The 121,896-nt window shown below is 47.8% G+C and overlaps 2 protein-coding genes across 6 annotated transcripts; one reads left to right on the top strand and one right to left on the bottom strand.

Annotated features, from left to right (window-relative positions):
* Positions 1-213: 213 nt before the first annotated feature.
* LOC144107182 (RNA polymerase II-associated protein 3-like) lies at positions 214-46,770 on the bottom strand. 4 transcript variants are annotated; one of them, XM_077640188.1, is made up of 10 exons: positions 46,747-46,770; positions 44,313-44,420; positions 44,157-44,249; positions 43,595-43,722; positions 43,040-43,232; positions 32,538-32,732; positions 27,494-27,679; positions 10,886-10,983; positions 8,074-8,168; positions 214-475 (listed from the first exon to the last, which is right to left on the bottom strand). In XM_077640188.1, the coding sequence occupies exons 1-10, from the start codon at positions 46,753-46,755 to the stop codon at positions 408-410; spliced, it is 1,173 nt and encodes a 390-aa protein (XP_077496314.1). In that variant the 5' UTR covers positions 46,756-46,770; the 3' UTR covers positions 214-407. The 4 variants fall into 4 exon arrangements, with proteins under 4 accessions (XP_077496314.1, XP_077496313.1, XP_077496315.1 ...); XM_077640187.1 differs by lacking the exon at positions 46,747-46,770 and adding an exon at positions 45,798-46,110; XM_077640189.1 differs by lacking the exons at positions 214-475; positions 8,074-8,168; positions 10,886-10,983; positions 46,747-46,770 and adding exons at positions 11,455-11,559; positions 45,798-46,110.
* Positions 46,771-48,598: 1,828 nt separating this feature from the next.
* mRpL16 (mitochondrial ribosomal protein L16) lies at positions 48,599-108,868 on the top strand. Of its 2 annotated transcripts, XM_077641183.1 has the most exons (6): positions 48,615-48,834; positions 49,201-49,266; positions 50,107-50,264; positions 75,243-75,374; positions 97,228-97,359; positions 108,578-108,868. In XM_077641183.1, the coding sequence occupies exons 1-6, from the start codon at positions 48,768-48,770 to the stop codon at positions 108,770-108,772; spliced, it is 750 nt and encodes a 249-aa protein (XP_077497309.1). In that variant the 5' UTR covers positions 48,615-48,767; the 3' UTR covers positions 108,773-108,868. The 2 variants fall into 2 exon arrangements, with proteins under 2 accessions (XP_077497310.1, XP_077497309.1); XM_077641184.1 differs by lacking the exon at positions 75,243-75,374 and having other exon boundaries at positions 48,599-48,834.
* The last annotated feature ends 13,028 nt before the right edge of the window (positions 108,869-121,896 follow it).

The following is a 121,896-nucleotide window of genomic DNA, read 5'->3' as shown; positions in this document are numbered from 1 at the left end:
GCACCTGGTGTCAATGTAAAAGCTCTCGTGTGGAACCAAGAGACAAAATGAGCCGCTGTGTTTGCAATCGGGTGTGAACACATGACTGAAAGGAAATTAAATGCCACATGGAAGTAGCTTTCTCCCTGGCTACCAGATGCAGCGAGGCAATATAGATAGGGAGCAATAATGTGCACTAGCAAGTGGCAGTAGTTTGGCAAACTCTGTAGAGTCTCCAATCTTTCAACACATTTATTTAGAACACTTGTATTGTCTACAGGCAGTGAGCAGATTGTGTGCAACAACGATGTGTGCGATTACGTGAATGCAAATTTCACTTTTTAACAGTGCACAGATATGCGTGTGGCTTTACAAAGTCTCTAACGGCGGCGACCAATTGTGCGCAAGGTGACAGGGTTCATCTTCCGTCACAATCCGTAGCTGTCTGCGAGCCCTGGGTCCACCTTTGATGCTATGGCAAGTAGTCGGGCCAGTCCTACACGCGGAGGGGAAAAACAAATATACTTTAGTGATATTTTCAAAGCTAACAAAAAGATATTGTTAAAGCAAAGTACAACACTGGTAAAGTATGCTCAAATCACCACGTGAGTAGTGTGAACCTTCTCTAGACAGAATCACCTCGAATTTTAAGCACGAAAATATTAAAAAGCCATTTATGCTATCTACACTAAGGGAACAGCAGTTCACAATTGGTAGCGAGATGATGGAAGTGGTAAAGGAATACTTAGGGTAGGTAGTGACAGCTGATCCAGATCATGAGAGGGAAATAACTAGAAAGATAAGGATGGGGTGGAGTGCATATGGCAGGTTCTCTCAGATCATGAATGGCAGTTTACCAATTTCCCTCAAGAGAAAAGTGTACAACAGCTGTACCTTACCGGTACTCGCCTACGGGGCAGATATGTGGAGGCTAATGAAAAGGGTTCTACTTGAGGACAACGCAGTGAGTCATGGAAAGAAAAATGATAGGCGTAATGTTAAGAGACCGGAAACGGCAGAGTGGGTGAGGGAACAAACACGTGTTAATGACATCCTGGGTGAAATCAAGAAAAAGAAATGGGCTCAGTGGGCAGGCCATGTAATGCAAAGGCAAGATAATCGCTGGTCCTTAAGGGTAAGTGAGTGGATTCCAAGAGAAGGCAAGTGTAGCCGGGGGCGGCAGAAAGTTAGGTGGGCACAGCTGGCAAAGGACAGGGTTAAATGGAGAGACATGAGTCCTTTGCCCTGCAGTGGGCGTAGTCAGGCTGATGATGATGATGACACTAAATTAAATACTCATGCCATTCCTAGCAATTTTTTCCCCCAACTGCAAACATTACTATGCTGCAGGCTTGCAGCTAAACAGGCAGCTGCTTCTGTAGCTGCTCTGTAAGGCAGGTTTACAGCATAGGGGTATCATAATGTCATGAGGTCTTTGGAGCAAGAGCAGTTAAGGCAAAAAAGCCCTAGTGTAATTGTTTGTAATAGCATATGATGCAAGACAAAATACAGACTCTATTCACTTTCAGATTTGGCAGGTGGAAGGAGGCTCCTGCTTGGCAAAGCTGTAGCTCACCCAGCTACCAAACTTTTTTGCAAGGTTTGAAACTACTCAGGGGTGCTCGTGAACCAAAAAGAAGCTCAGGTGGTGAGGGGCAGCTCACCCCGCTCCTCCATCAGGTTTGCCGACCGGCGGCGACAAAAGTCGTCTCCACCATGTCTTGAGACGATGCTATAGTGCTCTAGAATACCGGGCAGTGTGATGACTGCCATGGACTCCCGAGAAAGGGCGCTACGTGCCACTGGTATGTTATATTGGCCGCCCAGTACGTAGCGGGTACAGTGATACAGGGGCTATTCTGGACCTGTGCAGTCCTTTTTGCAGGTGTTTTCGTGCATGATGCAAATGCTAGTATAGTTTTTTAAGGGGCTTGTCGGAGCTAAGGCGACGAAGAACTAGCTCTGACAGCGTTGAGGTTCGAACTGTTTATTTGCACTGCTCGCGCTGCGGCAGCCTAGCCCAACTTCCTCTTTCTTGTCCGGCACTGCGTGCCATGGCCTGCGAGCCAAGGGCGGCGCGAGAGGCGCTACAGGGCTCCCCCCCCCGTAGAGCGAAGCCACAGGATTCGCCCAGCGGATGTGCTTGGAGGAAGCTGCGCACATTGGTGGCGCAGTCAAAGCGAGAGCGAGTGTAGGGCAGACGTGCAGAGGAGTGGCAATGTAGGCTGGTTTGAGGCGTTCAGCAGCCACGACGTCTTCACGGCCATTGACGTCTAACATGAAGGTCTTCTGCGCATGATGGAGGACGCGAAACGGTCCATCGCAGGCCAGCATGAGGGGTGGATGGACGTGGTCACAGCAGATGAAGACATGGGTGCAGGAGGCCAGGTCTTGGCTGACGAACACAGCCTGAGGGTGACGGGCTGCAGGGGTGACGAGTAATGTGGCGAAATGTGTTGCGCAGGTCTCAATGTAGGTGGAAGCGTCATGGATTAATGGAGGGGAGGAAGGAGAGAAGAATTCCACAGGGAGACGCAGGAGAACGCCGTAGCTTAGCTCAGCAGAAGAGCTGCCGAGGTCAGCCTTCAGTGCCGAGCGAATGCCCAAGAGGACGAGGGGAAGGTGGTCGGACCAGCGTTCCCTTGGCTGATAAGTGGTAAGGGCAGCCTTCAGTTGTCGATACAGACGTTCCACCATGCCATTGGCCGAAAGATGGTAGGCGGTCGTATGGATGTGGCGAACTGCCAGAATATTTGCAAGATAAGTAAATAGGGCCGATTGAAACTGGTGACCGTGGTCGGTGGTGACACGACAAACGGGCAGCAAAAACGAGAGACCCAGCCGGCCATGAAGGCCGAAACAACGGTCTCGGCTGTAGTGTCAGCAATGGGAAACGCCTCGGGCCAGCTGGTGAAACGGTCCACACACGTGAGCATATAAGAAGCCCCACGTGATAACGGGATTTAAAGCGGACAACTGGGCTAGTTGGTGATCTTTAGATTCAATGCACATGGTAACTAGCGCTAAAGACAAGGACAGAAAAAAGAAAGACTGACACCACGAACGCTAGACATCAACTGGTTTTATTCCAGACAGACACATTCAAGATATAGGCAAACATGTACAACGGATCACACCCTAAAGCGCATGTGCAATGGCACCTTCTCATTCATGAAATACAATTCTTTGGATGACAAAGATAACGTTGGGCTGATTACGCACGACTGTCGTTCCAAGTAAATGAGGAATGCTTCCAGTATTTGCGTTCCTTCTGGTCTGAACTTGCAAAAGTGACCCTAGTCTGATTATAAATCGAAGCACATTTATCCTTGCAACGTTTGCAATGTGCCGCCAAGTGTCCCGCACCTGACAATGCCTCGACAGCCAGCTTGTGCTCCATTAGCCGAACATTGATACAACGGCCAGTTTGGCCGATGTAGCAATTCCCGCATGACAAGGGAATTCTGTAAACCACGTTGGTCCTGCAAGCCACGTACGGCATTTGATGTTTTATCGGGCAATGGGGCTTTTTCTTTTTTGAGGCAGCATCAACAGCTTTACACATTTTCCCCGAGTTTATCGGGTGCAGTAAGTTTATCGTGTGCAGTAAATTTTGATGGTGGGATGTACGTTCAGCATGACGGTGTGTGCATCGGTTCTTGTGTCGCCCCCGCGCTAAGTGAATTGTTTTTAGCCAGTTTGGACAGGTGCATTGAAGCTTGCCTTGACGACGACAAGATTTTAAAGATCTTTAGATATGTCGACGACTTCTTGGTAGTTGCAAAAACTACTCAGGAACGAAACTTGGAAGTTTTTAAGTCTTCTGCCTATGGTCTTAATTTCACTCATGAGCTTCCTAAAGATGGCAGCCTACAGTTCCTTTATGTCCGGCTCTTTCTGAGTACGCATGGGTTTGCTATATGTACCAGCCAAAGTCTAAAAAAAACTTTTGAATTTTAATTCGACTCATTCTAAATTAGTAAAAAGAGGTATTCCCAAGACATGCTTCGTGCTGCCCTAGACAAATCCTGCTCACACAAGGTGAATGAAAGTGCGCACCTGCAGGCAGATCGCATGACGAAGGCAGGCTTCCCTAGGGAACTCGCGACATCTGTCGCTGAAGGCCTGTTGAAAATGATAACCTTTGCGAAAGAGGCAACGACGAATGAGCTACAAGCTCATGAGCGGGCTAGATGCGTGGCACTGCCTTATATCCACCAGCTGACACACCGCCTAAAGAAGGTGGTGCAGAAAGGCAAGGTCCGAGTTGTGCTTACTGCACCCGATAAACTCGGAAAAATGTGTAAAGCTGTTGATGTTGCCTCAAAAAAGAAAAAGCCCCATTGCCCGATAAAACATCAAATGCCGTATGTGGCTTGCAGGACCAACGTGGTTTACAGAATTCCCTTCTCATGCACTAATTGCTACATCGGCCAAACTGGCCGTTGCATCAGTGTTCGGCTAATGGAGCACAAGCTGGCTGTCGAGGCATTGTCAGGTGCGGGACACATGGCGGCACATTGCAAACGTTGCAAGGATAAATGTGCTCCGATTTATAATCAGACTACGGTCATTTTTGCAAGTTCAGACCAGAAGGAACTCAAATACTGGAAGCATTCCTCATTCACTTGGAACGACAGTCGTGCGTCATCAGCCCAACGTTATCTTTGTCATCCAAAGAATTGTATTTCATGAACGAGAAGGTGCCGTTGCACATGCGCTTTAGGGTGTGATCCGTTGTACATGTTTGTCTATATCTTGAATGTGTCTGTCTGGAATAAAACCAGATGATGTCTAGCGTTCGTGGTGTCCGTCTTTCTTTCTTCTGTCCTTGTCTTTAGCGCTAGTTACCATGTGCATTGAATCTAGTGATAACGGGAGTGGTCCAACAAGGTCTATGTGAACGTGGGAAAACCGTCCGTCAGGCGGCCGAAAAGGAGAGGCAGGCGTGACGGTATGCCGGTTAACTTTGACGCGCTGGCAGTGAAGGCAGGTTTGTGCCCACTGGTGGACGTCGGCATTAATGCTTGGCCAAAGGAAACGAGATGTGATCAGCTTCTGCGCAGCACGAATACCAGGGTGGCTCAGGCGGTGCAGTTTTTCAAAAATGGTGCGACGGAAAGCCAAAGGTACGTAGAGGCACGAGACGCCAGTGGATGTCTCACACGTAATGAACTGGGAGGAAAACGGCAGTGGACAGTCGGCTAAGGACAGGGACGTGGATGAGGAGCAAAGACATTGCAGCTCTGGATCATTGCGCTGTGCAGCCGCTAGCTCTTCCATGTCCGCTGGTGATTCGGACGCCGTGGCACTAACACGGGAAAGCGCATCAGCAGCAGCATTCTCCGAGCCATGCACGTGACGGAGATCCACTGTAAACTCGGAGATAAAACACAGTTGGCGGTTCTCGCGTGCAGTGTAGGTGCTGTGGTTCCTTTGGAAGGCAAACGTCAAGGGCTTGTGGTCCGTGATGATGTGAAAGTCCCGGCCCTCCAGGAAGTGGCGAAAGTGCTTGATGGCAAGGTAGACAGCGAGCAATTCTCGAACGAAGGTGCTGTATTTAGTCTCGCGTGGCAGAAACACCGAGGGGCTGCCAACTAGAGACGTGCTGCTCGAGAACTGCATCGACGGCAATGCTCGAGGCGCAGTGGAGCATCAGGAACTGGATGTATGAGCAAAGTGGCATCTGCGAGCGCCTTCTTGGCAGCAGAAAATGCAGCGGCAGCGTCTTTAGTCCACTCAAGTGGTGCAGCAGAATCTTTTTTCGTAGTGAAAAGATAAGCCAAAGGCTTCAGGAACGAGGCGCACTTCGGGAGAAAGCGGCGATGAAGGTTCAGGAGGCCCAAGAATTCTTTGAGCTTTTTGAGTGACGTGGGGGCGGGAAAATCTTGAATCGCTTTGACTTTGCTGTCGAGAGGCTGAATGCCCTGTGGAGTGACAAGGTGGCCGAGGAACTCTATTGTAGCTACGCCAAAGAGGCACTTGTTCGGGTTGATGACGAGTTCATATTCATCCAGTCGGTGGAAGAGGGCGCACAAATGAGCTTCATGCTCAGTACCGGATGAACTTGCTATGAGGAGATCATCGATGTAAGTGAACACAAAGTCGCGGCCTCGCGTAACCTTGTTGATAGCTCGTTGCGACAGCGATCTGCCCAAGAGGCTGCTATGACACTGACTTGTTCTCCCATGTCGACCAGGAAACGACTGCCAGTAATTTTGTCCGAGACGTACAAGAGGTGGCATGTCCGTCCATCTGCACCACTTGCCACTGTCAGTGGCCAGTCGCAACGTTTCCCGACCAGGAGCACGGGTGTGTGCACTTGCGGGCAGAGCTGCTGAAAATACGGTGGTACCAGCAGACAGCCGAGGGCGAGGTGGCTGGCCGCGCGTCGGATGGTTGGGATTCCGGGAAGCGGCGGCGTGGCCTGAACGCCGGCTGAGAACGGTGCGGCAAAGGCGCGAGGACATCGAGCCGCCTGGCAAGAGCATCAAGCCGACATTCTATGCTGGCAAGCTGGGAGTCTGCGGCAGTAGTTGGAGGCGGACTGGCCACAGAGCTGACATTGGGGAGCCGTGAGTAGTCCGCAGCACGGTCAGCGAGCTTGTCTAATGAGACATCACCCGCAGCTGCGAGGATGGGGACCATGTGTTGGGGAAGACGCTGAAGGAACAACTCGCGCAGAAGTGGGTCGTGCTGAGCAACGGAGTCTCCCAGAAGCTGGAGCATGTGACGGAGGAGCTGTGAAGGGCGGCTGTCACCAAGCTCCGTGGCGCTGAGGAGCTGCTGCTGGAGCTTGGTGCACTCAAACACGGACTTGCGGTCGATGAGAGCTGCCTTCAACATGTCAAAGGGGCGAGCCGTGCCCGGCGAGCTGATGACGTCCACTATGCCCTCAGCAACGTCAGGAGGCAAGGACGACATGAGGTGGAGGAACTTGGTCTCCTGGCTGGCGATACATCGCAGCTGGAAATGCGCCTCAACCTGCAGGAGCCAGGCGCGGGGGCTTTTGGGCCAAAATGGCGGCAGGCTGACTGGCTGGAACGCGTCCACCGAAGCACCAAGAGGCTGAGCATTCGGGGGCGTGTTGCCGCCGGTAGGTAAAGCGGAAGAGCCAGCGGAATCCATGGAGGAGGATGGGGTTGCGTGTTCGAATTCGGGTCACCAGATCTGTCGGAGCTAAGGCGAGGAAGAACCAGCTCCGACAGCGTTGAGGCTCAAACTGTTTATTTGCGCTGCTCGCGCTGCGGCGGCCTAGCCCAACTTCCTCGTTCTTGTCCGGCGCCGCGTGCCATAACCTGCGAGCTTAGCGTGGTGCGAGGAGCGCTACAGGCTACTTAATTGCTGTGTTTGAATTGATCACTGTAAATTTGGTATGCCTTTCTGCAGACGCCTTGCAGGCTCAGCAGCGCACGACATTTGTATTGCTATTCGATACTGATTCAAAGTTTGTGGTCCACGCGTGCAGCCAGAAAGTGCCCAGATGAGATGTTCAGAGGCATGGTCCTCAACAAAGCCTAGTGTTTTGCAGTTATCCCTTCCTGTAGGGTAATAAAGGTTGCTGCCGAGATGTAAAAATTTAATTGTACTTAAGGAATTCCGGGGGAAAGCAATACACATGTGAATATCAGCTCGTGCTTCCAATTAAGGTCTCTTTATGAACACCTTTTCTTGCAGCTTATGCTTATCAATGCATGAATGCTTATCAATGTGCATTGAGGGAATGCAAAATTTTATGAGGCCCCATCTCAACTGATGACGCACCGCACTGTGCTGTAAGCATATCCACTGCACTAATTTATTTCTCCTTAGCTTTATGATTTATTATTTCCCATTGGAAACTCGTCACTTCATTGACTTCGCTAAACAGCAAAGCTGCAAAAGTGTGTTACCAACACTGTGGCTATTGCACTATTAAGTAGATTTTATTATTTACATGTAATAAAACATAATACTGTTGATCATTAACACACGCAAATTTTAACAAATGACATTTATATAGTGCCCCCTTTTTTTGTTGACATTTCAATTGGAACAATGTGTTTGCAAAAATGGCATGCATTTACACAAACACTGAAGAAACTTAAAGCTCACTTCTTTTGTCTTCGCTTCCAAGAAACATGACTAAGGTTGAGAATCGGCCTACTTTTGGCAGGTTGCTCATGATGGGGTAGATATCGATGCCATCCCTGAAACAAGGCAGAGACAAATATCTGCAATGGCGCTATGCAAGCGAAACATCACTGTTATCACCACAGGGAACTTCTGTACCCTTATATGAGTGCAAAGATGGAACAGGTGAGACTGCGAAAATTTTACGAGCGAAATGTGCAAAATCCCCATCAAGGTCCTGAAACAGGTACTAGTGTTCTTAATGCTTTGCCTTTCTTCAAACAGCCATTCTTTCCAGCAGGAAATTCATTACCACCCATTTCCGCTGTCCAGTTTTGGATAGTATTGACAACAGCATCACAAAAGAAGCATGCGTAATTACTAGGCATGTGTTAATATCCCATAATTTCAAATATTCGGTGGAATAGTAAACTATTCGATATTCAGTTCGATCCAAATGTTTGGTATTTGAAACCTCGAAGTCCCGACCGAATAACGTTTCTGGAACTCTTGCTGCCTGTGGTTTCGGTTCAGCGGACCTCCTCTGGTATGGAACCGCGGCACGTGTGCAACAAAAACTCCGTTCCATGTGCCTGTGCTCCCATCAGTCTGCACACACTTCCAGCACAGGCAGTGCCCAGATCTCTATATGCCAGGTGTCACCAGCCGTGCTGTTCGTGGTGCAAACACGCCATAACCAACATGATCGTGTGCATTAATAGAGAGGTTTAGCATAACATGAACCACTTCCACACACCACCAGTGTGAACATGCTGACTGGTCCTGACAGGGCAGGTGTACAAACAGTTAGCTTGTGCCTGGCGCCTTGTGACATCCTCAGGGCAATCTGTGCATGTACAGTGGCTTCCTGCGGAAGCAGACCACACTATGTTAAATCTCTTTAATCAGAAGAGGTGTGGCTCTCGACTTCTGTGAAACGAGTCTGAACTGACTGCAGCTGCCACAGCCGCTCTTCTCTGCGTGAAATTCGCTAAACAGGCATGACAGCGCCAAGCATGAAGGGGAGCTAGCATGAGACATGTGCAGATGGGTGTGAGATGGGCGCCCCTTTCCGACGCCTGGCGCGGGATGGTGCTGGCTGGATGTGTGTAAAGTCACTGGAAAGGTTTTCTGGGTACCACAATCCCCCTCTCCCCACCTGCGGATCTGGCGGCCACTGCCTCATGCTCCCAGCATGACAACCACGTCTGTGGTGCCCGGTGTATACGCATTTGTAACGTCAGTGTCATAAATTACAAAATAATATATTCTATGTAGTTGCCAGAGGCAGCTTCAGTGATATTGTGAACAAACACTCAGAAGAAATTGCAAACAATGATTTTTGCAACTCATTTGAGCAGCACCTTGCACATGTATGCAGTCCCCAGTAGAGAGCCCATAGGCTTTGGACAGTTGCCGCTGCATGCTGTAAATTTTTGTGCTCGCTGTTCTGGCAACGTTGAGCCACGGTGGCCATATTCCTTACAAGCCCAGCGGCGCAGGAATGCAGTACCCCTAAAATTTTCCAGGCACACGGTCCGTACCACCAAGCAGGTGTCATGCAGTTGCAGCTTAAAGGCAAGAGGCTGCACACCGAGGCAATTGCAATTAAAAGCAGCAGTTGGAGGCCCCACATCTAAGTCTCTATAAAGTCGCCATAGTCCTCCATAAAGTCAGCAATAAAATTCCAATAAGGAAGGCTGTCAGGCAGGGAGACATGATCTTACTAATCATATTCACTGCCTGTTTACAGGAGGTATTCAGAGGCCTGAATGGGAACTGTTGGGGACAAGAGCAAATAGAGAATACCTTAGTAACCTACGATTTGCTGATGACATTGCCTTGTTAAGTCACTCAGGGAATGAACTGCAAAGCATGATCAATGACTCAGACAGGCAGAGCAGAACAGTGGGTCAAAAAATGCAGAAAATCAGAGCAACGTTCAACAGCTTTGGAAGGGAACCGCCAGAAAAAAGTATGTAGCAGCTATATCTTACCGGTATACACCCAGGGAGCTGAAACATGGAGGCTAACGGAAAGTGTTCAACTTAAATTGAGGACTACGCAGCAAGCTATGAAAAAGAAAATGATAGGTGCAACATTAAGAGACAGGAAGAGGGCAGAGTGGGTCAGGGATTAAATGTGAGTTAATGGCATCCTATTCGAAATCAAGAAGAAGAAATGGGCTTGGGCGGAGCAGGGAATGTGAAGGCAAGATAACTGATAGTCGTTAAGGGTAATGGACTAGAGTCCAAGAGAAGGCAAGCATAGCAGGGGGCAGCAGAAAGTTGGGTGGGTTAAGAAGTTTGCAGGGATAGGGTGCCTGCAGCTGGCAAAGGACAGAGTTGACTGGAGAGACATGGGAGAGAACTTTGTCATGTAGTGGGCGTAGTCAGGCTGATGATAAAATAGATCTCACACCTCGCAGATATGTCGGCATCGCATGTAGGTCGGCTCTCCCAATTTCAGATGGCCATCTTTGCAGAAGGTCTACACAGCTTCAATGAGTATGGCAAAGCTTCAATGCACTCTTAGGTTTTTTTTTTATGTAATCGACTTGGGTGTTCGAAACATACGCAATTTTGAAACTGCCTATTGTGCCATTCAACCTTTTTTTGTGTGCCAGAAGTATTCGAAGCATTACTGTTTACTGTTGTTTGGAATTCGCTTTGAATAAAAAAAAAAAACATTTGCACATGCCCACTAATTACACATACAGGAATAGCAGTCCAGTCTAATCCTTCTGGATGTGTGCACACCAGTAAAAAAACTCCTCTGGGAGTATCATACGTACCTCACAAACTGGTTTTCCAAAATGCAGAGAATTTCGCAGAAGAGTTCACTCTCCATCGACTCTTTAAAGTATGTCCCTATTTTGCTTGGGTTCACTTGCTGTCAATGAGAGAGACATCATGAAAAGGAAATCAAGGATGTGCATCCTATCGCTTAGATGCAGCTCCAAGCACATTGTGCCACAAAGCATGCAACTGAGCCACTACACCAATTAATACTAATACAACTGCTTGGGTTCACTTGCTGTCAATGAGAGAGACATCATGAAAAGGAAATCAAGGATGTGCATCCTATCGCTTAGATGCAGCTCCAAGCACAGTGTGCCACAAAGCATGCAACTGAGCCACTACACCAATTAATACTAATACAACTGCTTGGGTTCACTTGCTGTCAATGAGAGAGACATCATGAAAAGGAAATCAAGGATGTGCATCCTATCGCTTAGATGCAGCTCCAAGCACAGTGTGCCACAAAGCATGCAACTGAGCCACTACACCAATTAATACTAATACAACTGCTTGGGTTCACTTGCTGTCAATGAGAGAGACATCATGAAAAGGAAATCAAGGATGTGCATCCTATCGCTTAGATGCAGCTCCAAGCACAGTGTGCCACAAAGCATGCAACTGAGCCACTACACCAATTAATACTAATACAACTGCTTGGGTTCACTTGCTGTCAATGAGAGACATCATGAAAAGGAAATCAAGGATGTGCATCCTATCGCTTAGATGCAGCTCCAAGCACAGTGTGCCACAAAGCATGCAACTGAGCCACTACACCAATTAATACTAATACAACTTTATCTTGGCATGCCAACACTCATTTCCACTTGGCGCGGTTCATTCACTATCCCTGCTCATGTGTAAAGGATTTCATTAGCATGTTCAGCATAGCGGACTTTTGTTAGGTATACCTTGATATTGCTGAAATCTCCTTGCAGGTGCATTTGCTTTTCTAAGGGGAAAAAGTAGGTTGGTACAAACTTACGATGACAAATATCAGGTAGTTCTAACTAGCGAGTACTGCCGGATGGAGGCTATCTGGGGTGACTTCACTAGACAATCCTCTGTTGGAATGTGGGGGCTCATTCAAAGTGTGCCACATACACGACTACAGAGAAACTGCCAACAAGCTGTTGACAACAATGGTCTGAGGCTTGTCAGCAACTTCCCTCTTGGCTACAGTGACTGGCCAGCACCTCAATGGCAGGTGCAATCTCTTACCTTCACAAGTGCAACAGCTGCGGCAAAAATGGCAATGTCCAACTCAAGTTCAAGTTTATTCATTAATGCATACATTAATAGTGAATACAATAAAACTGGTACAGAAGGAGGTCCCATAGTGTAGACTGCCATGGGTACCTCCTTGAGTAAAGCATTTGGGGTAAAACTGCAAACAAGAGAAGCAGTGTAGTAAGAAAAATTTGGGTTATGCAAATATTGAAATTTTCGAATATGAGTTGAATATGAAGAAAAAATGGCTTCGATTATTAAATAAAATATCAAATGGCTGTTCACTATGAAAAAAAAATTCATAAAATTATATACAGGCAAATACTCTGGCACTTTTGTTTTTCAAAACGGTGCATGTTCTTTGCAACTGAAATGAACAAAGCCAGACTGACTCAGTACCATGTAAGAAAACATGATGTACACAAAAATGTATACTGCTTGATTAAATAGCGTAACAGTATCCAACTTGCGATGTGGTCATGCAAAATAAAATCCATAAAATGACACATGACTGGCTACTAAAATAACATTATAGCTAGTAAGACCTCGCTAATTCAGAGTTCAAAGGTCCGGAAGAAATGCCCGAATTACCTGAAGTTCGATTTAAAAATTGCCCCTTGCACCCCTGAAAAGAAAAAATTAGCTGTGGTTTAGCTTTGGTTAACCCTGGTGAAAAGCGAATGAAACCTCTGACTCTGCATCGCTAGTTATACGTACTGCCTGAAGTACTTTCTGCTGTTTCTTCGCAGTAGCACTCTTCCTCGTTTCTCGACGCGTGTCATACGTTTGGCACGGCGTTTCTTCCTAGCCTCATTGAAACGTTGAAGCTTTGCTTTCCGGTGCGCTATCACGACAGGATGTTCTTCCTCCTCCATCGCAAAATCGGTTTGTACCCCCATTGGCTCGCCGTTAGTATATATACACAGCTCTCCATTGATGTCACAGACGGTGGGTCCTCCCGTGTTGTCAAGCACAGTATCTCCATGACTGATGTGCTTGTTTACTCAAATTCCTTTTATATGACGTCACCATCATATAGCATCGCAGGTTGTTCCAGCTCTTCATCCCTGACCTTCGAGAGATTTGGGGGGTGGCCCTCCATCTTGGTTGGGCATATATGTGCACCACCACGTCCTACGTGACTTTGCTCCATGACCTACGCGACTTTGCTCTACGGTTTGACCTCTAAAGCTTTTCAAGGTCATAAACAAAACTACACTACCCTCTTGAAAACCTGGCGTAGTGAAGCTTTCGGTTCAATGACCTCGACTTTGGCCCTTACCTTCGAGAGATTTGGAGGGGTGGCTCATCATCTTGGTTTGGCATGTATGCGCCACTATGGCCTACGTGACTGCTCCACCGTTTAACCTCTAAAGCTTTTCAAGGCGATAAACTGAACTACACTACCCTCTTGAAAACCTGGCATAGTGAACGTTTCGCTTGAAAAAAAATGCCGAAAATGCGGTGAAGCCTTATGAGGCAGCTCCATCGCACAAACACCGAAAACCCCATGTTGAGTGTGCAGTTTTGGCATGTTGGAAGAACAATACGGACCAGGAAAAGTAATTATCAGCGACACGGCAGTTAGCATCCAAAACCGATGTGGAGATGTGCTTGGACGATGCGCAAATGTGCAGGCTAGCGGCAAAGCTAAGAAACCAAAACTACACAGCCAGACTATTTTTTGGCCTGCCAACAGGGGCCCTCCGATCACTGTCGCGCCTGCTGTTATGCCCACTAAAAGGTGCGCAGGTCACAATGCACCATGCAATAGGCAGAATTTTTACACGATTATTTGCCCTGTTGTGACACCTCGACTCTTTACTTCACTGAAGGAGCCCCATGCAAAGTTCCGCAAGTGGGCTTTCTTGCATATCATAGTTTCCCAAACCAGATGCCGGAAGTCATGCTCAGAGACCATGGATGGTATGAAGGCAACAGGACAAATGCCGTGAGTGTGGGCAGTAATTCAGACCTGGACTATCTGCATAAGCTACACGATTTTTTGTTCAACTACAGAAATGAAAATTTGATACTTGCAGGAGATTTTAATCTGCCAACCATCAAATGGTTTAACGGAAACCTTGGATGTTCTGAAAATGCTGACCCGATCTATGATATAATGTTGTCCCATGACCTTCAGCAAATAGTCATTGAACCAACTAGAATACATGGTTCTACTGAGTCAATATTAGATTTAGTATTCATAAAACGCTCTTTTTGTGATTACACAGTGTCTGTTCATGGCGGGATATCTGATTACAAGTTAGTAGTCGTATCTTTACATGTAGTTCACAGCCATATAGAAAAAGCAAACCATAAGAACGTAAAAGATTATTCAAAAGGACTGGATGAATCCATCCTTGATTACTTGGAATTGGCTTATGAAAGCTTTGAGGGAACCAGTGTCACACAGTTATCGAACATGTTCAAGGAACACTGTAAATATTGTGACGAAGAAGACGAAGTTGGCCATGGCCCGAGACGGAGTGCTTGCACTAGACCAGCGGCCATTAAACCATCTCATTGAGATCAGTCATCTTGTCTCATACTTCGGCTGGCCGTCACGTAACATTTGGTGTGAGGTGCGGAGATCATCCCCATCCTGGTCCGGGAGCTTCGGCGCATGCGGGAGCCGTGGTCGTCGGCCGTAAGTTCTTGGTCTGCGTCGCCCGGCCGTGCCCCAGCCTTTTAGACCCGAACCGGTCTCGCCGTTCCCCCCCGCCCCGTCCACCGCCCAGACTACTCAACATGATGAACTGAACCTGACGCAAGGACCCAACCCCATCGATCTGAGATGCTGCCCACACGTGATGACACCATTCCCCTGCCCATGCCGTTCGGCGCGTCCTGGGGCCCCGGCCGTCGGCTCCTGGTGACCTACGGCCAGGAAGCTTCGCAAGCCAGGAATCATTCAGCCATGTCCTTCATCGTGGCGGCCGGCACCACACCACTTTCTGCTTCCAGTCCTGCCTTCCTCTGAAGCCCATCACCACTTCGCGTGTCTCTTTGTCACCAATCGGACAATCGCTCGGTGGCCCAGGTAGTGTGACGAAGAAGACGAAGTGGGCAGTGGCCCGAGAAAAAGCGCTCGCGCTAGGGCAGCGGCCGTAAAACCATCTCATTGCCATCAGTCATCTCGTCTCATAGTAACAATATTGTATCAATAGGTTCATACCCGATAAGAAGAAGCACTTAAAGAAGGCAAATCCATGGATAAATCGGCACATTATTCACCTAAAACGAATGCTTAAACGGCTGAAAAAAGCTAAGAACGCCAGTTCTAGTCAGTTAGCTATTTTAGCAGAAGAGCTTTCTTCTAACATTAAATCGGCAAAAAAACATTACTTTACAGAGAGTCTTCCACAATTTATACGAAATGATCCCTGTAAATTTTGGATCACCTTCGAACTTCCCACAAGCAAATAAATAAAATAACTGTGCATAACAACATGATTACGTGTCCTTCATCAATTGCTACACATTTCAGTACCTACTTTCATTCTGTATTTTCTGAAGAAAGTGGCAATGAATATGTTTTTGACTTTCCGCCTGAACAATCAATCACTGTATCCTATGAAGGGGTGGTACCGTATTAAAATCAGGACAACTGGACTAATTTTTTTAGACTTCAGCACAGCGTTTGATAAAGTTCCCCATAATAAACTTCTAGAAAAACTCGCACTAATAGGCGTGCCCTTGACCTTGTACCTATGAAATCGAACTCAGTTTGTGGATACTGGTGGCATTTCTTCCACATTACTTCCAGTGATATCTGGCGTTCCTTAAGGAAGTGTACTAGGTCCGCTGTTATTTTTGGTTTATGTAAATGACATTGTGTGTTCCACTGATAGAAATGTTAAAATTGGTTTATTTGTCGACGACTGCATGCTGTGCACCCCAATAAGTTCTATGGCTGACCAAATGTTACTGAATGATGCTTTCCGCGAAATTGTGGCCTGGTGTGACAGATCAGGAATGGTCTTCAATTGTGATAAGACAGTCCTTTTGCGCATGACAAGAAAGAAACATCCTATCCACTTTAGTTACTCTGCTTGCGGCACTATTTTGGAAGTCGAAAAAAACAAATATTTAAGTGTTTTAATAAATTCATAGCTTAACTGGAGCGACCATGTAGATTACATCTGTTCATCTGCTTTAAAAAGGTTGGACTTTTGAAACACAAGCTACAAGGAGCACCCAGTCACGTTATGCTATTAGCCTATAACTCTCTTATTCGGCCCAAACTTGAGTATGCGGCTATTGTGTGGGACCCGTACACCAAAAAAGATATAGCAAAAATAGAAAACGTACAAAGGTCGGCTGTGCGATTCATTTACAATAAATTCAAGAGAACTGATTCCCAATCTGCTTTAATGGTCGCCAACGAAATTAAACCTGCTCATATAAGACGGAAAATTGCTCGACTAATATTTCTGCATTCACTCATCCAGGGAAAGTTTGGAATTTCTTCTTCACCTTATGTTACACCTTCAACCACACGAAAAACCCGTCACCAAGATACCCATGCCTTAACACGATATTTCGCGAAAACAAACTCGTTTAAATACTCATACTTTAAACGAATGGAATGCACTACCTGAAGAGATTGTCTCAAGTGAGAGTTTTATGGTTTATGGGTTTATGGGGATTTAACGTCCCAAAGCGACTCGGGCTATGAGGGACGCCGTAGTGAAGGGCTCCGGAAATTTCGACCACCTGGGGTTTTTTTACGTGCACTGACATCGCACAGCACACGGGCCTCTAGAATTTCGCCTCCATCGAAATTTGACCGCCGCGGCCGGGATCGAACCCGCGTCTTTCGGGCCGGCAGCCGAGCGCCATAACCACTCAGCCACCGCGGCGGCTACAAGTGAGAGTTTTGAAAGGACTGTTAGCAATGAATTTTGATGTGCAAATTGATGTGCAATGTATTTCTTTTGACTTGTTTCGCTCATTTGTGTCATGTGTCAAACCTTTTGTCTATGTACTACTAACTTTATGGCGTTTGTAAATATGCCTTGCTATCTACCCTTCCTGCTTGGACCACATGAGGTCTGCAGTATTATGTAAATAAATAAAATAAAAAAGTATGTAACACATTACGGAAGGATCAAGGAAAAAACAGTGCTCTCTCTTGCTGTCATTGTTTGAAGCTGGTGGTCAGCCATCTAGTTATCAGGTGTCATACGTGGGAAAGCTCACTTGGTGAATTTCGCTCAAGGCCAATAGCAGTGGCCGGATGTGACCGGTCCACATGAGTGACGCCGAAGAAGATGCATCTGTATCATTTTACTGGCAGTTTAAACTCGATCGTAGCATAATTTGTCCAGATACTGCAGTTCTGCCATGCCCGAATTTATGAAAGTTGGTGCGGTATACGACCGCTGGCAAATATTAGAAAATTTTCGATTCTTCGAAAGTTCTCGAATAGGAATATGAACTGAATATCAAACATAATAGATTTGTATTCAAAATTTCAATTATTCTCATACCCCTAATAAAAACAGAACCTACAAGAAAGCAACAGTAATAATAAAATGTGCCAATAAAGAAGGACAAAAACATACACACAGTGTCAACTTGGGTACACAATACAGACAAAATAAAGCTTAAAACATGGATTATTATTATGCACTATGGAATAGGGTGGATGGAGCCCCACACCATGGTCAGGCAGGGAGTACAGGTCAGGGGTGGTGGAAAGCAAAGCCAGAGGCCGCGGTAGTGCTCGAGGAAGTCAGAGGCCTAGAGTCCAACAGGTCCGGTGGACTTGCTGGGCTGCGTAGCTCAGATAGAATAACTTGGAGCTCACACATTTGCCACCTCGTTCCGTGCCATGCCTGGCCTGGCACCCACATAATCAAGTGGGGATCCAGGCCCGCTCTGGACTGGGGCAGTAGGTCAAGAGCACGCTGGTGTACGCGGCCATGCATATAGCTGGGCAGGCCACCTGGGAGTCTAACACCGGAGTGTATAGCAAGGGTGATGGCAGTCTCTTTGGCTTCAAGGGTGGTGCATGACAGGACAGTTACTGGCTCCGCTCTCTGCCTGTCAAGAACTACTGCCTTGCATATGCCGAAAAATCAGGGCAGAATGGTGTGCATGTGTCACGGGAGCTTGAGGAGCAGGGCAGTCATCGCCTCGGACAGGGTTCCTGGAGAGTAGCCAAGTCTGGTGAGATGGTGGTGTTGACCTGTTAGCACGGCCTCCGTTAGTTCAGGGAAAGTGTTTAGGTACAAAGACGTTCTGTAGACTTATTTGTGTGCTTTAAAAAAGAGGCCGTCCACTTGATCTGTTTACTCTTCCATTCCAAGGGCAGACTGTAAGCGGCCCAGTTAAGGATCAGAGCAGAGCCTGAACGGGTCCTTCAGACCATGCCTGCGTGTGGTTATCATACGGCGGCCCAGGCAATGGCGGTAGTGATCATGCATGTACATAGTAGTATGGTCCACTCGCCTGTTTGCTTGTGGTGAGTGGTGAGGGATACATTATGGGAGCAGTGAATTCGGACCACTACGGATTTGTCTGGTGAGCAGGCAAGTGTGCAGTGGTGGGCGTAGTGTTCAACTATGCCCACAGCTTGCTGGAGGCTGTCAGACTTGTCGCCTAACGATCCACATGTTGTCCAGAGGGCAACATCGACTGCGTATATAATATGATCCATGCTATTTACCATGGCCATCCATGCCGGGGTGACCTGCCAATAATATAGAAGAGAGATCAAAGCACTGGGGGGTGCCGTGGTGAGGGAAGGGAAGAATGGCAGATTGGATTGTAAGCAGTTGATTTAGCTAAGAACAGAGCCGTGACTGATGTCAAAGGGGGTTGTCTACAATGAACCACATCCCGAAGCCGCTCAAGGTAGGCATGTGTGAATATCCGATAATTTCAAATATTCAGTCAAGTAGTAAAGTATTCAATATTCGATTCAATCTGAATGTTTGGTATTCAAAATCTTGGAAGTATTCGTCTCGAATAATATTTTTGGAACTCTTGCTTCATGTGGTTTCGGTTCAGTGTACCTCCTGCGGATGGCACCGTGGCGAGCGCGCAACCAAAGCCTCGACTTCGCGCCGCGTGCCTGTGCTTCCGCACGTATACCATAGCTGGTCTGTCCATGCTCATGGCAACAGACAGGAGCAGGTGTAAGCGTGGCGCCAAGATCTACCTGCCAGGTGCCTGCAGCCGCGCTACCCGCAGTGCGTACGTGCTGTAGGTAGCATGGTAGCGTGCAACAACAGAGATTTAGCATATCATGATTTGCTTCCGCGTTTCACCAGTGCGCACATGCTGATTGGTCCTGCCGGGGCAGGCGTGCAAACAGCTGGCTAGCACCTGGTGCCATCCTCAGGACGACCTGCGCATGCTCAGTGACTCTCCACGGAAGTGGATCGTGCCACACTAAATCTTTAATCGGAGAACGCGTGGCTCCTTTGACTTCCACAAACAAAGCTGAGCTCACTGCAGCTGCTCTTTTCCACGTGGAATTCACTAAACAAACGTGGCAGCGCAAGCATGAAGGGCAGCTAGCATGAGGCATATGAAGATAGGTGCCCTTTCTGGTGCCTGATGCAAGGTGGCGCTCGGTGCACGGTACGTACGACTAGCAGGTGTCATGAGGTCACCACTTGAAAGCAACAGCTACACAACAACACAATTGCAATTGAGTTGATCATCTGGAGACCCAACATATAGGTCTCACAGCCCACAGATATACTGGCACCACATGTAGGTCAGCTGCACAGATTTTCAATGGCCATTTTTGCAGAAAGTGGACACAGCTTAACCCATATATGCTTAGCATACTACATGAAGGAAACTGCTTTTTTGCAAAGTAACTAGAAAAGTTTATTGTGTAAAAGCTTGCGCCTATTAGCCTAGGTTCTAGAGGGTCTAAACTTTTCCTGTGCAAAGGTTGTGTTGTGTGCGCTCAGTTTTGTGAATTATGTGCATTCAGAGAGATCCGCTAGTGTTCTCTGGACACCATTTTTGAAATCTGACTCCATCGACTACGCCATGATCTGTAAGAAAAAATAATTTTGCACACTGTTATAAGAAAATTCCCCGCACGGTGAGAAACGACAGTCGATGTCAAATGCTTGAAGCTTTACAACACGGAACAGGTAGCGAATTTGCCTGGTATCATACCTTATACGGCTGCTCAAAAGTCGACGTTGAGAAAAATATTTCCACCAATAAAGGAATGATTCTGAATTGTGAAGTGAAATAAGCAATTTAATAACCATATTTTAATTTTTTCAAATTTCTGAAGTTTCGGCATACATGGATAATGATGGTCAAATGAGTGTGACAAAACTTTGATGCAGTCTCTTTTTTCATGTAATGGCCGTTTGTGTTTGAAAAACATTTTGAAAATGCCTCCTGTGCCGTCTAAGATTTTTTGTGCGCCGAAAGTATTCGAAATATTCGCTTCGAAATTATTCGAAAAACATTACTAGTATTTGCTTTGAATTCGCTTTGAACCAAATGCCTAGCAGAAAGGGATCTTGAGCTCTAAGGCCTGCTCGGAAGCTGTACATGGTGGTGAGTAAGAGGTCGTATTTCTCTAGGCACCGATAGATTCAGGTCGGCAGTACTCACTTGTACAGCTTTCGAAGACAATATGCAAGCGAAATTGGTTTGAAGGAGGTGAGATCAGGCATTTTGTCTCGTTTTGGTATCAGTATAAATTCTGAGTGTCACCACACCACTAGCACGGCGCCCGTTCTTTGGATAGATAGTGAATGTTCGTTTTGACACATAGTGAGGTGATCCAACTACTGGGAACTGAGATTCTAGAGAATCCCGTTGGAAATGTGGTACACACCTGGAGCTGTAATACGGATGCGTGCATTAGCACCTGCATAGAGTTCTTATGTGGTGATAGGGTGATTTAACCAATCATTGGGTGAACCCCTGTAGGTGGGAATGTAGGCGCTACCAATGAACTCATCAGTGAGATGTTAGAGATGCTGTGCCTGGAAAGGTCTTGATGAGACAGTGGAGTGCTTTGGATGTCTCTGATTTAGGGCGAGTTGGATCTAGCGTGTGGCCTATTGCAGCCCACGATCAAGTAGTACTAAGCATACCTTGAAACAAAGTGCAGAAGGCAGCTAAAATCTGTTACGATAACTGTTGGGCATATTCCTCTACTTGTGCGGTGGCTGAATCAAGGTGTCACTAGCAGGAAAAGCGGTGTGTCAAAATCACACCTATTGCACAGTGCATTGAAGGCATGACTGCAATAGGAGGATCCTTGTCACTAGGCCAAAAAATAGCCTGAACGCGCAGTTTCCGTTTCTGGGCTTTGCTGCCAGCCCATGGCGACAGCGGTTCCTTGACACGCATCCCCAGCCATTTGAAGCCACCTGCATGCCACCTTCAAACGCCAACTGGCATGTCACTGGTTATTTTTCATTTTAAAAGCAGTTTCAGCACCGATGTGGAATGTCCTCACATATTTTTATTTTATTTTATTCAATACTGCCAGCCGCCATTTGGTAGCCAAGGCAGGAGTGGAACAAACATACATTGTTGATATAATGCGATGCAACAAAGCAAGCACACACAAAATGAAAAGCGAGCACAGAAGCAATAACAAACACTCTGCGCTTCTTAAAAATACAAAAATGCAAAAGTAAGAGCATGAACAAACACACTGCGTCTATAACAGTGACACGACAGCAGATAAGAAGGAATCTTGGTTTGTCAAGCTGACCACGTCACGCGGAAGCCCGTTCCATTCTGATATTGTTTTTGGAAAGAAAGAAAACTGGTAAGCTTTAGTTTGGCATCGTGGAACTACTATTGTCAAGCTGTGTTTGCCGCGTGTTGGGGGGGAAGTATTATATTCCATGTAAGAGCCAAAATTAATGTTTGTTAAATTATTAATAATACCATGCAGCAGTTTTAAACGGTGTAACTTGCGGCGGGATTTAAGCGTCTGGAGTTCAGATTGCCTTAGTAGATTAGTGACAGACACGTGCCTACCATATGCGTTGTAGATAAATCTTAGTGCTTTTTTTTGAACGCCTTCGATGTGATTTATATCTACTTGGGTGTGCGGATCCCAAAGAACGTCTGCATATTCCAGCAGTGGGCGTACTAATGCAGTGTAGGCTGTTAATTTTGTTTTAGTTGTGCAGTGCTTTAGGCGATTTCTTAACAGCCAAAGCCTTTTGGACGCCTTTGAAACCGAATGCCCGATATGCGAGCTCCAGCTTAAGTTACTGTTAAATACAACCCCCAGGTACTTGTATTCATTTACATGAGAAATAGCTGCACCGTTAATTTTAAATGTGTAATTATGAACCTGCTTCTTGCATGTAATTGTCATTTTTGCACACTTTGAGGTGTTTAAGGACATTTCCCAGGACAGACACCACTTAGAAACCTCTGATAGGTAGTCATTTAGTATACTATGATCCTGAGCTTTTTGAATAGGTAGGTATACAACGCAGTCGTCTGCGAAAAAACGGCATCGCACTGGGGAATCGAAACTTAAGTCATTTAAATAAATAAGGAACAGAAGTGGACCAAGCACAGAACCTTGGGGGACTCCCGAAAGAACTGCAGCTGGCGGAGAATTAGAACCAGAGATCTGGACGTACTGGTGCCGTTCAGAAAGGTAGGAGTCAAGCCACTGAACAAGACGCTGATTTTGCAGCAGATGTCGGAGTTTTACCATTAGCTTACGGTGCGAAACACGATCAAAGGCCTTCGCAAAATCTAGAAATATTGCGTCTATTTGCCCACCGTTATCCAGGCATGCCAAGAATTCATTGGTTGTGTGAATTAGTTGTGTTACAGTGGACAGGCCACGCCGAAACCCATGTTGGCTACTAGAAAAGAAATTGCTACTTTCTAAAAAAAAACTCAAGTGCTTGAAAATGAAATGCTCCATAATCTTACCCGAAGTACATAATAGTGAAACTGGCCTGTAGTTACTTACACAAAGTTTATCGCTGGATTTGTGAATGGGGATGACCTTTGCAACCTTCCAGTCAGTTGGAACTTCGGAATTTAAAAGGCTTTCATTATAAATGACCACAAGGTATTTAGCACACGATTCTGAGTAGCGGAAGAGAACCGTATTCAGGATGGCATCTGGTCCGGGCGACTTTCTTGCATTTAAATTAAGCAGGGCAGCAACAACTCCTTTGACAGATATTATTAAGTCTGGCAAGATAAGGCAATGAGACTGAAATTCAGGGGTGTGCGTACTATCCGTTGTAAACACTGAAGAAAAATAATCATTGAAAGTTGATGCAATGCAATAAGGATCATTAATTTCCCTGTGATTTGAACGAATTTTACTAACTGGATCCTTCTTCTGTGTTAAATGTGTCCAAAATTTTGCGGGGTCTGTAGTGAGAAACTTTACTTATTTATACACAGTACCTACAGCGCCCTCATTGGGGCATTATTGTAGGGGGGAAACATCATAAATAAGAACAAACATCTAGTACATAATAAATTAGGCAAATGATGCGGTCTACACAGAAAATACAATAAACCCATGCACACGGAAGCAAAAACAAACAAACAAACAAAATAAAAACCATTGTAGAAAGGCAAACATACCCTAAACACACACATACACACAAAAAAAAGATACATTTTAAAATACAGCACTGCTTAAAACATAATACACTCGGACAAGAATTATTGCACTTATATTGACAGGTGGCTTTGCAAATCGGTCAGAAACGATGTAGGAGGAGCGGTAGCGACCCGCGAAGGGAGACAGTTCCAATCATGCACTGTTCGTGGGAAAAAACTATATTTGAATACGTTTATACGGCAATTGTACTCGCGCACCTTAAGTGGGTGGTCAGTGCGGGCGGAAATGTAGCTGGGTTCATTAATGTATTTCTCTTTTGGAATTCCAGTTTTATTATTAAGCACATTATAAAAGAAAGGGAGTCTCAAATATTTGTGCCTGTTTTCAAGTAACGGCCATCCCAACTTCTCGCGCAAACCAGAAGAACTTTTTTGGAAATTGTAATCGGCGGACACAAACCTAGCAGCCCGTTTCTGGACGCGCTCCAGCTCCTCAATATTCAGTTTTGTATGCGGGTCCCATTTTAACATTTAAAAAGTTATACATAGATTGTTTTATTTTAATGCGCAGCTCTAAGCGAAGGGACTGCAAAGAAACGTGACCTGTTCTAAATCGTGTAAATCCTAGGCGCTTGATGCGACGTTTAAGCTGGATCACTTCACGCGTAATCCATGGAATAGTGCGATTCATTTTTCTATATTTCTTCGGCACGTATCTTGCGACACATTCATGTACAATAGTCTTGAAGTGCACCCATAGGTCATTGACATTCATGAGACCAGCCCCATGTTTATCGATGAATTGATCGTAGTCTTGTTCCAGTAAATCTAAAATACTTTCGTCTAGGGCATTGTTAAAGTCAAGAAACGGTTTTCTTAACTCAAGGGCAGGCGGCCGCAACATGTTACTTTTGAAGAGCGCAGCTTCGTGGTCAAAAATACCTGGTATGATATCAATAGAGAAACCAAGTCTCTCAATGGCATCGCTAATAAACACAAGATCAAGAACCGAGCTTGCACCTGATGCAATACGAGTCGACCCCTGCACGACCTGCTTTAAATTGAATGCAAAGGCAATGTCAAGCAAAAGATTGGCATGCTGACATGAAGTTATTCCCGCCAGAAGCTCCCAATTAATTCTTGGCAAATTAAAGTCACCACACATCATTACATGAGTATAATGTCTACGATGTTTTTCCATAAAATCGTGCAGTCGTTCAAGAACCGAAATGTCAGCATCGGGGGGCCTGTACACAGAATCAATAAAAATGTTCAGATGACAAAACCGAAGCAAAATCCAAACCATTTCGATGCCTGTGCTATGAGGAATAACTGTGTAATCTAATTCTTTTTTTATCGCTATAGCTACGCCCCCTCCCCTTGTGCTGTGATCATGCCGTACTGTCTCGTGGGTGTTGGGTACTACTTCTGTATCTGGAATTGCTTCGTTCAGCCACGTTTTCGTTATGATTGTGACGTCTGGGTCATGTGTGATAAGGAGAGCGTCTAGGTCATCGCGTTTATTCCATATGCTTCTGGCATTGATATTCAACAAAGAAAAAGAAAGAGGGCCTGCAGTGGGGTGGATATCTAGTCGTTGGCTGGGTAATCCCGCAGTCTGCGCATGTCCGCCATATTTACGAGAGACCCGACAGGCTGGTCATTCGCCACTTACGGCCACCCTCTCCTCACGAGTTTCGTCCCATCTGAACAGCTTTCCGTTTATCTTTATCTTGTCGAAAAACAGCCCGACCTTTGCACCCTTTGCCTTCTGCTGTTGGACGCTGGCCCAGAGCTTCTTGCGTATCGACTGAACCCTTGGCGAAAAGTCTTCAGAGATGCTATATTCCGTGTTTTTCAGTTTGCTGCAGTTTTGAAGAATCCTACCCTTGATTCTTAAGATTATTGAGCGACATTAGTTTTCAGCGGGCCTTCCAATTCTGTGGATTCGCTCAATGGATGCATTAGGCACCTGCAGTATGTCACTCAGAATTTTTTTTGACACAAACGCTTCTAGGTCCTGGTGGTGTTCTTCATTTTTTTCCTTCATGCCATACACAATTAGATTGTTTCTCCTACTCCTGTTTTCTAAGTCATCAGCTTTCCGGAGCAAAGTTTCTACAGTGCTTGCAGTTCATCGACTCTCTGGGAATAATCAGTGACAGTTGAGGTGAGTCCGTCCAGTTTTCTTTCGATAGACACCATCCTGTAATTTGTTTCGCCTAGTTGTTAACTTACAGACTGCGTGGTATGTCCACATTTTTCTTCCAGCACGCCAATACTGAGCTCTTCACTTGTCACAGGTAGCTCAGTGTTTCTGCGATGGAGCCTCCTCAGAAGGCTTCGACACATTTTCGGAAAATTTCCTTTTTTTTTTTTTCGGGGGACATTTAATAACTCGACCTTTGGAGAGTCTGGGCATTTTTTGCGGCCTATTGAAGCCCAAAGTAGTGAGGTTACACTACCAATCCTGTCATTTTGATTGCCAGCCATGTGTGAATTCATTGATTTCATTTTCTGTCACCCCATCTGTATGATCACATTACAGGTTGCATACTGTTGTGCTGTTGTATCAAGCAGTATACATTTTTATGCACATGTAGCAGCAGCGGCGGCCTTATGCAGCACGAGCGGCACTAGCCGCTGAAGATGATGGTGCCGAAGTGCAGCCGAATTGAGCTCCCTCCTCGTGCTGGTGTCACGCACCGTTCAGTGCTTTCTGGGTCAAGGCATCATATGCTCTAGCACTTCAGCCAATAAATCAACCATTACCTTCATCACGCTGGCCTAGTACTGCTTGGTGCGACAAAATGGAGACCCAGACGTGATGAAACTTCTGCGCCTGGGAGATGATGCGGCCAATAGTGAACTGGCTGTTTAGTTGGGCGAGCCAGAGCTAAGGATCGGCCGCCGAGAACTGGGGAAGGCGAAGAGACAGCGCAGACACGGCGCTGGAGGGTCTGTCATCAGCATTGGCCATGGTGGGAGCGGGTGTTCCAGCGGACGTCCGAAGTCACCAGTTTGTCGCACCAAGCAGTACGAGGCCGGCGCGATGAAGGTAATGGTTGGTTTATTGACTGAAGTGCTAGAGCATATGACGCCTTGGCCCAGAAAGCACCTAACGGCGCGCCGGCCTCATAATGCTTAGTGTGATGCATATCTTTCCTTCTACTACTATTCTCTTTTCTCCTTCATCTTTTTATCCCCTCACCACTTTCCGAACCCTGTGCAGGGTAGCAAACCTGTTAACCTCCTTGCCTTTCCTCCTCTTCCTATCTTTCCTTTTTTTTTATGCTACCAAGCCAGTCTAGTTTTGTTTCATTCTGGCTGCAAAGGCTTTATACTATTTTGAAAAAAAGAAGTTTTAGGTTTATAGGGGTTTAACATCCGAAAATGACTCGGGCTATGAGGGACGCTGCAGTGAAGGGCTCCGGAAATTTCAACCGCCTGGCGTTCTTAACGTGCACTGACATTGCACAGTACAGGGGCCTCTAGAATTTCGCCTCCATCAAAATTAAACTGCCATGGCCGAGATCGAACCTGCATCTTTCAGGTGAGCAGCCAAGCCCCATAACCACTGAGCCACCGCGGCAGTAATGACTACAATGTTTGCCTGTCTTCTGTGAAATCTATTACACTGAACAGATATTCAAAAACATTTTTTATTCATATTCATATTTGACCCATATTCAAAAATTTTATTTCCACACCCCCAGCAATGGCCCTAAGATGTATGGATATTGCTGTGCCTGTCCTGATTTCAGTTTGGCAGAATAAAGGCAACGCACACTCCTGAGGAAGTTACTGACCTTGAGGTATTTGTAGCGTAGCTCGGGAAATGAGGCCAACTCCTTCCAGTCAATCTGAAATTGGTATGCACTAGCTGCAGGTGGTGGAAGCTCAGGCTCGTGTCGTGTCCTGGAGGCTGCCACCCACTCCTCCTTCAAGGGTGAGCCACCTGGGACGTCCCGGATGGTCACCCTTTTCAGCAGTTTCTGCAAGGAAACAGTCACATCTTAGCTGCTTCTTAGAGTATGTAATACTTGCAGGCAGAGTTAACCAGGCGTCAACTTTGTTGGTGAATACTTCTCGAGGTGGCCGCGGGAGGTGGTCAGTTCGACTCCCACTGCCGGCCGGCTACCCATCAGTTTCTTCAAATGGGTACAAGCTTATACCCCGGCCTGGTGCTCGGTTCTCCAGGACGGATGGCTTGGGAAAGGAGCCTGTGCCTTCAAATCCACTTTTACAGAAAAAGGGCCACAATGGGCTTTACCGCACAAGGTGAATCTTGGTTCCATGAAAAAAAGACTCGATAAGCGAGGTAGGCTATGGGTTATTTAAGGGGGGAACACTAGTCTTAAAGCTACTTTCCCTGATTTCCAACCAGAATTAATAAAACTTTGCATGCTTGTGCAGTTTTTAGTGCAGATGCCAAAAATAATGTTATTTTTTGTGTGGACCAATTAGTTTTTAAGATAATTACAAACAATGCACTAAAGTTTGCAAAAACAGTAGGAAAATAACCGCTCAACAAAACCTTACTATTTATAAATTGCTAGATACTAGAAAGAATAAGGTACACATTGCTGCAAGCAGTTTTTTTATTGGATAATTATTTTTTATTTTATTGCAGATTTAATTTCCGTGGTCAAAACATGCCAACACAGTGGTAGTACAAACTGCCAGTCTAGAAAATTAAAAAAAAAAAGAAAATTAACAAATCTGCTTGCAGCATTGTGTGCTACACATATCGAACTTCATGCTGAAAAAAAATTATTGCTCTATCCTCAAACAATGTTGAGATATTGGATTTGCTAACTTCACAGGAGTCCAAAATTCACATTTTGAGAAAATGACAGAAACTAAGAGAACTAAATTTCATGGGAGATGATAAAAAAATATTGGCATGTTTGCACATGAAATGGCTAACAAGCCTCAGGCATGTAATCTGAGTGACATTTTTCACCCCTATGGCCATTTTTCCACGCCTGCTGCCTGTTTTCAGATGCACATTTGTGTGCTGACACCTTCCTTCAGCGCAAGACCTTTTCTTGACTGCATTAACCATTCGTGTTTTTGGTTGAATCTTGATGAAACAGCACAGTCCTCTCAAGTTTTCCGAGGTGATTTCAAATATGGTATAAATAAACAAATTACTGAAATAATTAAAAACCATGGTCTATTTCTTGGAGCCACAATGGAAAAAACTGGCAGTGGTTTATCTTTGGTTAAACCTTGACTGACACGATAGCTACAGCTGGCCGAGTGGAATTTGGTCACGTGATGAACCACGTGATCAGCCACGGCGCCGCGCCACTGGCAGCTGTTCCGCACCATGTGACCAACCACGTGACAGCGTGGCGGCGCCGCCACGCTGAAGGCTCGAAATGCTACTGTAATGTAGCTATCGCTGCAAAAACAAAAAAGACACCTAAGTTAACCGCTACGCCGCTATTCTAATCATGGGCATCTCTGCTGAAGTCCGCCACGCGGTCCTTCGAAGGCTTTGTGTATCCGCGATCGCATCAACTGATGTTATAAACAGCCCCCCCCCCCCCCCCACCCACCCACCCTTCCGCTGTCAGCCAGCGTGGCGGTCACCCGGCCATCCTGTCAACTTTTGTAGTGGGAGCTACACTACGCTATTAGTCGAGCATTTCGCGGTAGATGGGAGAGGAAAGTTGTGCGCATGTGCTACTATTACCATGGCAACTGAAGAGGAGCAAAGTGTGGCGTGCGCTTTGCCGTCACCGCGGCCACGCACCCGCTCCACCGTCAAAGCCGAGCGTGGCGTCACGTGGATGAGCAGTTGCACGCATGCGCCAACACCATGGTAAGCAGAGAGACCCCACTGTTGCGCCGCGCTCTTCGTCTTCGCCTCGCCGCACGCCGCTCTATCACCCGAACCCCGCGTCGCGTGCGCAGGATTGCATATAAAAGGCGGAGATGTAGTGGGCGTCTGTATCACAACGTTTGACATGCATGCAGAGTAGGAGAGTGCAGCCGCTGCTAAACGGCGGTATAGACAAGAGAAGATAAACTCTTCCGATCCTGAGGTTGTTGCCAGGCAGTTGGCTTGAACCAAATAAGAACGCTGGAGTCTGCGTGTACGTGAAACTAGGTATCACCACTGTCAGACATCTCCCTTCGATCGCGATGAATAATGGTGAAGCCTGCTGTGTTCGGCTTCTGGAGAGCGGCATTATCATCCAAGGAGGCTACGTGGCACTGGGAACATCTGTCAAGCAGACGATTGATGTGGTGCCACGTGTGTACCAGCCTACTGCACGGTGTCAAAGTTGTTTGTGGCTTTGGGTGATTTCAACTGGAAACAGGACTATCTTAGTCAGTGTATGAAAGAAAAGTTTGAGTTTAATTCAGACCCTCACGTCCAGACTACACAATGGGGAACTACTATAGAACTTGTATACTACAGAGGCTCTACCAAATCGAAATACTGTATCGACAAAATTGATACCGCTGCATGCTACTTCACAGATCATAGGGCAGTCTTCGTCTCTGTCAAGCAAAAGAAATAAACAATTTGTATACCCAATACCCCTCATTGCTAAACATAAAGTGACCACAACAAGCTCAGCCACGGAAACGCACCTCTCGCTACGTACAGGGACTTACGTTTTTATGAGCCGGATTTTAAAAAATTCCTGTGCACAAAATAGTGGCCTAATCGAGAGCAAACACCGCTCACAATGTAGAATATTAATGCCTAAGTTGTTTTGAGATATAAATAAACATCGGTACTTGCCTGCATTTGGTGGAATTAGCGAGAAACTGTTTTCAGCTACGTGTACAGTTTTTGCAGACGGGAACCAAGCAGCCGGTCTCAAACGATTACCAACTTAACCCTACTGCACTCGGGGTGGGGTCCCAGTAACGACTTTGGCCACCATTCGCTACAAGAGTCAACCTTTTGCAATCACCAGCATATGCTCCGTGAAGCTAGTGCTGTTGGCAGAGCCCATGATTTGAATCGAAGGGAAAGGAAATCCTCATAGTTCTACAGTGATTAAGACGAGCAGCTAACAGATGAGCTCGCAAAAAACTGAATGGAAGGAAAAAATGTCAGTCTCGATTTATAGCTACAGTTAGCTTCACTTCCAAATGTAAAACAGGCCGCAATAAAACAAGTTGCAGTGCTTTGCTGGACCTCTGAATGACAGGCTGCAATTTTTTTAACGCGTCACCTTTAAGGGTCCCATTCAGCGGAGAAATAACCACAGTTGAGGGCATGTAGAGAAAGTCTGGATTAGTTGAGAGGATCATGACGGCACAACCATATGACCACACATGCTAATTATCACACAGTACAATTGTGTTGACATCACTACATAATTCCTCATTGGTCTAAAGGTCATGATGTCATTCCACCACCATTATGTAGTGCCTCTGAAGAAAGAAAAGCAATTGCGCTGAAAGGTAGAGCGGGAACTGGAATTGCTGCCCCCTGTGTCATGAGCCGGCTGCGCTACCCCTCAACCACCAAGAAACATTCGTTCGACTTGGTTAAAGGAAGGCCTTGTGAGTCTTGTGTATTTAAAATTCCTTCAATCTATGATCCTTTTTGCCACTTTCTGTTGTTTGGCACAGCAAACTTCCCACCTGTTTGTAATTTCACATGTACGATCCTTCTTTCTTGTGTTGTTAGTTATTCTGCCAGTGCAAGAATTTACTTGTTTGAGAAACACTGCTGCAGCCTGCATCCTATTCGTGAGTTTTGATGTTGCATTGTCATGCCTTGTACTGTATTGTCCCTCCTGCTTGGCCCAGTTTTAGGCCTGCAGTATAAATAAATTTTGAAACTAACAAAATGAAAAAATATAATAATATAAAAACAGTGTTAGTGTCTGCAAAGTGATAAGCAAAAAGGGCCCCAGGCCGCTAAAGGGACCCATTAACACCATCACGACATACCCTTTAGGCAGAGCTTGAATGTCCCTCGAATTTTTGACCACAAGTTGCACAGCTTTTGATATTTTGGCTTTCAGACATGCAGACACACAATTGTTACAAAGCAACCAGATAAAAAAAAAGAGGCACTTCAGCTCTCTTCAGCTTCAGCACATCATGTGCAATGCTTGCACCTGCCATGTAACCAGGAAAAATAGCTGTCCTTGCTTGCAATCGGCCTTTTTCACGAGGCAATGTTCAAAGCAGTCTCGCCGTTCCAACACTAATGTGCATTCCTAGCTTACATCCGTGTTACTGTTCTTCCAGCACGCTTAAACTGCACACTCTTCACGGGATTTTCACTGCTGATGCGATGGAGCCTCCTCATAAGGCTTCACCGCATTTTTGGCATTTTTTTTTCGTGGAGAGAGGGAGGGGGCATTTAATTATTAGACTTTCGTATGAGGTTTTACTACCCATCATGTTATTATTACTTGCCGGTCATGTGCCATTCATGGATTTCATTTTCTTCCTCTTTACTTTGTATGACCACAGTACAAGTTGCATACCGTTATGGTGTCTAATCCAGCAGTATATATTTCTGTGCACATCATTTTTTTTTTTTTTCACATAGTGCTCAATGTTTCTAGGTCTCTTTACTGTGATTGCCAAGGCCATGGACTGTTTCTACAAAAAATAAGAATAACACCTAACTCGTCTCTTTGTGAATTTTTTTTTCATACTGGAAACTTATTCGACATTCAAAGGCAGTTTTTCTTCATATTCGTATTTGAAAATTTCAATATTTGCGCACGGCTACTAATGAGTAATTACTGCCCAACTGTTTCCCCTACTCTAGATATCTCAATCAACAACTTGTGCACAAGAAACCAGAGACAGTGGCCGAGTAGTAATCATTACAGGCTGCCAAGTGGGCCCACTTGCCTCCGATGCCTTCTTGTCCTTGGGAGCCTCACCCAGGGGCTCCACTTTAACCACTGTCACTGCTCTGCTGACCGGCGGCAGGATATGAGTAGTGGCATTCCTGGTTGTAGGTCGTTCAACCAGCACCTCGACTTTTGGTGGCTGGCAGGCTGTGGACTGCTTTGTGCAAACACCACCACCATCGGACTTCAACTCCTGAGTGGAGAAAAAAACAAGATGGTTGAATCATTATGCCAGACCAAAGGAGAGCTCCTCGACACTGAACAAAAGCAAACGATGCACTGCCTTCATTTGTGCTATATACTACCAAGTGGAGTCTGTTTTCTTACTCTTGTGACAGGACAAGAACTTCATCCCACAGTGGTAGAGAGAGGGTAGGCAGATGGTTTATAGACACCCACAAAGTGAACAAAGGAAGGGAAAACCTAAGGGTGCTTGCCAACGTTTCGACAATTTGTCTTCGTCTGGGCAAAGTGGTGGGGTCTAAATACGGCCTTCACTCCCGAGGATGAAAGCATGGCGAGCGGGAAAAGGGTCTTAGGATGGGGAGGGTGGATCTTGTCCAGGCATGCTAAAGGGAATTAACCGGTTGACCTGCAAAACTGAAAAGAAAAAAGCCAACTCAGCAAAATGCAGTGCGGGGGTGTGGATCGTCGAGAGATGGGAATGCAGGCTTGAAAGGCTGTTTGCCCACCTCGACAGGTGGCTTGGTATGACTGACTTTCTGCTGGCTGTGTTGACTGCAAAAACTCAGATAAGGAATTCAGCAGCACAGCAAACAAAACATGGGGGGAGGGTGGGACAGGCAAAAACTAGAGGAAAAAGAGAAAATGGTTCACGGTTTATGGTTTATGGTAGTTTAACGTCCCAAAGCGACTCAGGCTAAGAGGGACGCCATAGTGAAGGGCACCAGAAATTTCAACCACCTGGGGTTCTTTAACATGCACTGATATTCCACAGTACACAGGCCTCTAGCATTCCGCCTCCATCGAAATGTGACCGCCCAGGCCCGGATCAGAATGTGGATGACAAGGGTTCCTGAGAAACGATAACAGGGGGTGCAGGGCATAAGGTAAAAGTAGAACGACAAATTAAACAGAGGGGAAAAAAAAATAAAAGTAGAGGAAAGGGGGAAAGGAGGGGTTGGGGTGGAAGGACAGGGTGCAAGAAACCAAAGCGTGGTGCTATGAAGTACTGGCAAATGTTCTGACCATGTGCAAGACCTTTTTAAAGAATTACACCAGTGTCGGAATGCACCCGAGAGAGTAAGTTTCCACGGATATGTTCATCCCTGCTGGTCATAAGGTTTAAATTTGCGGATTAGGAAAGCCTCTGTATTTTTTATCCCTTGCAGATTTGAAGCCTGACAGAAGAAGAACAGTATAAGTTCATCGAAGTTGTGACCGTGTTGATTAAAATGTTCCAACACTGCCTTCTGCATGTTCCTTGCTGAGTCAGCTCGACGGCCATTTAGTCGGGCGCTCATTGTTTGCCCAGTTTCTCCGATATTTTGTTTCTGACAAGAGGAACACTGATGCATGTAGATAACATTAGACGACGTGAAGTTAAAGCTTGTCTTTATATCGAAGATTAAGTTGCTTGACATGCTTCTAACAGTAGTGTCGCTTTGTAAATGAATGTCTTGCATCTAGTCAAGAGCATGAGCTTACTGTCAGTCGAGGGTTTCTTATCGAGCCTAGCTTGTACTAGGATATCTCTCAGGTTTGTATTGCATCTCATTCATTCATTCATTCATATTTTATTCATACACCGGAGTGTACAGGAGGCCAAGGTAAAAGCCGTTCTACGACGGCTTGAGGGGTCCCTGGCCCCCAAATACAGTGCATGTTTGTTAGCCCTGTTTGTTAAATCTGTATGTTAACCCCAGTGCGTCGGGAAATATCCTCTCGAGACAGTCATTATTAGTTAAAATAGGGTGGTATTTCTGCAGAGTATTGCTTATGTTCAGAAGAATGAGTATTTCGTTGTAAGTGCAGGGGGCCGCTCACTGTTAACATTTTTTTTTCTTTAAGTACACCGCCTCGTTTTAGAGTGGTTGCTCATTGGAAAGCATTAGCAAGGGAGTTCTGGCGACGGTTCCTAACAATTAGGGTGTTTTTTAGGGGGTTGAGGCATTTCAAATAGTCATCATCTACACATTCTTCTGAGGTGTGTTGCCTGTCCTATAAATATGCCTTGCTTACAGTGTTTTGGATGATGGCTAGTGAAATCTAGGTATTGGTGTCGGTCTGTAGGCTTCCTGTAGAGTGTGGTTTGAGCACAATAGCAAGGCAGGCGAGTTGGTGACACATATTCAAAAATAACAGCATGAAAAACGGGGACGAAGGGTAGAAAAACACGGGACAAGTGCTTGTCCTGTGTTTTTCTACCGATCGTCCCCATTTTTCGTGCTGTTATTTTTGAATATGTGGTTTTAAGCTGGTTATTTTCTAAAATGGATGGCAGTGTCAAGAAAACTGACTTGCGCTTCAGAGTAGTGGATGGTATATTTAATGCTAGAGTGGAATGAATTAAGGTGCGGGACAAAAGCTTTTAGGGTTTCAGACCCATGTTCCCATATCACGAAAATATCGTCTGTGTAAAACAGGTATATGAGCAGACAAGGGAAGGGAAAAGAGGTGCTCGTTATGACATACATGGAAGCCAACAGTCGTTGAAACCAAGGGGGAGCACAGGGGACTTTTTTGCTTTTCTTTAATTTGTGCTGTTCATTGTTGAAAAAATTAATAGGGCAATCGTTCTTTTCTCAAAGATAATTGATTGGAAAGCAGAAGAAAAAACAACTACATAATGCCGGTGGGATCCGAACCCATGACCTCAGAATTATGCATCTGGTGCTCTACCAATTGAGCTACGACAATGGCTGTCCAATCTTCTGCATTCGGAGATATTTATGTACTGTGTGTAACCTAACCTTGAGAGTGTTCATCAGCGCCATCATGCCCATATTGGCGGACATAGAATCTAACGTGCAACATCATCGAACGGTGAGGGCGAAAGCTGTGCAAGAACCCTCCGATGCTTCCTATGGCAGCAGAATGGAGGCCCTCGTTAGCTATTAAGCGGACAAGGGAAGGGAAAAAAGGTTCTCGTTATGACATACATGACGAAAGCTAAAGGTCATCAGAACTTGCACAGCTTCCGCCCTCACTGTTTGATGATGTTGCAGCTGCATTTGATTCAGAGCTGGTTCACGACACCAATCCTGAAAAAGTGCTGCTGGTGACAGCGCGGCGCAGGTGTGCAGTTCTCACCTCAGAGGTGCGGAACTTTCACAACAAGCTGCGGTCTTGTCATATGCTCACTATGGAGGCGTGGAGGTGTGCAGTTCTTGCATGTATATTTTATGTGCGGTCCCTAACGAGACTTGAGTCGGCCTTGGAGTTGGCCATGGTCAACGACATCACATAATTCCTTGTTATGAAGTATTTAGTTCTGCTCTTACGACAGTGAACATAAGGAAACCGACTCCTGTGCTGTCCTTTGCTGCAACTCATTTGTCTGGAATGCCCGCGGCCAAATTTCGAATTACTATAAAAGCATGCTTGCAAGCTACTTCAATTGTGAATTCATGAGCTCTTCAGACTGACGTAAAACTTTCAGCGTGCTTCAAGGCCCCTGCATACTGCCACACTACTAACTCCTCTAGTGGCGCCGTATCACGGCTAAACTGTGTTACCTGGCAGTTGACAAGCCTCGAGCCATCTCGGTGCTAGATGCTCTGTCATCTTCATCTCTCGTGCTGCCTGCTGCCTTGCGCATCCCAACAACGTCTTGCACTTATAAGTAAACCAAGTAAACCTGCCCTGTGTACACCAACCGTTTCTCGGTGATATATTTGATGGAGCAGCAGGGCAACAGCACATGTACGCTGACCTCGAGGACACCCTTGACGTCGGTTCTCAATGCGTGGCTACAACACCAGTCCACAAGGCGAGCCGCCGCCAGCGAGGCCTACAACCAGAGTTCGGCCAACTCACAACATTGGTAAGGGCCATGATGTCCACTATGGCTAGCCAGACAAGTCAGCATTCCGGGAATGCCCCGCCATTCGTCGTTCATGCATCTCGGTCGCCCCCATCGTTCCACGGTGAGAGGTTTGAGGATGTCAAAGACTGGTTGGCCAGCTTTGACCGTGTGGCGGGCTTCAATGAGTGGGATGGCGAGCGCAAATTTTGGAAAGTCTACTTTGCACTACAGGACTCGGCCAAAACGCGGTATGAGAACCACGAAGCTTCCTTCACTAACTGGGAGGTTTTTCGCCAAGAGCTCTTAGCCGCGTTCAACACCAGCGAAAGAAAGGAGAAGGCTGAAATCGCCTTGCAATCGAGGTCGCAGCAGCTGAACGAGAGCGTTGCCATGTTCATCGAGGACATGACGCGACTCTTCAATCGTGCCGACCCTGCTATGCCCAAGGCCAAGGAGGTACGCCACTTAATGCGCGGCGTAAAAGAGCAATTGTTTGCCGGACTGGTATGTGACCCACCAAGACCCGTGACCGATTCTGCCAAGGAGGCAACAAGCATGGAGCGTTCTCTGCAGGAACGGGGCGCGCACTACGGTCGTCAGGCTAGTGTAGCAGCCACTCACCACTGTACGCCTACGTTGTTACCCACTGAGGAGCCTCGAGAGCTTGTGAGGAGTCTGGTGCGTGAAGAACTCGATAAACTTCGCTTCGAAGCTCCACAGACCAGCTTCGGTGCCATACCAGATGTGGGTCAAGATGAAGTCTGGCGAGTTGTTCAGCTGCCACCAGCTCCGCAGCCGGCGCCCTACGTGATGACATACAGTGAAGCACTACAAAGCCATCCTGGGCCAGTGGCGCAAGCCTTTTCCCCCGTCACTCCTGTGCCTTTACTGCGGTATCCAAATACAGTTGTACCCGCCGTACCGCAGGAGTCCCGGTCCACCATGAGAAAAGCGCATACGCCAAACAATACGCCACTCTGCTACCAGTGCGGGGAACCCGGCCACATCCTCCGCCACTGACCCTACTGCAGAATGGGCTTAAGGGGGTTTTCGCCTGACACACCTCGACCACGCTACGAAAAACGGCCGCGGGATATCAAGCAATATCTGTCCGATAACGTGCAGCCATCGACCTCGCAGCGGCGTCAGTCCCGGTCGCCATCCCCAAGGCGGTTTTCTTCGCCAAGCCGCCCAGTTCAGAGGCACGTCCCCACATCGGGAAAACTGAAGTCGGCATCCTCCAGGGGTAGAGCCGCCACTATTGGACCAAATCAAGAGCCTCCACCTGACGATCTGCGGCTACGATCCGACCGACGACTACTTGACCTCACGACCTCAACGACGACACGCTGTGGCCGACTGGTTTCTGCCAAAATCGATGATTCACTGCTACGATCGGACCGATGACGGCCTCACCCGATGACCTCAACGACGACGACGTGTGCTGTGACCGACTGGTGTCTGCCGACATCAAAGTAACCGCTGATAACCGCGATGTGACCGCACTTGTGGATACCGGCACTGATTTTTCTGTAATGAGCAGTCGGTTATCTACGGCCCTCAGAAAGGTTCCGACCCCTTGGTCTGGACTGCAGATCCGCACCGGCGGCAGCCATGTGGTTACGCCGACTGGCGTCTACACGTCACGAATACAGATCCGCGGTGCTACTTTCCCTGGTTGCTTTGCTGTGCTACCCGAGTGCTCCAAAGACCTGAGACTAGGTTTGGATTTCCTTTGGGAGTACGGTGCCATCATCAACCTTCAGAAGCTGGTTGTGTCATTTTCTACTCAACCCCCTGTTGACGGCGATCCTGAGCCACGCAGGACTAAGTTACACGTCTATGACGACCACGTATTGATCCCATAAAGAGCCAGCATGTTTGTTACCACAGATTGCGATAACAGCACCGGAATTCATGGCATCGCTGCTCCTTGGTTGGCAAGTCTGTGTGGCTCGCGGAATTGTTGAGCTGAACAATGGCCGAACCGAACTCTTGGTGACCAATTTTGGCTGTGAACCTTAGTGTTTGCCTGGCAGAACAGCTATTGCGTATTTTGAAGAAGTCGGTGAATTCGCGGGACAGCACGCTTTGTCCGGAGCCCTGGCATATGCAGAGGCACCGACCACACCCATAAAAACTGACGTGAACCCGAACCTCCCGTCTATTCAGACACGCTGCATGGAAAGCGTTATCCAGTCTTTCTGCGACTGATTTGCCTCGACCTCCAAGGTTAGGCAGACACCACTCACAAAGCACTGAATTATAGTTGATGCCAACCAGCGGCCATTATGTCAGCCGCCTTACCGGATCTCTTCGAAGGAGTGTGATGCCATTCACCGCCAAGTTCAAGAAATGCTCCAGGACGACAGCCGTCGACAAGCCCGTGGGCATCACCTGTTGTTCTAGTAGCAAAGAAAGATGAAACCCTACGGTTCTGCGTTGATTTACAGATTTTTAAACGAAGACACAAAAAAGGATGTTTATCCTCTGCCACGCACAGATGACTCCCTGGACCGGCTGCGCCACGCCACGCACTTCTCACTAGATTTACACAGCGGCTATTGGCAAATCGAGGTGGACGAACGTGACCGGGAAAAGAACGCCTTTATTACACCGGACGGTCTGTACGAATTCTGGGTGCTTCCTTTCGGCCTGTGCTCGGCTCCTGCAACCTTCCAGCGGATGACAGACACAGTTTAGCTGATCTGAAATGGCATTCCTGTCTCGTGTACTTAAATGACGTTGTCATCTTGTCTGACACGTTTGAAGAGCTCCTGAGACACCTGCGCGCTGTGTTCGAAGCAATTCGGTCGGCCGGTCTTTCCCTGAAGCCCGAAAAGTGTCACTTCGCTTTTGAAGAGTTGAAGTTTCTGGGCCACATCGTGAGCTCTAAAGGGGTTAGCCCAGACCCCGATAAGACTGCCGCCGTGGCTGCTTTTCCTGTGCACACCGATAAGCAAAGTGTGCGCTGCTTTCTGGGTCTCTGCACCTATTATCAGCGTTTTGTGCAGAACTTCTCCCAGATCGCTGAGCCCCTCACCCAACTCACGAAAGAGTCTGAACCGTTCTATTGGGGCTTGGAGTAACAGCAGGCCTTTGAAGACCTCTGAACTTGTCTCCAAAGTACGCCCATCCTTGGACAATTCGACGAGTCAGCCGGCACTGAACTGCACACAGACGCCAGCATGACATCGGCCTCGGTGCGGTCCTTGTGCAGTGGCAGGATGCTCTCAAACGCCTAATCGCATACGCGAGCTGCACCTTGTCACGATCTGAGGCGAACTATTCCACCACCGAAAAAGAATGCCTGCCCATAGTGTGGGCAGTAACCAAATTTCGCCCGTACTTATATGGCCTTTCAGGGTCATCAGTGACCACCATTCGCTGTGTTGGCTGGTGAACCTCAAAGATCCCTCTGGACAGCTTGCATGCTGGAGCCTTCGACTTCAGGAATTCGATGTCACCATCGCCTATAAGTCTGGTAGGAAGCACAGTGATGCCAACTGTTTGTCTCGTGCTCCTATCGAGGGCCCCCGAGCTGACCCCGACGACGATTCTGCTTTTCTTGGTGCCATCTCCACGTCCATTCTCATTCATCACCAAAGAGATGACAGTGAACTATGGCCCCTCATTGAGTATCTGGAAGGAAGCGCTCAGTCTAACCGCGAATTTTGTCACGTGGACTGTCGTCGTTCTTTTGTACGCGACGGCGTCCTGTATAAAAAAAACTACAGCCCAACGGAAGCTGTCCATCTTCTCGTCGTGCCTACGGCCCTTCGCGACCAAGTCCTGCAGGTGTGCCATGATGACGCATCTTCTGGTCATCTGGGTTTTTGTCGAACTGTGGCACGAGTATAGCAAAAATACTACTGGCACAGGGTTGCTGCAGTTGTGAAGCGTTACGTAAGAACTTGCCGCGAGTGCCAGCGTAGCAAGACGCCGCCGACGAAGCCAGCCGACCTACGGCAGCCTATTGATCTGCCTCAGGTCCCCTTCCATCAAGTCGGCATGGACTTATTCGGCCCATCCGGAGTCCTTGCTGGGTAACCGCTACATTGTGGTTGCCACCAACTACCTAAGCAGATACTGTGCGACTAAACCCATTCCCCGTGGTACCGCTGACGAAATTGCGAACCTTTTCATTCAAAACATTGTGCTTCGTCACTGTGTGCCCAGCATCGTTTTAACTGAAAGAGGAACAGCGTTCACCTTGGCCCTTATGCAGGAGGTTATGCGCCCGAGCGGCACCATTCACCGCAAAACCCTACAAGGTGCCCCGCCAGCTCAGTGAAGTTACCCACGAACAGTTCTCTCTTACAGATGACTGAGCTCTGAAGTTGTCCATGTCGCCCGGATGAAGCTGTACCATGTCTGCTAGCCCCTCGCACATGTCTGCACTGCATGCCAGACACATGTGACTACCCTTGTTGTCCTGCCTCCCACTGCTGCTGCACCGAGTCGGTGTCTTTCAGAGAGGGGGAGTAATGCCACACTACTAACTCCTCTAGTGGCGCCTATCGTGGCTAAACTGTGTTACCTGGTAGTTGGCAAGCCTTGAGCCATCTCGGGGCTAGAAGCTTTGTCGTCTTCATCGTGCTGCCTGCTGCCTTGCGCATTCCAACGGCGTCTTGCACATATAAGTAAACCAGTAAACCTGCCCTGCGTAAGCCAACCGTTTTTCAGTGACAATATTTTTTGCAGTTTAGGTAAGGGTGCCCACAAATCACCGCTGTGAACCCGCCTCACTTATTTAGCTCTTTATAAGCAGTGATTAAAAAAAAGCAGTCCTTTGGCAGCACCAGAGGGCTTCCTCGCTGCTTAGCGCTAGCCCCGTTGTCCCCATAGCCGCAGCACAATGGCCAGGCAGCGGTGAACCAGCAGCATCTGCGTGCATGCTTAGTGCAGCAGGCAAAGTACCGGCGCCGGTTGTAGCAAAACATGCTCGGATTCGCCCTGCCCGCAGTTTGCCAACAGCCCACACGCCGTTAATTGTTGCACCATCTGGAAAAAAAAATGTTTTTTGTGAACTCGCACACACACGGATGGCCCATCACAACATGGCAGAAAACACTAAACAGAGGAAGGTTACCTGCTGTCATGTAGAATTCAGCGCTATTTTTTTGCAAAATGATGTCGGACCCGTCAACGACAGTGAAGACCTCCCTTAATTCACCTTCAATATTTACGAGCATGTTCGCGTTGTCTGCTGAAAACCGCCTGCACGTGGTTCCTTGCATCAAAGTGGCACCACAGCTGCACCCAAATCAATCGCAGATGGCAGTGCAGAGGGCGCTGTGAATTGAGGGCTTTCGTGCAGCACACCATGAACCGGTGCAGGTGGTGCAGTGAACCACAGCTGAACCACATGTCACACTCGCGGTAGTACAAGACTCACTACGTCCGCCGCTATGGACGAGGGTGGCGCTGGTGAACACTCAAGGTTAGGTCACATATGCAATACGCTAATACACCCAAAGGCAGAAGATTGGACAGCTGTCGCTGTAGCTCAATTGGTAGAGCACCGGATGCGTAATTTGGAGGTCGTGGGTTCAGAAACAACCAGCGCGGCATGTGGTTGTTTTTTCTTCTGCTTTCCAATTAGTTATCTTTGAAAAAAGAATGATTGCCCTATTAATCTCCCATTGATGAACACCACAAATTTTTAAAAAACCATCCCCTATGCTCCTTGTTTTCGGGGACTGTTGGCTTCCATCATGTATGTCATAACGAGCCCATTTTTTCCCTTCCCTTGTCTGCTCAATAGCTAATGAAGACCTCGATTCTGGCGGCCTTGATGCCATTGGAAGCATAAGAGGGTTCTCGTATAGCTTCTGCTCTCACTGTTCGATGATGTTCCCCGTCACTCACGCGGTAATACAGGACATACTACGTCTGCTGCTTATGGACGAGGGTGGCGCTGGTGAACACACTCAAGGTTATGTTACAAGCAATACATAAATACCCCCGAAAGCAGAAGATTGGACAGCCATCGCCTTAGCTCGTTGGTAGAGCACTGGACATGTAATTCAGAGGTCGTGGGTTCGGATCCCACTGGCGGCATGTGGTTGCTGTCTTTGACACTGATGAACACCTAAAGTTAAAAGAAAAACATCGCCATGCTTCTTGGTTTGCGTGACTGCGTGCTCCTGTTTTTCTGAAAATGAGTGTAGAAGTTTGACCCCTTCCAACTTCATGTCCTCCTCCTCCTCGGAATGAAGGCCCTACTTGCCCAGACGAAGACAAGTCCTCTTGTAGAAACGTTGCCTGAGGTTTGTTCACTACATCTCACACTGGGATCTATTCTTAAATTTGCTTGTGCTTGTCTTTGCTCTTTAGAGTCGCTTAGGTCACAGTGGATTTTAAAATATCTCCACCACACAAATACTGAAACAAATCATCTGCCATCCAAGCATGAAATGCATTCTCAAGTAGAGCAGTGGCAGCTATTTCAGTGTATGTGAAAGGCACGTTACAGCAGTCTTTGAATCGCTCAAATATAATGGCCGTGCCTTTTCCAGCTGGGTCAGGTGCTGCCTGGCTTCCCTGTTGTGTGGCTCCAGTGAGAGGACCTTGCGGAAATCCTGGGCGGCCAGTGCCCGCTTGGAGAGTCCTTCCCGGGCTAGGCCGCGTCGGTGGTAGGCCTTGACGTAGCTGGGATCCCATTCTAGGGCCCGGCTGCAGTCTTCCTCAGCCGCACCAAGCCTGGCCAGACAGAATTATGCCCCTTGTCAACAAAACACAAGCTTTGGAGTGAGCATTTTTGAAGTGAAAGGCAGGTTCTCAACAGGTAGGTTCACAATGACACAAATTGCGGCCTTTAGTCAAAAATACTGTAATTTCAGTGTTTTTGATTGGGATTTCTGTATCAATTCTTCAGGCATACCAGAAGAAATGCTAGCATTATTATTCCATAGAGCTACCCCTGACTACAACCTAAGATGTATAAGTGTTTTTAAAAACCAGATATTTCCAGGATTTTCAATGTTTTTAAAATGGTTCTTCCAATTCGAGTATTTCAAAACCGCGCGTAAACATCAACTTCAGCAGAATGATCAGCAACTTACATGTTTTTACGTAGAAAAGCCATAGCCCTGTTGGCATACAGCACTGGGTTCTGGGGGTCACACTCTATGCCAATGCCATAACTCTCGATTGCTTCATCATAGCAGCCATCTTTGAAGAACCTGTTGCCCTGTGCAAATTGAAGGGGACCAATCAGACCTGGATAACAACAAAAAAAGCAGTAGGTTTCATGCCTGAAAGCAAAGTGTTGGCTGTGAAAGTTGATGCAGTGAAGGATGGCAATTCGGCCCACATCTGTTCAAGTTCTCCACGAGTCAACAGTCTCGGTTCGTAGCAACTTATTCGCATATTTACGCAATGGAAAGCAGACAAATAATGGCAGGACAACACAGAGGTTCTTGCTCAGCAACCCAATCACATCCTACGTGTAAAACGCAGCAGTGAAAGCAGAAATTTGTCAACATGACATGCATCGACACATTGGGCTGGCTGCACAGTTGAGTGCAAATCACTGGGGAACAACAAAAAAACACATGAAGCTTAGTCCAGAGCTACACAAGCAATGAATGCCTGGAGGATGCAGCCTGCCAGAGAGGTACCTACCTTTTCCTTCTCAATGAGTGCACGCTGGCGCTTCCACTCGGCCTGGAACCTTTCGTCTTCACTGTCGGTAGTGCCTGATGAGCTTTCCTCTTCCTAATGGTCAAGAGAGATTGCAGGCAGTCACAATGTGGGGGGCTACAAACCTCAGACACTCACGTTTATCAATGTCTCTAATTCAACCATGGCTCCTGGCTCTCCCATCGGTGTGCTGTCAGGACATTGGTCGGTCTCCAAAGATGCAGGTCTCTTCACAGGCATGGGCTCCTGAGCACATCAAATGACACACGTCAAGCAAAATCAGAGACACCGTGCACTTTGGACAGATGTTGAAAGGGCTAAGAAAACAATGAATGAATGAATGAATGAATGAATGAATGAATGAATGAATGAATGAATGAATGAATGAATGAATGAATGCGCTATTTATTTAGAAGGGGACGCTCAAGGCCATTTGTTTGGGAATTGGGTTTGTTAAGGAAGGGAAAAGTAGAGACCTATTGATACACGAAGGGACATCTTGAGTGGTTGAGACACACACTACGTTGCTTTATAGGGGTCACTAATCTTATCATATTTGCCAATATCTTCCCAGATGCTGCTCGCTCTGGCTCTGGTCAATGAACGAAATTCTTCGCCATAGGTGGGAGAACCATGCTTGGCGACAAGGTTGTCGCTTCCCTTGCGGAACTCTGAACAATGCCAAACTAGGTGGTACGTCAACATGACACATACAGCTGCAGCACGGGCATTTCATGACGTCTACATTGCCCCCATAAAAAAATAAAGATGCCCTTCCTGTTGGCACAAACCTGACAATCATGTTGTACTCCTTGACATGACATATGGCATGAGTTAAGCACAATTCTAAGTTTAACCAGTTTCTCAAATATGCAATTAAATGGCAAATTTTTCTTCCATGCAGTTGACGCAGTATGTGCTACTACGAAGGGCACTAGACTTCCATACCCAAGCATACGTTGCGTAATGCTTCAAAGTTCAAACCACAGCTGGAATTTTAATGCAGTGCCCCAACCACTCCTATTAGTTTGTGGCAAGCCATGCCAGCAGTGCTATATTTTTCGAGTAAAAGATGTTCTGCGATAACTGGGTGGGTTTAAAGACTTGCAGCATTCACCTGTGTTTCTCAATAAATTACATGCATGCATTCATTCTGCAAATTATTATTATCCCATTACCAGCAGGCTTGATTTAAGTCTCATGCACACCCAGAGTTCTGCTGCACAATAGAATACAACATCCTCTTTACATTAGAGATAAGTCAATAAACGGGCACACAGGGGACGGTTTAAATGTTAAGAAGAGCATATTGGTGGTTCAAAAAGAAATAGTAGCACACAAAACAAGACGGGGTGAACGAGAAGACACGGATAGCGCTTGTCCGTGTCTTCTCGTTCGCCCTGTCTTCTTCTATTGTGCGCTACTATTTCTTTTTAACTAAATGTTAAGGCTAGCTGCCGACCAGACACCGAAACACGGCCGAGTGCAGCGCGTCAAAGCAATGTACTGTACAGTACCATCACTTGTGGACGCACAGCAAAAACGCGCTTCTGACATCCTCGCGCGAGTAAAAGCAAAGCCGTTGATGGGCGCACTGAACAACGAGGCACCTAAATTTTCTACCGTGGCCGGCTGAAGCTTTGACTTTAGGGACCGCAACTGAGCGTCTTTCATTTTGACGCTGGCCTCCCAGTTCCGCAGGTTGCGCAGATACTCTTCGTAGGCGGCGGTGCGTGCTTTCGTCGTGCTTGTTGGATACGGCATGATGGCACGCACGAACCGAGTTACGGGACCAAACCAGCGAGCTCGAATAACTTGCGAAAATTATACGGCACAGCAGCAGGGCTCCGCCTTTCAAAAGCGCTCTAAGCACACCGCTAACAACGCCCTGCTGCAGTCAAACCACCAGCACAGGCGCGCGACCACATGCGAATTTATTTGCTGCGGCCACCAGCAGCGGTAGCAGCGGTAGCGTTGCTTTTTTTTTTTTTTTTCAAACACTTTCTTCGCTTCGTAGCGCACGGCGGTGGTGGTGGCAAAACATTATATCCCACAGTAGGGGTCCTGAATTTGTAGCGCATCAGGGATGGTGGAGGGGAGGCAAAATTCAGAAAGCCTGCGAAAACTAAACGAAGCCGTTCTAGCGATTTTAGCATGGTTTTAGGTTTTAGAACCAGGGCCGCTGCAAGCAACGCCTCCTGAAGAACATGCCTGAAGCGTCAGGGTATGGCCATAGTGGTCAGGGGTTTTCTGCCCGCCGTAGAGCGCGCCTCCGCCGTATGGCGGCGCTGTAAGATGAAATCGGCAGGGATGCTGACGAAATAGGCACTAGAAACATACCGGACCTTTAAACAGGAAATTGTCAAAGAAAATATCTATGATAATTGTAGGGGAAGTTCTTTGTTGTTTGAGGCCAGGACTGGAGTTTTGCGGACTAAGACGTATAGAGTCAGGCACCAGGAGATAGACACTTTGTGCATTGCGTGCGGAGAGGAGGTGGAAACGGCTGAACACTTGATACTTTTCTGTAAAGGGCTTCACCCTACAGTGGAAGGCAGCGGGGCTGACTTACCCAAGGCATTGGGGTTTAGGGATAGTGAAGGGAAAGTGGATTTTAAGAGGTTAGAAGTAACCAAGCGAAGGTTATCTGATTGGTGGCTAAAAGCAAGACAGGAGTAAAATTTCACAAGACATGGCTAGGTGGCTTGAGCCACCGCCCGATGCAAAGGGTTCAGCCGTATCCATCTATCCATCCATCCTAGCAGACGACACGCAGGCAGCACAAAATTTTCTTGTGACTGCCGTGGCAGCAAAAAGTATGCCTTCTGGTGCGCTGTTTCTCATATTATTTGTAGGGTGTGTTTAGTGTTACCGTTTTACAGGTGACGCGTCGATGACTGCAGTAGCTAGAGGAGTAGCGAGCGAAAATGCATTGCTGTCGCGTTCCGTTTTGCATGTCCAGTCAGCGAAACAAGAAGCCCGGCGTTTCGTTCCATGAAATTCCTGCCGACTAAGAACTCCGAGGAAGACAGCTCAAGGTAACTCGAAGAAAGAACTGGCAGCAAAACACAACATCAAATTATTCTGCAGTTTGTAGCTTGCATTTACAGCCTAGAAAATGCTACATATGTAGACAGTTTGACTGCCCGCACCAATACAGGGGTGGACTCCTTTACCCGACGTCAACGCTCCGAAGAGTGTTACATGGCCGCAAGAAGTTCGTCGATATTATGTTCAAAGACCGAACGCATCTTCAAAGGTCACTGGGCACATGCTTGCTCCACAACTAGTGTGAATATAAAGTCGCGGGTTTGCCTGTCCTGACCTGTAATATCTGCGCGAAGTTAATCAAACCGTTGCTAACAAACCATGCACTTGACATAACAGACAAGAACGCAGTTGCGAAGACGTACAAGAAGCGTCTTTCCCGAAGATTCTTAACACTGCAGTAAGAAACGATTTCCGCCGCCTTCATCGCACCGACGCATGCCATTTTTCCTTGTAAGTGCGCACGTGTCTGTGCCTTCAAATGCAGTTTTTTTTTTTTTTAGTATTAAAAAGTCGCTCGCCATGTCTGATACTGTTCTAGTTGTCATTGTCACGTCACTGTGCGCGTGTGCATCACACAGGAACTATAGTGAGCTGCGTTTCTTGCGGAAAGAGTAGAGAAGAGGGGCATGGGTTTATTTGAAATCTGTCAACGTTATTCAAGGAGGTACCGTACGTAAGTACATACAGCGAAAGCTCTCCGGAAAAAATGAGCCTCTCTGCTCTCGAAAGACGCCCATCCCATATCACCCTGTACCCCCTGATTTGGTGTATTGCCATGTGCTCCCAAATCTAACCTCCCTACTCTCCGTTGCCTAATTTCCAGCCTTGCTTGAACATCTGGCCTCATACACAGGACCGCATTCCCGAAGGTCAGGCTAGGGACCATCACCCCTTTCCAGATCCCTCTTACCACCTCATACCTATTGTAATTCCACAGTGCCCTATTTTTCATGACAGCTGCATTCCTACTAGCTTTATTCATTACATATTTTTCATGCTCTGTCAGATACTCAACACTGTTATTTATCCACACCCCAAGATACTTGTACTCATTCACTACTTTTAGCACGAACTCCTGTATTCTATGCTCGCCGCCCGCGCTCAACGCCTCTCCGCGACGCTACTCCCTCGCCTTTTGCCTACCGCGAGCCCGCTAGCGACTGCAGCGCCACCTCGTTTATTTGAGAACATGCAGGAGGTCTATGCTACAAGCAATGCACTGAAGCATTGATATCGCGAAATTTGTGAAGCGACTAAAAACTTTAAACTGCTGACTTCTACGTAACAAAATAACCACAACGAAAACTATGCCAAAGGGAATGAATTATGAATCAAATCAATCTCTTGTTGCTCTTGTCTGAGCCGATAAGTTGCAATTACTGTATACAGTGATTACATTGTTCTAGTGGCAATATATGAATGAACTGAGAAAACAACAAAGGCTGTAATATTGACGTGATTGTTGCCTATAAATTATAATTACAATTTGTGTTTCGCCTCTTTTTCCGTCGTCCACCATTCGCACGCACTTGCGGCCAAAACATGGCGGCGTCCATGTCAGTGATGCGTGCTGTTACAGCAAGGTCCTTTCAGCTTTTGCACTGCAGACGTAAGCGGTCTCTGCTCTTTTTTCTCATTATGCTGTCCCTGCAACGAAAGCTTACTGTGGAGTTAATGTGTGCGAGTAGACTTGCAGACTAACTGCACTGGATGGCTCTTGTGGATGTTTGAGAAGCCGTTCGGGTTCCTCTGAAATCATTTTTACTAGTCGAAAGTGGCGAAAGACGAGGACGGAGTGACGAGAAAAGCACACACAGCGCAGTGTGTTTAATTTCCTCGTCTTTTCGCGTAGTATTTCGAATTTACCCACATGTTTAATTCCAGCTAGTGCCGCCAGAAAATACTGTTGCGTTCAGACCTCGCTGTTGTTCTTGTATTACTGTACTAATGTGATTTTGTTATGTATTTCGCGAAGCACGGATCCCGCAAGCTGCCAGTTGCGTCGGCCTGAAGCTATGGAAGGCGCCCCCGGACTACGATGGTAACACTCAGTATTATTCCATTTCAAATTTATTTAGCATTAACGTAGTCATTTAAACTGCACCCCCAGTAGTAGTTAAACCCGAGTTATATTGTGTGTTGGTCATTACCACAAGCTGCCGTTTTTCTTATTTACTTTTCCGCTTTTATGTGGTGCTGCTTTACCAGTGGTTGCGTTGCCGTTGAAAACATGCATGCCTCCACTTCCTGCGCCACTGTCTTTATTTTGTGCTTAAACTTTGCACTTATAAAAGTTTCACAGTACGAACAAGCACAACAGGACGAGGCTGCACTTCCAACTGATGTTTTATTAAAAACACAGCTTGAGGGCAATCCTACAATTATTCTAGTTGTAATCAATTTCTAAAAATGCCATTTAATTATCATGCAGCACTAATGACAGTGTGCTGACCCATTGGCTACCTGATACTTGTACTTGGTAGCTGCTTCGTGTGCAGAAATGGCTGGCAGCCCTTGGCTCACTGTGAGGTCATACTGAAAAGGTGGAGTTCAATTTGAGTAAATCGTCATTCATTGCTAGTTAGGGGAAAAGTCCTGGTTCTTGCTGATGGATGGTGCTATGATTCTCACTATGCAAAATGGTGTGCTTTATCAGCTAGAACTACACCTGCAGGTGACAGTTTTGCTGTAATTTAGAAGAACTAAGGAGGCACTGTCATTGAACTGGTACCAGTCCAAACAAGCTACCGTTTATGTGCCAAGTTTGAATGCAGCCTATCCAGCCATGTAGTGGCTGGATTTTGCTGGTTGAAAAAAGTATTGTGCTGGCATTGGGGAAAAATTCTCAATTGCCAATTTTAGCCGCAATTTCTTTTGTTAGGTGTCGAGTTCCCAGAGGAGCGGAAACTTCGCAACCTCGAGAAGGTGCCGACATACCCATTTGGTGTTCGACCTCCCAAGATGTTCAAGGACCTACACACCATTCGAGGTCCTGAATTGGTGCACAACAGGCTCCTTTACAACCAGTACGGTATAATGGTGGGTGTTTGCCAAAATGTCTGCGAGAATTTTGACCGAACCTCCCATTTGTGTGGACATGCGACCTTATCTCTCCGAAAAATTGTTCTCAATTTTATTCAGAAGCTAGATATGCAAGCATTGAAATTTTCGACTACAGTTATGAAATGCAGTGAGAAGAAAAAATGGTTTTGAATATTGAATATTTGTTCAGTTTGAAAAAAATTATTTAGATAATGATGAAGCATGCAAATGCTGTTGTCCTATTTTTTTTTTTTTTTTTTTTTCAAAATAGTATATGTTCTTTGCTGCTGAAATGAACAAAATTAGACTGACTCAACAACATATAAAAAACGTGATGTGCATAGAAATGTATAATACTTGATTACATTAGATAGGATAACAGTATTCAACTTATGTGGCTAGGCAAAATTAAATCTATAAAATGACACAACTAGCAACTAAAAATAACATGATGGTTAATAAAATCTCATTACTACTGAGTTCAAGAGACCAGAAGAAATGCCCAGATTATTCCACTCAAAAAATGAGATATACTGCCAAAAATGTGATAAAGCCTTATGAGGAGGCACCATCGCTGAAATACAGAAAAGCCTGTGTTGAGTGTGCAGTTTCGGCATGCTGGGAAAACAACACGGACGTAAGCGAGGGGAATGCACACGGGCATCAGAAGGGTGAGGCAGCTTTTAAAAAGGAAAAAGAAATAACCAGCGACGCATTAGTCAGCCTCCGAAAGTGGCGCGGAGATAGGTTTGTATGACTGGCGAATGCGTGGGCCTACAGCTGCCATAGCCGCAGGCGATTGGCAAAGCTCAGGAACTGAAACTACGTGGCCAGGTTTTTTTTTTGGCCTAGAAACTCTGATCGTCATCAAGCCTGCCGTTAAGCGTATTTAAAGGGCTCCAGAAAGGGGCTCTCAATAAAGTTGCGATATGTTTGGGATGTTTAAAGACTCCGCTTCATAATTATCCTCGAGCAAGAATTATTTTAATGCGTTTTGTGAAAGCTGAGGTATATGCAGACAAAATTCGAACTTGCGTGTTTTCGCGCCTCTCCTCTCGCACGCCAAAATGACGGTGCTCCCCCGCCGACCCCATCCACTCGGCCACTCCCCTACCTCCGCCGACTGCAGCACGCTAGGAGTGACGTCTGAAAGAATCTGGCGCCAATGATAACCCCCGGCTGCTGAGGTCGTGTGCCAGATCTCACGCGAAAGCCCGGCACCACGCGTCGCCGCGAGGTGTGAAAGCAGGAATTTTTAAAAATGTATTTAAAATCTCCCACTTGCTTTTGAGGTCTCGTATGCGGCATGGATGCTCGGAGGCCTGTACTCTACATATTGCAAGCATTTTAAAGCTAAGCTCCAACACCCCTTCTGTGGCCCTTTAAAAGGTGCGTGGGTTATAATGCACCGTGCAATAGGTGGGGTTTTTTACTGATAGCTCATCCTGCTGTAACACGTCGACTCGCCTGTTTGGGAGCATCATGCAAAGTTCCACCCGTGGGCTTTCCCGCAACATCATAGTTTTGTCAAAACTAGATGGTGGAGCTTGCGCCAGGAGAGTTATGGAGACCCGCCGTGGTGGCTCAATGGTTAAGGTGCTTCTCTGCTGAGCCAGAGTACCTGGGTTCTAGCCAGTGGAGGCAAAACACAAAAGGCGCTTGTGTGGTGTGGGATGTCAGTGCACATTAAAGATCCCCAGGTGGTTGAAATTATTACAGAGCCCTCCCCTACAGCACCTCTTCCTTCCTTCCTCCTTTCACTCCCTCCTTTCACTCCTTCCTTTATCCCTTACGGGTGTCCACCCACTGCTTCATTTCTTTCCTAAAAAAAAAATTATTTTTTTTAATACAGGATGAATGATGAGGGTGTTAAGTATGTAAGGCATTATGGAAGAATAAAAAACAAACAAAAAGCCAGCCCGCTTTCTTGTGATTGTTCAAAGTGTGTGGGAAAGCCCACTTGCAGAATTTCACATAACAACATCGAAATGTGATTGGTCCTCATAATAGGCGTCTTGGGATAATCAGTCATGCAATAATTTGCCCAGATATTGTGGTTTCGCCACAGTGGAATTTATGAAAGTTGGCACTGTGTACGAGTGCTGGCATCCGGTTGGAAATTCTCGAGTATCCGTTTCTCGTATACGAATATGTATCGGATATTAAGCATATTCGATTCATTCAGAGCGATTCAGAGCGTTCGGCGTTCAAGCTTCGGAGCGTTTGGCGCTTCTCATCGTCTTCTTTGTTAAGCGCCAGCCTCTGAAGATTCCAAAGCCGAAGGCCAGTCTTACAATTTCCCCCGGGCGAAAGTGCGCCATCCTGGTGGCCTAGGCCGATGTGACGACGGCGGGGTTGTAGTATAGTTTGAGGTGCGCCGTGTGGACAATGGCCTGACCTCAGCGACGATGATCAGGGGATGGCGTAAGGGGTTCGATGAGGTATTGACTGGGGATGTCTGCTGAAGAATACGGTAGGGTCCCTGATACTTGCTAATAAGTTTGGAGGAAAGGCCGGGACATGAGGAGGGTACCCAGAGCCAGACCAAAGAGTCAGGAAGGTAAGCGGGAGGAAGTGCAGGGGGATCACGGGTGCTTTTCTGCTGCTGCCGGGCGTGAGAAGTGAAGGACCGGGCAAGCTGTCGGCATTCTTCGGCATAAGTTGCGGCTTGAGAAAGAGTTGTAAATTCGGAAGCATCAGGGCGGTAAGGTAGAATGGTGCCCATTGTGCAAGAAGGCTCACGGCTGTACAGGAGAAAGTACGGAGAGAATCCGGTGGTGGCTTGAGCAGCAGAGTTATAAGCGTATGTGACAAAAGGGAGAACACGGTGCCTAGTTACAATGGTTGGAAGCAGCATACATGGCCAGCATGTCACCGAGGGTGCGGTTAAAACGCTCAACCATGCCATTTGTCTGGGGATGGTAGGCGGAGCTGGTGCGGTGAACGATGTTGCATTCCTGAAGGAGACCTACAACTTCAGAGAGGAAGGCCGGACCTCTATCACTGAGCAGCTCTTTGGGCGCATCATGGCGAAGAATGATGCGATGGAGAATGAAGGATGCAATGCCGTGGGCTGTAGCGGATGGTAAAGGCGACGTTTCAGCGTAGCGTGTGAGGGGTCGATGGCAACGGTGATCTATCGGTTCTCGGTTGATGTGCTGGGAAGAGGGCTGTAGAGGTCGATGCCAACACTCTCGAAGGGCTGCGCTGGGCAAGGCAGCGGTTGCATAGGAGCGGCGGGTCGCCAAGGTTTTCGTCGCTGGCATGCTGTGCAGGACTGAACGAACTGGCGACCTAACGGGCCATCCCACGCCAGTAGTACCGCTGTCGTTGACAGGTAAACGTCTTCAAGAATCCGGCATGGGCACACTGGGGATCATCGTGGTAGGAAGAGCAAATGAAGGAGCGCAGATGTATCGGAATGACGAGAAGCCACTTGCGACCGTCCGGGAGGCAGTTGCGGCGGTAAAGAAGCTCGTCTCGGATGCCGAAATGGTGGGCCTGACGACAGAGAGCACAGGAAGGAGGTCGAGACAATTGGCCAGATAATAGATCTAATAGGCAAGTGATCCATGGGTCTTTGCGTTGCTGAGAAGCCATATCAGCGGACTCAATCGTCACAGAAGGCAGGGCGGATATACAAGGCGCTGCCTCAGATGGTAGAGGGGAACGTGAGAGTGCATCAGCATCGGCATGTTTGCAGCCGGAACGATAGATAACGCGAATGTCGTACTCTTGGAGTTGCAGAGCCCAGCACGCCAGTTGACCAGAGGGATCTTTCAAACAGGACAACCAGCAGAGTGCGTGGTGATCGGTGACAACATCAAAAGGGCACCCTTACATGTAGGGGTGAAATTTGACGATCGCCCAAAGGATGGCTAAACACTCCTTCTCGGTGACAGAATAGTTGGCTTCAGCTTTTGTGAGTGCTCGGCTAGCGTAAGCGACAACGTATTCGTCAAAGCCTTACTTGCGCTGAGCGAGTACAGCACCGAGGCCGACGCCGCTGGCATCGGTGTGCAGTTTCGTCGGAGAACAAGGGTTGAAGTGACGCAGAATTGGTGGAGTGGTCAGGAGGCGACGGAGTGTCGTAAACGCTTCATCACAGGCTGGCGACCAGGCCGAAAGCTCGTGGCTGGAAAGAAGCTTGGTCAGGGGGTTGATGATAGTGGCGAAATTGCGGACAAAGCGGCGGAAGTAGGAGCAGAGGCCGACGTTGGGTTCGGAAATTCGGCCAAAGCTCGCAACTTGGCCGGGTCCGGGAGAACGCCATCCTTCGACACGACATGTCCGAGAATAGTGAGCTGCCGAGCTCCGATTTGGCACTTTTTCAAATTGAGTTGGAGGCCAGCGTCGGCCAGGCAGCGAAGAACACACTCAAGGTGCTGGAGGTGAGATGAAAAGTCCGGGAAAAGATCACAACGTCGTCTAGGTAACGAAGGCTTGTGTGCCATTTGAGCCCTCGGAGTATGCTGTCCATCATGCGCTCGAATGTGGCGGGTGCATTGCAGAGGCCGAAGGGCATGATATTAAATTCATAGAGCCCGTCGTGTGTGACGAATACAGTTTTTGGGCTATCGGCCTCTGCCATCGGCACCTGCCAGTAACCGGAGCGCAAGTCCAATGAATAAAAGAACTCAGCGTCCTGCAAGCAGTCGAGGGCGTCGTCGATACGGGGGAGAGGGTAAACGTCCTTGCGTGTAATCTTGTTCAGACGACGGTAGTCGACGCAGAATCGGATGGAACTGTCTTTTTTCTTGACCAGGACCACTGGCGATGCCCACGGGCTGTGCGACGGCTGTATCACGTGGCGCTTGAGCATGTCGGTCACCTGCTCGTCAATGATGCGGCGCTCAGCGGCTGACACGTGGTACGGACGTTGGCGCGAAGTTGAATGGGTGCCAGTGTCAATACAGTGGGTAACGGTGGTGGTGCGGCCCAAGGAAGATTGCTGGTAGTCAAACTAAGCTTGAAAACGGTGCAGAACGGCGACATCAACAGAATGGTGAAAAATATCGACAGAAGACTGACTCGTGATGGGAACAGGCGTAATGGCGCTGACGTGAAGGCCGGCCGTGCTATCGACGAGGGGGTATGCTGAGGTGGGATCGAGAAAGGCAACACTACCAAGCGATTGGCCACGGAGTAATGTGGTAGGGCAGGAGAACGGGTTGGCCACATAAATTGCGCTGGAGTCACGAAGAATTGTCAGCACTGCATGAGGCAGCAAAACAGACTACTGATCAGTGCATCGTAACGAGGAGGTATTAACTCTTTCGGGACCGCGGAAAAAACAGGCAATTCTGATGGGTGTCAGAAATTATTCCTTATTACAAATACTCATTGCGCTATATAGCTGTAACATATATCAAAATGTAGCTTATTAGATAGTCTTTCACGCATAGAGAAAGATTAGACTTAAAAGTGATATATAGTATTTAAAAAAAAAATCTCAAATTCGTGATTTTCTGAGAAAAAAACATCGAAAAGTTTGAAAAGGCATGAATATACAAGCGAAAAAACACTTAAGAAAAATCCAAAATATACAAAATGTGCTACATCGTCTTGTTTCTTGCTTGTGAAAATTTGGCACGCCTATCTACAACTGTCTTTTTTTTTGTGTGAACTCTGGTGCCAGTGGTCAGCACTCAGGCGACTCAGGTCCCACGGTTCTTGTGCCACTCGGCGAAACAGTTCCGGGCAGTTGTAAAACACAAGTGAACTTGGCATGTGCTGCAAAAGACATTCGTTTTGAGCTCTATTTTCTTCTGCTCATAGCTCATTTGCTCAGGGAAACGGCCACCGTATAGTGTTTCAGTGGATCCCCGGACACTGCGGACTCGATGGAAATGAGACCGCCGACGCTGAAGCAAGGAGCGCCTTCAGCAGTGGCCTGCGTACAGCTGTACCGTTCTCTATAGTGGACACAACTTCTCTTTTCGGAATTGATGAGGAGGGCGACGGCTAGGTACTGGGCCCTGCCAGACACCCACCACATCCGCCTTAAACGGCTAGATTCGACGATCACCTTTTCAGTTCCTCGCGGAATACCTCGGCCTATTGCATGCGTTATTCGTAGACTACGTTTAAATGTGGCATTCATGCGCAAATACTTGCACTTAATAGGACAAGCGGACTCCCCGGAATGTACCACATGTGGCGTGCTAGAGACTATAGAACATGTTTTAGTGGCGTGTCCAGCGTATGCACGTGAAAGACTCATACTCGCATCTGCTCTGAAGCCTATGGACACATTGCTCCTCTCTGAGGATTTGATCCTCGGCGCTTGGCCAGATAGTTTTAGAACTGTAAAGGCAACGCGAGTGCTCTCACGCTTTTTGAACGACACGGACCTTGTCTCGCGTTTGTGATGTCAGAAAGTGTGCCTTGTTTTTTTTTTTTTTTTCATCTGCCTCCTCCCATCATCATCTTCCCCCATCGTGACCTTCTTTTATCTTGTCTTCCCGTCCCCCAGAGCAGAGTAGCAGGCCAGATATTTTTCAGGCCAACCTCTCTGCCTTTCCTATCAATAAACCCTCTCTCTCTCTCTCCCATAGCACAGCTTGCAGTTTCTGCGTTTTGCCACTTTTTCCGGCTTGTGGAGCGCATGTTTTGCGACGGGTGGTGGAGGTGCGTGCTTGCTTGGTACCGTCAAGATTCAGAAGCTGCTGAATAAGCTCTTCTCTAAAAGCTAGGTGGTCAAACCCGGCAGTGCGTGCCAGCTCAGGAATCTCTGGGTGCAATGTGCGGTGAGCTTGGAAGAGTACGAAACTGTTGACACATGCAATATCGACGCAGTGGAAGAACTGTCTTCCACCACCGCACGCTTCTCATTAGAACATTATAATAGCCAATCATTTGATCCGATTTATCTACACCTAGCATGCCATTATTATAATCATGGATCAGCAGAGGCTTTTTTATAGATATCCGAGTCCAGGAGTTTTGTCTTCTTTCCCTTCTTTTTGCGGTGATCATGTCATTTGCAGTATGAACCGTGCTCATCATATTGACAACACGCCAGTCTTTCCACTGAAGGTACAGGATGTTCTGATCACGCAACCATCGAATGTCGCCGTGTTGAGCTTTTTTCTCCCATCGTACATCCTTCAGTTCGGCAGGAAATCCTCGGCGATCCTTGCGTGTGGTTCCGCAAGCCAGTGATTTTCGGCTGAGAAGACTAAACAGGTGCGTAGAAGTGTAAAAATTGTCCATATAGATTCTGTAGCCCTGATCAAGATATCTATGGCACAGCTGGCAAACAACATCGAAAGCCAACCCATGGGGCCCTGGCTGCTCACGTTTACCGGTATACACACTAAACTGCACAGTATATCCTGTGCCAGGGTCGGCTAGGACCCACAGTTTGTAGCCCCATTTTGTTACTTTGTCTTTGATGTACTGTCTGGTGCCGGACCGCCCTTTCGACTTGACCATGCGCTCATCCACGGAAAGATCGCGATGTGGCTGAAAAAGATTCGCTGAAACTTCGTTCATGTGCTCCAGGAGCCACCACATGTATCGGAGCTTTCCTCTTGAGTTCTGAGTGACATCGTCCAAGTCTGCAACATGCAACATTGCAAGGAGAGCTATAAACTGGCTTCGCCGCATGATCCGTGGTGGGAGCAGACCACTGTACAGATTTCCTACATTCCAGTACAACTTCAGCCGAGGAACCTTCACAATGCCCATGTAAATTATGAGTGCGATGAACTTCAGCATTTCACTTGGGGTGACTTCTTCCCAAGATCCGTTGCAACTAGCATGCGTTGGTTTCGCTAAAATGTTAGTCCAAGCATATTTGTTTGTGTTTTCACAAATGGTTTCGATCACGTTCATCGAGAAAAACAGAAGAAAGAAGTCCAGAGCAGTCAGGAATTTTTTTGACCCGCTTCTGAGTGCCACGCCCACATCAGCGTCCAAGTGCACGCCGGGTTCCGGTCTCGGCGAAAACTCAATCCACTTTTGCGCTGGTGGCAGCAGATCATTACCGTAGCTTGTTGAGACCCTACCAAGTAAAGATAAAATAATGAAAACATATAGCGAGCCCGTTTACCTACCTCAGAGAGAACTGAGTGTGGAACTATGCTCACCTTCGGCTACTTGATGAAGTCCACGGTTCGTCACCGCCCGAATCAGAGTCCGAAATGAAATCGGAGCTGCTGAAGTCGTCTTCAGACTCTTCGCTGCTCGGTTCATCAAAAAAATCCGTTGCCGAAGCAGCGGAATCGCGCGATCGCCGGCGGTCTCTTTGAGCGACCGCACGCAAGCACAACGCCATTTTCCACGGCGTCCGCCGCCGCCGCCGCACTCCGGAAAATGTTCGCTCCCATATCGCCGCCTGATGGAAAACGAAAGAAACTACGCTGAAACCGAGATTCTAGTTCCTGACAACCCCCTAGATGGCGCTACTTGTCCACGCGCTCGGAAATTTGAACGTGGCAGAACGCGCAAAACCATCGATCATCTATGATCGACGGCCTATGGGTCTGTCCCGAAAGTGGTAAGAAAGCAGCACAAGAAAGAGGCACTAGCACTGAAGAGAAAGGCGGAACGTCTGTGTCCTCTGAGACGACCACTGTAGCGGCAGCAGCACCGGGTACATCCAAGGGAGCGTCACTGTGGGGCGACAAGTCAAGCTGAGCACGGGTGCAGTCAATAACGGCGTGATGTGAGGAGAGGAAGTCCCAACCAAGGGTAATGTTGTAAGAGGAGCTGGCGAGGACGATGAAGTCGATTGTGTAGGGAACGTTCTCGATAAGCAGGCGGGCGGTGCAGGTGACTAACGGTCGAATGTTCTGAGCGCTGGCGGTGCGGAAACGGCAGGAAGGGGCGTTTTTGAGTCTGCGACAGAGGGTGTGACTGAGAACGGAAACGGCTGCGCCAGTGTCAACAAGTGCTTCGGTGGCGACTCCTTTAACGAATACGGTAATAATATTGGCCGGCACAGAAACAGATCTTGAGTGAGTAGCTGATGACACTGTTCTTGCCTCCGGAACTGCGGCCGTTAGTTTTTCGCGTGGACGGCGGGTTGGCGGCAAAGCATCGAAGAACGGGAACGCCGGCTAGGAGACGGCGAGTGGTGGGAGCGGGGATGGTAACTAGGAGAAGAGGAATCCGGAGGCGGCTCGTGTGACGCAAGCGAGGACGACAACGGAAGGTCGTACGTCAGCTCATGCCTATAATCGTTGGGACGGTGGTCACGACTGCGACACAAACGAGCCACGTGGCCAACGACGCCAGAGGCGTAGCAAATAGGGCGGTTGTCTAGTGTGAGCCAGGGGCTGAGTGGCGGCGGCTGTGATCGGGGGCAGGCAGCTGGACGGTAAGGTGGGTTTGCAGGTCGCTGGGGTTCTACTGCCGAGTAGGTGGCCTGTAGACAGGGGCAGCAGGTGAGGGCCGCGACCGCACCACGGCATCGGCGTACATCAGAGGAGCCGCGATCAGGGGTGGCTGAGGAGAAGGTGGCAAGGCTTCAGCGACTGGCTGCTCAATGACACGCTGTAGGTTGGGAGTGAGCGACGGCTCAGGCGTAGGCGGGCAGGCAAACAAAGATAGCTGGCATGCGACTTCCTCGCATACAAACTGCTGGATGCGCTGGAGGAGCGACTGTTGGTCCAGAGCACCGTCCCCTGGGAGAGCCAAGCTGGAAAGTGTGGCCTCCTGAAAGCTTGCACGCCGGGTAGAAAGGCGCTGTTTGCGCAGCTCATCGAAGCTTTGGCAGTAGCCGATGACACCAGAGACAGTCTGGGGATCCTTGGCGACAAGCATCTGGAAGGCATCATCCTCAATGCCTTTCATAATACGTCTGATCTTGTCGGCCTCGCTCATAGAAGGGTTGACACGCTTGCAGAGGTCGGCGACATCTTCTATATAACTGGTGAAGTTTTCACCGGTTTGCTGGGCCTGACTTCGCAAGCGTTGCTCGGCGCGAAACTTACGCACAGCGGCATGCCTAATACTTCTGTCAGACTAGTTTTGAGAGCTGCCCAGCCTGAGATGTCAGCCTCGTGGTTTCGAAACCAGAGATTGGCTACGTCGCTCAAATAAAAAATAACGTTGGTGAGCTTGATGCTATCGTCCCACTTAATGTATGCGCTTACGCGTTCATAGGAGGCCAACCAATCCTTCACATCCGTGTCATCTGTGCCGCTGAAGATGGCCGGGTCACGCTGTTGCGCGGCGCCAGAACAGAAGACAGCCGACGGAAGCGGTGAAGTGGTTTGGGTGACGGTCTCAGGCTTTGCAGAGGCGGCAGGCAGTGCGCGGGTGCAAAGCTCCAAGGCGAGGGGATCGTTGGCACCTCCACCACTTGTAATAAGGAACGTCTTGCAAAGCACAGCATCGCGAACAACCAGCGGTTCAGTCCAGGCACAGACCAGAGGCAGTGGTCAGTCCAGAGCACGCACGAGGGACGGAGCATTAGGCACTCGAGCTTCGGAGCTTCTCGTTGTCTTCTTTGTGAAGTGCCAGCCTCTGAAGATTTCAAAGCCGAAGGCCAGTCTCACACTCCATTTAAACAGATATAATGAGATTACGGATGTAGGCAACCTGCAATGGTCAGGCGGCACCAAAGATACCGGCGCCGATTAACATGGGTTGGCCGGTGCTGCCGGGTTGTTTTTGAAGCAGCCATCAAAATGTGTAGCAAGGCGCTTCATAAAGTCGTGATGATCATTTTTTTACTGAAGGCAATTTAAGGCCCTTTTGACTGTTGTCAGCCACTGAGGTTGCCTTGAGGACACTGCCTGTTTAAAAACGGCCACGTATAAAGTGTTCAAGGATTGAGCAGAAAGGGCCTCACAGCAGAGCGCCTGTTGCAGCGAAATAAGCAAGCGTGTGGCATTTAACTTAGCAGAGTAATTTATTTAAGTTCTTATTTGCACATATAATATTGGTAGTATCAATAGATTGACCCTGTGATGTTTGCCTCAGAAAACACTGAACACGAGAATGAATTTGAAGTGATACAGTTGAATCCCGCTACAACGAAATCGACGGGACGCGTGAGAAATTGCGTTGTCGCGAAATTTTGCTGTCGAGAAATTAACCAAAAATGCAAGGCAATAACTGCAGCAAAACATAGTTTTATTGCCAGAAATCTGTGAGCTTAGCCTGCTTGCGTTTCACTGCCAGCAGCTGCGTCACGCGACTCTCGCACTGTTCACAGCGACGACATCGCAACGTCGTCATCGTGTGTGCCAAGGAATTTTTTAATAACGTCGAAGGCGTCCAGTACCTGCGATGAGGCTGCTGGGGCAGGTAAATCTTGAGCGGAGTCGTCTTCATGATCAGACGGCTCTTCCGGCTTGTGAACACTTTTGATGATGTCTTCATTGCTTCGTTCCTCGTGGACAATCACGTCCGCAAGCAGGGACGTTTCCAGCTTCCTGGAGCGATTTCCAAGTAACGTCAATCCCCGGAGTCAATGACGATGGTACACTTTCCGCGGCTGCAGCCGTGCTGGTCGCCTTGCTGTCGACAAATCCGGCGTGCTTGAAGCAGTTGCGGATCACGCTACACCGTGTTGCTCTCCATGCCACAGCCATCATTTCTAAAGCCATGAAAAGATCGACTTTCGTCTCCCTACCAGTGTCGGTGTTCAGGAGAAGCCGCTGGATCAACCTCTCCCGGTAGGAAGATTTCATGCTCCGGATGATGCCTTGGTCCAGGGGTTGAATAACTAAGTTACAGTTCGGCGGGAAGAACTTCAGCACCACACTTGACGTCGTCAAGGTGGTGCGCTGAACAATTGTCCAAGAGCAAACAAACCATTTGATTTTGTCTGCTCATGTCGCGGTCAAGTGCCACCAACCAGTCAGCAAAAATGGCACGGGTCATCCACGACCGGCTGTTTGCCACGTACTTGACAGGTAGGCTCCTGTTCCCCTTGAAGCAGCGCGGTTTTGCACTTTTGCTAATAACTAACGGGGGGCGTTTGTCAGACCCATTTTGGGGGGACCCAGAGCTCTGAAGGAACCAGTGTAGAGAAGGAAGAATTAAGATCAAACGGACAATGGAACCATAGGGGAAGAAAGAGACTCAAGCGCCAGGGCCAAGTTAATTCAGATATAGGTTTCATTAACATGCAAGGTGGCAGGAATAGACTGAAATGGGAGGAAATAGAAGAACAGTTAAGACAGGTGGAATTAATGGTATATGGTTTAGCGGAAACACATCTTAGAGACATGGGGCAACCACCCTGTAACCCAGACTACGCATGGGAATATTGCAATAGAACAGAGGGCAGCAGAAAGGGAGGTGGAATTGGGGCATTCATTCATAAAAGTATGAATTTTCAAAGGGTTAGACTGGGATGCAGGGAACATTTAGGGCTAAAAGGAACAGTGGCAGGCAAGCAAACACTCCTTGGCTTTGTATACCTGTGGACAGGGGTTAATGCCAAAGAGGAAAACAGGAAAATGTTAGAATGTATTGCAAGCGACATTGATGAGCTAGGAGGACAGGGCGAGATAATTATATTAGGCGACATGAATGCACACATAGAAGACCTGGATGGGTACACGGATTCGACAGGAAGCATGCTGCAGGACATGTGTGACAGGCATGATTTAGTTGTATGCAACAGCACCGAGAAGTGTCAAGGGCTCATAACATGGGAGGCAGGGAGTCTGCACTCGACGATAGATTATGCACTAATGTCACAGAGGATGTATTACAGATTAGGGGTAATGAGCATAGATGAAGATGGTTCCAGAAGTCTAGGTAGTGACCACAAGCGTATCAAGTTGAGCTTCAGAAGAAAAAGCAATGTAGGACTGAAGCAAGATAAACAATCAGGGGGAAATTTTTACTCAGAAAAGCAATTGGAAGTAGCAGCCAAACAAATCGAGAAAGTAATTTTTGAGGATAGTGAAACAGAATGGACTTATACCAAATTAACTCGATTACTGGAGCTAGAGCTAGCTAAGGTGCGAGTAAAGCTAAAAGGGAAAAGATGCAAACCCAAGAGTTGGTGGGATGAGGAGGTCAAGAGGGCAATAGAAAAGCGCAAGGAAGCATCCAGGGAACACAGATATTCCAAGAAAAGGGGGGAACCAAAACCCGAAGTAGACAGAAAATGGGATACCTTCATAAAGTGTAGAAGGGACGCACCCTATTTGATTAATGAGAAAATTAGAAGAAAGGGTGCCCAATGGATGTCAAAAGTAAATAAAAAGGATAGAAAAGCAGTCCAAAAATTCTGGAAACATCTAAATGCAATGAGTAATAAAACTAGGCTAGAACAAAGGTTTATTGTTACAGATGAGGGTATTCGACTAGAAGGGGATGAAGCAATAAAACACATAGGAACAAGGATGACGGAAAAATTTTCAGCAAAGCACGTGGTACATAATTTATCGAAGGAGGATAGACCGGTTACAGCAAAGCTTCACTTGAGCAAGGAGAGTGGGAAAGGGCAGAGAAGAAGGTTCCTAGTGGCACATCAACAGGACCAGATGGTATCGCGATTATGTTGATAAAGAAGTTAGGACCAAAATCCAAGCAAACATTAATACAGGTAGTGAACAAAATGATAGTGGATGAGAAAGTCCCCGATGAATGGCGATTAAGTAGAATGAACATGATATATAAGGGAAAGGGGGACAAAGCAGACGTAAGTAACTATCGCCCCATAACAGTGACATCTGTGGTTTACAGGGTGGTGATGCAAATTATAAAGGATAGACTGCAGGCTTGGGTGGAGAACGAGGGGGTGTTAGGGGAACTACAGAATGGGTTCCGGAAACAAAGGAGGTTGGAGGACAATCTATTTTCATTGACACAGTGTTAGAAATTGCAGAAAAGGAACATAGGCCCTTATTGCTAGCATTTCTGGATATTAAGGGAGCCTATGACAACGTTACTCAGGAGCATTTGCGGGACATATTGGGCACATTGGATGTGGAAAATGGAGTAATTAATCTTTTAAAAGATATATATAGAGGTAACAGAGTGCTCATAAAATGGGAAAAAAATGTATCAGGGCCTGTAGAGATACAGCGGGGGCTTAGACAAGGATGTCCTCTGTCCCCTTTGTTGTTCATGTTGTACCTGCAAGGTTTGGAGGCCAAGCTAGAGGGGAGCGGACTAGGCTTCAACCTATCTTTTTTCAAGCAAGGGGAATTGATTAAACAGACATTACCGGGACTAATATATGCGGACGATATAGTGATAATGGCTGACAACAAGGAAGACCTGCAGAAGTTGCTAGACATATGCAGTGCAGAGGGAGATAGATTAGGCTTCAAGTATAGTATGGAAAAATCTGCAGTCATGATATTTAATGAAGAGGGCGGCGAGCATAGAATACAGGAGTTCGTGCTAAAAGTAGTGAATGAGTACAAGTATCTTGGAGTGTGGATAAATAACAGTGTTGAGTATCTGACAGAGCATGAAAAATATGTAATGAATAAAGCTAGTAGGAATGCAGCTGTCATGAAAAATCGGGCACTGTGGAATTACAATAGGTATGAGGTAGTAAGAGTGATCTGGAAAGGGGTGATGGTCCCTAGCCTGACCTTCGGGAATGCGGTCCTGTGTATGAGGCCAGATGTTCAAGCAAGGCTGGAAATTAGGCAACGGTGAGTAGGGAGGTTAGCTTTGGGAGCACATGGCAATACACCAAATCAGGGGGTACAGGGTGATATGGGATGGGCGTCTTTCGAGAGCAGAGAGGCTAGCAGTAAGATGGCATTTGAGGAACGATTGAGAAGGATGGAGGAAAAGCGGTGGGCTAGGAAAGTTTTCAGATACCTGTATATAAAGAATGTTGACACGAAATGGAGAAAGCGAAAATTGACAAGCAAATATCTGGACAGCAGTAAGGGGGCAAATCAGCAATTATCGGTTAAGAAAAAGGTTAAAGGAACAGAGAGAGCTTTGTGGAAAACAGGGATGCTGACGAAATCGGCACTGGAAACATACCGGACCTTTAAACAGGAAATTGTCAAAGAAAATATCTATGATAATTGTAGGGGCTTTGTTGTTTGAGGCCAGGACTGGAGTTTTGCGGACTAAGACGTGTAGAGTCAGGTACCAGGAGATAGACACTTTGTGCATTGCGTGCGGAGAGGAGGAGGAAACAGCTGAACACTTGATACTTTTCTGTAAAGGGCTTCACCCTACAGTGGAAGGCAGCGGGGCTGACTTACCCAAGGCATTGGGGTTTAGGGATAGTGAAGGGAAAGTGGATTTTAAGAGGTTAGAAGTAACCAAGCGAAGGTTATCTGATTGGTGGCTAAAAGCAAGACAGGAGTAAAATTTCACAAGACATGGCTAGGTGGCTTGAGCCACCGCCCGATGTAAAGGGTTCAGCCGTATCCATCCATCCATCCATCCATCCACATTTGTGCACAGCAGCACAGTCACTCGTTTCTTGCTATGTTTGCCTCCGTGGTGACGCTGCCCTTTAAAATCAAGCGTCTTCACTGGCAGCATCTCATAGAAGAGGCCCGTCTCGTCTGCATTATAAATATCAGACGGAGCGTAACTACTCATTATGTCGGTCGTGTTGTCCGCCGCCCATGCTGACGCGCCGTCAACGTCCGCAGATGCCGATTCACTGCACGAAACCTTGCCAACGATGTTATGCATTTCTTTAAAGCGATTCAGCCGTCCTATGCTTGCCTTAAAGTCGTTCAGCCCTAGCAAACAAGCATAATTTAGGGCCTTCTGCTGTACAATTTTACTGCTCAGGGGCGTGTTTGTTGCTCGCGTATTGACGAACCAAGCATAGACAGCCATGTCGAGCTCTTCATACGTTGGTTGCGTCACTTTCTTGTGCTGCGCTGAAGTGCCCGATGAAAGTGCCTTCCTAATGCTGTCCTTATTCTTCAAAATCGTCGATAGTGAACTCGGCGCGATGCCAAAATCTGCGGCAATAATTGCCTTCTTCTTCCTGCTTTCCGCTTCGGCGATAATTCTATCCTTTTCTTCTAGCGAAATAAACTTTCGCTTCTTCGTTGGTGGCGACATGGCAGAGGCGATCGACGAGATCAGACTGCAGCGAGAGATCGACGATCAACACACACCGACGCACGAGAAAATGGTGGCAAGGGCTGCGGAGAAGGCAGGGAGGGGAGGCTAGCGACTGGATTTGGATTCGTCTTTGGCCCTCGTATGGCCGGCGGCCTTCGCACAGCGCCAACAAGTCCCCTCGCTGCTTCCCTATGACGAATAAAACGACTCCCAACCAAATTTTTTAATAAAAAATGCATGAAAATGTAATAAACATACATTATTTAGCTGCTCCAAGCCACTGCTTTAGCAGGGAATAATCTCGTACAGCACCCAACTTTTGAAGAAAGGCGGGCCACTGACCGGTGAAGGCTCGCGAAAAATTCGTAGAAGCGAATGCGTGCTCACAAAGTAATTTGTTTTCGAGGGAATTTTGATACATTAACTCCTATGGGGATTTCGCGGGGAATGAAAAATACTTCGTTGTGGCGAAAATTTCGTTCAAGCGGCATTCGTTGTGCCGGGATTCAACTGTACCTCTTGATTCTTGTTATGATATATATTTCACTATAGCATGCACAAAGTTTCTTGTAATTTCATCTTGTAATTCCACATCATGCCTGATATTTGAGCTTGCTGCTCCTCGCAGCTCGCGACAACATCGCTAAGGTCAGAAGCAGGTAAGTGCAGCTGCTGGCGCGACTGCTTTGATGACTGTAATCACTGGTTGGAAGCAGTGTGCTTCGTTAATAAGCCTAAGCGGCCACCTTGAATCAGCGTGAAGCGAGCAGGTGATAAGCTGGCAGGTAAGCTAGCGATCAACAATAAAGTGTTTATCAGAGAGCTCTTTAAAGATATGATGCACATGCTTTAACGATCTAACGCGCAACCAGCCACCGCAAGGCACTCTAGGACTTTACCTGCTGTGGCATAACCGTGCTCCGCTTCTCTGTGCTGCATTGTCTTTTGGGCATCACATCGCCTGTGCATATCAAACTTATAATTGGCTTGTCATCAAATCTAAGTAGTCTTTGACCACTCGCTGCACACCTGGCGCCTTCAGCGTACCATATATATACTAGTGTATAAGTCGCACTTTTTTTCATCAAATTTTCTCAGGTGAGGGTTATGCCCGAATCAGGCCTATAGCTACACATTAGCACACTGTTGTTCCACTGTGACTATTGTGTCAGATGATTAAATGGCTGGCGACAGATGCTAGCATTTTATTTCACCATTCGTCGCCGCTTTCGCACTAATTGCCATTGGACGAGTTTGCCTCATTGGTGTGCTCCCACAGCCGGTCATCCTCTGGGCCCTCCATGGCGTTTGACAGCCCTGTGACAAACTCTTTGAGATTGTGTCCGCTGACAATGAACGCCACGTGCACACTTGCTGGAGGGACGCTTGCTTTAGCCGCCCTGTCGGAGTTGTTCTGTGGTTGCCCATGGCCATCCATTTGGTGCAGTACCGCTGAAATTTCGTCTTGATTGGCTGGTTAACGCAAACATCGAGCGGCTGCAGTACGCTTGTCAGGCCACCAGGAATTCCTGCTAAGTCCGTTGGCAGTTTGGCAGCGGAGTCTTCACTCAGTCTGTTGGGTGACCTCTAAAGCTGTCGAGCACAGGAAGGGCTTTGCGGTGTAGTAGGCCACCTGTTCATTCTGCCACACTGTTTTCAGCTAGTCTATAACCAATTCATCAGACATCCAACCTTTTTCTTGCGCCTGGACTATGATACCGTGGGAAATTTCTCTCATGGCAGAGTCAACTCTTAAAGACAACTTAGAGTGGAAGCTTCCTTCCATCAGCGGTGATGCCAAGCATCACTGTGCACCTTTGCTGTTCGGTGCCAGTAGTGTGCATGGAGACAGATCTCTTTTTTGCCCCTTTGGCTTCCACTGTGCAATTTTCAGGGGCATCGAACCAGATGGGGGTCTGATCAGCATTGCCCATCTGTGAGAGGTCAAACTCATGCTCCCTCTGAAGTGCGTTGACAAACTGATGAAACTTCTTTATTTGGTCCTCGTGTTTGGCTGGCAGCTTCTGGCACAACGTCGTTCGACGGCGGATGGAGGGTTGGTGCAGTTTCATAAAACATTGAAGCCATCCTCGACTGGCTTTGAAGTCTGCAGGTCAAATGTTCATGTGCGGAGCGATAGCGATTGCTTTCATGTGGATCATTTTCGTAGACACCGTGAAGCCATTGCTCTTAGTAGTGCGAGCATACTCGACGAGGTCCTGTTCAAGTTTTGGTAGCTTGCACTGTTCTCACGGAAAGCCTTCTGGGTTCGGGTAGTTTTGATGAGGTCTTGTGTTTGCATACACCAGCAACAAATGCACTTTTCGTCAACGTCAGACTTGCGCCCGTATTTCGCCATTTGAAGTTTGAAGCCTGCAGTGGTGGGACCGCCTGCACTTGCCCATTGCTTTTTGTTTGCATTCAAAAGCACGCAGTCTGCCACACAACGGCGCATGCAACACAAAAGATTCCACAAGCAGTCCACACACTTCCGAAGGAAGCACCGAATAACAAAGATTAAATGGCACTGGGCAAGGCACCATGAAAACCGGAAACAGGAAGCCGCGGAAACGTCGTGTTGTGTAGTGGTAATGATAATGGATGTGGTATGGGAAAAACTAACTGACGCCATCTTTTAGCATTTTGTGGGACTAATTGTGTTTTTGGTGCCTTTAGATTATTTTTTTTTCAAATTTTTGTGCCGAAAGTGGCCGGTGCGGGCTATACACGAGGGTGGCTTATACACGAGTATATACGGTATTTGTCTGCGAAACCATGCGCAACTAAAATTCACTGTATAAATGTGATTCAGGGAGTTGCGGGAGTTAAATTGGCTATACCATAGCAAACTAACGTGTATTATTGCTTAATGACCAGTTATCATCTCCTTCCTGGTTTCAGCGGCGATCAATGCCTTTCGATGACATAAGAAAAGCAGATGAATTCTTAGCATGTGAGGAGCTGAACTGCTGTAAGGGTCCCTTCACAGCTGTGTTCGAACACAAGGCAAGGCGTAACAAGTTGGCTGCCAGAAAAGGGACGCATAGCCACACTCCACATCCGTTGCCATAATGTTTATGGCGATCGTGTCCTCGTCGTCAGTGTACATGAGCATGCACCCCCACTCCGTGCATCGCTACTGCTGCTGCAACCTCCCGGTCACTATCATCAGCCTGACCTACACCCACTGCAGGGCAAAGGCCTCCCCGATGTCTCTCCAATTAACCCTGTCCTTTGCCAGCTGCGTCCACACTATGCCTGCAAACTTCCTAGTCTCATCTACCCACCTAATCTTCTGCCGCCCCCTGCTATGCTTAGCTTCTCTTGGAACCCACTCTGTTAAGGACCAGCGGTTATCTTGCCTTCACAGTATATGCCCTGCCCAAGCCCATTTCTTCCTCTTGATTTCGACTAGGGTGTCATTAACCCGCGTTTGTTCCCTCACCCACTCTGCCCACTTCCGGTCTCTTAACGTTACACCTATCATTTTCCTTTCCATGGCTCGCTGTGTTGTCCTTAACTTAAGCTGAACCCTTTTCATTAGCCTCCAGGTTTCTGTGCCGTAGGTGAGTACTGGTAAGATGCAGCTGTAGTACTTTTCTTTTTTTAAGGGATAATGATCTGAGTGAGCCTACCATATGTGCTCCACCCCATTCTTATCCTAGTTATTACCCTCTCATGATCCGGATCAGCATTAACTACCTGCCCTAAGTAGACGTATTCTTTTACCGCTTCCAACACCTCGCTTCTAATTGTGAACTGCTGTTCCCTTGCTAGGCTGTTGAGCATTAGTTTGGTTTTCTTCATGTTCATTTTTAAGCCCACCGTTCTGCTCTGCCTGTCTAAATCATTGATCATGATTTCCTGTTCATCTCCTGAGTTACTCAGCAAGGCAATGTCATCAGCTAGTCACAGATTATTTATGTATTCTTCATTAACTCTTATCCACAACTGTTCAGGCCTCGGAATACCTCCAGTAAACAGACGGTGAATAGCATTGGCGAGATCGTCTCCTTGCCTGACACCCTTCCTTATCGGAATTTTATTGCTGACTTTATGGAGGACTATGGTAGCTGTGTAGTTTCTATATATAAATCTTCCTGTATTTTGACATAAGGCTTATCTACTGCCTGATTCTCCAATGCCTGTATGACTACTGAGGTTTCCACTGAGTCAAATGCTTTCTTGTAATCAATGAAGGCTATATATAGGGGTTGGTTATATTCTGCGCATTTCTCCATCACCTGATTGGTAGTGTGAATGTGATCTATTGTGGAATACTCTTTACGAAAGCCTGCCTGGTCATTTGGTTGATTAAAGTCTAAGGTTCTCCTGACTCTATTAGCGATTACCTTAGTAAATACCTTGTAGGGAGCGGACAGCTGATCGGTCTGTAATTTTTCAAGTCCTTGGCATCTCCCTTCTTATGAATTAAGATTATGTTTGCGTTCTTCCAAGCTTGTTGTACGGTCAAGGTCATAAGGCATTGCATATACTGGGCAGCTAATTTTTCTAGCACAATCTCCCCTCCGTCCTTCAACAAATCTGCTGTTACCTGATCCTCACCAGCTGCTTTCCCCCTTTGCATTGCTCCTAGGCTTTCTTTAAGGCTTTCTTTACTTCCTCTTTCGTTACTGGTGGGATGACGCATTGCTGTGTGCTACTGTCTCTCTTATTAGCGTTCTGATTACATTGGCTATTGTATAGCTTTGTGTAGAACTCTTCGGCTACTTTAACTATCTTATCCATATTGCTAATCACATTGCCCTCCTTGTCTCTTAGCGCATACATCTGGTTTTTACCTATGCGTGGTTTCTTCTTGATCACTTTGAGGCTATCTTCGTTCTCTAGAGCATGCTCGATTTTCTCCATATTAAACTTTCATTTATCAGCTATCTTGCACTTATTTATTAACTTCGATAGCTCTGCTAGTTCTATTCTGTCTGTAGGGTTAGACACACTCATGCTTTGATGTTTCTAAATCAGATCTTTCGTCTCCTGAGATAGCTTGCCGGTATCCTGCCGAACCGTCCTACTGCATATCTCTACTGCGCACTCTGTAATGATAGCTGCCAGATTATCGTTCATTTTATGAACATTAAGATTGTCATCCTCAGTTAAAGCTGAATATCTGCTCTGCAGCGATATCCTGAATTCCTCTATTTTCCCTCTTACCGCTAGCTCGTTAATGGACTTCCTCTTCGCTAGCTTCTTCCGTTCCCTCTTCAAGTCTAAGCTAATTCGAGACCTTACCATTCTGTGGTCGCTACAACGCACCTTTCCGAGGATGTCCACATCCTGAGTGATGCCAGGTTGAGCGCATAGCATGAACTCGTTTTCATTTTTGGTCTCACCATTGGGGTTCTTCCAGGTCCATTTCCTGTCCTCTTGTTTGCAGGAAGGTATTCATGATCTGTAAATTATTTCTATCTGCGAACTCTGCTAATAGCTCTCCCCTGCTATTCCTAGAACCTACCCCATAGTCGCCTACCGCCTGGACGCCAGTCTGCTTCTTTCCCACCTTCGCATTGAAATTGCCCATCAGTACAGTGTACTGTGATTTTATTTTTTATTTGTTCATTGCCGATTCCACGTCTTCATAGAAGCTTTCAGCAGCCTGGTCATCATGACTGGATGTAGGCGCGTAGGCCTGCACCACCTTCAGCTTGTACCTCTTACTAAGCGTAAGTGCGATAGCTGCCACCCTTTCGTTAATACTACGGAAATCCTCTACGTTGCCAGCTATATCCTGATTAATGAGGAATCCCACACCTAGTTCTCATCTATCCGCTAATCCCCGATAGCAGAGTATGTGCTCGTCCTTTAATACTGTATACGCCTCACCTGTCCTCCTAACTTCACTAAGCCCTATGACATCCAATTTAATGCCCGCTAGTTCCTCGAACAGCACTGCTATTCTAGCCTCACTAAATAAGGTTCTAGCGTTAAATGTTGCCAGGTTCAAATTCCAATGGCGGCCTGTCCGGAGCCAGAAATTCTTGGCTGCATCACAGGTCTGATCGCCGCCTTGGTCAGTTGCTTCGCAGCCGCTGGGGACTGAGGGCTGAGGGTTAATTGGTACGTTCATAGAAGGCTGTGGCCAAGTACTACACCAGGGTGGCCAAATCCTGTTCTGGTGAGGGAGTGCGTTGTCTCTTCTGGTTACCAAGATCAGGCCGCACCCCAGGCCTGATTATTCAATTCCATCGACACGCGGAGTTTTTTTTTTTTTTTTTTCAAATTCGGTGGAGAATTGCGTGGCACCAGGATTCGAACCCCGGTCCTCTTGCACGCAAGGCGGAGGCTCTACCTCTATGCCATCGCTGCTCGCCGTAGTTACCATCCAAGAAAATCTGCAGTTAATTGCACTTGCGAATAATTTGGACCATTTATTTTTTCCAGCTTTATTATCACTACCTTTTCACAATGCCACACCTGTGTAAATTAATCCCAAGTCCAGTGCCACTGTCTCAACACGTGAAAAGTCTATCCTTTTTGTGTAAATGGGTAAAATTCTTCGCATGATAAACAAGTGAGAAAGATTTCTCATTACAGAAATGCCTCTCTGCGGAGGCGGCATACTATTATCAGCTCCTCGTCAAGCAAGGCTCTGCGACGCTTGCCTGAGGCAAACACCACCGTCCCTGTAAGATGTAACATCAGCTCCAGCTCCACTCTCATGCAGTGTGATTTCCTCGCACATGTTTTCGTTGCAAAATTAACTGGCTGGGTATCCGCCGCGGTGGCTGAGTGGTTATGGCGCTCGGCTGCTGGCCCGAAAGACGCGGGTTCGATCCCGGCCGCGGTGGTTGAATTTCGATGGAGGCGAAATTCTAGAGTCCCGTGTGCTGTGCGATGTCAGTGCACATTAAAGAACCCCAGGTGGTCGAAATTTCCGGAGCCCTTCACTACGGCGTCTCTCATAGCCTGAGTCGCTTTGGGACGTTAAGCCCCCATAAACCAAACCTAACTGGCTGGACACCCACGGGCAGCAAATGACGTGCGCGCATCTCGGCCAAGCTTGGCGAGTGGCGTGACGAGTGGCCCGCCTACGGTTCCAACGTCTGCCGCTAGGAGGTATTTGTTCCTGACATAGCTGGCACCATTTATGGATGCTTCTTGCAATGCGTCGTGCGTAGCTAATTTGTTGTAATTTAAAAAAAAAGGGAACGGAAGAAACTAGTGAAGTGGAAGCCTATTAACGAGTTAGCGGTAACAGGGAAAGTAGGTGAATTCAGGATATCGCTGCAGAACAGATATTCGGGTTTAAGTGAGGAAGGTAATCTTAATGCTCAAGCAGCAAACGATAATCTCACAGCTATCGTTACGAGTGCGCAGTAAAAGTAGGCGGTTAGATGGTTCAACAGGATACCGGTAAACTATCTCAGGAGACGAAAGAGCTGATTAAGAACTGCCAAAGCATGGAAGCGTTTCACTCTACAGACAGAGTAGAACTAGCAGAGGTATCAAAGTTGATAAATAAGCGCAAGGTAGCCTACATTAGAAAGTTTAATACGGAGAGAATCGAGCATGCGCTGAAGAACAAAGGTAGCCTAAAAGCAGTGAAGAGGAAACTATGCATAGGTAAAAACCAGATGTATGCATTAAGCGACAAAGAGGGAAATGTCATTAGAAATATAGACAAGATAGTTACCGAAGAGTTCTACGCAAGTATATACAGTAGCCATTGTAAACAAAACGTTAATATTGTGAATAAGTGACTTCATATTCATTTTTGTATAAACTATGCATGTTATGAGTCATTGTGTTATGGATTGTATTTCTTGTTTCATTTGTTCGCGTGCTGCATTTATTTTGTATCCTATGTTGATTATGGACCTGTTACTAGCCAGTGGCTATGGGTCCATCAATGTTTGTTTGTATTTCGCAAGATATGCAATAAATAATGAATGAAGGAGAGAGACAGTAGCGCACAGCAAATAAGACATCCGCCAGTAATGAAAAACAAAGTACAGAAAGCCCTAGGCGCAATGCAATAACAGCAGATCTGTTGAAGGACGGAAGCAAGATTGTGCTAGAAAACTACTACCCTGTACTCAATGCCTTGTGACCTCGAGAGTACTATCTTAATCCATAAAAAAGGAGACGTCAAGGACTTGAAAAATTAGACCGGTCAGCTTACTGTCCGTTGCCTATGAGGTATTTACTGAGGTAACCACTAATAGAGTCAGGACAACCTTAGATTTCAGTCAACCAGATGATCAGGCAGGCTTTCATAAAGGATACTCAAACCAGTTTCCTCGCTGACAGTGAGTGAACAAACTGGCATTGCAGTCTTTCAATTCCTTATGTGGTCTCAAGCTTGCTTATGACATGACTGCCGCTTGGTGGCTGAAACTAACACAGAAACTACAGTGAGGAAGAAATTTTATTATAATTTATTTATCGGGTGCAGGTGAATATCATGGTGCGATCCCAGTTTACTGATGTCTTGAGCATAATTCTGAAATCAAAAATAATGCAAATAAAAACTGGGTGTGTCTACCCTTTCTAGCACTTGGGTAAACAAACTGCTTTGGCAATCTGATATAGTAGTCGTTGTAAATAATTTGATTGTTGTGGGCTTTCAAGTTTATCTGTTTCTTTTCTACATTCCATTTTTTTCTGTTATATGCAACACAGGGATAAAACATTGGAGCTTCAAAATCCTTTCCTGTGTTGTTTGCGATGGTCTATCTTAACCAGCCTGCACTAGTTCGCATAAACCACATTTTATTTAATATTACACCTGTGGAAAACTGAAAAGGGTTCTGAACTGTTTGGCTTATTTCACAATTCCGCTAACAGATTTTGTTCCTAAAAGGGTCACTTGCAGAGCACATCGGGCATGAAAGGGCTAATTCTTCAACCACTGATATTTGCGACTTGGTAGTGGTTCACGTTGATTAAAGCCATTTGAATCATTTGGTAGATTTGTTTTGTTTGTCACCGTATGAAGTTTAAGAATAGTGTTTTTGACTTTGTGGCTTCCAGGCACTGTCCGGTGCTTTTCTACGGCCAGGTCACATTGATATGATCCGTGTCACAATAAACAAGAAGCTTGACATATCCAGGATGTTTGCAGTGTGGAGGATTGACCCACCATGGAAGTCCATCACTAAGAAGGTATGCTTTGTTTTCTGCTAGGGCTAAATTTTGCTCACCTGAGTCGTTACACGTAGCCAAATTAGGATAAGGTACCAGTGTGGAGTAGAGCCATGGCTGTCTATTATGGGTGTGTGTAAAACATAGAGGAAAAAAATTTATGTACTTAGGAAGTTTCATATCGCCGTGACCACATACCGTTGACTCGCCGTACGCTATGCACCTATGTTGACGTTGGCGACTTCTCTCTTGCTCAGAAACCACCACATACATGATCTCAATTTATCTTAATTGGGAACACTGTACCAGTGGTCAATCACGATTCTTAGTCGACATCACGAGCCAACAGAGTGGACCAACTGCAGATGTTCTATTCTCAAATGTTTGCACATGCTTTCCCATCTCTGGGACTGGTTCCAATGGCAGCTCTGCTATGAACCCCTTAGCAGAACTGGGGTGTAGTCAAGCCATCGGGCAAAATTTGCTGCCATTTGTTGTTTGGTTGAGGATGGCTGTTTTGTTATGTTGTTAGCCATGTATTGCTTTGCTGTACTGCTACCGGCTGTGTAATTTTTTGTGAAAACAAACACAATGATGCAGAGACGTCTTTGGTAGGCATATGCAAATAGAGAATTTTCAATTTGGAATGAATGTGAAGCAAATGGTTATCTTGTTTAAACATGCCTCGGCAAAATCTTGAGGGCTCACTCATGCTCACTCACAAAAGTTTGGTCAACCTACGGGCTTGTTGAAACTGCACTCGCAGAGGCCCGGGCTTACTTGAACTCGTGAACTCATTCATTTAGGTTCACAGCTCACTTGGGTTTGCTCACGCTAATCATCCAGGGTTATGGAGCAAGACTATATAGGAGGTGAAACTCCTGTCAGCGCGAGCGAGCGCAGGCGACCAGATAAAGTCACAATTGTATGCGCCGACGGGGCCGTATGCAGTGGCGGCGCCATGTGGCGCCTCGTAGGAGCTGCAGCGAAAAAAAAAAATGCAGCACCAGGGCAGGCGGCTTCGGCACGCTCTCCGGCGGTGTGCCCTCAAAGCAGACGACACGGGTGTTTGCTTCAGCGGGTAAGCCGTGACGTTGTATTTCTGCGCCCTTAAGTCAAACAGCAACAGTTCTTATTGGTGTCTGTTCGAGGGCCATAATACTAACAGTGCTGCTACGCGCAGTACGGCCTCCTTCGGAATTTGCTAGACTAAGATGGGACGCAGGTGTTTTGTTCAAAATTGCAAAAGCGGTTGCAAGTGTTGCAGGGAGAAGGCGAGCAAGGTGAGAAGTTGTTGCCGATTGTTGCCTTCTCGGCTGACGTGTAGTCATAAATGCTGCGCCGCAAAACGCCTGCGTTCTCCTCCAGCAGATGAAACTTAGCGTGGTAACATACTCGATGAACGTGAAGGCATGTTTGCCTTCGACTAATGCCTTCGACTAATGCCAGCAACGCTTATATCCATCTAATCAAAGTCATCGTGCAGGTGTCAAACAAAAGCCCTGCATACAACCAGAAACTACAGATCATCTTATAGCGGTCATGGAAAAGAACGTGTTTTATTTTTACTGTGCTCAAATGGTTGAAGCGTAGCACCAGTTGTTCTTCGGGCTACCAGCGGTAAAGAAGCGCGGGAGAGTGCCCTCAATAGAAGTCAGGCGCGCGCGGCCGAACGGGAGCAACATGCTCGACCGGTTGCCTTGGCAACCGAAACGGCAGTCGTTTCTTTCCAGGCCGCCAGGTGCTGCCAGCATGATAATGGTGCTGCGGGCATGTGACCTTTTCTGGTCGCCGCAAACAGCGGTGTTTCCACTCCTTTATAGTCTTCCTCCGTGTCCAGGGTTAACCACCCATAGCGACTCACATCTCACTCAGACTCACGACTCATCTAGGCTTGCTCAATCATTTGAACTCATTTCTCATTTGGACTCTTATTACTTATCTGGGCTTACTGATTTTTACTCACCACTCACCTGGACTCTCTCATTTCGGCTCATGACTTATCTGGATTCACTCATTTCAACTCTCGACTCATCTGTGCTCGCTCATTTGGGCTCACTCGCACATTTCAACTCATGACTCACAAAGGCTCACCTTGACTCAGGACCCTGACATATTAATCATTTTTGTGCTGAGCGGGCCTAGTTACATGTTTAAAATGCCAAAAATGATGTTAAAAACATGGTAGTGCGAGGAGCCCTTAACTCTTTCGTCATTAAGTTCCCGGGAAAATGGCTGTTTTTGATAGGTTTCAGACATGATTTTTTTTCCTGCAAAATATTAGAGGTGTAAAATAAATGCAATATGCATGAAAGTAACAATAGATTTAGCTTTCTGAAGACATTTATTTTAACACAAATAATTGGTGTAAATATTGTAAAAAAAACGGCAATGCACAAAAAGTATGAAAATTTACAAAAAATTGTGTTGACAAGACAATATCTTTTTAAATGCAACGAGAGGGCAGACCTCAGCGCTGCTCAAGCTCGTGGCAAGCAAATCAAAAAAGTAAATATACTGTTTAAAGATTGCATTAACTTAGCACATCATAACGCGAGACAAAAATGGCAGTCCGCGTGGAACAATGAAGAAAATAAATTACACTTTGTAAAGCCAGTTTTAGGTGAATGGAAGTCATGCATCCACCAGGAACGTTTCAAGGAAGTGATTATTTGCCGTCTTCGTATAGGACACACGCACCTCACACTGAACTTCATATTGGCAAAAGACAAACACCAATGTAAATTATGTGGAGATGAGTTAACAGTGAACCATGTTATGTTTTTATGCAAAAGCCCAAAACACCCAGGAAACAGCATTTTTAAGGTTCTTACAACAGACACATACCATTCCATCCAACATTGCTCTAAGGTGATGATGCACTTGTTAACTTCTCACATGCTCTTACGTTTTTAAAGAGAGCAGATATTTTAAGCAAGCTGTAGATTCCACAACGTATAGTTAATTTATTACCACAAACACTTTTTAGCCACACCACAGCCACTTTCTCATTCCTGAGAAGAAGGCTGTTAGATTTGTTGGGAGTCTCGAGATCCTTGCCCAGCCAAGGGTGGTCGCTGAGGTTACCAAACCCTCTTTAAAGCTTTTATTAGTGGCCGTTTTTAAAATGTCTTTCGTTTGTCATCAATAAGTAGTAAAACTAACATTCTAGGCCCTCTGCACCAGCAATCACTCTTCACATTTTTATAAAATTCTGCAGAAAACTTCTCCTGTATCTTGTGCTTGGCGCATGGTGGCCTTAGCTGCCTATGTGCCATTAAACCCAACCCAACACAACACATAATACAGAATCAAGAAATATCATTGCTGACATCACTGTGATGCGTAAACCGGTTCCAGGAACGAGCAAACAGTCAAAAGGGGACAATGCTCCCTATGAGTGGACAGGTGCCCATGTTTCGAGCTTAAACTGTACAATCTCTTCGTTGGGGCCAAAATCCGACAATGCAATATTGTCGTCAGAGTCACTGCTACTTGATGCATCAAAAATACTGCTGCAGATGCTGCAGAATCGTGTGAAGTGAGATTTTTCCGAGCTCACACCTTTCCTGCGGATGGTGCTGTTCTATGAGCACTCTGCACCGAAACCTCAACTTCAAAGGCGTTTTGAAAATTGGCGTCTTGCGGGGAAAATACAACCTACGCAAGAAACTAGCGTAGAGTATATAAACAATGCGTCGGATGGCGAACTCCTCAGTGGCCCCGGTAGCACAGTAATCGCACTTCGAATCCATCGATCACCGGTGCATAGTAGCATAATAACGAAAGAGTTAACTGCAGCTAGCATATAGCCAGGCCTCTCAGCCAGGGACATAAATATCTAAGGCCGCTGCTTGTGTTCCGCAACCAATTAAAAGGAAGAACTAGAGCAACCGTGATACAGCAAACCACAGCTAATATCCAACGAGACCAAGCCCGGCGACTAATCAACTTTTCTCGTCCTTTAGTAATGTTGCAGAGTGCAGCAGCCACAAAAATTGCATGCTACGAAACAGTGAAATCGCTCTGCATCGTCATCTTGACCAAAAACATATTCAGTATTATGAGTTCTCAGGAGACTCGTTTATGAGCGTTACGAACTCATGCCCAATCGGCATTATGGACTCACTTAAGATCATTGGATTGTTCAACCTCACATCATGGACTTGTTTGATTTGATAGGCCCACACACTGCCGAACTGACCAGGACTCAGACTGAATGTGAGCCCACTCTCACCATGACTCAGATGCTCATACTCGTGACTCACAGAATGATCTGAATGTGAGCCCAGACTCGCAACTCACATCGTGATTTGAACTTGAGTATGGACTCACTTACAACTCAGGTCATAATCTTAATATGAGTACGGACTCACTCACGACTCTAATCATGATCTCAATTTGAGTTTGAACTCACTTACTACAAGGATGTCCAACTGGAACTGTACTCGAAACTGGAACCGAGCCGTGTTTTTGCCGTGAACCGGAACCGAACCGAACCTGCAATTTGTTTGCCATTTTGGAACTGAACATAAACTGGAAAAATTCAAAGATATTGTTCCGAACCGGTCCAGGTTTCTGTTCAGCCCCACTTTTGCAATCTGGCATCATACCTTTAGAGCGATAGCTCTACTCCTATCATGACCCACCTCCTGCGAGTTTCATCGTATGACTTCTGGCTCCGCAATTTGACCTCTAAAGACCCACACGTGTTTCTAGTCACTTAGGTCGCACATGCCAGGTGCTGTGGAGAGGGTAGTCACGAATGCTGTGCGCGTCGCGGAGAGGAGGAAAGGAGGCATCCCAGGTGTGGAGCGGGAAATAGTCTGCCGGCATCACATGCACAGGGCATGAAAGTGGGTTCTGCATAGAATGCCGGCGCGCTTTGATGCATTCAATGAAACGCTGGTTGTGTTTGACACAACGCCTGCCACGGAGAGCTCCGGCAGATGCGGACTCCGTCGCCGTTGTCGCGTTGCTGGTGCACTTCTGCCACCGGGGGAGAGATTACTTGCGCGTACGAAAAGCTACTGGGACGTCGAGACACAGCCGTGCTCAGTCCCAACAATGCAAGCTCTATAAACATTGAAACCACCGTTGTCTTATATCACTGGAACTATTGCTCAACATTCAGTTCAGCAACGTTGAACCCCTCTACATTTTTTTTTCAGACAACATATGAGATGTGCTAGTATGTAGATTTATCCTGCAAAAGCTGTCTATGCTAGAGAGTGCAAAAATGATACCCAGTTGGGACAATAAAGTTGAAGGAAGTCTGATGTCTAGGAAGAAGCCTAATTGGCACTTCTGTAATGTGCTTTCGGCAATTCCAAAGCAGTACTCTCTAGTTCGATGTGAAATCTCGAATGTATTAGTCTTCCCCTTTTACTTGCTAGCGTATGGTTTTATTCAAATAGTTTGCACTGCTCTAACTCATAAAGTGCCGAGTGGGAATAGCCTCCCTTTCGTTTGTGGCATGTTCCATAAATATGTGAAACACAGGCATAACGACCCAACCACTTTGTGCAACATTTACTTTCGGAGGCATTCATTGGTTCAGACAGCAGATACGTGATGAGTTGAGCAACGTTTTGTTGGCAGAGAGGAAAGCGCAGGCTCATAAGGAAAAGGCTGAGCACAAGTGACCTCCTCATGTCATATAATAATAAAGTGGGTCGACACCTCAATCTCGCTTTGAGGTACGTAGCGGTGGTGTCCACCTGCAGAAAACCGTGCTTTCTTTCGCACAATATTTAGCGCTTAGCAATACTAAACTGCCAGCCGTTTTTACCAGTGAGTGCTCAAATGTGCATGCACCGTAGTGTGCAGTGTGAATCAAATGTGGAGGCTGCACACACAGAAGCACGTGCATGCGCATGCACATGCATGCACACATGTGCACGAATGCATACACACTATACGGTAATTTTTGGGAAAGGAGACTATAGTGCTAATGCAGTAAAGAAAACTGCTATGCCCTAACCTCGAGTCAGATTTGAAACAGTGGTGGCACAACAGAGAAGCTTTGATTTTCTAATGTGTAATTGTGTAAAATCTTAGGTGAAACATCCTGTATACCTGCCGATACAGGACAGTTTCCTCTCCCTATAGAGTGCGGTACATGGAGGATGCTTAAGTACTCTGTGTAGGAGAAATTCCTTACTGTCACGAGCTTCAGGGTAGCCCTATTACTCAAGCGACAGAGTCTACAAAACTGCTGAAGCTGACAGGTTTGTAGCCACTAGCTTTTCCCCTTATGTACCTCATCATATGGATTCTAATGTATGCACATTTTGAGTTACAGTGATTTTGAGTTCATTTTATTAAGCGGCTCTTGCTGTAAATGCCTTTCTTTTTGCCATGGAGAGTACTAAATTAAATTAGGTAAAATGAAAACATCTCGCACTGAGCAAATTTTGCATTTATTTTATACAGCGATGTCACACAGAAAAATAAACAGCATTATAAGGCTGATAAAACCCATCTGCGTTCAGAATTATTTTGGTCTGAACCTGTTTGAACCAGTTCGAACTGGAACGGAATGTCTCAACTGAACCCGAAAAAATTCCGGTTCAACACCCTGCTCACAACCCAGGTCATGATCTGAACGTGAATCCAGGCTCATTCACAACTCGGATCATGATCTGAACGTGAGTCCGGGCTCACTCACAACTCGGATAATAATCTGAAATGAGCCTGAGGGAGCCCGGGTGAGTCCGCTGACCTATGTGCTTGAATAGCTTTGAACTGAAGCGAATATGTTCGAATCGAAGCGAAGGGTTTGCGACTTGAAATGTAGTATTAAAACGAAAATAGTTATAGCTTAGTAGCATATGCCAAAAGACATGGGTTGCAGATTTCACTATGGCAACTGAAATAAATTAATGAAACAAAATAAAGCTAAACTTCAAACTTGCGTTAGGCAATGTTCAAACAGTAGCAAGCCAAAGTGCTTTAAGTGTAAGAGTCTCAAACCCATACCATGCGATTCTTTACATGCTGCTGATTGTAAATGTAAAAGTTGAGAGATTTTTCATACACTGAAATTCCCCGCCATCATTTGCACGCCATACAGCCACGTGACCTCATTGCGGACGTGAGATCATGCGTTCGTACAATTGCCGGAGGAAGCTATGTCCTGAGTCGTCCGTTACGCAAAAGTTGAAAAATGTCAGTGAAGGCACCACACACACGCACCGGAATTGGCACGTGGCATGCCGCCATATACTGATCAGAGGACGCGGCACTCATGATTTCTGGGATGGGTCCTTGCACTCGGATGGAAACACGTAGTCGGCATAAGCACGAGGTGCCTCGAGGTGTGACGAGATGCACACATGCCCTCTTTTACTGCCAGATGTGCCGCTTCGTAGAGGCACGGGGTACACCTATCCTTTGGAGACAGCAAGTTTAAATGGAACTGTTTATGACCTGAGTTATTTTGTCTAAGCACGCAAAAGGGTAGCAGAGAAGCGCGGGGAAGTTGTACCACTGCGCCAAGATTGTGAGCGCAAGAAAATGGAGGTGCTCTTCGAAGTGAAGATTGATCAAAATGCCTCGCGGTGCCTGGTTTCTCATCGCAGTACACAGTTAGTCCCGTTTCAACTTGCATCTAATTTCAAATCTCAAAGGGTGTAATTTTTGAAAAGGACATGGCGCTGCAATACAGTAACTGAGCATATTGATGGCATCGATGAGCAGTTAAAAAGGTTGAATGCTCTTGGTATGAAAGTCTGAGATTGTGGAATCTACAGTGTCGAAATTTGAATCACAGGTGTCAGCGCTTCGGGATTAGATTGATGTCTTAGAGAATAGAGGGCGCAGGAACAATTTAGTCACTTAGTCATTTTAGTCATGCTCTTCCCTGCTTGACCTCATGCTTGTTAGCAACTCTCTTGAAAACTGTTCGGTAAATATCGATGGCGGAATTTCGGACCATAAAATGATAATCCTTTCACGTCCATTCATATTTCATATAGCACTGTCAAACCATCTGTTACCTTTGTCAAAGATTACAAGCGGGCTGATAATATTTCTGTTTTAGCTCACCTGGAAGCTTGTTTTTCAGTATATGAAACATTGAGTGATGTTTGTGCTCTGTGGTCTTATTTCAAAGAAGTTGTTCACTTCTGCGAGCAGCATTATATTCCTTTAAAAAAAAACACATCAGCTGAGAATATCCATGGATAACGCGATAAATTATTCACCTGAAAAGAAAGATTAAGCGGCAGCGCAAGCGTCGTTCATCAGACAACCTTGTACACCTTATCAGTACGCTGCACGATAAAATACGAATTGCTAAAACGCGCTTCTTCTCGGAGACGCTGCTGTATTTGATGAAGCATGACCCACACAAGTTTTGATGCTGTCTTGCGAGTGAGCAATCCAGTTTCCGAAATAAAAACTCCAAGCGGAATCATTACTGACCCTGACACCATTGCTACGAATTTTAACTCCTTCTTTCAGTCTGTCTTCTCATGCAAGGCTTCGGGCACTTGCCTACAAGCATACTCCATCACTCACCCTATGCCTGAAATAAACATAAGTGAGGATGGCATTTTCTGCTTACTGCGCAAACTAGACACTAAGAAATCCGCTGGGCTGGATGATATTTCATATAGTTTTTCAAGTAGGTATGCACCATGGGTTTCAAAATGGCACAGCCTCGTGACCCGGGCACCTTTTGTGGCACCGATGACGTCGATGTTGAAGACTGGCTAGCCATGTATGAGCGTGTGAGTAAGCGCAGGGACGCGACCCTCATGCTTGCAAACGTCATCTTCTACTTGGTGGGCATGGCGCGCGTCTGGTTTGAGACGCATGAGGAAGAACTTACCTCTAGGGACACCTGCAAGCAGAAGCTCCGCGACTTATTTGGCAAGCCAATTGGATGCAAGCTCACCGCTAAAAAAGACCTCGCTTCTCGAGCTCAGTCATCGACCAAGTCTTACATCTCTTACATCCAGGACGTCCTCGCTCTTTGCCGTAAGGTAGACAGTGCCACGTCAGAGACCGACAAGGTGGGCCACATCCTCAAGGGTATCGCCGATGACGCTTTTAACTTGCTCCTCTGCAAAGACTGCGCAACGGTCGACTGTCCTTCAGGTATGCCGGCAGTTTGAGCAAGCCAAACACCGCCGCATTGCTCCCCGTTTCGACCGCCTTCCGAACACGGCGGCGACATCCTCCTGCGAAGACCTGCCAACACTGCAACAGCCGTCCCATCCTGCCAACTTAACCAGAATTGTACGGAGGGAACTGGAGGCTATGACTCCCATCGCCTTCACCCCTCAGCCGCCTGACGCTATGATTGCTCTGATCCAGGCCGTTGTTCGCCAGGTGTTCGCGAACGTGGGTCTCAATTCTGGCCTACTCTCTGCGTCGCCCTGTACACCAACCAGTGCTCCATTGATTGCCGCTGCTTCATTGACTCCGGCCATCCCACCGCGTTATCGCAACCGGAATCCTGCGGACTGGAGAACCTCAGACGACCGGCCTATCTGCTTCACCTGCTCGTGTGCCGGCCACATTTCCCGCCACTGCCGCAGCCGTTGGTTTTCCCCACCTCACTCTAACTCTAATTATGATCGACGTATGGACTACAGACCTCGTTCTGATTACGATCATCGTGCTGACTACGGACCGCTCCAGATGTCTCCCCGTCCCGAGTTTTCACACGCCAACGACACTCCGACCCCACGCAGGTACAGCCGCTCGCCTTCACCTCAGATCCGTCGCTACCGTTCGCCGCAACTTAAACGCCCGTCTACTCCGCCCTTACCTGGCTCTCATCCGGAAAACGAACCAATGCAGCTCCCGGAGGTGACGCTGCATTGACTACTCGGCCCGAAAATCCTCTCCTGACCCCCGCTCCTCGCCGCAACCTTCTCGATATCTGCGTGGATGGTGCACCATTTAAGGCTCTGATTGACACTGGCGCTCAAATTTCTGTCTTGAGCTCTTCCTTTCGCCGTCGTTTGAAGAAGGTTGTGACACCCGCCGTTTCCTCAGCCGTTCGTGTCGCCGACAGCGGTGCTGCTGCCGTCGTTGGAATGTGCACTGCGCGTTTTTGCATTGCCGGGTGTACTACAGCCGTCCTGTTCACTGTGCTCGACCACTGCCCCCATGATGTGATCCTCGGCATCGACTTTTTAACAACCCACGCGGGGCTAATTGATTGCTCCACTGGCCTTCTTCGTTTGGACCTGCCGCTCTGCTCTGAAAGCGCCGATTCCAAGCCATCCTGCTTACGTGCCGCTGAATTTACTCGCCTGCCGCGCGATTCTGCAGTCTATGTTCCAATGTCCCCGGTTCCCCCCCGTTCCTGATGGTGCCTACGTCATTTGCCCAATCAAGGATGTTGTCCTTCAGCGAAATGTCATCCTTCCACACACCATCCTGACCGCCATCAGTAACCGCACCTACCTTCCGATTCTCAACTTCAGCCTCTCTACTCAAGTTTTACCCTGTGGAATCGCACTCGCCGAACTATTTCCTTTGGCCGAATGCACAGTCTCTGCCCTCGCAGCTGAGCCTCAGACTGGTCTCCCTGATCCCCGCTCGGCAGCTTCACGTCCGGACCTTATTTCTGCAATGATCGAGGCGGATTTGCCACCTGACCACGCCAGCGTGCTCACCACCCTGTTAGTTTCCTACAGTGACGTCTTCGATTTTGGGAATCGTCCTCTCGGCCAAACTACCGTCGTGACCCATCACATAAACACGGGCGATGCGAGCCCCATACACAGAAGGCCCTATCGTGTCTCTCTTCCTGAGCGCCATGTCGTTCAGACAGAGGTGGACAAGATGCTGGCGAACAACATTATCGAGCCTTCTAGCAGTCCGTGGGCATCCCCTGTTGTGTTGGTTAAAAAGAAAGATGGCAGTTGGCGCTTCTGTTTCATCTATCGCCATCTTAATCAAATAACAAAGAAAGACGTCTATCCTCTTCCGAGAATTGATGACGCCCTCGACTGCCTACACGGCACCAGCTATTTTTCTTCTATTGATCTCCGTTCCGGCTACTGGCAAATTGCTCTTGACAAACGGGATCGTGAGAAGACAGCGTTTGTCACCCCCAATGGCCTGTACCAATTCAAGGTCATGCCTTTCGGCCTCTGCAACGCTCCTGCCACCTTTGAGTGTATGATCGACTCGCTCCTGTGTGGATTCAAATGGATGACGTGCTTGTGCTACCTGGATGACGTCGTTTTCTCACCCACTTTCGAAAGCCACCTACACCGTCTTTCTACTATCCTTTCCGTCTTCAGCCGCGCCGGCCTCCAACTCAACTTCAAGAAGTGCAGCTTCGGCCAGCGCCAAATCAAGGTCCTCGGCCACTTGGTCGATGCCTCTGGTGTCAAGCCCAACCCTGACAAAGTTCGTGCCGTCCGCGAGTTCCCCACCCCCTGTTCCTCGAGCGATGTGCGCAGTTTCCTCGGGCTCTGTTCGTATTTCCGCCGATTTATCTCGAACTTCGCCGACACGGCTTGTCCCCTTACTTCCCTCCTGAAGAAAGATGTGCCTTTCTCCTGGGGCCTTGACCAAGCTAGCACCTTCACCGCACTTGTTGCGGCCCTCACTGCTCCACCTGTGCTGGCCCACTTCCACCCTTCTGCGCCTACGAAACTTCGCACCGACGCCAGTGGCCATGGTATCGGGGCCATCCTTGCGCAGCGCCAGCACGACCACTATCGTGTCATTGCGTACGCCAGCCGCCTGCTATCTCCCTCTGAACGTAACTATTCTATCACTGAGTGGGAGTGCCTTGCACTTGTTTGGGCGGTAACAAAATTCCGCTCTTATTTGTTTGAGGGCCCTTCTGCGTTGTTACAGACCACCATGCGTTGTGTTTGCTCTCTTCTCTTAAAGACCCCGCAGGCTGACTGGGTCGCTGGGCCTTGCGCTTGCAGGAATACACATTTACTGTTGTTTACAAGTCTGGCCAGTTGCACCAAGGTGCTGACTGTTTGTCCCGCCATCCTGTCGATCCTCCTGATTCCCACAACCATGATACCGACGATTGTGTTTTGTCCATCTCGGACTTTCTACACATAGACGACGAGCAGCGCCGTGATTCATCTCTGCGCCCTATAATCGACCGCCTCCGAAGCGGCGCTTCCAATCCTGACCTGAGCCTGTTCGTGCTGCAGCACGATATTCTCTATCGTCGAAATATGCACCCTGATGGCGCCGACCTCTTGCTCGTCGTCCCGACGCATCTCCACCCCACGGTCCTTGCCCAGCTTCATGACGCACCTACTGCAGGGCACCTCGGCGTGCCCCGCACGTACGACAGCGTGTGCTGGCAGTTCTTCTGGCCTGGCCTTTACCACTCTGTCCACGGATACGTTGCTGCCTGCAATCAATGTCAGCGCCGGAAAACGCCCTCGCTCCCGCCTAGTGGCCCGCTTCAGCCCATCGACATTTCGACTGAGCCATTTTTCCGTCTTGGTCTCGATCTGCTCAGGCCTTTTCCCACATCAACTTCCGGGAACAAGTGGATTGCCGTTGTGACGGATTACACTACCCGGTACGCTATCACGCTCGCTATCCCGACTAGCTGTGCCTCTGATGTCGCCGGCTTTCTCCTCCATGACGCCATCTTGCTTCATGGCGCTCCTCATCATCTGCTTACAGACCGAGGCCCCTGCTTTGTTTCTGAAGTGGTCCACGACCTTCTCCGCTTCTGCTCCACCCGTCACAAGTTCACCATGGCCTACCATCCGCAAACTAACGGCCTTACTGAGCGACTTAACCGCACCCTGACAGACATGCTATCCATGTATGTCTCCGACCACCATCGTGACTGGGACGTCAGTTTACCCTTTGTGATGTTCGCCTACAATTCCTCACGCCATGATACCACCGGATACTCCCCCTTCTACCTGCTTTTTGGCCGCGACCCGTTGCTACTCTTTGAGAGCTTACTGCCTTCTGACCCCTCTACTAGCAGTTATGCTTATGATGCCATTGCCTGTGCTGACGCCGCCCGCCAAATCGCTAGGGATCATCTCCAGGCTTCTCAGACCGCTCAAAAACGTCGTTACGACCTTCATCATTGTGACGTCCATTACCCTCCCGGCTCCCCGGTACTCCTCTGGCTCCCTGCACGCTGTGTGGGACTGTGTGAGAAGCTCCTGCCTTGTTACGTTGGTCCTTACCGCATCTTGAGGCAGCTGTGCGATGTGACCTGTGAACTCACGCCGCTGCACCCCCACTCTCCTTCCGTGGCCCCCTCCACACAGCTTGTGCACGTCGCCCGTCTTAAACCCTACCACACTCACCCATCCCCTAGGCCTCCCCGGGTCTATGCCTTCTCCCGTGGGGCGGAGGGGGGGTGTAGTGTTACGGTATGCAGTCGCCAAGCGAAGACGACGACGTTGTGTTGCTGAGTAGTCAACGAAGACGCTGCCGCTAGTGCTTGTGTGACCCGTTTCGTGGTGCGTCTTCAGCGTACGGCGTACCATTTCTGCTGCTGAACTAACCTCGTAATAATATATTTGCCTAATTTGCTGTTTTCATTGTACATTTTATTATGCTTCTTTTTCTTTAATATTGTAGCGGATGAAATGGCTTTAGTACAGGTGAGAGCTTTGCGGATGAAAGCTGGTTGCCGACGGCCCAGAGCCCAGATCAGTCTGCGCACGCCTCTCTTCTCTTCTTCCTCAAACTCCTCGGCGTAACAATTTCCCCGGGGGCAGATGATTCTCGTCCCCGAGAAAGTTGGGTAGATCGACGATGGCAGCGCTTCAAGCGAGCCACATGGACAACTTGTGTCTTGCGGGAACGGCGTTTATCCGTCGTCACCTTGGCGATGACGTAATTCACGTCAGTCAGTTGTATCCAACATGACGAAGGGGCCATCGTACTTGTACAGGAACTTCTCATATAATCCTCGCTTGCGGATTGGCGTCCAAAGCCAGACAAAGTCTCTGAGAGTAAGTCACCGGACGATGACGCAAGTCGTAATATTCTTTCAAACGGCGTTGTGAGGCCAGGGTACATAAGCGCGCTATACGACGGGCTTCTTCGGCACGGCATAGTATCTGGCCAATGGACGCATTTTCGTTGGGGGAAAACGGGAAGATGGTGTCAAGAAAAACGCGAGGCATTCTGGCATAGAGCAAATAGAAGGGAGAATACCCGGTGACCTCATGATTTGCAGCGTTATAGGTGTACGTCACATAGGGTAGCACTGCGTCCCAGTTGCGATGATCAGACTAGACGTACATGGACAACATGGCTGTCAGAGAGCGGTTGGTGTGCTCGGTAAGACCGTTGGTCTGCGGGTGGTACGGTGTGGAGTGTCGGTAGTTCGATCCACAAAGCCGGAGCATTTCTTCCACGACATCAGCAGTAAGTTGCCTTCCACGATCACTTATTATAACATGGGGTGCGCCATGGCGAAGAATAATAGTGTGTAGGAGAAAAGTTGAAACATCACCAGCCTTTGCTGTAACGAGAGCCGCGGTCTCCACGTATCTGGTGAGGTAGTCTACACACACAATCACCCAGCGGCGTTGCTCTAAAAACTTTGGGAAAGGACCAAGTAGGTCAATTCCAACCTTTTGAAAAGGCGAAGTGGGTGGTTTGACAGGCTGCAAAGGACCGGCCGGCATGGTGGTTCGTGCCTTGAATCGTTGGCATTCTTCACATGCTGCAATGTACTGCTTGGTGGTCTTTCATTTCATTTCATTTATTTACCCTCAGGGCCGTTAGGCGTTACAGAGGGGAGTGGGAATAACATATAAGTACAAAAAACAAAAGCAGCAGCTAAAAAATTTGAATATAGTTACAGCACACACTGATTTAAGATTAGTAACAGCACTAGCAAAAGGCAGCATTACACAAAACAAACCACAAAAGAAAACAGCAGCAAATAAAATAAAACATAGATATAGACAGAGACTTATATAAAATTAGTAACAGCGTTTCGAAAGGCAACAGTATCGGTAATTTCAACAATATCGTGGGGAAGGTGATTCCAGCTGACACAAGTTCTGGGTATGAATGAATCGTGAAAACATCTCGTGCGACAAGGAGGGATCCAAACTTTGTGGCGGTGATCCATGCGTGCTGAAATATATGATGGTCTTTTTAACAACCTCTCTTTAAGATAACTTGTAAACTTGCAGCCAATAAAAACGCTGGCGAATTCGGTGCAGAGTGCGAGAGAAGCCTAGATGTTCAGATGTGATGTCATCGTGCATAGCGTGCAAAACTTGCACGCAGAGACTTTGGAATGACCAAAAGCAGGGCAGCAGCATCGATGGAGTAGTTCTTTTTGAACAAAGTGCCATCTTTGACAGTAAATGGCGTTGAATCTGCTCTGCCTTCTGCTGCTTCTGTAAGGGGCTGCAGTAAGTGGTCGCTACATTGCTCTCGCCGAAAGGTCGCCATACTGGGGAACATCGGCATGAGCGAGGCAAAACACCCTTCGAAACAGTCTTCATCGTTGACTGAGGTCGGCAATGGGTGGCGTGACAAGCAGTCTGCATCAGCGTGATGGCGGCCTCTTTTGTACAAGACAGCAAAGCGCAATGCCTAGCGCGTCAGACGACCAGATGGATCACGAAGTCCGAGGAGCCAGCATAGAGAATGATGGTCTCTGACAATAGCGAAGTGGCGTCCATATAGGTAGGGTCGGAACTTGTGCACTGCGAACACAACTGCGAGGCACTCCAATTCGGTGACAGTGTAGTTATGCTCACATTTTGTTAACGTGCGGCTGGCGAAGGAAATAACGTCCTCAGCCCCATTATGCAGCTGGACAAGCACCTCCCCAAGACCGACACCACTGGCTTCACTGTGAATCTCCGGCACAGCAGAAGGGTCGAAGTGCCGCAAGAGGAGTGCTGAAGTGAGAAGATTTAAGAAGATGGAACGAGGATTCGCACTCGGGGTCCACACATAGTGCGAATCCTTATGCAGAAGAGAAGTGAGGGGGCCGGCAATTTGCGCAAAACCAGCAATGAAATGACGAAAGTAAGAAGAAAGTCCGAGGAAGCTCTGAAGGCTTTTCAGGGTGCGGTGCGTGGAGGTTTGAAATCTCGTACGGCAGCGATCTTCTGTTAATCTGGCCTGATACCATCCTTGTCGATAAGGAAGCCAAGAACTAGAGTTTGCCGGTCTCCAAAATGGCACTTCTTGGAGTTCAAAATGAGTCCTGCTTTGCCGATGCATTCAAGAACAATATGGAGTCTTTCATTGTGCTCTTGGAAGGTCTTGCCGAAAAGGATGACATCAGATAACACATGCATATTCCTTTTAACCTACGAAGGATAGTGTCCATAAATTGCTCGAACGTCGCGGGGGCGTTGCATAAACCAAACGGCATCACATTACATTCGTACAAGCCATCTGAGGTTACGAGAGCTGTCTTCTCACGGTCGGATGGATGCAGGGGAATTTTGCAATAACCAGATCGCAAATCAACGGAAGAGAAATATGACGCTGAATGCGGACAATCGACTGCGTCGTCAATGCGAGGTAGCGGGTACACGTCTTTCTTGGTTAAGGCATTTTTAAACGACGGTAGTCAACGCAGAATCGCCAAGAATTGTCTTTTTTCCAGACTAGGATCACAGGTGCGGCCCACAGTCGGGAAGAATCTCGGATGACTCCTTTCTGCAGCTTGTCGTCCACCTGTTTTTGAATTATTTTGCACTTAGCCGGAGGTACTCTAAGGTTTCTGGCGAACAGGCGCGTTTCCAGTGTCAATTTTATGCTGTAGTCGAGAGGATGGGAAATGGCTGCCAGATCCGTTGGAGGCAAAGTCGAATACTTGGGCATGATTCGTCAAAATGTCAAAATACCCAGCACCTCCACCAAATGTAGCGGAGGAAATGGCTTTAGTACAGGTGAGAGCTTTGCGGATGAAAGCTGGTCACCGACGGCCCAAAGCCCAGATCAGTCTGCGTGTGCCTCTCTCCTCTTCTTCCTCAAACTCCTCTGCGTAACAATTTTATTATTATTATTATTGTATTTATGATTATTATTTTGTATTATGTCTGTTCATGTCATGGTGTTTATACTGTGGAACCCCGTTCATACGTTTTTCACCGGATTGGGGGGAAAAAAACGTAATAGCCGGGAAAACGCAACAGTAAGGAAAGCTCCGAAAATTAATGAAAAAAGTGCAGCTTCAACTATAGACAATTTATTTCCACAGAGTGCGCTTAGGACTTCAAAAAGCCCAGAATGGTGGCTTGCCGTTTCTTTCGCTTGCTAGAAATCACCACACGTTTCTCAATAGCCTGGAAGGCCGCATTGCTGTCAGCGTCGCTGTGTGGTGCGACGTACCTGCGGAGGAGGTCCGGAGCCGTGACGACTTCTCCAAAGTTAGGATTTGGCAACTCCCCGCCATCATGCGGCTCGTGCTCCTCATCATCACAGTCCGTGGCTTCACTCGCGACCAAGTTCTCAACGATCTCGAGGATGCTTTGACACTCTGACGTCACGACGGCAGCATCCACAGTGACGTAGTCGTCGTATGCGACTCCCATGGCACCCAGCGCATTCATTGCCTCAGCTAGCTCTTCTTCACAAGAGGCAGTTGGCAACTATTCAGCTTCCATTGCAGCTTCCATCTCGCCGTCCGCGCGAATCAGTGCTGCACAGTTGACGCACTCACTGCAATCCATGCTGAAGCGACGTAGTGCGTAGCGTCAAGCATCTAAATGGTCGCAGGCTGCTCTCTGCCACCAATATGCGCGAGCCAACGCTTGACAATGCACTTTCTGTAAGAATGCTTCAAGTTTTTTATGACACCGGCATCCAACGGCTGCAAATGGCTTGTCGTATTTAGTGGTAAAAACACAAGCTTTACGTTCCGAAGTAACGGCGGGTCTCTCGGGTGGGCAGCACAATTGTCCAGAAATAGGACGACACTCCTGCACTAGGCACCCATCTTGATGTCAAAGTACCAAAGAAATTCTTCAAAGGACATGTAATCCATGCATGACTGTTGCTTCGGTAGTGACATGGCAGCAGTCGAGTGTTTTTCAAGCACCGTGGGTTTCGATATTTGCCAATTACCCATGGCTTGAGCTTGTCTGAGCCATCCATGTTGCAGCAAAGGAGCACGGTTAGTCGTTCTTTGCTACATTTGCCTCCGTGGCATGCTTCCCCCTTCAGGCTTAATGACTTAGATGGCTGCACCCGAAAGAAGAGGCCCGTTTCGTCGGCGTTGTAAATGTCATGAGGCTCATACCCCTTAATTATTTCAGGTAGGGTGGCCTTCTAATCATCCACTGCTTCCATGTTGACACTCGCTGCTTCTCCGCTTACCGTCTTATAAGCCTCTTCCGGAAACGGTCGATCCAGCCATTGGATGCCGCAAAGTCGGTGATGCCCAGTTTGTCGGCTATGTCCATTGCCTTCTTGTGCAAAATGCTGCCGTCGAAGTTGACACCGGCAGCGCGAGCTTGCTTGAACCTGGTAAGAAGAGCCTTGTCGTGCCTGAGCCAGGTAAGAAGAGCCTCATCGAGGTTTCCATAGTTGGCGCCACGAGCCTGCTTTGCTTTCGGGTCGAAGAGCGCGGCATTCCCCTCTATCTCGGCACGCTTCGAGACGATGCTGTTAAGCGTCGAGGGTGGGAGACCAAGGTCCTTGGCAATGTCGACTCTCTTCCTCGCTGGCTGCCTGTCGACTGCGTTTAATGCGTCCAGCTTTTCCTCAAGGGAAAGCGCCTTCCGCTTGCGCGACGCCATTTAAGCACAAGTTCGACGTTCACGAGGCTTAATGCACAATGACGATAGAACGATAGAAGAGGAGTCGACCCGTCCAACAACCATGCGGCGACCGTAATCACAGTGATGATAGTGAGAGCATTTTTCATGAATGGCCACCTAGTGGTGGCCTCTCGAACTGGCGTGCGGCTTCTTGCAGCCAGTTCCATAGCCAAGCCCGGCCAAAACTTGTCAAAAGCCAAAATGGCGGTTGGAGCGCGTTGCCTACTTTAGCCCAGGCGTGTTCGGGGTGCTAAGTTGCGACGTATCATGCGGGAACGTTTTTCACAGCTACTACGTAACAGCGGGGTTCCTTATACATTGGATCCTATGGAAGCTATGCTGGGACTTGATGAAAACGACGTAGCAGCCGGGAAAACGCAGCAGTGAGGAACATAACAGCGGGGTTCTACTGCATTCACTTAGTGTGCGCTCGTTTAGGCCAATTGGCTGTAGAGGCACGCTTAAAATAAAATCTATCTATCTATCCGTCCGTCCGTCCGTCCGTCCGTCCATCTGAAACCAATTCTATTAAATACCTAGGGGTGACGCTGTTCAAGAAATCTGAGCTGGGAACAACACGTAAATAGCATATGCATGAAGGCCCATTGAAAGTTGTATTTCCTCAGAAGAAAATTATGCGATGCTCCTCCTGCTGTAAAACTTAATACGTACAAAACACTCGTGAGACCGTCCTTAGAGTACACGGATATTATTTGGAGTCCTCACCAGAAATATTTAATAGGCAGATTAGAATGAACTCAGAACCTAGCAGTACGCTTTGTATACTCAAACTATTCCAGGCATTCCAACATCTCTAACCTGCTAAAGAAAGCAGATCTACACAGCCTAGCTCAGTGTAGAGTAGTATCAAGAGTAGTTCACGTAGCTACTTTATCACGGACACTTCAGCATAACAAAAGAAACATACCTTAGGAACCATTTTGCCACTCCTCAAGGACTAACAATGTGAAAGCACTTTGCCAACCCATAAGCCACATTAATGTTCACAAATATTCCTTGTTCCCTTCAGGTCTCCATTACTAGAATAAACTACTCTACTGTTGTGAACTGCAATGCAGTCAAATCTTTCTTGGAACATGTTAATCACCTTCATCATTCAAGCCGTGATGCTTCTGTAATGATGAAATTGTTATTTTGTGTTTATTTGTGCACATACCTGTCTCTCTTGTTCAATCCGCCATTGTCATTTTTTTTTTTTCTATCTTGTATCCACTCCTGCATGGGCCCGAGAAGGGCCGGCAGCATTCTTAAATGAATAAATAAATAAATAAATATGGTCTAGATGAGCCAGTGAGTGAATTAAACGAAGAACTAATAAAAACAGTGCAAGAAGGCATTTTTTATGAAATATTTCGGCAAAGGGGTAGATGGCATTGAAAGGTGCCATAGGATAGGAAAGAAAGAAGCAAATAAGTCACGTCGTGTTATTTTAAGAATTCTCGGTTACAGCGAAAAAATGTCCTTCAGATCAGCTCATAAGTAAAAGGCTCTAATATATCTTTATCCAAGGACTTTTCGAAGTGGATTCGTGACATCAGGCAGAATTTGAAGAAAAGCTGTGCAGAGGAGAAAGATGAAGGAAACTGTGCAAAAGTAGAACTGGTTTATGATAAGTTGAATATCAATGGTGACTTATTCGGTTGGGACGAAAAGAAAAATTCACGGTTTCAGCTAAGCAAGACAGGGTCTGACTGACACCAGAACCCTAACTCCCGCTAAAGTTAATAAATATCAATTGTAGGAATGTAATAAATAAGGCCGCAGAGTTGGAGGTCCTTATTCTCTCACATGATCCTGCTTTCGCGGTACTGACAGAAACCTGACTAAATGGCTGTATATGACAGTGAGTTTGTTCCTACTGGCTACAGCGTATACAGGAAAGATCGAGATGGTAGAGGCGGAGGTGTCTGTATTCTTTTCAAATCATCACTAAATGTCCTGCAAATGCCAGATATGCACAATGCTGAAAGTATTTTTTGTAAAGCTTATTATAATGGCATTAGATACGTTATAGGAGCAATATACAGGCAACCTAACTCACCTGTTTTTGTGTCCGAGGAGCTGGAGAAATACTTACATGGGAATATTACAACTATTGACCTAATAATCCTTGCAGGGGATTTTAATTTGCCCCCTATAGACTGGCCAACTTTCTCACTCATAAAACATGGCCTTGCTAGTGAAGCAATGCCAAACATTGCATAATCATATGACTTGCTACAAATAGTTATAGACTATACCAGAATTCAGGGATCCTCTATATCAGTTTTGGACTTGTTTTTTGTCAGCAGGTCTATCAACGCTCAGACAGACTGCGAGGTACTTTCAGGGATTTCGGACCATTATGCGGTGATACTAACCCTCATCAATACTTCACTAGACAAAAGAAGAGAGCATTTATCCTTCCCTGATTTCACTCGGGCAGATGTCGTTTCAATTATTGACAAGCTTGCATTTCATTTTGCTGAGTTTGCAAACAGCAAATGCGATGTAAATGAGCTTTGGGTCCGTTTTAAAAATATTGTAAATGAGCATCCCTTTAAACACTGATGTTTGTGTGCGCGCTGGACAGCTTGTCGGGACAGCAATAGCTTTGTCTCTTTTCTCAGCTTCTGACTTTCAGCTACTCGCCGCGGTAACTCAGTGGTTAGGGCGCTTGGCTGCTGAGCCAGAGTTCCCAAGTATGAACCCGGCCGTGATGGCCGCGTTTTGATGGAGGTGGAATGCTGTGCAATGTCGGGGCACGTTGAAGATCACTATGTGGTCAAAATTAATACAAAGCCCTCCTCTACGGCACCTCTTTCTCTCTTCCTTTTTTCAGTCACACCTTCCTCCCTTCCCTTACAGTGCGGTTCCAGCGTCCCCCGAGATGTGACACAATTACTCCGCCATTTCCTTTTCTCAGAAACCAAATAAAAGGAAAACAAAAACCTGAATTTCGGCTACCTGTTGTGATTGTTCATTGGGTGTGGAATTTCGGTGCAGAGTTGGATTTCAGCTGTGTGGTGGTCACATACTGAGGTCTAGGCCATAATGGTTGATGGGGAGGCCTACACTGTGGACTGCCTCATTGCCTGATGATCTGATGAGCTTTGTTTCACGTGTGCTCGTGCATCCAGGGCCAAGGGAAAAGGATGGGAAAAGGCAAGGGCTCCATCGACCACTACGTCACTCCCATCAAGGCAGGCCGCGTCATCATTGAAGTCGGTGGCTACGTGGAGTTTGAGGAAGTCCGGCCACTTCTGCAGGACGTCAGTTCTTTTTTATCTTTTTTGTTTCTTTGATCGTTCTGTTGCCCCATGAAATGGCTTTTTCAGGAGTAATTAGCACTTAGACGAAAATACGATAACAAGAAAATGTTATGCGAGAACAAGGCACAGTACACATGAAGCAAAAGTGGCATGCTCTTAACAAAAAGAACAAATACAGTATGTTGTATGTTGTGTTGGGTTTAATGCCGCATAAGCAGCTAAGGCAAGCACAGTGGTACCTTGATGATATGATCCTGGCTGATATAAATTTCGATATGATATGAATTTGTAAAATTCCCTTAGCAAAGTGTATTGTGTGCATACAATGGATTGAATTTTGGTTTCTTCAAAAATTATCCTGAGCCACTACGGAAGATATGAATGTGGAAGGTGCACTGCCGCAGTGGCCCAGTCGTTACGGCGCTCGGCTGCTGACCCGAAAGCCGTGGGTTCGTCCCATGCCACGGCGGTCGAATTTTGATGAAGGCGAAATTCTTGAAGCTCGTGTACTGTGCGTTGTCAGTGCACATTAAGGAACCCGAGGTGGTCGATATTTCCCGAGCCCTTCACTACTGTGTCTCTCATAGCCTTAGTCGCTTTGGGACGTTAAACCCCAATAAATCAATTGAATCAAAATGTGGAAGGTGCGTTTGCATTCCTGAGCGCTAAGCTTTGCCTTCACAGCACAAATGCTGCGGTTGGGAGTCACGCGTATGCGCCATGATCACTGAGTGGGGGCACAGGGCCATAAGAAATTGGCAGTGGCTTAACTTGGCTAACGCTGGAATTCAGCAAGAAGTGAGGATGCTTGCAAAGCGTCTGAGGCTGCTCGTCCATGGCAGCTCCGCTACACACTCACGACGGCTGATCTGTAAATGTGGATTAGCTCAGCTAATCCAGGATATACAAAGCGAAACCTGTTGGCGTACATTTTGTTCATTGGGGTTGGGGTTGACAATTCTTGACCGATGATTTTGAAGAAAGGAAGGGCGCATAACTGGCTCTCTGGGTCTGTGGACGCCTCAATCGCACTTTGAGGTATGTGGGGGTGGTGAGAGAGAGATGTGGGCTGCATGCATTAGCGCTGACAGCGTTGCGGATAGGCAAGGGGCACTGCAGCACTAGGCCCGCAGCGTTCATTGGGTGACCAACCTCTCCCTATCATTAATCAACCAATTAACTGCCACCTGCCAGAGTGGCAGGGTGGATGCGCTGCCTATCTAGTGTGGTGAATGCAAAGGAGGTTTTTACAGTTGGACACCAAGGCCACATGCATGAAAGGGAGATTAAGGTGTCGACTATCGCAGGGAGTCAGTTCTGTGCATTTCCTTTCGTGAAAATCAACACCAATGAAGGCTCACTTGTTTTTTTTTTGGGGGGGGGGTTTTGAGGAAGTGGAATGGTGCAGTAACTGCCACATAAATCTGTAGACATGTGAACTGCGCCCTGAAGGAAAAGTTAAAGGAGGGAGGGAATGAAGAAAGGAAGAAAGAGGAAATTAAAAATTGGTTTTCGGGGAAAGGAAATGGCACAGTATCTGTCTTGTATCTCTCTTGACATCTGAACCATGCCTTAAAGGATCAGCTTAAGGTCTTCAAGGTCGTTGTGCTGCCTGTGGGAGGACTGCTTTACTTAGTGTAGTGAAGCTTTTCGCTTCAATAAATACTTTCATTCATAAGCAGATGTGTATGAAAACATTTCCCATGCGAAGTAATGTGAACATTTTTCGTGATCTTTTTAGATTCGTATCATCGAGATTCTGCCAGTGATGCCACTGTTGCACCAAATGCGCCAAATCGCACCAAACCAGATAAGCTGGGTGATCCTGATAAAAATTGGGAAAATTCCATCAGCCTGCTCTAGATTGATGGCTTTCGAATTGTCTAAGTAGCCATAATAATAGTTGTCGCCACTGTTTAAAAATGTAAAGGTCCATTGAACCACACTTCTAAAGAAGCGTGATCATCACACTGGGCTCATTTACAGTAAAATGTCTATAATTCAAAATTGTTAATTAGATGTCTTTCAGCTTCTAATGCAAATCTGACCAGATAATTCGAAGTGGCAGCCTGCATCAGCCCAGTTCGAAGATCTGGGGTGCCACGCGGGAATCCCCGATATCCAGTTTGGCCATAAACCGGTAAAGCGACGACCCTCGGAGGCGCAAGGCAGCGCCGGAGAGCAATGCCGATTAGGGTGCCTCGATGTACGTTCTTGATATGCGAAGCACCCTAGCCCGTGTACTCCCAGTACAAGAACCAGTCTATGGTATGACTTGGCAGACTGCCGAAATGTGCGCCTCCGCTTGTCCTGTGGCACAACCGATCTTGTTGCGTACCCACGGCGGATTGACTGCGCCCAACGTCGGCCTGCATAGTCTCTTTGAGTGGTGTGTCAGGGTCAGAGGGTTAGGTTACCGGCACCTCTGATTACTTTAGTATCATCGCATGTAAGTTGGTCTTTCTTTGGAAAAACCATGCAATATTGGAGAGTTGGCTTGGTGTCAAGAAAATTCCAACAGCGCTACACAACCGAGCCAGGAATAGGAGACAAACACTTGGGTAGTATTGAATGGGTAGTTGGGTAGTTTTGAATGTGTGGCAGGTAGTACGTGCCCCATGCTGACGTCCGTTTACGGCATAACGCATGTTGCAAATAGAGGATGGTTTTTTTAATTTGTGGTGTTGATCAATGGGGGAATAATAGTGTAATTATTTTATAGCTGAAAGATAACTGATTAGAATATATATATTGTTACGGTTGTATCGTCACGATCGAGGCATTCTATCCGGTTCAACAGGCCAGGGACGCACGACCAGCAGGAAACAACACAGGGGCCGCTCGAAAAGTCAGAGTCTAAAAAGGGTCTTGAAAAGTTAAAGATTGACGAGTACTTGACCAGCAAGGCTGCCACAGTACCACACTGTGCACTGTTCAGAGATTTGGTAATCATCTGACGCAGTTGTGAGTCAGTGGCTGGAGTAGCAGCAACTTTGTCTGATGCGTCAGCACAAGAGTCATCGAAGCAGGGCCACCTTGGCTACACGTGGGGATCTTCATATGAGCTGGCAAAACCATAGGTTGCCGAGAACAGCTGAGGGCCCACAATTGTGCGCAGCCCTGGAACATCAACACCAGGCAATGTGGAACCAGAATGAGTTTCTTGGTGCAGTTGCAATAGAGAGGTGCCACTTTAGCATGGAAGGTATCGGAAGCACAGCTGGGCCACAAAACTGGGACGCACATCACAGACAGCAAGGTTGCACTGGTATCTTTGAATACGCAAAACAAATCTTCACAAGCTGACGGCTCCTCTAAGAGACCAGACGAAAGGGAACCATCAGTGCAGAGTTCGCAGAGCAGCAGTCGACAGTAGCGCCACACATTCATAAAAAGTCAATACCCAGGGTAACGTCATGTGTACATCTCGGAAGCACTGCAAACTCTGCTGTAAATACTGTTCTGCTGAGGCACACTGCAGCACTGCATATCCCTATAGGGCACAACTCACAGCCTGCGCCATGAACGTTCGCATTGCAGACCCAAAGAAACATAACTTTGCGGCCTAACAGCCTCCTAAGCGATAAACTCATAATAGAGATAGTTGCACTGGTAACCGCCAGAGCCATTGTGGGCACACCATCTACAAGTACATGAACCGTGTTGTTCAACATAGCAGATGGAGGAATTTCTATAGGCAGCGCACAATCTCCGGTGGCCGTACCTCCAGCAGCCGTACTGTCTAGTTTCCTGGCGGAGTGTATGGGGAACGTCGCTATGGTGATGAAGAACGAAGCTTAGAAAAAGAAGGAGGTGGTGAGAAACTTGGTCGGAAATGGAACAGCAGCTGCGCTGTCCGTCAGTCTGGGAGTAGTAGCTCGAGGTTGAGGGCCATTGGCAAGTAGAGTCGTAAGCACAATTACGCGGCAGTGCCCCACCGGTTATAGTGGCTCACCCGCTGGTAATGGGTCAACCACTTATCCAACGTCCTCGCCTGCTGCTTCAGCGAAAGTCTGAGGCTCTTGATAGTGCTGCGAGGAACAATTCACTGTGCCCAGAGGCCAGTCTGCAGCCTGGGTCGCAACATCACGTCGTGCTGCGGATGACTCATTGGCCAGTTGCATGGTGCCGGTCATCGGTCCCAGGCCAGCAAGGCAATGACTCTGGCAAGGTTCCAGTTGCAGCTGCGCCGTTTGTAGTTGGAATCGTTACCCAGCTCCTCCACCACAGTGTTACGGGTGTAACATCACGACTCGTTCTAGCCAGTTCAACAGGCCAGGGACACATGGCGAGCGAGAAGCAACATAGGGGCTGCTAGACAGGGTCAAAGGGTCCAAACCACTTCATCTTCCTCATCATTGCTTCCTCTTCCTTGCCCTTCATAGGTATTTGCAAATCTGTAAAAATATATATTATTGCAGTACAAGTACAGTGTTCATTCAGCACATCTGTTTTCTTTCTCGAGTATGTCTGTGTGCGTTGCAGGACACGATCCCACAGTCTTCGGTCCATGAGTAGCCCGTCACCGCGGAGAAACGACCGGCAGCAGAAGCATACATATATGTATCCCTATATATACATACACACACACACGCATGGCAGCTTGCCGACAACCATTGAGCAGGTGGGCTGCCTGTCATAAAGCAGGCTTCAGACAAACAAGCAAGCACACAGTGGCTAAATGCGGCGAATGGTTGCTTTAGGTGCTGTCGCACTAAAACCCGAAATGAGTAATTTTTTACAAAATTTTATAGGAACTGTCAAAATAACTGGAAACAGTAATATTAAAATACCAGGATTTATGAAATCAGAAATCACACCCTATGGATTGTGGAATCGTTTTGTGTTTTGAAGATGTACATGCTGCATGAAATTCAGAAAAAAAAAGACATTGGCGCTTGCAGAAAAACTTCAGCAAGAAAGTGGCGGAAGGCATGCTATCAAGCTCACTGTATTGTCAAATATTTTTCTTGCAGCATTCGCTGGTTGCCATAAAAATGCCTCTTGTTTGCAAAGTGAAGGATGCTGAATTCACCTGAAACGAATAAACTAGCGACAGTTAGAGCACACTTTCAGCAAGGGCTGCAAGTTCACAATGTTCAACCGGTGGCAAACTAAGTCGGGGCATGCGACAGGTGGCCAGAATCAGATAAAACTGCATCCCCGCGCCGTCTGACGTTGCAGTTCTGGTGTCGAGACATCGCAGTGCGCATGCACGTCCTTTCATGCTCGCAGCCCTGTCTTTTTTCTCGCCTGCAGTGAACTAGCTGATTGCATGCAGCGTTTGGCGGTAGGGGTCCCTTTCTTTATTCAGAGCGTGACGCTTGCAGTTTGGCGGGCGCACGTCAAAGTGCGAGCGTGAGGTAGCGAATAAAGAGAACGGCCTCTACCGCCGAATGCTGTTTACTATCAGCTAGTCCACTGCAGGCGACAAAAAAGGCAGGGCTGCGAGCATGAAAGGACGCGCACTGCGATGTCTCGACACCGGAAGTTCATCGTCAGACGGCGCGACGATGCACTTTTATTTGATTCTGGCCACCTGTCACATGCCTCGACTTATTTTGCGCCGGTTGTACACTACAGTGCACAAAGTGTCCTAAAGGTTTAATGAAATTACCGTATTCACTTCATTTTAATGCACCCTCGATTGTAACGCAAACCCATTTTTCAAGATCAGAAAAAGAAAAGTGCACTTACTTCAATTGTAACGCGCACCAGATTTTCCTGCTTCGATAAACAAATATGCACCTCGGGCTGCCCAATTGACACTTGCATCCCTATACAAGATCACCTTATTTTCAAGCATTAGCTTTTCTCAGCTCATTTGGCGTCCACAGTACAGACTTTGGCAGCATGCCAAGATGCTGTGCTCCGATTCCGATAACATCATGGCACGTTTATTTATCTTTTGACTGGAGCACCAGCGGTGGTGAAGTGCAGGGTGAATTTGGCAGAGTGCCAAGGCACTTGTGTTCCTTAGACGGGAGCATCAGCAGCAGTTGTGCGCTTGGTGCGGAGCTGCCTGGCTGCGCCAGTCTGTACTTGAAAAACTCCACATGTAAGGTCACCTTTTTAAAACTGGCATCGTAGTGGACTGGGCAGGTCTTTGCATGATGTTGTCATGTTTGCTCAGGTACAGGTCAGTGCCTTGCTTCATGGCTACAGAATAGCGCAATGGCACAAGGACGCCTCAGCTGCCAACTTCACAAGCTTCCTCAAGTTTCACGAGTTGCTGCTGACAGTCCGCTTTGTGCTCAGTGCATGTAAACTAAACACTGTACAAGCATTTCAGTGGAGGCGAGGTTGTACATGTCAGGCTTTGCAGCATGTTTTCGGAGAACTACTTCCTCTGACGTAACCATTGTTGAAGTGCTTGTCATAGTCGTAGTGAGGAGAACACAGTCGCTTAGGGGAATGGCCTTTTGCCGCTCTTCCAGGCGAGTTCAGTTTTTGGGAGTGCTGAAAAGTGATACCTGGTCCTTGCAGGACGTGTAACCGCTATGGTAGCCATGTACAAAGTTCTTTTTGCCCATATTAACACGTAATTATGCATTTTTTGCAGTAGCCAAATGCACAAAAGATTTAAGGCAGTGAATCAGAGAATGTCTCTGTAGTCGCAATGGCAGGAAACGTGCGAGACGCTCCTGCCCATTGTCATACACTTGTAAGCTAAGCTGCCGGTCACCCACTCATGCATTGCTGTTGGTAGCATGATGCTATGAAACGGCTCTTTAATAGGCCGAACAAAGTAACAAATCACCATGTGCGCCTTCAGTGCCCGCTTCAAGGCATCAAGGTGGTGAGTGCCACAGGCAGCACATCTCTCCTCGGTTGAAAATGGAAATATTTGGGCAGTGAGCAGTATAAAAGCCTCTACCTGCTTAGAATTAATTGTTTAAATAAAGAAAGTAGGCGTGCATCAAAGTTGGAGTCATTGAATGCTGACTGAGGTCGCAAATTTTCCGCAATGTACCGCTGCTCTATAGCAATGCCAGCAGAATCGGTGCAGAGGGACACCCCTGAATATGTGCTGCCACTAACGGTGGCGCTCACTTCAGGTCACATTAGCAGGCTGCTCTCTTGCCACAGTGACGCTCCGCCGTTGGAGCACCTGTCTTTCTTTCACCATGCTCTGGAACATGCGCTGTGCCAGAATCTCAAACTACAGGACTGTTCGCACTTCGATTTGCCACTTACCAGGCTAGTCAGCCAAGCTGCACGTAAATGTGGGGAACCAGAAAGGTGCACTGTATTATCGTCTTTTATCTCCATTTGCCTCCAACGGTTCGCTTTGCAATTGCATTGCTACGCATCCTCTGCTTTGACGTGTGCTTGCAGCGATGACAGCAAAGAACTGGCAGAAGAGTGACGCGTAGCATGAAAGTCATGAACAAATGTGAGGCGCGCTTGCAATGATGACAGCAATGAACCGGCAGAAGAGTGACGCGTAACATGAAACAGACATGAACAAATGTGAGGTGCGCTTGCCACGATGACAGCAATTAACCGGCAGAAATGTGGCACGTAACATGAAACAGACATGAACAAATTGTGTTGTTCTATTCTCTCGAACATGAAAATCAGGTGCACTGCACAATAGGGCAGTTTCAGTGGTTGCAGTTTTGGTTGTTCGTAGTTTCGTTTACCCGATGGTTCGAAAATTTTGGTTTCGTTTAACAAATTTTTTTCTTACTCTGCCTTACTACAAAACGAACCAACTCTGTGGCTAGTTCTGTTTAAGCAACATTTCCGTTTAACCAATGTTCATTTATCGAGATCCTACTGTATTTGAATGCATTGTTTCATGTAACTGGTGGCGGTATGTTCTAATTATGTCTCTGATGATATTTGATCGCAATCAGATGGGTCGATTTTTACCTGGTCACAATAAATAGGAATAGTTCGGTAATTGCAAAGCATTTTCATTGTGTGCTTTTTGAATTTTAATCATTATTTAACCTGTTTCTTTGTCTTAGCACTAGTGTTTGCATCCAAAATGTTGTGCACGCCAAATTTATATGAAATTTGTAGTGACTTTCTTGTCTCATTTCTCTGACAGCCCTCTTCTGAATTTGTCATGCACAGTTTGCGTGTTATCATGTTATTATGCTTAGTTTGATCACGGCCGGTCTTGAGGGGAGCACGCGCTTTTCTTCTTGCGGCCTTCGCAATGGGGTCTGTTTCCGCCTCCCGCCGCACCTCTGTGGGGTCGCCACTGCCCCACCGCTCCGCCGCTGCGACCGCCGTTCACTCCGAAGGAGAACGCGCACTCGCTCCGAATTTGCCCGCGTCAGTGGTAACCGTGAAGCTTTTACATTTTGCCCCTTACGCTTTACGCAAAGACCGCGAAGTCAGCCCCTTTCCCATGGGCGAAATCTGAAACAACGGATTAACGTTTGCGCGCTCACTCCTTGAGCCCGACTGTGTATGGTCGAACGTATGCTTCGAGCACAGACGTCAACACGTTCTACCCTTATATTTGGCTAAAAAGCAAGGCTTTCAGCTTCTATAGTTCGTCGTCCGGCAGGTTCTTTGAGTGCGTAGAATGATATGCGGCATGTAATACTTGGATGGCGAGTTTCAGAGTAAAGGGTTCTGCAGAGCAAATATAGCCACTGAAATTTCAAGCGCAGCTGCTTTAAGTTTGCACAACAGCGGCATTAGCAAGAATTCATGGTGCTCCCTAGGAAAACGCGTCATGTCATTCGCGAAAGGAACGGTTATAGATGGAACCCAACCCTGGCTGCTGGAGCAGAGCAGGTTGCAAGCACGCGACGCTCAAGATTTCTTCTTGGAAAGGCATTTTGAAGTTTGGCGGCGTCTCACGACCGCCCATCCCACCACATAACAATGCGAAAATTAAGTCACTTGTTTACAGTAACTGCAAGCATGAACTAACTGCCAGCAAAGCAAAATTAGGAACTGCGCTGTCTTAATCAAATCGGCCTTTACGAGCGAGCAAACTTATCTGAGAGGTGATGACTACCAGCTTTGCATTATTCTCCTGTATATTTAGCCTCGTCCTCGCTTTCGATAAACCTCCCGTGAGCATGAACTTTCCACATGTCATTCAGGAAACAAAGTAGCACCACAAAAAGAAGTTTTCCGCAACTTAACGGAGCTCCACTAAACCTCACAGCAATGCACGTTATACCAGCTGGCTTAGCTTACAATGTAAGGAACAGAAAATGAACATTTGCAATGCTTGCATGTTAGTAAAATCCTCTGAATTTAAGAGAACAGAGGGCATTCGGCATTCAAGTCCATAATCTGATGTCTTTTAGAATGATATTTAAACCAAATATTTTAGGAAGCCTCAGAACGCCGCAGGTTGAATATACGTGGAGAACAAAAAATGGCGCTCTTTATGGTAGCTGAAGCCACTCATTGGACATACATACTTTCTGAAATTGCAATACTCAGTACATATCAATATCTGTGGCAGCATACGCAGCTTGTACTGGTTGGTTCTGTATGTTCTATTATTGTTAGTCAGGCCAGAATAACGACAAGGAAGCTTGCGTCCAACTAGAAAATTGTTTATTGGGCTAACTCGTGTCCTCAAACAGAAAGCATGCAGTTAAGCGGCGCAGCAATTAAACGAGCGGTCAACGAAGGTCAGAATGATGGTCGCTCTCGGCCTTGCAAAATTTAAAGGGGACCAGGAACTTGAAACAATAGACGCCTAATGCGCTTACGACAATTTTGAACATGAAGAGAGACTTGCACGCGGCTACAGACATTCCAGAGAAATATGGCGGCCTCTTGTTTGACAACAAAAGCAGAAAGGCCGCGGGCCATTGGCTTCGAGCAGAGAACAGTTCATTACAATGCTTCTTGACTCTTGCTCGCACATTAGTAATTAGCATTCTTTCGAGATATCAGTGCAGGCCTCTCGTTTAAGGAAGTTGTGACGTATAAGAGGGTGAAAATAAGTTCATTCAGGACTTGCAAAAAGCGATATCGGCGTAATTAAGTACTATATGCACCTCCCAGCAATCTTGCAATTTATTTGACAGTTCAACAACTCAAGTATCGTCTCAAGCCACCAGCTACGGCGCTATCGGATTTACGGCTGAAACGTCGTAGAGAATTTTTTCCCCGATATGGTACATTTTTATGGGACGAGCACAAAACGTTCGTTCTCTGAGTTTTCATTATCTTCCTCTTAGCATTAACTTGTCATTTAATCACGCACCATGATATTTAAGAGAGTAAGTGATCACAGTATTTCCTTCTGGATTGAAAACCAGCAATGCTCGACATAGTTGTGAGGAATGGGAGAGCGATTCCTCATTTTAAATATTTTCATCGAGCAAAGTTTGTGACGAAGAATCTGTGCACATGTGGACTGTGTTGAAGATACGCAGCTTAAGCATCTGCATTTTGTTTTCTTTGACTTCGGTGCTGCGCTCACCATGAAGCAGTGTACCACAGCGCAAAACCAGTGAAAAGCCACCCGCCGCCGCAGATGCAGGCGGGAAGCGAGCGGTGGGGTCGTCACGCCTCTAGCGGCAGCGGGCGGCGTGACTCCCGGAGAAAAACTCGCATTGCTTCTGCGGCGAATGCAAAGGCCGTATGAAAGAGTGCGTGCGCCCCCCTCGAGACCGGCCGTGGTTTGATGCAGGAACCTTGCCTTCTGGTCAGAAATGAGTCGAGCAAAATAAGCTTTGAAATGCTTTTTTATAGTAGCTTTTCTTAGCACCACATACAGGTCATTTAAAGCGTGTAACATAACACTTAAGGAACACAACTTCTCCAAAACTGAGCAAATACTGTTTTGGAATTGAAATGCAAATCAGGTAATTTTTTAATGTGTTCGTATTACTACTATCATGTGCACAAAAATTTTCCAGCTATAGGAGCCTTGGGCACCGGTACCCTCTGGGCCTTGAAGGTGCCCCCTTTTGAGCACCCTCTGGTAGGAGCACCTCCATAGTGTGCACCTCCAGAATCTAACCGGTAAAAATGCATTGCCAACCCAGAAGTTTCCACTCACTCAACTCTCCAGAAGCCACTTCCACCACCCTCCTGCCTACCTCCTCCAGAAGCCTCCACTTACCAGAAGCCCACGCAGCAGTGTAATTTAAAAGCAAAATGTACAACCAATACTGCTAGCGCAGATTTATCGCATCATATCGAATGGCACCTGTGCACTTTTTTCACCCATAGGTAGTGTCAAGATTTCTTCTTATGTGCTGCAAACTTTTATTTCCAGGTATGTTACAAGCTTCCTGTGGATGCTATACCAGTCAGCAAAGAGGTACTTGAAGAAATAAAGCGTGAAGAGGATGAGTTGGCAAGTAAGAACATCAATCCATTCACCATCGAGAGGGTCATCGATTACAAGATGCAGGACTCTGCACGATGGATCAGCAAATATGATAGGAAATACTACACCAAATATGTCTGATGTTACAGTAGTGTAAAAGCTGGTGTGTCTGCAGGCTGACTTGTTTTGTTTTGTGCATAGAATGAAGCTCAATAAAATATTTAATGGTTTTCTTCATTCAGTGCAGTGCCTTTGGTAGCTCAGCTTGTGCCTGTGGTTTCATGTTGCTCATTCCCGCAATGGCGTCTGCAACATATTGCCAGGTGGCGCAGAAGCAAAAAAAAAGACGGCGCTTCTGGCGCTCGGATCCTGCCGAGGACAAAAATGTACGCCATCTCGCGTGGCGTCAAGGAGCAACTTTTTGCTGGCCTTGTCCGCAACCCTCCGAAGACTGTCGCCGAGTTTCTCACCGAGTCTTCCACGATTGAAAGGGTTCTTCAGCAAAGAGCGCCCGCGTGCGATCGACCCGTGTCCGCCGCCTCCGTTTCCGGCGAGCTACAATTCCACGGCACCGACGCCACCCTGCTACGCGATCTCATACGTTCGATTGTGCGCGACGAACTCAAGGCAGCTGTACGGGGTCCCTCCCGCAGCTCCAAGCTCCATAGCGACCTTTGTCCGCGAGGAGGTGCAGTAAGCGCTTCGGCCGTCCTTTCCTGCTGATGAGGCTCGTCCATCCCCTCCTGTCTCGCCTGACCGTCGTTTCACCTACGCCGAAGCCCTGCGGTGCCCTGCTCCGGCTGCGGCGTCCTTCGTTTCGGCTCCTGCTGAAGTGCCGGGGCCGCCTGCACCCGTGCTGCAGTACGTGAAAGCTCCCCGACCATCCGCGAGCAAAGCCGACGTGTGGCGCACATCCGACCGACGCCCCCTATGCTTTTACTGCGGCGAACCAGGTCATCTGTATCGGCACTGCCCCTACCGCCGTCTGGGCCTCTTAAGGCTTTCCCGCCGATTCTCCTCGACCCCGCTATGGCGAAAGACCCCGGGCCGTTGCGGATTTCCTTTAAGACCAACGTTGGCTTCAGTCTCGTCGCCAGCAGGCCCGATCTCCATCCCCCAGGGGTCGTCCACCATCTACCGCGAGTTTTTCCCGGGCGGCGCAAGGCCGGTCGCCCAGCCCACGGCGGGAAAACTACAGCCAGCGAGTGAGCGACCTTAGGGGGTGGGCTCGCTGGACATCGTTGTGCGTGCGACCCCCCATCGACGCGGACACGACATGCCGACGCCTTGACGGTACCGAAGTCCGCGGTCACCGTTCACTCCGACACAGCGGCGCTTCCTCGACACGACGCTTTCGAGGTCCGCAGTACCCGCTCGCTTCGACACATCGACGCTGACACATGACGGCGCCTCGGCGATTACGACGCCTGCGCTCTTCGGTCCCTCCGACGCACTGACGCCATTAGAAAGCACACACCACGCCGACGAATTTTCGGTGCCAAAGCCTGCAGACAACGACGCCTGTGCCCGATCACCCCCTCCGGAGCCTCCAACTCGCGAGTGGTTTTCCTTAGACATACCTGTGATACTGGATGGTCACCACGTTCGAGCGTTATTAGATACTGGTGCTGATTATTCTATTCTAAGCAGCCAGCTCGCCACCATTCTCAAAAAGGGTTTCACGCCATGGGCTGGCACACGTTCGCACTGCGGGCGGTCATCTGATTGCACCTCTCGGCATGTGCACCGCCCGAGTTCAAATCCGAGGGTCCACATTTGTCTGCTGTCTTGTTCTGAATAACTGTTCGCGCGACCTCATCTTAGGTGTCGATTTTCTGCGTGAATATGGGGCGATTATTGACCTACGCGATAACAAGGTCACGTTTTCAACTGAGAATGATGTCGCTCTAAGCAATGCACCGCGACCAAGCCAGGCGCTTCAAGTTTCTACGGACAGTCACCCTGCCGCCTCGAACCAGCGTCTTCATTACGGTTGAGTGCGAATCATTTCAGGACGGTGGCGCCATCGCCGAAACCAACCTTTCATTACTGCTGACGCAAGGCGTGTGCGTGGCCCGCAGTCTGATCCATCTTAATAGTGGCCAGTCACAGGTACTTGCTACCAATTTTACGCGCGAGCATCGGCATCTTTTTCGCGGCACTTCCGTAGCCTTTGTCGAACGCATCTCCGATGTTTCCGAGTGCTCTTCCTCAGAACCAGTGCAGCCTCCTGCCTCGAGAGCCTCGATGCCAACTCCGCGCTGTCAACCAGCCAATGGGAACAGCTATGTGCACTATTGCTCGAATTCAGATATTGTTTCGCCTCCTCGTCGAAAGTGCGTCAAACTACCATAGCCAAGCACCACATCGTGACGTACGATGACGTACACCCAATCCGTCAACACCCCTATCGCGTATCGTCTACAGAGCGCGAAGTCATTTAAGTCCCACGTTAAGGAGATGCTCGAAGACGTTATCCAGCCTTCCAACAGCCCATTGTCCTCGACGGTCGTCGTTAAAAAGATGGCATTCCGCGTTTTTGCGTCGACTACCGGAAGCTGAACGCAGCCACGAAGGACGTTTACCCATTGCCACGTATTGACGACTCTCTCGACCGCCTTCGGCGCGCTCGATATTTTTCGTCCATCGACCTAGAAAGTGGCTACTGGCGAATCGAGGTCGATGAACGGGATCGTGAGAAGACGGCCTTTATGAATTTAAGGTTCTACCTTTCGGTCTTCGTCCTGCGCCTGCCACCTTTCAGCGGATGATGGACACTGTGCCGTTCTTAAATGGCAGTGTTGCTTAGTCTATCTCGACGACGTGGTGGTTTTCGCCGACTCGTTTAGTCAACATCTTCAATGCCTGCGGACGGTCCTCGAAGCCCTTCGTTCAGCTAACCTCACATTGAAGCCCCAGAAATGACATATCGGTTACCAGGAGCTGAAATTTCTCGGCCATGTCGTCAGCGCCGCCGGCGTGAAGCCCGACCCCGACAAGCTTGCAGCGGTTGCGGAATTTCCACCCCCACGTGACAAGAAAGCTGTTCGGCGTTTTCTAGGGCTCTGCAGTTACTACCGGCGCTTTATCGAAAATTTCGCTGACCTCGCAGAACCGCTGACTCGCCTCACCCGCGACGCCACACCTTTTGTTTGGTCCCACGAGCAAGACGTGGCTTTCGCCGAGCTCCTCCTGCGTCTTCAAACGCCGACCGTTCTTGGCCATTTTGATGAGCTGGGTGAGACTGAAATACACACCGACGCCAGCAACATCGGCCTCGGCGCGGTTCTCGTGCAGCGCCAGGATGCCACTGAACGAGTCATCGCTTAGCAAGCCGCGCTCTGTCGCGTGCAGATAAACTATTCCACGACAGAAAAAGAATGCCTCACCATTATTTGGGCCGCTGCGAAATTTCGCCCCTATCTTTATTGTCGCCCTTTACAAAGTGGTAACTGATCACCACTCCTTGTGTTGGTTGGCCAACCTGCGTGACCCGTCAGGACGCCTGGCGCGATGGAGCCTTCGCCTGCAGGAGTTTGACCTCGCCATTGTCGATAAGTCCGGACATAAGCATGAAGACGCCGACACCCTCTCTCGTGCGCCTGTCGAACTCGCTACACCCGTCACGGACGATGACATCAGTTACCTTGGGGCGATCCATTCTGATTTGTCGGCTCAGCAGCGCGCCGATCCAGTGTTACGACCCCTCATTGATTATCTAGAAGGTGAGTGGGTCACCGTTCCTAAATGTTTTTCTCGACACCTGTCGTCGTTTTTCCTGCAACGAGGCGTGCTCTATAAGAACCCTGGTTCCAGTTCGCGAGCGTACCTCCTCGTCGAGCCGACAACACTTCAAGAGGAAATACTTTCTGCGTGCCACGACGAACCAACCTCTGGCCATTTGAGATACTCTCGCACGCTTTCCAGAATACACCAGCTGTTCTACTGGCCCAAACTTGCCACTGTTGTTAAACGCTATGTGCAGATCTGTCGGCAATGTCGGCGCCGTAAGGCCCCGGCCGCCAAGCCTCCAGGGTTCCTCCAACCTGTTGCACCACCACGTGCCCCTATCGATCAGGTCGGCATGGACCTTCTCGGCCCTTTCCCTTCGTCCTCGGGTGGCAACCGGTACATCATCATTGCCACAGACTACCTCACTCGATACGCCGAGGCCAAAAAGCCTTACCTCGTGGCACAGCGTCCGAGGTTGCGGATTTCTTCATGAATCAGATCGTCCTTCGGCACGGCGCCCCGACCTACGTCATTACCGACCGAGGGACCTTTAATTCCCAGCTGATGGCCGAAATTTTTCAGGTAAGCGGCACGACCGACCGTAAAACTACTGCTTACCACCCGCAGGCAAATGGGCTGACAGAGCGGCTTAAGACAATGGCGGACATGCTGGCGATGTACGTCCATGTGCATGCAACACAGGACTTGGGACATGATCACATACCGTACGTGACATTCGCCTATAATACAGCAGTTCAAGAGACGACCCGTTTCGCACCGTTCCGCCTCTACGGCAGGGAGGTTCAGACGATGCTCGACGCAATGCTGCCTTGCGCAACTGATGACCAACTTTCTGCTGACGCTGAGGAGTTCGCCCACGAAGCCGAGTAGACTCGTCAGCTAGCACGTGTTCACATCACGCCTATACAACCTCCGGCACAGACAAGTCTTCTACAATCCCGGCGACCAGGTTTGGGTATGGATACCTGTTCGACGGCGAGGCTTGTCCGAAAAGCTCATTTGCCGCTATTTCGGTCCTTATAAAATCTTGCGGCGCGTCAGCGACGTTAATTACGACGTACTACCGAACGCGGCACTTTCATAGCAGAGAAGCCGTCGACTACCCCGTCCAGAGATCGTTCATGTTCTACGCATGAAGCACGGTGACCCCCCCAGATACTTCGAGCCTTTCTTGTGTGCTTGAGTGTGATTGTGTTCGCGCGCTCATCTGCGCAAGTTTTTTAAAGAGGGGAGGAATGCCAGGTGGCGCTGAAGCACAAAAAAAAAAGACGTTGACGCTGCTGGCGCCCGGATTGAAGGACGTTGAAGTTCGCCGTTTTTCTCCTACCGAAGGACGTGCTGCCGAGCCCTCTCTTGCCAGGTCCCTGTCTTGTCACCAACACCGTGACAATATTGTCACGACCTGAGGAGCCGTGCAGGTAGGTGTCGGGGAGAACCCAAGAGTGCATGATAGCTTTTTTAATATGAGAGGCAGGGTCTAGGTCACAGAGCCAGAGCGCCTCGTGAGCCAACCACCGCTTCGTTGTCTTTTCGACTAAGCGTGGAGGCCGCGCGGCGCGTTAGGCACGTGGCATTCTCCCCCGTGATTAGCTCAGCTAATCCACACTTATACCTAAAAAACGTTGTGTTTGTTTTTTCTTTTTTTTCGTCTTGTTCATTTACCTTTGATGGCTTCTTTTGTTGTTTTTGGATTAGAGTTTGGTTTCTCCGAAATGCCGCCTCGTATTTTCCTCTTTTCGTGTTAGAAATGTGGCACGGTACCTGCAACCAAAAACTACCTCTAAAACGGTCGATTTAGCTCGGGGTTGGTACTCGGTGTTCGTTGGCGTTGACAATGTCTAGACGGCGACGACTTTGAGGAAAGGAAGGGCGCATAACTGGCTCCCTGGATATGCGGACGCCTCAACCGTGCTTTGATACATGTGGCGGTGGTGAGAGAAAGATGTGGCCTGAATGCATCAGCGCTGACAGCGTTGTGGCTGACATGCGGCACTGTAGCAATAGCTAGGCCGCAGCGTTCATTTCGTGATCAATCTCGCGGTCAACCATTAACTGCATGCCACCTCCCAGGGTGGCAGGGAGGGCGCGCTGCCTATCCAGTGTGCGGAACGCGATCAAAGCAGGCTTTTGCAGTTGGACACCAACGCCACGTACATGAAAGCGGGATTGAGGTCTCGACGGAGCCGGTTGTGCGCCTTTCGTGAAAATGAACGGCCTTTGCAAAGATGTCAACGCCAATGAACTCTATGAACGCCGTCGGCTCACTTGTTTTGTTTGGTTGTTGAGGAAAGGAAATGGCGCAGTAACCGTCTCACATATCTTGGTGGACACCCGAACCGTGCTGTAAAGGAAGGGATAAAGGAGGGAGGGAAGAAGAAAAAAGTTGGATTTTGAGGAAAGGCGCGGCGGAACACCTGTGGCTCGGTGCTACTATGGCGCAGTAGTGACTAGGGAGCGAGAGAGAAATATCCGCGGACAGGCGCGCGTTGTGACGTCATGTGCCTCCTAGGAGTACCGCCACGGCGAAATCACAGGCTCCTGGCCAGTAAAGCTTTCGCTTTAAAAAAAAGCGAAAAATAAGGGTGAGGTGAACTATACATCCGCGCTAGTTGAAAGTGAAAGTTCGCACGTGGGGTAAGGGGATAAAGGTACGAAACGGCGTGCACACAGCTCAGTCGCGCGAAAACTACGGTTTTAGGCGCACTACATGGACGACTTCAGGCCATTCACGCTGAGGGCCGACGCTGCACCCCCACTCTCACTTCGTAGTTGACGTTGTTCAGGCGGCGCAGGACTTTGCACGGTCCGAAATACTTATGGATAAGCTTTTCGCACAACCCACTGCGGCGCATGGGTGTCCACACCCATACCTGGTCACCCGGCTCGTAGTGCACGCTCCTGTGCCGAAGGTTATAGTATTACGAGGTTAGTTCAGCAGCAGGAACGAGAGGCCGTACACAGAAGACACCAGAAACCAGCACTAGCACTATCTGCTGCAGCGTCCTTGTCCTCGAATGCCCATCGACAGAACAACGCCCTCTTCGCTTCGCGACTGTTTACGGTAACACTACTCCCCCCTCCGCCCCGCGGGAGAAGGCACACATCCAGGGAGGCGTCACTGTCTTCGGGCAAGCATCATTCTCACGAAACTGCAAGGTTTTCGCGGCATCATTGTATCTAAAGCGACTGGAACCAGTGCATAACCCCGGCTTACGTCTCTCCCATAAATAGCCTCTATACTTATAAACAAACGAGCCGCCCACAGCTCACAGGAGGACAATGCTGACATGTGCGTACGCAGTGACAATGAGGTCAGGCAACCATGTTAATCCGTAGTTACAAACTGCGGCGTTCAACTGCAGTCGATCAAGTACTCCGCTTCGAATGTACCTTCCAAGAATTGGGAGGAGCCTTTAACAGTTCTGCCCCGATCCCCTGCCGCCATGGCACAGCCCTGCTGCTGTGTGTGTACTCACATTAACACACCGCCATAAAAAGCAGACGCCACATGAACAGACATTACAACAAAGATACGTGAACTACACAAAATTTTGTACAGGCAACTCAAAACAGCAAATTACGTGTGACGTGCAAGGTAAGCGGGAAGAATAGTAATGCTGCCGACCGATGCTTTCATATGCCCCGCCGAAAGTTATGCTGCTTGTGTAGCTTTAGGCAAAGTAATAAACAAGATCAGCATAATATATTCTGTTTCCCTGAGCCTACTTACAGCGTTATATTTCGAGAAACATTTAGTCGGAGGCATCATTCACAACTTTAAAGCGATGGAACACAAGGATGTATCATAAGAGTCTTCTGGGTCCCAGATCAGATACTGAGCGGCAATAATAAGAGAGCCGACATCTGCGCTGCGCAAGCTCGGAAGACGGAGATAAAGAAAGCACACATTGCCTACAAAGGAGTTGCATGGAGTTTCTTCATCTAGGCTGAGAGATAGACGGTGGAATAACGGAGTAAATAATAATCTACATCTGGTATAACCCATCTTAGGCAAAGAACGTTTCACTACTGTTACTTTATGCCGCCTTCGCATTGGACACACCGTACACTCATAGTAAACCACGTTTTACACTCCTGCATAAAACTCGATAAACGAAAGAAAAAAATATTCTTGCGCATTTTTTTAACTAACACATTCGTTTCCAGCCCGATTGCTCCTGGGAGATATATCATCTGTTTAAATTTTCTGTTTTAGTTTACTAAAGAAAAGATCTGAAACAAGTTATAACATCTTAAAAGCTTTTCATTTATTACTTACTAAACAAGCACTTTAAACCTTGCTTTTGCAGCATGATAGCCTCAGTTGCCTATGTGCCATAAAGCACAATACAAGACGAAGAGTGCCTCATGTTTCTCTGGCCGTGACTGTACAGCCATGGGCAGTAGTTTGTGGGATTCGTATTCGCGCAGAATTTAAGTTGGCGCCCAGAGAACAACCTAGGAGGCAGGTTGGCCACCTAGGTCACGTGACCTTGCAGCGTCATCACAACCTGCCCACCGGGTTATAAGCAAACGGCCCACCGTGGCGGCTGACAGTTAAATTAATGACTGGCCGCTTGGGAAGAGCAACCTGAGTCGCACAAGGCCCACAGCTGGGAGCGCCTGCCGTCGCAGGACAGTGGCACATCGCTTGATCACTGCGCCAGGAGAGGTATGAGGACTGCCAAGGATCTGTGAATGCAAAGCAGAGAATGACCTGCATGTATGGCGATTGACCCATTACGATATCGCGTCGTACCCTTAAGGCGGAGCTGATGTCCCCCCCCCCCCCCCCCATTTTTATGCTCAAACTCACAGTGCCCTTACGGTATTAGTCTAGGGAGGAGGAAAAGAAAGAATACAAAGTCAGTTGTGAATCGGCGACCTAAGGGAGGCCTCCAAGTTTTCTATTGGTTCATCTGAATTGTAAACATTGTAGTAACACTCGGAGAACCTGCGAAATTTCTCGTCGGATCCTTCTATTGAAACCAGGGGTTTAATTGGGTTTAAAAAATTTGCTGTGCTTTAACTACTGTTGAACCTGGTTAGAGAGCGTGTAGTGTATCGGGCAAGTAGACGCGGCTTGTATGTATACGTTCAGTGCGTTCCGCACACTGGACTATGAGCAGTGCGTCCACCCTGCCAGGTGGCAGTTAAATTATAAGAGGTTGCTCACCCAATGAACGTTGCGGCCTATTGTTGCAGTGTCACGTGTCTGCCTCGTCGTCAGCGCTAATGCATGCAGCACACACATCTCTCTCTCTCACCACCGCCACTTAGTACCTCAAAGCGCGATTGAGGCGTCCACTGACCCAGGGAGCCAGTTATGCGCCCTTCTACAAAATCATTGGAGTCTAGAACGTTGTCAACGCCAACGAACACAATGAACGAACGCCGACGGCCTACAGAAACAGGCCAGCGCTCGATTTCGGCGGCGGCTGATTGACGTCACAGCTGTCACATGGTGTCTTCGTTCAAGGTCAAACTCGCGCACACGGCGAAGAAGCTACGGAGGGGAGTGGTAAAGATTTCGTTTTAAAATTCGGAGGCTTGCAGACAGTTGCGACGCCCGCGGTCATTAAGGTCAATTTACAAGCTCCACCTGGAAATAAATTCACTAACAGACGCTGCGACACCGTTGCGCAGCTAGAATGCTCAGAGAGGCAAATTGACATCTAAAACAAGGGAAAAAATAACGTCTTGGAAGACAAGGGTGACAGACGGCAACAGCTTTTTGGCCACTCGTGAGCCTTCGAAAAGTGGCCGTTGGGACGAGCCAGTTTCTTATGCGGAGTTTCCAACTGGTAACACCACTAGCATTTTCCTCGTCAGTCCTGCGCTTGATACACTCTTTGCGAGACCGGCTGAACTGCCAGTCCCTACAGGACAGCGCGAAAGAACACACCAGACGGCACTACTGTAGCTCTTGGCTTTGTGTTTCGTGCGTGCTAGCGTTTGAGTGCGTGGATTATGTCTTGGACAGCTCATGTGTTTGACTGTGTTACGACGCCGCCAGCTCTGTTATCTTCCCTCTTCACATCGGCCGTTTTCCTCTTCCCCTAGGGTTGGTCCTTTCTTCCTGGCATCGTTCTTTGCCGCAGTAACCTGTGCAGCCACGAAGCCTCAAACCATCCCGAAGGTGCAGAGACATCCGGCAAATGTGTTCCCATTTTTCCCGCAGCATTTTTCGGAAAAATCGAGAGACGAGAATCGTTGGCTAAGGTCGCGCATTCGCGCTGCCTTTCCTTTGCACAGCTTGCTCGCAGCGATGCCAAACATTTTTACCGCTTTTGTTAACCTCAAACTTTGCATGCAAGCTTCACGTAGTCATGGCGCACGGCGTGATGTGGCACTGGCATCGGGCAGTAGGCGGGACTCTTCAAAGAGAAAGAAGCAGCGTGAGGGCAGCCATCGCACGACGCGGCGGGGAAGGAAGCTTTTGCACTCGCGGGTGTTCGCGCAAGTGCAGGGGTGATTACTACAGCAACGTGGACGAGAGGCGCAGCCAGGACAACAACCTGAGTGCTACGCCGAGCCTTTGAACCCCTCCAAGAACGCCGGCCAGCGCTTTGCCCCCGGTAGGCCTAAGCCCGAGAACAGAGGCGCCAGGAATCGCTGCGATAGGATGCTGATGACGGAGGCGCCGTACTTGTCGTACTGGGCCCAAGTAGAGACCGACCAGAACACGGATAAGAAGGGCGGCAGAGATGGAAGTGTTGTAGTATCGGAGAGCTCCTACTATGGAGACACATCGGTGGAAGCCGTGAGCGTCATCGTCAAGGCTCCTCCGCTTAAGCGCAATGGTGCGAAGAACAACGAACGGGGCGCCTGCAAAGGCGACGGTGCTTTCATGGAAGTCGACGAACTCGGCCCAGGTGAGGTCAGTCAGAAAGCGAAGAACGGCGCAGGAGCCAAGGATGCCGGTCGACCCAGCGGGAAGGCTCCAGGCAGCACATTCGCTGCCGCTGGCAGAGGCTTGAACGGTCGAAGACATTGCGCTCCAGAGTCCGATGTCCTTGCGAGTGGTGCTACTCAGGTGGTGCCGCAGCGAGGAAACCACAGCAGGGACAAAGCCGTTGATCCCGCTAGGACACTGGGAAGGCCGCTTGAGGACAAGGCACTAGAAGGTCCATTCGGTGACAAACAGGATCTGGAGGGCCTCGTGCCAGCTGATGCGAGTCTCGCAGCGTTGGAGAAAGATGAACGCCCACTGTTCGCTGTGCCTGAGGATATCGTTCAGGTCAGGTCTGAGAGCTCCACGGTCGGTGCACCGGCGCCAGGACCTCGAAAGAAATCATCAGAGAAAGGGCCCATCTTCATCGCGGTCGTGGATGGAACCGAAAGATCGAACGCGATGGCCGAGAGGAATGCGGCCGCCCAAGATTTTTTCATTGAAAGGAGGACAGCCGAGCAAGAACGGAACGTCCAGAAGGCGCTGCCGGCAGTGGAGGAGCCCGTGGTAGTTTCCGCTGTCGCTGGAATGTCCACCAAAATCAAAGCACATCCGCAAAGGAGTGAGCGCACTGTGGTGAAATCCCAGGCTTTCGTGACTGGTTAGAGGTACCCTTTGGGCAGCAACAGCTACAATGCACGCGATGTGGGTATGACTGCAAAGAGCCGACGCTATCGAAGACATTCTGACGACAGCCCTATTGCCATACCTGCGGGGGTGCATGAAGGCTTCGACGTCACCGACGGCGAGCTAAAGGGTCTCCTGGGCAGCAAAAAGAGGAGTGCTGGTGGGCGAAGAAACGGTGGAACGAACGAACGCAAATCTGAGAGGAAGGTTTTACAGCCGCAAAGCGGCGCAGGAGGCGGAAGAACGTAGAGGCGATTTGTGTTCAAGAGGCAGCAGCAGATGAACCACTCCGGCGGTGCAGACGTGGGAGAAGACGATGAATTTGATGCAAGCTACAAAACTTGCGCTGCGGCTTCAGGAAAACATTCCAGGAGCATGGAGGGAAGTTCAGGCAATTACGCGTCGGCTGAACCGCATGACGCCACGGAGCAGGTCTGGAGCTGCAGACGTGACTGTAGCAATATTGAGAAACACTGGGGACTGAATTCTCCGACGCTGAGTGACGAGACGATTGGACCCGGACAGAGCTGGCTGCAGGAAGTCTGCTCCGAGGAAGTGTTTCGAACGGCGAATTCGAGGTCGACGGATGAGAACGAAGGGAAGTGCCACCGCGCGCATCAGATGGGCTACGGTGGCGGACGCTTCGTCCAGAAGTCGGTGGAAGTTGGGCGGAAGTTTGCTTCCGGCGCAGGACTTCATGGCGTTATTGAGGAGTCCTCCTTCGGAGATGAGTCCCCATCGCTAGCGAAGGAGTCGCAGAGCTGGTAGATTGTTTCGAGCGAGGAAAACGTCAAAGGTGTTGACAGGCACCGCTGGGTCACCATGTCTGAGAACGTGAGTGCAGCCTTTATTCCACTTTGTTCGGTTTGAAACCTGGCTTACAGGAGGACTACGTTGATAACTTTATTCCCGATGAGAAGGTACGCTCGAAGAAGAATGCATGGACTGGCTGGCACGCGATGCTCTTTGAAAGAAGAATGTAAAAATATCTGAAACCTGATGTTTGAATTAGCGGCCAATGTCCGGTCGGTGAGATAGCGTTAATTTACTGAAACTCCCCCACAATTTACGCAGAAATGAAGTACGTTTTGGATTCATGTCGGAGATTCCACTAAGTCCATTCAAGCAATAATAGCACACTTTTATTCCTATTTTCATTCTGTGTTTCCAAAGAGGATAGTGATGACGATGCTAGTTAGCGTTGTGATACTTTGTGTGTGTTTTGAGGCCATCGTAAAGGGGCTCTTTAGACTCGATCCCACTGATCCTGATCACACACCTGATTCTTTCTTGAGACGTCGTGCGGCGTCCTTCTCCCAATTCTTAACAAAAATCTTCCCTGAATCACTGCGGTTCGTTTCGTTACCCCCTGATTGGCTCACACCTTCAAGTTTACCAACCCTCCTGAAGGCTTCCCTCCGTCGTCTGCAGAGTTCATCGTCATGCGGTGAAGACCTCGGTCCCGATAACCAAGCATATCAACACCCAGAATCATGCCTATTCACAAGAAGGGAGACCGCTTTTCGATGCGGAACTACTTTCTAACTCGTTAACTTGCTCCTCGTGTAAGGTCACCGAGCACGTAGTCGCAAATTATATAATACAGATTCTAAACACAAATTCATCTATTTAGTCCATGTGAGCACCGTTTTAGAAATTTTTAAGTGTTGGGCTTTTAACCCCGGCTATTCGCACCTTTAGTGCCATATTAGATGAGTCCGGACATGTTGACGTCATGTATCGATTTTGGTAATGCATTCGATCTGGTTCCGCGCAATAAAATACTTGTAAAGCTTAAAATAACCGTAGCAGCCTCGTCACTCAAAAACTGGATAGCTGTTTACTTAATGCACTGCGCGCAGTATGATTTTGTTCCCCTCCAACTGACCTGTTTCGCAAGGGATTATGCTGGGTCCTCTGTCGTTTTTGTCTT

This window comes from Amblyomma americanum, chromosome 10 (assembly GCF_052857255.1).
Source record: "Amblyomma americanum isolate KBUSLIRL-KWMA chromosome 10, ASM5285725v1, whole genome shotgun sequence".
Classification (NCBI taxonomy): Eukaryota; Metazoa; Arthropoda; class Arachnida; order Ixodida; family Ixodidae; genus Amblyomma; species Amblyomma americanum.
Note: the sequence above shows the minus strand (reverse complement) of the source record. Positions and strands in the feature narration are given on the sequence as shown.

What these genes read in the sequence shown, in the direction of transcription:
- LOC144107182 (XM_077640187.1), bottom strand. Translation starts at nt 45,938, where the DNA reads ATGCCGTATCCAACAAGCACGACGAAAGCACGCACCGCCGCCTACGAA. An exon ending in CACTCATTGAGAAGGAAAAG is followed by an intron (nt 43,723 to 44,156) that starts GTAGGTACCTCT and finishes CAATTTGCACAG; the next exon opens with GGCAACAGGTTCTTCAAAGA. An exon ending in ACCTGACCCAGCTGGAAAAG is followed by an intron (nt 32,733 to 43,039) that starts GCACGGCCATTA and finishes TTCTCCACTCAG; the next exon opens with GAGTTGAAGTCCGATGGTGG.
- mRpL16 (XM_077641183.1), top strand. Translation starts at nt 48,768, where the DNA reads ATGGCGGCGTCCATGTCAGTGATGCGTGCTGTTACAGCAAGGTCCTTT. An exon ending in GGCGCCCCCGGACTACGATG is followed by an intron (nt 49,267 to 50,106) that starts GTAACACTCAGT and finishes TTCTTTTGTTAG; the next exon opens with GTGTCGAGTTCCCAGAGGAG. An exon ending in TCCGGCCACTTCTGCAGGAC is followed by an intron (nt 97,360 to 108,577) that starts GTCAGTTCTTTT and finishes TTTTATTTCCAG; the next exon opens with GTATGTTACAAGCTTCCTGT.